This window comes from Scleropages formosus, chromosome 24 (assembly GCF_900964775.1).
Source record: "Scleropages formosus chromosome 24, fSclFor1.1, whole genome shotgun sequence".
Lineage (NCBI taxonomy): Eukaryota > Metazoa > Chordata > Actinopteri > Osteoglossiformes > Osteoglossidae > Scleropages > Scleropages formosus.
In genome coordinates this window covers 1794510-1916422 of record NC_041829.1, presented here as the reverse complement: position 1 = coordinate 1916422, position 121913 = coordinate 1794510, and the positions used below count along the sequence as shown (strand labels likewise).

The 121913-nt window shown below is 43.0% G+C and overlaps 4 protein-coding genes and 1 pseudogene across 4 annotated transcripts; 2 read left to right on the top strand and 3 right to left on the bottom strand.

The window, feature by feature from the left end:
* Positions 1–2561: 2561 nt before the first annotated feature.
* Positions 2562–6404, bottom strand: LOC108936356 (toll-like receptor 6; annotated as a pseudogene).
* A 3375-nt stretch (positions 6405–9779) lies between these two features.
* On the bottom strand, positions 9780–35785 carry LOC108936440 (pseudouridine-metabolizing bifunctional protein C1861.05). The gene is made up of 19 exons (XM_018755788.2): positions 35607–35785; positions 33863–33946; positions 33477–33591; positions 31878–32052; positions 30816–30927; positions 28916–29022; positions 28574–28700; positions 27744–27864; positions 26911–26996; positions 25310–25443; positions 24000–24059; positions 22848–22911; positions 21107–21201; positions 19892–20020; positions 18564–18678; positions 18192–18329; positions 17399–17565; positions 17110–17192; positions 9780–10137 (listed from the first exon to the last, which is right to left on the bottom strand). Exons 2-19 carry the CDS (start codon positions 33936–33938, stop codon positions 9924–9926), a joined length of 2118 nt encoding a protein of 705 aa, XP_018611304.1. The 5' UTR covers positions 33939–33946; positions 35607–35785; the 3' UTR covers positions 9780–9923.
* Positions 35786–48576: 12791 nt separating this feature from the next.
* On the top strand, positions 48577–60387 carry mkrn1 (makorin, ring finger protein, 1). The gene is made up of 8 exons (XM_018756111.2): positions 48577–48661; positions 49893–50021; positions 54624–54844; positions 55863–56092; positions 56764–56978; positions 57788–57898; positions 58110–58254; positions 59115–60387. Exons 1-8 carry the CDS (start codon positions 48585–48587, stop codon positions 59325–59327), a joined length of 1341 nt encoding a protein of 446 aa, XP_018611627.1. The 5' UTR covers positions 48577–48584; the 3' UTR covers positions 59328–60387.
* A 4088-nt stretch (positions 60388–64475) lies between these two features.
* On the top strand, positions 64476–65934 carry tmem121b (transmembrane protein 121B). Its single transcript, XM_018755855.2, has one exon. It carries the CDS (start codon positions 64508–64510, stop codon positions 65681–65683), a length of 1176 nt encoding a protein of 391 aa, XP_018611371.1. The 5' UTR covers positions 64476–64507; the 3' UTR covers positions 65684–65934.
* A 3963-nt stretch (positions 65935–69897) lies between these two features.
* il17ra1a (interleukin 17 receptor A1a) lies at positions 69898–92364 on the bottom strand. The gene is made up of 11 exons (XM_018755675.2): positions 92075–92364; positions 91523–91547; positions 91085–91231; positions 90673–90794; positions 90299–90425; positions 89954–90001; positions 89278–89432; positions 86595–86663; positions 81296–81365; positions 74035–74169; positions 69898–71789 (listed from the first exon to the last, which is right to left on the bottom strand). The coding sequence occupies exons 1-11, from the start codon at positions 92174–92176 to the stop codon at positions 70438–70440; spliced, it is 2352 nt and encodes a 783-aa protein (XP_018611191.2). The 5' UTR covers positions 92177–92364; the 3' UTR covers positions 69898–70437.
* Positions 92365–121913: the final 29549 nt, after the last annotated feature.

The following is a 121913-nucleotide window of genomic DNA, read 5'->3' as shown; positions in this document are numbered from 1 at the left end:
TTTGTGAAGTTGCTTGCATGGCAGTAGTGAGACCAGTTTGATCAATTTGAAGAGAGCTTAGCTGTCAGGGACATTACCCGGGGGTCACCACGAGGAGGTAGCTCTTCTTGACCCCTATTGGTTCTTGCTTCCCTGCTGTTCAACATATATACTGCTGATATACCAACAAGAGTGTCCAAGAAGTTCATCTATGCAGACGACATCGCTCTGTTAATTGCAGCAAAAACTTCAAATAAATACATACATACATACGAACCGCTTGTCCCATACAGGGTCGCGGGGAACCAGAGCCTACCCAGCAACACAGGACATAAGGCTGGAGGGGGAGGGGACACACCCAGGACGGGACACCAGTCTGTCGCAAGGCACCCCAAGCAGGACTCGAACCCCAGACCCACTGGAGAGCAGGACCCGGTCCAACCCACTGCGCCATCACGCCCCCTCTTCAAAGAAATAGAAATGTCATTAAGTTCTGATTTAAACAAACTGACTACTTTCAAAAATAGAGACTCAAGTTCAATGCCAGTAAGACTGTATGTAGCTGCTTCCACCTTACTAATGCATTAGCAGACTACAAACTGAAAGTTACATGCAAAGGGAATGCTATTCCTTCAAACAATTTCCCCCAATACCTTGGAGTAACACTTGACCGAACACTCTCTTACAAACGTCATTTAGACCAACTGTCAAAGAAAGTAAATGCAACGAACAACCTATTGAGAAGACTAGCTGGCCTCTCATAGGGAGCAAACTTCAAAGTCCTACAAACAACATCAATAGCACTCATATACTCTGCAGCAGAATACTGTGCACCAGTATGGGCTAGAAGCGCCCACATTAACAAAGTAGACTGCGCATTGAACACCACAATGAGAATTGTATCTGGCTGCATCCGCTCCACACCAACGAATTACTCACCTGTTGTAAGCGGCATACCTCCACCTGATATTAGGAGAAATGCACAGTGCATAGCACTGGCAAAACACTCCTTAAACGATAAAAGCTCATTGCTTTACAGTCACCTAACTGCTATTACCTCCAGCCAACAAAAGCAACTCCGCCTGAAATCTCAAAGGCCTTTCCATCAGTGCATGGTGCAGCTGCTTGATAACAGCAGTGGCATGTCACCGAAGGCCTGGGTGGAAGCTGAATGGCAAAAGCAATGGACAAAGGACAGTGGCTCATGGCTACACAGATTTATCCCTGTGCCGTCCTCTAAACCACCTGGAAGCCAGCTACACTGACACTGTTGGGAGCACCTAAACAGACTACGCACCGGGCACAACCAATTCAGGGCACACATGTATAAAATGGGACTAGTAGACAGCCCTGGATGCCCATGCGGAGAGCAGCAACAAACTGGCTTACGGCCCCACGTACACACCCACGCCAGTGGATCTGACGAACAACGATGACACAAACGTTAAACTGTGACTACATGAAGCCAATTTTACAGCTTAAAGCTTGCCCTATGTTGCTGAAGATCTGTTTCTGATCATACGATAAATAAAATAAGCCCAGTCCATTACAGTGCAGCCACACACCCACAGTCTCCTACGTTTTCACATCCTACATGCAACCAGAAATGCGTGTTTTTTGGACTGTGGAGCACACCAGAGTGCTTCCAGAGAAACCCACAAAAACATGTGAGAACATGTAAACTTCACACAGATTGAACGATGTAACCTATATCAGATAGCACAATCCAGGTGCTGTGAGGTACCCCTGCTACCCACTGTACTGCCATGCCACAGTTTTTATGAAATATAAAAAAACATCTGAAATATAATAAATAATAAAAGCTTTTAAAAATATACAGTAAATGAACTGTGTTCGACTGGCATCTTGTCTAGGGTGAGCACCAGCTAGCGTTGAACCCTGTGCTTCTGGCATTGGTTCTGGATGACCACAACACTGACTTGTTGCACTGCGTGTGTTGCAAGTGGTTAACAAAATTGAGTGAGTGAGTGAGTATATGAATGAATGAATGAATGAACGTTACACTGTCATGCATTGATGAGCTGGCCATGGTGAACACTGCTTTATGCATAGGTTATTGATAATGATTTGATGAATGGAAGTGCTAAAGTATTTTTATGAATTATAGCTTTATCATTTTTTTATTCCTAAAAGACAAGCCATGAGTAAATCTAGGGATGTCTGTAGTATGTGGTTTTTTTTGACTGCGGCATTTTGTTGACAAGTGACTTGGAATTATGACCAATTTGGGATATGAGCAGACATCTGGTTCCAGTTGTGCTGGAAAGTTCAGGAGCCAGAACAATCATTGCTATGCATTGCTCGTCAGCACACTTGAAAGTATTTTATTTTACTGCCCATCAAGTAAACAGATACTTCCACTGATAATGTAGTGCTGTTTTTGTTTACCTTTCTGAAAACTCAAGAAATAGTATTTGAACAAGCATAATTATTTTACTGGATATTCAGGTACTTTTCATACTGCTAGACACATTCTGAATATACAAAACACTGACAAAATGATTGAAAAGAATGTCTTTGTCTCTTAAACTATTACCAGCAGTGTACATGAAGGGACAAATTTAATCTTTCTGTGCTAGAAGTGGCAGAGTGTCCGCAATGTCTGTCACCACTTTCCGGAGAACAACATTTTTGTCAGCTTTCTGAAGTATGGCTTTCAAGTTGGCCCAGAAAACTAGTTGTTTGCGCTAATCTTCAGGCCACTCCAGGTATGTCTGCTCTCTGAGCAGAGTCTTCAGTTTCAAGAACTTTTGGGGGAGGGAGTTTGCTGGAATGAGCTCCAACAGGAAGAAGACAAGTGAGTTCTCTTGGGTGCTGATGGCCCTGCGCTGGGCAAAGAATAACTCATAGCTGAACCACTCACTCTGTACAAAGTTCTGTGACAGCACAAACAGCGTTTTGTAGCTGTTCTCCACACAGTTGATGATGTTGTCCACAATCCACAGTCCTGGGACAAAGTCTCTATCGTGGATACAGAGGGAAAGGCCAAAGATCTCTAGGCTTGGCACCAGATGGCTCTCAACCCAGTTGGAGTCATGCTGGCTGTAAGAAACGAATGCATGGTAGTGGAAGGACGCATCATGTAGCCTCTTGTTCCCCATACAGCTTCGCTGCTTTACGCTGATCCACACCCCCAGCATCTTAGTGTATCATATCCCATCACAGATGTAGTAAATGATGCCAAAAGCAGCTGTGAGGGTGAGAAGCACAGGCATTACAATGCTTGCCTGGAGCCAAGGAAGACAGGAGGGTCTTGAAGGCTTTTACTTCTCCAAATGAACACCAGTGAATGATGGCGGGGCAGCACAAATGTAATCCATTGGCCAGTCAGGGAGCAGCAATATATTCAGAGCAGTCACAAACCAGTAAGAGTTGCAACTGCAGCTAAATGGGTTGTTACCTGCCATGAGACTGTGCAGTCTAGGCAAACCCAGTATGAGGCCCTGGCTGATGGAGGTGATGGCATTCTGGTCCACATACAGAACAAGCATAGATATAACCTGGAGGTCTGCTGGAAGGGATTGTATACTATTGGAGCTCAGGAAAAGGTGGGTCAGATTAGGAAAGGATGTGATGGCCTTTTGTGTCACAGCAGTTATGCCTGTTTTTGATAAATTTATCTGTCTGAAATGGGGTGACAAATAGCCAAACACACAATTACCAAGGTCGTTGTTGCTTAAACTCAGCTCCACCAGATGAGAAGGCCAGTAACACTCCTTTCCAAGCTGAATAGAATTGAAGCTCAAGTACGGTGACTCAAAGGCACCTTCATTTGATTTGTTTTTTCAGCGATAAATGATAGGTTGACAAATCTATTGCGGCTCAGTGACAGCTGTCTTAGCACAGGAAAGGCTTTAGTGTAAGAACAACCAGGCCACCGAAATCCTTCATCATTCAGCAGGTTGTCAGACAGATCCAATGTCATTAGTGGAGGAATAGCCAAGATTAATTTGCATGGGGGTATATTCATTCCTGTCCCAGAAAACTTCAGGTAAGTCATTTGGGATAACCAGGCCACATTTATATTTATTTTAGGGTAGCTATATTGATAGTGCATTATCCCATTAAATATAAGCGATCTAAGTTTAACTGTGTGTGGTAGAAGAAAAGACTCAGTTCAGCAAGACAGCCAGATTGCAGAAAAGTTCATTTATTCATGCGCATTGGGTGAGCCTCAGAGAGAGAGTCACACCCTTAGCAAGTAAGCAAGCAGATATTTATACATAGTCTAGGGCGGTTCTTTGCAAGCACGATGAGATACATGTTTTGTTTCATCATCCCAGACAGGGCACGCCGTCGCCGGTGTTATCATTCTCGTATGCACAGTCTCATGGGAACTACGTGTTCCTCCCGATATGTTATGGGAACAGGCTGACACAGACTGGCACCATATTGCTGCCTGGAATGTGGCACTTTCTTGCATAGGCTGTTTCACTAGTTAGACATGGTGATACATAAGCATATAGGCATAGCAAAGCTTTAGAATCAAAATTTCATACCACATGTGAGATTATACTTTGGGTAGAAATGAGCACCATCAGGAGTGTCCTCATTGTATACGATATTAACAAAAGCAAGTTCTTCAAGTGGTGTTGGGGTAAATGTTCTCCAACAGCTTTGACATAACAGAGTTATTAAACCAGGTGTCCACAAAGGTTAGACTGCTGAGGAATTGTGTTTCCTTGAAGCCTTCAAAGGGATCACTGGAGATGCTGCAGTATTGAGGGAGGAACTTGATTAGTCTGAGTGTTTCTGTTTGGTTCAAATTCCTCAATACAGTCTTAATTCAAACTTGTGGCAAAATGACATTGTAAGTGTCACTTCTTGCAAGTCTTTTATTTCTGCAAGTGAACCTGGTTTGAATCGCTGGAGTTTAGGACTTTCACTAAAAATTAGGTGTTTTAATGGTATGTTCCTCAAAGAGGCAAAGTCTTCCACTTCAGTCACATCGACAAATGGAGTACCAAGTAACAGGAAGTTAAGACTTGTGAGGTTTCTGAAGGAGTTTCCAAGCCTGTAGCTGGAGTAGAGGTTGCCTGAAATGTCAAGGACCCTGTACTGAGGCAAATGGAAGTCTGGGATGGTCATCAGGAAGTTGTAGGATATGATGAGAACCTTGATGATTCTGTTGTTTGTGAAGACAGTTGGGGAGATATGCTGGATCTTATGGTAACTGAGATTCAGATGACAGAGGTTGGGAATTCCAGCCACGTCATTGCTCTTGAGTCTTGAGATGTCACTGTGTGAGAGATCCAGGTATTGTGTGTTTGCTGGCAAGTTTTTTGGAACCGCTGTGCAGTTGTGGTAGGAGAGGTCCAGCCTGGCTTGTCTCAAAGTTACACATAGTTCTGATTCTATGTTTTCATGTTTTGTAGCTGAGCTGTTACTGGTCACAGCCAGAAAACATGTGGCAGCAATAGCCGAGACAGTTGCAGATGTGCTGAAATATAGCAGAGGTTGTTGTATAGAAAGACTGTATGATACACAATTTCAAAATGTTAACTACTACTGCTGTTTGTGTGTACTGTGGTCTAGTTTAGCTGTTTTAATAAATAATGAATATTGTTAAACACAATCAAATTTTAGACAGTATTAATACAATCAAACTGTAAGTGCTTCATCTCAGAAACTGGTATTTTTACATTTACTAACACCCGAATTCCAGAAATTTTACATTTCCACCATAAATAAATTCATAGCAATTAATATGATATAGCTGAAGAGCAATAGCATGTTTTAGTTCACTATGACATAATTAACTGGAATTTTCAAAGTAAAATACACACACACACACACTTTCAGAACCACTTGTCCCATACGGGGTCGGGGGGAACCGGAGCCTACCCGGTAACACAGGGCGTAAGGCCGAAGGGGGAGGGGACGCACGCAGGACGGGATGCCAGTCCGTCGCAAGGCACCCCAAGCAGGACTCAAACCCCAGACCCACCAGAGAGCAGGACTGCAGTCCAACCCACTGCGCCACCGCACCCCTCAAAGTAAAATAAAAAGGAATAAATTCTAAAGAAACTTTATGGATTTATTTGAGAATACATCAATAAAATCCCTTACCGTGGCATATTGTTGAAAAATCTCTCTACCAAACACTTATGCCTGCTGCTCCAGATCAGCGGAACAGATTAATCGTGCTGAGCAGAATTTCCACATTTCAGATTTATGTTCCTCTTTTCCCTCTGCATGCATAAATTTTAGAGATATCCAGGAAATATTGTTGGTAAATCCACTCTTAAAAACCTTTAAAAAACTTCTAATTTCTTTCTGTCTATAAAATTAAATCTAATAATAAGATTATAATAACAATATCTAATAATAAAGGGGTGTGTGCTCAGTCCACTGCTCTTCACACTGACTCCTCACCATACCGCAAGATCCAGCTCTAACCACATCATGAAGTTTGCTGATAACACAATTGAGGTGGGTCTCATCAGCAACAAAGATGAAACATCATACAGAAAGGAGGTAAACCAGCTGGCTCGATGGTGCAGGAACAACAATCTCCTCCTAAATGTGAGGAGAACAAAAGAGATTATCACTGACTTCAGGAGAGCCCATAACCATCATCCCTCACTGACCATCGACGATTCTGCCGTAGAGAGAGTCAACAGGACCAAATACCCCGGGGTGCACATCACCGATGACCTCTCCTGGACCACCAATACTGCTTCACTGGCCAAGAAATCCAGTCAGTGCCTCTGCTCCCTGTGGAGGCTGAGGAGGGTGAGTGTGCAACCACACATCGTGGGCATGATGTGCTACAGGGGCACTACCGAGAACATCCAGACCAGCTGTATCACTGCATGGTATGGGAACTGCAATGTCTCTGACCACAAAACCATACAGCGCAATTTGACTACAGCTGGGAAGATCATTGGTACCCCACTTCCCTCCCTACAGGACATCTACCATGCTTGATGTGCCCACAAAGCCTCCAAAACTGTGGGTGACCCCACACACCCCTCCCACAGCCTCTTCAGCCTCCTGCCGTCTGGGAAGAAATACAGGAGCATACGAGCCGACTCCAGCAGACTGTGCAACAGTTTTTTGCCTCAGGCTGTCAGGATCCTGAACTCTCTCAACCACCTTTACCACACCTGACTTTTGAACCCCGACCCATGGACCCACACCCCCATCCAGAACGACACCATCCACTTTAATATGGACTGCATAGAATGTCTTTTTTATCCCGTTTCTGCTGAAACCTCACTTAAACCAGTCTCCATACTAAGTATAGCTGCTTATTGTATTTTTAATGTGTTTCTTCAATACATTCTATGTCGACCTACATTAGGTCACACTACTGCTCATTTCCACAAATGATTATTGCACAAAACAACCTTAGTTTTTTGCACTACACACACACACACACACACACACACACACACATTTTCAGAACTGCTTGTCCCATATGGGGTCACGGGGATCCGGAGCCTACCCAGCAACACAGGGCGCAAGGCCGGAGGGGGGGACACACCCTGTAAAATCTGTTTCTATTTCTATTTATTGCGCTGAACCTATCACTGCATTTTATCCTGAAGTATTTTTAGTTTTAGCTTGTTATTGTAAATTTTTGTAGTAGTAATTGCCACGCCCACACCTCCGAGCCGACACCTGGGACGCAACGCAGACGGGGGCATAAAAAGGCTGCGTCAGACCAGCAGCTGATGCGGAACCTTGTTCTGCCTTCTCGTTTGCGACCTCCTAGCCAATTCCCGTTCCCGCACGCCTTCCCCGATCTTGTTCCCACGATCCTGTGCCTCTTTATGATCATCAACCTCTTGCCTGTGTACCGACCTCGCCTTTTGAATTCTCCGTCACCACGTTCGCACCTCGAAGACCAATCGCCTGTTCTCTGACCTCCTCTCTTGGATTTTCCCGAAGACACAACGTATACCGCTCTGCACTTGGGTTCGCCGCTTCCTTCCGGAACCGGACATGACAGAAATAGTATATGTTGTCCTCTGTGTTCACACTGTGGTCAAGGAAAAACACTATTTTACTTCTATGTATGTCCTAAATATACGGTGGGAGTGACAATAAAGTAGTCTTTGATGTTGAAACAGAGAAATCATTAAAGGAAAATGTTGTGTGAAGTTCAGATGTCTCAGTAAAATCTGTCAGATGTTTTGTAAAGAATACCACAGAATCAACAAGAAAGAAAATACCGATATTATTAGAAAATGCAAATGAAATACACTGTGTTTGACCTAAAGTCATGACATCCTGTTAAACAAATAATAGTGTAGCATAGATGTTTGAGTCACTGCCTTTGGACCCAAAAGTAACAGGTTTAATTCCCACCATCAGATCTAGTACCCATGAGCAAGGTATTAACCTTAAATTACTTCAGTAAAATTACCAAGTGTATAAATGGGTAAATAATTGAACCTTAACGCTCTGAAGCTGCTTTGGAGAAATGTGTCAGCTAAATGAATAAACACTGAATGAATATTTAAAGAAGAACAAACGTGATTCTGGCAAGTATTTGTGATTTACCATTAAACTTTAAGAACTTCATTGGATTTCTGCCTCCGTACAGCATTTTTATTTCCTTTACTACTTCCTCTTTTTTATTTTTGTCAGCAGTATTTATTTTAAGGGAAATGTATTTCATCCTTTCATGGAATAAAATAAAATCTGCTTCACAAACCTTATAGTTCTTAGGGTGGACTGAAACATGGATAAGAAACATTACATATGATAAATGTACCACAATGAAGATCAATCTGTATATAATGAAAGTGACATAGATATAATACAATTTTTCTCGTCACCTTAAGCCACTTAATTCAAGAACAGTAATAGTTTCCATGTGGTTTTCAGCAGTTTTCATGATTGCAAAAAAATCTTCAGAAGCAAAATGCTCCTTTACAAGCTGCAATTAAATATTTTTATTATTATTATTATTACTGTAAAGGATAATACAACATATGCCAAGTATATATTGTTTGGCTAGTATTTGACCCTTTCCAATGTTCTCTATTCTCATATCTTTTCATAATAAATTTGATCAAATGTTTTTCTCAGTTTTATTGTATACTGAATAGAGCCTGAGAGAGGAAAAATGGTTTTAGGGTATTGTTTTTATGCTATTTTTTTACAGTGTGGAAGATGAAAATAAAAATGATGATTAAAAATAACAGTGAAATGTGAAATTATAAAAATAATTTCAAAAGTACTTGCCATCTATATTCTGATTTAATTCTACAAAATAAAATGTCAGTCATATCCACATTATTCAAAGAAGTTGAGAAGCCTTAACAAACATGATGTTCTAGTTATAACACTGTGGATACATGAAAAAGAGGATGGTAATGATGGTGTAACCCAAAATAAACATCTTTCAAATGTGTTACATTTCTTATTTCTTGTCAAATAAATGACTCCAAAAAATAAACAGACAGTTGAGGTAGGATTTAACATATTAGCTACAGTGGATCATGAAGACTATAAGAGATTATCGGTTTTACCGCAGAATCAATCACTCCCAATTGCCCCAGTACAAGTCTGAGCAAAGCCCAATAGCTAATGTTAAAAAAACTTAAAAAAAAATTTAGAATTGAAGCCAGATTCTAAATGATTCTTTCTACCAGGTCCACCAATAAGGTTTTCCTAAGTAGAACAAGTAATTATACTGACATACAATTAAAAGATAAAGTTATTATATCGTCCCGTCCTGGGTGTGTCCCCTCCCCCTCCGGCCTTACGCCCTGTGTTACCGGGTAGGCTCCGGTTCCCCGCGACCCCGTATGGGACAAGCGGTTCTGAAAATGTGTGTGTGTGTTATTATATCGTTATAGTTAAGCTTCATTTTGGTGATCATATGCTTATGCAGACTGGAACACATTGGTTCACTATAGCTAATGATGTGTGATAACACAGGTGAACGTAGGGTCATGCAGTTCCTCTCAGACACTGGCACTCAGCTGGTCCATCCACAGACAGGTGCAGGGGGGCCATGCCAGGGAGCGGATCTTCGTTAAGCTGACCGTGTTTTTGTCTACTGATGGGGCAATAGGGTGGGGGGACTTCAGAGAAAGCTGAGCTGCTAGGAGCCCCATGTGCACACAGTCATCTGTACCCCACCCCTGGAGGAGTCCTGCTATCATACCCGCAGCAAGGCTGATGAAAAAGGGAGACCAGAAAGGAAGTGAGTCCCTATTGGTTTCACATTTTGCTCCTGGGGGAGCAAGGGATTCAAATTCTAGTCCAGACCATGATGACTTGAAATATTGCACTAGCACAGGATATTGTACCATTAGTGGTATGAAACATTGTTTCTGCAGTCCTAAACCTGATGTAAGCCTGTTGCTGAATAATAGGTGAAGCCACCATGACTGCTGCAAAATAAAGCAAGTGGATTTGCTGTTTCATATCCGAGAGTTGTTGGTTCAAACCTTGCTGTATCACTGAGTGCATTGTGTAGCTTTCATCCCAAAACTCCCCTTATTCAGTCACGTGCAGATCAGGTGCTTTTTCCGCGGGAATTTGTGCAACTGTGTCCGAGTGTTCTGCAGTAGGCTCCTATATACTGTGATATGCTATATACTCTTGTGACAAACCACATATTTGGAAGGATTAAGAGTGCAAGGTAGCAAGTAATGGAATGGTTAAGGAGAAGTGAGAAATTTTTTATATGATCTAGATAGTGACTTCTAATCAGCACAGAACTTCTTCAGGAAAACACATGCACTGTAGGTGGGAGACATATTGAGTACTTTTTCCACCTCTCAGCTTCACAGTGCTGATGACTCAGCTCTCTGTTCAAAGTGAATTCATCACAAGCACTGGAACTGAAACAATGTGCATTTAGCGTGGTTATTTCCTTTTGAGGGGGGTGCGGTGGCGCAGTGGGTTGGACCATGGTCCTGCTTTCTGGTGGGTCTGGGGTTCAAGTCCCGCTTGGGGTGCCTTGCGATAGACTGGTGTCCCGTCCTGGGTGTGTCCCCTCCCCCTCCGGCCTTACGCCCTGTGTTATCGGGTAGGCTCTGGTTCCCCGTGACCCTGTATGGGATGAGCAGTTCTGAAAGTGTGTGTGTGTGTGTGTGTATTTCCTTTTGCCATCCAGCGCATACTAAAACAGCTTGCAGTGGCCCGGGCCGCCATCATTGAGCTGAGACAGCTGGTCCTTTTGTGTTTGAAAATTTGAATTGTCAATAAGAACCTTGCCCAGTCGAGCTGCTGCAAGCACAGGCATGTAGCACAATCTACTGATGTGGCTGCGTTCACAGATGGCAGCTGCACAGGAGGGTTGTCAAAACTTTTTTCCCATCATCAATAACATACACTAATCAGTCTTTTTATTAGGTATACACAACTGGTAGTGAGTGGGACTAACTTTTGCCTCCAGAACAGCCTAAATTCCACATTAAAACAAAGCCATTGTCATCTTCGTGAAACCACAAAATAATCCAGAGAGGACATATGTTTTGTGACGTGCTGAATTATTCTGCTGAAGGTGTTCATTTCATAAAAGACAGAATGTAGTCATAAAAGGATGCATCTGGTCAGCAACCTTGTTTAGCTGTGCTGTAGAATTGAAATAATTCAGAATGTGTACTAATTAGCCAAATTTGTGGAAACACATTATTATATCATCATCACATCTGCATTGACATCTGGTTCCTTCACCAAATTCTGGCTTTGCTAATAACATGTCACAATTGAACCTGGGATTCAATAGATCAGACAACTATTTTGCATTAGATATCAGGTTTCGATGATTGTGTGCCTGCTGGAGGCTGACAGATCCTTCACCTGTCTCTAGAGAAATAAATTGAACTGAATTGAATTGTAGGAGAGAAGGGTCTCCCTCACCTGTCTCCAGCTCCAGACACATCCATCCATCCATTTTCTTAACCGCTTGTTCTTTAGGGTTGCGGTGGTATCACGGAGAGCAGGGAAGCCCAGACATCCCTGTCCCACGCAACTTCCTCAAGCTGAACCCGGGGGAGGCCCAGCCGCTCCCAGGCCAACTGGGAGATATAATCTCTCCAGCGGGTCCTGGGCCAAGCTCAGGGTCTCGTCCCATTTGGCCGTGCCTGGTATACTTCCAACAGGAGGTGCCCAGAGGACATCCTTACCAGATGTCTGAACCACATCAACTGGCTCCTCTCAGTGCAGAGGAGTAGTGGTTCTGCTCTGAGTTCCTCCTGGGTGTCTGAACTCCTCACCCTGTCACGGAGCATGAGTCCCTCCACCCTGCAGAGAAAACTCATTTCATGTATCCACGATCTTATTCTTCCGGTCTTTACCCAGAGTTCTTGACCATAGGTGAGGGTAGGGACATAGACCCCTTATGGCTAAGCTCCCTCTTCCTCACTACAGTCCGATACAGCGACCACATTACTGCTGCCGCTGCTCCCAGTCTGCAGCCGATCTCACGCTCCCTTCTCCCCTCACTCGTGAACAAGACCCCAAGATACTTAAACTTTTCCACCTAGGGCAAATTTTCTCCCCTTACCTGAATGGGGCATGCCATCATTTTCCGTGAGAGAACCATGGACTCAGACTTGGAGGTGCTGATCTTCATACCAACCACTTCACGCTCAGCTGCAAAACCGTTCCAATGCATGCTGGAGGCATCCATGTCATGGTGCCAAAAGGACAACATCATCCGCAAAAAAATAGACACATCACCTTCCAGCCCCAACATAGAATGCCCTCCTCCATTAAAACCACAAACAGGAGTAGGGACAAGGCAGAACCTTAGCAGAGTCCTACACCCACACTGAACGAGCTTGATTTAATGCCAAGTATGAGGACACAGCTCTCACTCCATGTGTACAGTGACTAAATGGCCCGCAGTAGTTGCCCCGGCACCCCATACTCCCGAAACACCTCCCACAGCATTTCTCAGGGAACACGGTCGTAGGCCTTCTCCAAATCCACAAAACACATGTAGACTAGATTAGCAAACTCCCATGCCCCCTGAATTATCTGCAAGAGGGTGAAAAGCTGGTTCACTGTTTCATGGCCAGGATGGAATTCGCATTGTTCCTCTTCAATGTGAGGTTCAACTACCAGCTGGAGCCTCTTTTCCAGGACCCTGGCATAGACTTTCCCAGGGAAGCTGAGAAGTGTGATACCCCGATAGTTGGCACACACTCTCTAGTCTCCTTTCTTAAAATAGGGACCACCACCCAAGTTTGCCAATCCAAAAGCACTGTCCCCGAAGTCCATGCAACATTGCAGAGGTGTGTCAGCCATGACAACCCCACAATATCCAGGGCCTTAAGAAATTCCGGGCGAATCTGATCAACCCCAGTGCTCTGGAGTTTGCCTCTGCAACCACAGCTGCTGCCGCCTTTTTAACCTGCTGTACCTATCTCCTCCATCAGAAGTCCCCAGAGTCAACCTGGCCCTAAAGGACTCCTTCTTCAGCTTGACAGCTTCCCTTACCACTGGTGTGCACCAGCAGGTTCTTGGGTTGCCGCTGTGACTGGCACCAACAAGCTTTTGGCCACAGCTGCCCCTGGCTGCATCCGCAATGGAGGTTTTAAACAATGTCCATTCAGACTCCAAGTCCCCTACCTCATCTGGGACATGGAAGAAGTTCTCACGGAGGTGGGAGTTAAAATCATCCCGGACAGGGTCCTCTGACAGTCGTTCCCAGCACACCCTCACTATGCACCTGGGTTTGCCGGGTCTGTCTGTCAATTTTCCCTGACATCTGATCCAGCTCACCACCAGATGGTGATTGGTTGACAGCTCAGCATCTCTCTTCACCCAAACGACCTCAGTACCTCTCTTCACCCAACTCCTAAGGTAATCCACAAACTGTATTTTCTATGAGATGTACGTTGCTTTGGAGAAAAGCATCTGCTAAGTGAATAAATGTAAACGTAAACGTAGCTGTCCAGAACCTGTGGCTTCAAGTCAAATGAAACGACTTCAAAGTCAATCATTGACCTTTAGCCCAAGAACCTCTGGTACCAAGTACACTATGAGCATCCCTGTGTTCAAACATGGTGTTTGTTATGGACAAACCATGGCTAACACAAAAGTCCAATAACATTTCCCCATTCTGGTTTAGATTGAGCAAACTATTATTCCCCAATCACCCCACTTCAGATTTCCCTGTCATGGACAATGTGAGCACTGAAGTCCCCCAGCAGGACTACAGAGTCTGTAGGTGGGGCCCTGTCCAGAAACCCACTCACTCTCTCCAAGAAGGATGAATACTCTGAACTGTTGTTTGGTGCATAAGCACACACAACAGTCAAAGTAACCCTCTCTGCGACCCTCTTGTTCACCAGGAAAAACTCCAACTGTATGGCAGTCAACCAAGGGCTTGTAAGTATCCGCACACCTGCCCGGCCCTCTCACCCTGTGTAACTCCTGAGTAGGAGAGGGACTACCCCCTGTCAAGGAGTTTGGTTCCAGAGCCAGCGCTATGAGTGGAGGTGAACCAAAGTATATCTAGCTGGTAACTCTCAACCTCCTGCACCAGTTCTGGCTCCTTTCCCTCTAGTGAGGTTAAATTCCATGTGCCAAGAGCCAGTTTCTGCCACAAGGGTCCGTGATGCCATGCGCCACCCTGCCCCCTCCTGCTGCCTGAAAGGCATTGCACCTGACCTACATGTTGGACTTTGCGGGTGGTGGGCCTACATGGTCCCCCTCACACTGCTTTTTTGGGCTGAGCTCAGCCGGGTTACGTGGGCTGCCCGGCCCCCAGGCACTCCCCTAGGAAAACTACCCCCAGGGGTAGGTCCCGGTGACCCTGTTCGGAGCAGGGTAAGCGTTGTGTTGCTGGGATTTACATCCATAGGGGTTTTTGGATCGTGTTAGTCTGGATCTTCACTCCAGACCTTCTCGCCATGAGAGACCCTAGCAGGAGCATACTGCTCCCGACAAAATAGCTCCAGAGATCCCTAGATCACACAAGCACTTCTGCCACAACAAGGTCCCGATCCAGGAATGCCCAGAGACATCCCAAACTGTAAAATATCTTAATCATAATATTATACTTGAGAAACTTCACTCTGGTTTCCTCAGTGGTCATAGCACTGAAACAGCCCTCACACGTGTTGTTAATGATATTCTCATCTCCTCTGTTGCTGGTCATATCTCTGTTATGTTACTAGATTTGAGTGCTGCGTTTGATACTTTTGACCATAGTATCCTATCTGAGCAGACTTGAACACCTGGTCGGAAAATGTGTACTGTTCTGCAGTGGTTCCACTTGTGTTTAGATAAGTGTCAACAGTTTGTACTGAAATCTGATGACTGCATCCCTTCATTCTCATCTATGGTTCAACATGGTGTGCCTCAGGGCTCTGTGTTGGGTACATTATTGCTCTATCTGTATATGTTACCATTGGGTGATATTATTTACAAACATAATGTTAAGTTTCCACTCATATGCTGATGACACACAGCTTATATGTTTCGTTTAAGCTTGATGACCCATCACATGTGGTGTCTTTAGCAAATTGTTTTAGCAATATAAATTTATGGATGACTAATCATTTTTTTATTTCTGAATGCCAGTAAAACAGAGGTACTTGTGGTGGGTAGTGATGCAGAAACTCTTGACACAGTCACACCAGACTTTACCACCAATGGAATAAACTTCAAGTTTACAGATTGTGTTAAGGACTTGGGTGTTTTATTGAACAGAAAACTGTCATTTGTGTCTCACGTGGTTACACTGACTAAGTCATATTTCTTTTTGTTCAGAAACTGAACTAAGTTAATGCAATTCCTATATAGGCAAGATGCTGAGAAACTGGTTCATGCTTTTGTTTCAAGTAGGCTGGACTACCGTATTGCATTGTTATTGGGCTGTCCGTACCAGACTGTATCCAGGCTACATTTGGTACAGAATTCTGCTGCTGCAAGAATTGTCACTAGAACTAAGAAGTACAACCATACAGTATAACACCGGTATTGAAATCGCTACATTGGCTCCCAGTTACACTTAAGAGTTGATTATAAAATCTTACTTCTGACCTATAAGGCCGGAAATGGTATTGCTCCAGCTTATCTTTGTGAGATTAATGATTCTTATACTCTAGGAAGATATCTTTGTTCATTGGATGCAGGTTACCTTAAAGTACCTGTGATCAATAAGATCTCAGTAGGAGGTTGCACCTTTAGCTATAGAGCACCTAAACTGTGGAATAGTCTACCAGTTACTGTCAGGAATGCCCCGTCTGTCTCAATCTTTAAGGACTAAAGACTTACATGTTCACTTGGGCATATCATTAACAAGCGTAATTCCGGTTGGCTGTGTTTTCTTTCCCCCTTCTGTATTAAACTGTCTAATCGTTTTAAGTCATCAATTACTAAAGATTCCTTTCTTGTTGAGCATTGTTCCACAAAGAAAAGCACTGAGAAGGCCAGCTGGCTGTCATACAAGCACCCCATGCTGAATGAAGCTAAGGACCACCTGCCATGATGGACAAGCTCATACACACATGCTGGCTGAAGCTGCTTGTCCAGCAATGAGCAAGAGCCTAACCCAGCAATGCAGGGCACCAGCCTGGAGGGGGAGGGGACACACTCAGGATGGGACGCCAGTCCCTTGCACAACACCCCAAGCAGGACTTGAACCCCAGACCTACCGGAGAGCAGGACCCAGCCAAACCCACTGTGCCACTGTGCCACTGCACCCCCCTGATGGCTGAGCTATACCTTTGCAAACTGGGAAATCAAGTTAATACTCATCTACAATGTTATGATAAGCAGCTAAAGATTGTGAATGAAGGAGTGAAATAAAAGTAAAATTCATTTAACATCAAGTTAACACTCAGCTACACTATTATTATTAGTTGTAAATTGACTTAAGTCATGTTTAATGTAGAATGCTCAGGAGGGGCAGCCACTGGCAACCCACCCGTCCTGGGCATTCTACATTAAACAGTTTTTTTTTTCTCCCTTGACTTTCAATTGGGAGTTTTTTTTGTTCCTTTCCTCCATGGCCAATAAGAATAATTATAGCTTTAATAAATGCATGGGTAATGTATTATTCTAATATAATAGTCAACTGTCTTATTTGTCTTTTGCCTTTGTTCAGCGCTTTGTGTCACTGTGTGAGAAGAGCACGCTATAAAAGTAAATTGAGCTGTAGGACACAACAGTCTCCCTCACCTGTCTCCAGCTCCAGAGACATTTACAATGTCTTCAGGCAGAACATTCATGGAAGGGTAGTGGACAGCATTCAACAGACCACTCTAGAGCAGAAACAGAAAAAACAGGGATCGTAATTGAACACATTCTGTTTAATTCTTTAGAATGTGCCTTTTACCAACATATGCCAGTCAATAAGTGTGGAAGGGGCTATTGTCTTAACCAGCAGGAGGTAAAGTCTCTTGTAAGTCTCAGTGATGTGTGGCATCATGAAGCTAATTAAGTCACAATGTGAAATGGTGGACCTTACTGGTGGGCCTGTCTTAGTTTTCAGACACACGGTTCCATCCCTGCGCTCTCCACACACTAACACTCCCAATGGGCCCAGGGTCACCACTACACAGCGCAGGTGCTCCAAGAGGGGGCGAGAGAGGAGTGCTGCACAGTGTAGCACTTCATCCAGGGTTTGAGGGAGCACTGTCAGAGAGACAGCCATAACTGTTCATTCATTCACTCTTTCATTGGATCATTCCTACATTCACATTTTTTCTAACGCTTTCACTCAGTAACTCATTAATTCATTATTCACTCATTAACTTCCACAGTGAAGAGCAGCACTATAATAAAAAAAGAACTGGATGTACGGCTGAGGACACTGTCAAGACTGCATTCTCTCATCATTAACTTGTAACTATGGTAACATGTTTACACACAAGTGCACTGTCTGTTTAGCACAAGGCATGGGTAATTAGAAGCAGTGTAACTGAACATTTTCCAAAGGCATGAGCTGGGATGCCACTTTTTAGGTCACTATCTGAAGGTGGGATCAGTGAGGTGATTTTGAATAAACCATTTCTAGACCATTTCTTTGCTCCCTTACATAGTGAGTGCTAACTCATGCCCTATATCCAACTGCATCAATACCTGACTATGTTTCCCCATAGTTAGAGTCTGGTCCTAATTTATAAATGTAATTGTCTCTAAATGCAGCCACCTACTCTCTATTACTTTGACTTAATGTCTACTCTGTAACCATGAACTCGCATCGATACAGATAGGTACTGTTAGTACTCCCAGATGCACTGTGGTCAGCAAGTACACACCTTTTGGTGTGGGAAGACCCAAAGTCCGGTTCATAGTGCACAGCTCCATCAGGTTGGGTGAAGTGTAGGTCAGAGTCTTCCAGCTCTCAGACAGAAAGGGTTTGCAAGCCTTGTCTGAATCAGTTGGCTCAAACCACACTGGAAGCAAAAAGCTTAACTCTGCAAAAAGTTTCACTGGAACCACATGATAGTCACAAGGGTGATAGTGCTAAGAGCCTCATTAACACCACACTGAGATGACATAAAATTCACAAATGTTACAGCACTATTGTTTTTACAGGCACCACACTGGTACCACAAAGCTGACGGCACTAATTATTTTATATTGGTCATGATATGGATAATAACAGTAGCTGAAGCTATCTGCTTTACCGGGGACTGCACGTTTCCTTGCCACGGAGCAAATATAGTCAATGGTAGGCACTGGAATGTTGCCATCCAAAACCAGTAACTGGGCTGACGAAAGATTCTCTTCAAACTGAGACACCTGCGGAAAGAGAAAGATTTATCTGCTTTGGACCTCCTCCCATTACATCTGCCTTTATTTCACTTTGCACTGTTCTCTTCCTCTCATACTCTGAACATCTAATGCCATCGTATTTACCTGTGATCAATAAGACCTCAGTAGGAGGTCGCACCTTTAGTTATAGAGCACCTAAACTGTGGAATAGTCTACCAGTTACTGTCAGAAATGCCCCGTCTATTTTTATTTTCAAATCCCGACTTAAGACTTATATGTTCACTCAGGCATTCCACCTCGTAATGTAATTCAACCTGCCTTGGTTATTTATTTTATCACCTTTATAAAAATGCATTTTAAATTTACTTAAGTAACAAATTACTAACTCTGTCCTATCTTCTCGTTGAGCACTACCTCGCTACATAAGACCTGAGGAGGCTGGCCAGTGGTGACAGACGAATCCCATGCTGACAGAGGATGATGTCCATCTGCCGTGACGATCGAGACGTTCCATGCCGAGTCGGGGATCCAAGATGCCATTCACCAACATTATAATTACTTGTTAAACACTAGCTTACAAATTGTTATTTTTTAGAATGCCCAGGAGGGGTGGGCTACCACTGGCCCGTGGACCCCCAGTGGATTTTCTCCCTCAATTTACAGTTGGGAGTTTTTGTTCCTTTCCCCGGTGGCCAGTAGGTATACTTATAGCTCTATAATAAGTTCTTCATTATGGTAGCCATTAGTTGACCGTCTTCTTTGTTTGTATCTGTTTTTCTTGCCTTATGTCTGTGTTAAAGCGTTCTGTGTCACTGTGTGAGAAGAGCACTCTATACAAAATAAATAATAATAATAATAATAATAATAGTATTTGCTAAAAACGATGCCAGCTGAACAACAGTTCCTGTGTTGTAATATGTTTTGTCTTTTGCTATTGCTTAAGTAAAATGATGAAAGATGTGAAAAGGAAGAACTGATTGCAGCAATACCAGGCAATACTAATTCTTACAATGCTTTAAAAATGATGGCGCAAAGAACCAAAACTGTTCTGTGAAGGAGCGCTTAAGGGTAAAAATATCAACACAAAAACATGCTATAAATGGCCTATTAGGTCACTCTTTTCCTTTATACTGAATCCCAAATGAATTCTTGGCTTTTTTAAACAGTTTTCATTAGAGGCACAATATCAGAAGACAGGGAAAAAGTGTTATCCTTTCAGTGCTGCTGTTGACACACTCACATACTGGTCTGTGATTTTCTGGTGAATGTCCATGTCACCCAGTCCGAGGCTCAGCTCCCCAGTCTCGGTGATCACAGCACAATAGGTTGCAGTCCTTTGCTCTTGTATCCTAGCAACTGCACTTGTGTTCTCAGGAAAAAAGAAAGCAAAATTTTGGCAGAAGACAACACTCAGTGATGCAACTGTATAATTCAAAATAACAGGAAAGGAATTTGGACTAGTTTATCTGAATAAATTAACAAGCATAAGAAAATGAGTATATGCTATTTTAGGAGGTTTATTAGGATTAAAATCAGTACACAAAATCAGGCTGCATTTAAACAATTATCAAATCATACTTCAAATTGCAATGTTATGTTATTGATCAGACATTATTTGTTTTGTTTTCAGTGGTTTTCAGAGTTCACTGCTACACAGAGCAGTTTAGAGTTAAATTTCCATATGGGTAAGACAAAAAGGGACACTTCAGTGGTGTGTTAAATTGTTGCATTTTTATGCTGTTACTTCATGCCACAGAGTAAGTCCTGAGCCAATGAATCCCATGGTCTCCTTGACTCAATTGCATGGGAATACAGTTAATATCAGCTTGTGGCCAATGATGAGAGACAATGGAAGCATGAAGAGAAAGCCTCACATCCAAATCAGCTACACTGAAATAAGGAAGATGGCTGACAGTTTCCCAAAGCCTCAGAGACCCACATATGAGTCAATTTGTCTTGGTGGTATGAAGGAGAAGTATTTTGAACATCTGAAAACCCTTGCTTAACCTCTGAGATTGAAAAAAAAAATACAGTGAAGGCTTTCTTAAGCAACCCTGTGTAACCATGATATAGAGAACCATGATATGGAGGACTTTCAGGGTTAGGGTTGGACAAAGGGGACAGGGACAGATTTGCAGGGGCTTTTTCATAAAGTAACGTGTCAGCTACTGTATTGCCTTTAAGATGCTGATATATTAGTATGCTTATCATTTTCAGTCAGTACACTCCAGTTTACATTTATTTATTTAGCAGATGCTTTTCTCCAAAGCGACTTGCAATGAACTCTGTATAGTGTTCTCAGCCCACACACCTTTAATTATTTTTTATTATTAAGTTTAATTCACTATGGTTCTGTGAGCATCAAGGAGATACAATATCTGCTACGGGAGAAAATGTTACATTATGGGTAGATGTCATCTCTCACACACACACACACACACACACACACACTTACCATGTGCGCACAGTAGCTCAGGACAGCATCACTGTGGAAGTCAGACCCGATGGCTGAGATGAAAAGAGGCACTTCACCAAGTCGACTAAGGCAGTCTGGAAGAAGGCAGAAGCCCATGCAAAAGACAGAACTACTACTCTCTTATATAAGCCCTACAATCCTTTCAGTACATTATGCTTTATGCTAATTGCTTTGATCTGAATCACCTTGAAGAGTTTTCTCCATTTGAACAGTGTACACCCATCCCGCACATGATAGGGTTAGTTCATTCTGTGAAATCACCCCATTAGACAAATTGCCATTGTGAGGGAATCAAATTACCATTATTTTCTCTGGCTTCTGGATGAAAAATATGTTCATTAAAATGCCAAAATAACAGGTATTCTTATATATGATAATGGTAACACCACCATTTATAATATTTGTAAGGAAAATATTGTCTAGATGGTCTTTTAATTTTATGCCTTTTAGGTTCTCGTCTCTGGTTTTTTACTGATAATTTATTTGTGTGTTTTAGGCACACACAGTTTGCAGCAGTGGTCCCTCAAAACTGTGTGCTTGTGCAAGTGGATGTGGAAAAACAGTGAGCACAGATAAAGCATTCGTTTAAACTTTTCAATCATGAAATGTTTTACATACCAGACAGTCAGAATACATTTCCTGGTGGATTCCTGCTTCTATCAGGTCAGTACAGTACTGTTACTGTCTATGTCAAACCCTGATGGCATTTCTTTACAATCTTATAATTTATATAATCTTGCATTGTTTCAGTTTTTCATCAGGGTATGTAAATATTTCAGCTAAGTTTAAAAACACTTGCATAAAAACAGTTTAGTGCACACATAGCCTCTTAATAAAATAAGAGGACTCACTGGTCTGAAGTCTAACCAGGAACCATAGGATGTGAATCAGGCTACATCTGGTATGGTAAGACTTTGATAATTTGGCCTAGCGGTCTTTATGACACAAAGAAAGTTCACAAGATCACTGCCTATGTCTTTCACTCTCCAAAGCATGCAGACAATGTGGAGTTAAGTGGTGCCATGTACTGTAATGAAAGTTTGAGAAAAATATTTACCCTGAAATGTTCCAGTAAAAATTACCCAGCTATGTAAATGGATAAATAATTGTAAGGAACAAGACTGTACTCTGCTTTGCAGACATCTGTCAGGTAAATTATGATAATGACTATTGAATCTGCTCTTTCAATTGTGATTATTTACTACAATCAATGGTTGTGACTGGTTGACACTCTGTGTGAAAGGAAGTTAGAAATTAATACAGTAGTTGATTTTGTTATGTTATGGAAGCAGCATAATGTCTGCATGCATTGCAGATTACAAGAGCGAGCAAGACGTGAATAAAATATGCATTGTAGAAGTTGACTGCGTAACTGAGCACAGATAAAATTATGGTGAAAAATAAGGCAGTTGTTTGAAAAAATTGTATATATTTTCATAAGCTTTTAGTTTTTTCAATAAAAACTAGCTTTGCTGATGGATGTAGTAATCCAACAATCAAATGTGCAACCCAAGTCCAAACCTTAAACTAAGTGAATATGAGCAGTTCTGATGTACAGTACACTAAAATATACAATTTAGTGGACACGAAATAATAACCATCTTTCTGTATCTTCTTATAGGCAAAATGTATTAACTGTGACCACATATTTTGTAGACAATTCTTCTTGATCTCGAGATAAAAAACTTTTTATATGATGCAGTTGCAGTTCAAACCTGACCAGCTATATTTCTTCCTACGCCACCGAAAGACTGGAAGACACTTCCTGGATTTGTTTGCCCAAACTGCAAGAGAAAATAAAAACTGTTCCAGACACTGTCTGCCAAACTTTACAACCTTATTTATAATACAACAAAAATCAGTTGAAGTGGCAGCTGCAGCAACAAAGCAAACATAGCTTTACAATATACAGAGGCCAGGGGGAACATCCATTTCCCAGAAATATTTTTTCTCAAAAGAAAAGCAGTGCTATTACAGAACTTAAATATATTATTACAATGGAAATAGTTCCAATTTTTTATAAGACCTGCATGGTAAATCATTCGGGATACAAATTACAAACTGTATTTTCCCAAATGAAACCACCATAATCCAGAACAGTAGAAAAGAAATGGAACCACTTGATTGCCATCTAGTGGAAGTTTGACTTCCTCATGTTAAACAGCTACAGAATCCATCCATGCAACACAGTTAAAACACCCATTATCCATCTGGATTGGTAAACTGCCCATAGTATGATGTGTGTGTGAATTTGTGTGTATGTGACTGCGCTGTGCTGCAGTGGTGCACCATGCAGGGTGTATCATACCTCATACCATGTGCTTTTAGGCTCCAGGCTACAGCTGCTCTGCCTTTTATCCACCCTGGTTTTCCATTATCAGTAACTATTTGTCCAAAACAGAGTCACAGTGGTCTGGAGCCTATCATAAAGCATGGTGTGGGAAGCATGATACACCCTAACTGGGATGTCAGTCTATTGCAGGGCAGACGCACACACTCATTTAGACACATACACTAAAAGTAATTTAGAGTCACCACTATACCCAAAACATGTACTTGGACTGTGGGAGGAAACTTAAGCACGTACGGAAAACCTACGTAAACAAGCATGCAAACAGCACACAGACTGAGTCCGTTTCAAATCCACAACACAAGAGTTGTGAGACACCAGTGTTACCCGCTGCAGTATTGTGTCACCCTGCTACAAAATCTAGATGAGTATTATAATTAAATCATCTCCTTTTATTTATATTTGTTGCCTTTTTGTGATTTTTAAAAAGTATGTAAATTAAAAAACATTAAATAAAACAAATATTTATAAAGTACAATGATTACAAAATAAAAGTTCATACAGAAATATATTTACATTTACCATTAACTTTTCCGTTTTTCCTTTAGCTATAAAGTCCACATTGGTCCCACCAATGACCACCTGTAATAGAAAAGTGATGAAGAAAACAAGGTCAGTAATATGTTCATACAATAATACACAGGGAAAGATGTTCAACCCCTCGTGCCAAAATCAAGGGGGCTAGACACAAACCAACCACGCCACAATATTCCATCCCTCCCAAAACCCCACCAAACAATTCCCTTCACAAAAAAAAAAAAAAAAAAAAAAAAAATCAGCCCACCTCATGGGCAAACACCATCCTCCTTGCCAGGAGCCACCGCGTGCACTTCGTTGGGGTTGTCAAGTGGGCACCTTCCTTCATTGATGTTTCATTGAATTGAGCCCACGACACCTCCAGAAGGCTCAACGGCGAGATCTGGCGTCCCAGACCCACCCCCCTCCATGCCCACAGTGCCATCCCAGCGACTCCACCCCAACCACCAACAACCAACCAATACACCACACACAATACACAATAGTGCGAGTTAAAATTTCAGATGGTTTCCAATAATTATCAGCAAAAACCGTACAGCTTTCACAGATGTGGGTATTCAGAAATTACCTAAAGGGCCTGTGCCAGAGGTGTCATTCTCACTTCTCAGGGTTTTTTTTAACTGCAATTACCACTTATTTTCAAGTTCTGACACAGCTTAATATTTCTAATCATATGTTCAAGATTGAAGCTTGTAAACTGAAATCTGTGAAAGGTACATTTATAAATGTCAGCATTTTCACTGCATATTTTAATACTTTTTTGGGGGTGAAAGCATTTACATCTTATTTATTTAGCAGACACTTTTCTCCAAAGCAACTTCCAGTGAACTCTATGTAGTGTTATCAGCCCACAGACCTTATTCACCAAGGTGACTTACACTGCTAGACAGACTACTTACACTGGGTCACTCATCCATACATCAGTAGAATACACTCTCTCTGTCACTCTCTCACTATGGGTGAACCTGAACAGCATGTCTTTGGACTGTGGGAGAAAACCAGAGCACCAGGAGGAAAACCGTGCAGACAACATGCAAACTCCACACAGACTGAGCGGGGATCAAACCCAGGTCCTCTCATACCAGCCAGACAGTAGCACTTCTTGCTGTGATACCATGCCACCCAAATAAATAAAGCAAATACAGAAAGCATCTGTATATATACTGCAGACAGTTAGAAACTATGCAGAAAAATGGGCTAACAGAAAAGTAAGCAAGAAATTCCTTCTGGCCTTTGAACGTTAAGGCCCAAGGCAGACTTCTGCTCACTGTACAGCAGATAGTGTAAACACTCACGGTTTTGGGATGTAGACGTGGACCATTTGATAGACATGAGGATGGCAGTGCTGCTCTCTTTGTCCTCTGAAGCTTGGACAGAGCACAGGCGATCTGACTGCCAATCTTTGCATTGTTCTTCATTAAAGCAATGTCTTTGGTGCGGTGGTTATAGGAAGCTTTCATAACAAAAATTTTCAGGCATGCAAAACCATTTTCTTCTCCTCAGTCCATTAGTGTCTGGCTGCAGTAAAACTGCACTAGTGCGTTGTGAGCCAAAATGTACTGCTCATTTTATGTACAGTATGTTCATATTCAGCTATTGCTTAAAGGCATGCATAGTTAAGGAGGGCACACTTTTGAAACTGTGCCATTTCTGGACATGTTCACCAATGTTCACTTCAGGAACCACATTCATAAGTTTTCATGTCACTGAAAATGCGTGAGCCATCAATAACACTGGCCTCTGTACAGGCGGCGCAGTTCACACTCACTAATTATTTACAAATATGACTGTAAAACATACTCTAGTTTGTATACCAAAGTAGGAAAAGGTAAAGCTTTCCAGGTCAATGTATGTTCGGTGGGAGGGGAATACAAATACATTGCAATTAACTTGAAAATAAACATACATATGTATGTTCCATCACACACACACACACACACACACACACACACACACATTTTCTGAACCGCTTGTCCCATATGGGGTCACGGGGAACCGGAGCCTAGCCGGCAACACAGGGCGTAAGGCCGGAGGGAGAGGGGACACACCCAGGACGGGACGCCAGTCTGTCGCAAGGCACCCCAAGCAGGACTCTAACCCCAGACCCACCGGAGAGCAGGACCTGGTCCAATCCACTGCACCCCCCTATGTTCCATCATTTATAGTTTAACTTAGTGTATTGCATACATTCTGCATCATGTGACACTGTGACAAATGTAAGAAATATTACACGTGCATGGTTCAGGAAGGGAAGGGGGTGCGGTGGCGCAGTGGCGCAGTGGGTTGGACCACGGTCCTGCTCTCCGGTGGGTCTGGGGTTCGAGTCCCGCTTGGGGTGCCTTGCGACGGACTGGCGTCCCATCCTGGGTGTGTCCCCTCCCCCTCCAGCCTTGCGCCCTGAGTTGCCGGGTTAGGCTCCGGTTCCCCGTGACCCCGTATGGGACAAGCGGTTCTGAAAATGTGGTTCAGGAAGCGACCAAGCCTGAGGAGGTACAGGGTGGACTTCTGGTGTGTTTTATTAAAAACACAAAACAAATAGCACAACAATCACAGCTCATAGTCCAGAAGGTGTTTGGCTCAGCTCCTGCATAAAACAAATATTTGTTTTTTTTTTTTTTAAACTCATCTCTGGACCATTTTTTATGTACAATGTGTTATTCCCAATATTTTATCTACATAGCATTGTCATTTCCCACTTGTTTAACTAAAATGGCATCAGTCGTAAGACCTCACAAGATAGGGAATTTCACCCAGTCACGCAACTAGCTAGGAAGTGTAGTTACCAGATAATTTACTGAGATACCTTTTTGCTTGAATGGGAGGGGTCTAGGTTTGAGGTTCACCCTCTGGTTCTGCATTCAATATAAAGTTACTAAGGAAGTTACCGGAAGGATACTGGCTTGAAGAGACCTCCCTTGGGTCAGCTCGTTGACCCGTTGCAGAATGAAGGGGGTCACGTCTTTGCCTTGCAGAGACATTGCACTGAATACAACCAGAATGCAGGATAATTCTTTTCAGCTGAAGTTTCAAATATGACTGTGGCATAAAATGTTAAATCTTATACACATTACATCTATACAGTCAGCAGATGCTTTTCTTCAGACTGATTTACAATTATTTACCCAGGTGGGCAATTTTAGTAGAGCAACTCAGGCCAATTGCCATACTCAAGGGTGCTACAGCTAGTGGTGGGATTTGAATCTACAAACTTTGGGGGCAAAGGCAACAGGTCTAACTACTACACTACAAGCTCATACCCTGCAACAGGTCATGTCATGTCATTGTCCCAACTGCTTGTCCCACAGTGGGTCGCAGGGAGCCAGAGCCTAGCCTGGCAACATAGGGTATAGGGCTGGAGGGGGAGGGGACACACCCAGGATGGGACGCCAGTCTGTCGCAAGGCACCCCAAGCAGGACTCGAACCCCAAACCCACCGAAGAGGAAGACCAGGACCAACCCACTGCGCCACCGCACCCGCCCACAATAGGTCATTTATAACCTAAAATCACAGGGACTATCCATTGGTTAATGGTACAGTCTTGTAGATGTAGGTTTATTTGATCTGAGGTTTTTATAGTTTTAACTGACATTTTGTCGGCCGGGAGATATGGCACTGCTTATAGAAAGGGACCAAAGTGTGACCCTGAGAGTGTTGCCTTGCTGAACAGCAAAGTCCTCACCAGGACTAACACGTTGGCCTCCAAAATCCAGCAGGACACTTTTTCATACCTGGCCTCTGCTACAGCAGCCTGGATGGCCTCTTCAATCTCCTCCCCATGGGCGGCATGCTCCTCTGGGATGGGCACTGCCACTAGCAGGCCACTTTGCAACCCCAGCCATGAGGCACTAGCTATAAAGGAGCAGGGATATGTTAAATGCAGTGAGACATTGACATGTTAGCAGGAGGGACATGTTAAAGTCTAACTGTAAAAATACAAGGATATATCCATAGTAGAGACCCAGAAATACATTCATTCAAAATGCACAAATATCGTAGATGTAGGGACACAAAGATATGCAAACTAAAATTATTGGGATACCTTCCTGCTGGGACACAGAAATACATTTACTGTAAAAGCAGAAGAATATGATTTCTGCATGAACACAGAGATATACTAACTGCAAAATGCAGAAGACATTAAAAATACAGTAATATTTTTGTTGCAGGAACATATATACATTTACTATAAAAAAGAATATAACTGCTGCAATGACACATATACAAGTCAATGGCAATGACAGACAGATATTAATAATACCTACTGTATAAAAAGACTTTGTGGCATAAATTTTTATCTTCTAAAATTAATTTTGTGATAAATATGTTGTAGATGTTCAGTTTTCCACAGATAATTATATTGTTGTAGATGCTGTTTGCCTTTACCATATATAATAAAACAAAGTTTAAAGAAGTTCTCACTATGACCTATTAATAACTAATAATTATTGAAATTTATTGATTGTAATCTGATGGAAACAAGCTTTAAATTAACTGTTTTGTTACAATTGTTAACTTAAGTAGTTTTTTCTTTAGTAGCTATTTTTCTCTTTATTCTTACCTATCAGTTCTGCAGCTTCTTGGACGTCAGCCACATTGTAAGGGGAAATGAAGCCGCTCCGACGAGTGAAGAATGCTGGAAAATCCTTGGACTCTCCGAATGTGGCCACACAAACACCCTGAGTCTCCTGACACAGAACAAACAGTGCACATCTCCTGCATGTTCCATTAACTCAGGTCATTGTCAGGAAAGGTGGTCAACACAAAGTTAGAGGTTTCACTGCTTCCCCAGTCAAATATTTAGCAAATGCATCAACTGTCCACGAAGCCCACTGCTTCTCTCAGGGCTCACACAATAATTTATAATGTTCATGAAAAAGTAGCACATCCCCAGCTGAGTTACCAGGAACTCCAAGGTACAGCCAATGTCAAGGATCGACTTGACCCCAGCTGAAACCACAGCAACTGGTGTCCTTCCAAGTTCCATGAGGTCAGCACTGATGTCCATTGCTGAAAACACATGATTAGAGGTTTGTTTTCAATTAAAATTTTATTTATCGGTTTGATTTCCCCAAAGATGCCAACAAAAAACTTTAACAAAACCCCTAATTTCAGGAGGCTAAGAAGTTGTGTGGTTAGGAGGCCACAGATAAACCTTTGGGAGATCTATTCAAAGCAATGGCTATCCTACTAAAATTGATTAAATAATTAAATTTAACCACAGGAGCAGACAGGAGTTTGAAAAACTTCATAAATATCCTATAACTGATTCTCAAGATGCAAACCTTGATTACACACAGGCTTAGGCACAATTGAGTTCAATGTACTGGAAAGTAATTAATAAAGGATGATAAAATGATCTTTCAAGTCAAGTAGGCCATGCTAGCCTTTGAGACTCATAGAGATGTAATCGTTTCCATGAAGCTGAAGAGCCCTCAGGCTTTGGGGAACAATGAAGAGAAGCAAGACGTGGAAACAGTTTTTTCACTAAATGCATAGGCAGAAAAATGTGGTACCAAATATGAACATAAAATGTAGATGTATAAACAACATACAGGGTTGCAGGGAACCGGAGCCTAACCTGGCAACTCAGGGCGGAAGGGGGAGGGGACACACCCAGGACAGGACACCAGTCTGTCACAAGGCACCCCAAGTGGGACTTGAACTCCAGACCCACCGGAGAGCAGGACCCGGTCCAACCCACTGCGCCACCACACCCCCCAGCAAGTTAAATAATTTAGATATTTCAGTGGAGCAACTCGTGTAAAGTACTGACATTTATTTATTTAGGTAATGCTTTTCTCCAAAGCAACTTACAATGTTAGTCTACCAACAGTTATTTACCCATTTATACAGCTGGGTAATTTTACTAAACCAATTTTGTAGAATAAGAACCTTACTCAAGGGTACTACAGCTAGAGGTAGGGATCAAACCTGCAACCTTTGGGTGAAAAAGAAGCAGCTCTAACCACTACACTACAAGCTGTCCCTTATATATCAAGGCAATAAGAGCCAGATCATTCTGGAACTTAAAACAAGTTACATGCTATTAACTGACCTTCGTGAACAATCTATAGCCTACCTGTTTAGGACCTGTGGCACCTGCTGATACATTTAAGAACTTGACCAAAAAGTAAGTTCCAGATTCTGATCTCAGAAGAGGACTGCTTCAGTCACTTGAATTATTTTGAATAAAATTCCTAAAGCTTGAAATTCTTTGAATATGAATGTGTGACCCGTTGTAACTGAATATGTCCAGGCATGTTCAGTGGGTTATATAAGGTGTGGGGACTTGAAATCCTAACTCAAGGTGAAGAAAAATTAAGTTATCAAGCCAGTTACAGTAAGTTACTACAACTTAAATTTTGTTTTAAATCAATTAAAGCATAAATTTCAGTTTAAATTACACACAATATTAGGTTAATGTAATTATCAACATTATTATATCAACACAACTCATCAAAATAATGTTTGCAACTCAAAAGGTTTAATTAAATCGATAAATTAGAATTTTAATTCTGCAGCCATGCATTTAAATAAGTTGTGATAATAGGTCCCCTGAATTACTTTTAGAGTGATAGTGTATCTAGTGTAGTGTATCTAGCAGTGTAAGTCACATTGGTGAATAAGGTGTGTGGGCAAATAACACTACATAGTGTCCATTGGAAGTCGCTTTGGAGAAAAGCATCTGCTAAATAAATGTAAATGTAAATGAAAAAATGAGTCTGCAATACAAAAGAAAATTTGACAACAGAATGAAAGCACTGACCATTGTAAACAGAGTGCATGATTTTAAAACTCACTCTTCGCTCCATCCCGGTGAACTCCTCCTATTCCACCAGTTACAAAGACTGAGATACCAGCTTTGTGGGCAGCAATCATGGTACCCGACACAGTGGTGCCTCCTGACAGACCCTGGATACGCCAAAAGCATGGTGGTTTTAAGGTGATACATCTTTTCCCAAGTGCAAGACTTTGAAATATTTTTATACATAGAAATATAAGTAAACTGACTTTTTCAGAGTTATTATACATATATATAATTTATACATAGATATATAAGTAAACTTATGACACACATACAGCCATTGTCTGAAGTCGTGGCGAACCAGAGCCTAACCCGGCAACACAGGGTGCAATGCTGGAGGGGGAGGGGGAGAGAGGGGACACACCCAGGATGGGATGCCAGTCCGTTGCAAGGCACCCCAGGTGGGACTCAAGCCCCAGACCGACTGCAGAGCAGGCCTTGGCCAAGCCTGCTGCACCACCACACCCCCCCCCTTTAAACTTATAACAAGTTTACTTATATTTCACACACACACACTTATATTTCTATGTATAAATTACATATACATATCTAAAATTTTAGTATATATTCACATATAATCAGCACTTCCACCATTCATCATAGGTTACCACCGTGTAGCATTCAGTCTTAAAAAAATTGAGAAAAAAAGAAAATAGCAAGCTTCTGAAGGAAAAAGAGCAAGCAGTACTTATACAGGTATTTCTAATCTGTCATAAAAACTTAGAAGGGTACATGTATTCCAGCATGATTCAACAGATCTAAAGAAATTGGCCTTTTTCTAATTATTTTCAGTATTTATTTTATGTATATTTATTAATTTAGCTGATGCTTTTTTTCCCAAAGCAATTAGCAATAATTTACCCATTTATACAGCTGGGTAATTTTACTGGACAATTTAGGGTAAATAACTTTCGCAAGGGTACTACAGTCAGAGTTAGGAATAAAACCTGTAACCTTTGGGTGGAAAGGCAATAGCTCCAAGCACTACAATACCAGTTGCCCTATGTACGTCTGTGAATCAGTCAAGCGTTGTGATGTCACCACTCCAAGGGCTCACCTTGCTGACAGCATAGGCTAAGTCTCGGCGGGACACCTTAAGAGGGGTGCCACCACGGGAAAGGAATTCGAGCTCTTTCTGGGACAGGCCCACATGGACCCTGCCCTGCAAAACTCCTATGGCAGCAGGAGTAGCCCCTTGGGCCCTTACGATTGCCTCTACTTCGTTGGCTGTGCTGAGAAAACACACACCCAATATTTACTTCACCATGTCCATAACAGAACAAGTCATAGGATAAATATCAATCTTTTTGTCATCACACATGCTCTTGTGTCTGCTGAGTTCTCAAATATATTGCTGTTTTAACTATCCTTCAGTAAATTAATTAACACCACGATCATGATTGAAGATTGCAGCTATTTTTTGCAAAAAAAAAAAAAAAAAAAACTGTTGCATATATTTTATCCACTGGTTTAAAAAAAGGAAAAAGTACCAACTTGACAAGATAGACCAGTAGGGCAGGCTGAAATGAGAACTAGCAGATACAAGGGTGATTAATCTGACACTATTTAATTATGTGGCCTGGTATAAAGGCCAAAGCACCTCACAGATATGTGTGGAAAAAGAAGATGTTGCACTATATCCTTCATATAAATGTCTTTCAGTAGCTCCACAAAAAACTCAGCTCATTAAAACAACTACGGGGTGGACAAACAATGATGTATGATCTCCCATCTTCTCGTGGCTCCTTTGCACCTCAAAGAAAACAGCCGTTTAGTTTACTGTCACCTCCATTAGTTCAGGGCAAAGTCAGAAAAAAATTATAAATATGAATTTATCAGAATTTAATCAAGAGTCCAGAATTAAGTTGATTAAACCAGAACAGCGGCACATCCTGGGATTATGGCTGAGAAAAAAAAGAAGGCGGTGATTGCTGGGCCACCAACAGGGAATGTAGTCTTCTGTTGAAGCCTTCATCACTCAGTCATTTGCACTTAATGAAGCACATAACTTTTGTGTGAAAAACAAAAAAGAAAGCAGTAAGACCTTCATATACCATGTGAAATGCATGGTGGGGTCATTATGCTTATAAAATTAGAATGTACCCTGGATACCCTGCATATTCTGTGAAATGTCACAATGATGGTTAGTCACCACACTCCTAGGGACAACATAAAGGACACTGAGGGACTTCAGGCATGACACATTTTCTAGAAAACATATGTCAAAGAGAATTGGCAAAGGAAATCAATGAGTAAAACCAACAATACTGCAAAAGAAATGGTTTTATAGCAAAATATATTGATTTTAAGTAAAGAACTGATTGAATCCTTTTACCAATATAATATCCAGTAGGTTGCATTTTATAACTGCATTTTGTTCTTTGCCAGAGACAGCAAAAGTGTTAATCTCCCACTCGTCTCAGAATGATGATGAGTCAAATACCATGTGACAGAGACATGTTCTATAGCAGTAATAATTTTGACAGGAAATCACAGAAGCTGCCGATCACAGCTTTTCCTCTTGACAATGACTTCCACACTGGTCGCATGTTAAATCAAATCAATAGCTCCTACTGGAAACCCATTAATTCTTGCACATTTTAGTGTAATATTCCCCTAAGTGACAGCTTTTCTTTCAGTGTGCCATGTCACTTACTTCAGATTGTGAGGATAGGGCATCCCATGGGTAATAATAGTACTCTCTAGGGCCACCACTGGCTTGTTTTCTGCCAGTGCTTTGGATACATATGGATGGATCTTGAATAAATTACCTGCAAAAGAATGTTTTCTTGGAAAACCTGTTGCATTGCCATTGATGTTTTTTAAAAAAACATGATATACTAAAAATCGAGTAATGTGTTTTACAGAAAAGAAAAAAAAAAAAAACAAAAAAGGTCCAGTTGCTGAAACTACTTTAACTGATTTGGAAAAAGGCATTATATGGTTCTCATATTTTTGAATATCATTTTTTTTCCCAGTGATCAAGTTTTTCTTATTGACACAAAACAATTTGTCAACATAGAGAAAACTGATATACAGTACCATGTATCAGATGGTTCCTGTGGTGCATGACGATGCCATGTCTTTGAAGAAGGGAACACCACCTCCTGAGAAGCATTCTTAATACTGATTTTCAACAGAGAAAACAAACAAAATATAAAAGCTCCAATGGCAAATATTCACAAGTCTACAAGAGAGCAATAAGAAAACCCTTTCATGGTTTGATCAATAGATGCAGGTTCAAGAAAAAGCATCCAGTTGTATATTTGTAAGAATCAATTTTATTTGTATAGGTGAGCAGCAGCACCTGGGATTCAGTGCTGTAGGTGCGCACACCTCCAAACTCACTGCACTGTAAATTTCCCAGTTTTTTTCACACAAAAACCCTGTGTCTGGATTTGGACAATATGCAGCAGAACACAAATACTTGCACATTTTCTCCCTTTTATGTTACTGCAGGATCAATGGACTTGAGACTGGCTAAATTATAAGACTAATTCTAAATCATCACAGCTGATTCAGTTTCCACATAGGGAGAGCAAGGGCTATATATTTTACCCTGGTGTGAGATCATTATATCGAACAAATACACAGTGTTCTATTAATCTGAACGAAATTAGTGTGTTAATTCAGACACTCAGTGCCGCAATTTATGTCCCTAAATCCTGGTAAATTGTTATAACTTTGGGTTACTGCTTAAGTTACTGCTTTCATCAAGTGGAGAAATTCTCAGCTGTGAGCAAAGGAGACAATGGGCGATTAATGACTCAGGAGACAGATTTATAAATCACCAAAATACCATTAATATAACAGTGGGGGGGGGGCTGCTCCCTTTTTTCCCTTTCACGACTATTTCTCAACGTGTTACACGGTGAGGTGTTTATACTTTAACTTTATACTTCTGAATGTAAATATTAGGAAGGGAACCCGATAGAGAGACGAGGTTCATGACGCCGCCCCGGTGTCATTCTGTTCCTTTCTTCAAGCCCATCCACACACACACTTTCGGAACCGCTTGTCCCATACGGGGTCACGGGGAACCGGAGCCTACCCGGCAACACAGGGCGTAAGGCCGGAGGGGGAGGGGACACACCCAGGACGGGACGCCAGTCCGTCGCAAGGCACCCCAAGTGGGACTCGAACCCCAGACCCACTGGAGAGCAGGACCCGGTCCAACCCACTGCGCCACCGCACCCCCAGCCCATTCATTAAAATGAAAAAAAGAAGAATTCATTAATCTTTTTTTCGTCTCATTCCTACATCGTCGAAGAGCAGTTTTTATTATAATAATATGTTGCATGTATTTGTGTATTTATTGGTTGCTAAACGAACTCCTCTCTAAAACTTAAGCCTGAAAACCCTAACCGTAGGCTATTCATAATGCAATCTTCAAATGAATAAATGGACGTAAGCTTTGGCGATATGACTTTTTTCATGGATGCAGCTAGAAACGAAATGAGTGAAAGTAAAAATGTACTTTTTTCGCGTTAAACTACACAACTGAACGTTATCCGCGCTCGTTATCGCGTCTGTGAAAATACTAGTCATTTAAAAATCAACAGAACAAATTATAATTGTTACACTACATTTGGAAGGAATCGAGATTTTCGCATCTGATTTTTATTTGTAGTTGCATCGGTTCTGTAGGACGCTGCAGTGTGTAACACAGTAGTTGGCCGAATTAATTCTCCAGAAAATATATTGTCCCTGCAGACACGCTCCGATTCGTTAATTAATCCAAGTAAAGGATTCCCCCGAAAAAGGGTTTAATTCTCCGCTCCCTTACCTTGGTGTACGTGGCAGGAGTACACTTTGACCCCTGAGCTTTCAGTGTTCAACCGTTATTTCGTGATGAGCATGATTACTTTCCTGCCAAACTGGTGCTGTTTGGAGATAAAAACAGCAGCAGAAGAAAGCTTGTTTATATGATGTGATTTAAGTGCTATGTTAAAAGGTGTTTCAAAATCAAAATGAAGACTAAAGTAGCAGCAGCAGGTCATCCAGTTGAATCCATTTGTATTCAAGCTGACTTTTAAAAATGTTGTTACAATGGGTTTAACTGTGATCTTGGAAAGGTTCAAAGTTCATCTCTGTGTAACATTGTCCAGGTTTGGCCTCCTAGCAATTTGTTAGTTTCACAGACAGTTAATTCCCTGGATTCCAGGAGAGTGTGACTGTCCAGATATGACCTTATACAGTCATAAAGATTTCCTCTACGCTCATGTCATTCAACACAAATGGGATCCATATGAACACAAGGGGAGCACATTATCAGTCTTATGTGACCCATCAAAGAACAGACTGATATACCTGTCCCAACTTTATGATGGATTGTTACTACGAAAGAGGTGAATACTTATAAGTCAGTAAGTTATTTTCAGGTTTGTGAGTATAATTCCAAAAATATATGAATACTTCTATTCATTTTAAAATGATACTATTACCAAAGAGTATATCAGCAGAAAACTAATCAATATGTTTTAATTTTATCTTGATCTAACAAGCAAAATGAGACATAATACCTGTGGTGAATACTTATAGAGGCATTGTACATATTATTATTATTATTGTTACTTATGTAACCTTATTCCTTTGTTTCGTTTAGTGTTTCTATTACGTCATATCACAAATGAACTTGATGAAATGCCTATTCTTTTCCGCATTTATAATACCTCGTTTATTATATGACTGGGTCGTTTGCCCAAGAGTGCCGCTGTTTGCTTTGTGTTTTAATGCACACGTGTCACTGCTCAAGGTGAATGCCCTGTGTTTCCGGAAATAGTCGAGTCCGCTCGTAGAGGCCTTTCCAGAAATAGTCGAGTCCGTTCATGGCGGACTTTCCGGAAATAGTCGAGTCCGCGTGCGGCGGTCCTGTGTTTCTTTCTTTCTTTTTTAAAATGCACAATTCAAGAACTCAGTACAACAACATTGTCTGAGAAAAATCAAACCTTTGCCCTGGGTAGTACCTGCATAAGTTAAAAAAAAAAAAAAAAAAGAAATATATTACAAGTTACTTCAATGACCATGTATTACATCAAAACCTTGAAAATTTTAAAGTATACACACACATTTTCTGAACCACTTGTCCCATACAGGGTCACGGGGAACCAGAGCCTACCCGGCAACACAGGGCGTAAGGCCAGAGGGGGAGGGGACACACCCAGGACGGGACGCCAGTCTGTCGCAAGACACCCCAAGCAGGACTCGAACCCCTGACCCAGTGGAGAGCAGGACCCGGTCCAACCCACTGCACCACCGCACCCCCCAATTTTAAAGTAATTTAACATAAGTTAATGGCCGTCTTGTTATTACACTATTTAATAGTCTTTATGTACTGTTGAAATTCTTTAAGAAAAACAGAAAATATTTTTAAGATTGAAAAAGTTTTTTTAAGCAAATTTGGACCTGTGTATCTGATATTTGGCTAAGATAATTACTACATTGACTATTATATGCCTGTTTCTCATTGCTTCTCTCAAAATGTAAGAATCCAAACAGTAGATATTCATAAAGCAAAGAAAACCTTGATACAGGTTATCAATAATGAAGTTAGAGACATCTCTTTATAGCTCTTTAGTGCAGTGCCAGTCTCTGGGTGCATGGTACAACATGAACAATTTACATTTGTCTCATTCTTTTTTTTTTTTTTTTTTTTTATTCAGAAAATGCTTTACAGGGTAGGATTGGTGTATAATCTTAAAAGAAAATTTCCTTAATCTTATTTGTTTGAGAGTATTTGTGAAACAGCAGCCAAACTTTCTCCCATGGGATGCTGTTACCAAAGGTATTCCAATAAGCAGTGACATAAGGTAAGGTGACTGTCATGGTCGGGTCTTGAAGGAAGCAGCGGACCCAAGTGCAGAGCGGTAATCGTGGTGTCTTCGGGGAAATCCAAAAGAGGAGGTCAGAGAACGGGCAAAGGGTCTTCGAGGTGCGAACGTTGTAACAGGGAGGATCGAAAAGGCAAGGTCAGTACACAGGCAAGAGGTCGATGATCAGAAAGAGGCAGGAGATCGGGGGAACAAGGGACGGGTTCGGGGAAGGCATTCGGGAACAGGAAATGGCTAGAGAAGGTCGCGAATGAGGAGGCAGATCAAGGTTCCGCATCAGCTGGTGGTCTGATGCAGCCTTTTATGCTGTAGTCTGCGTTGCGTCCCAGGTGTTCCGTGTTGGCCCGGAGGTGTGGGCGTGGCAGTACCCCCCGCCCCCCGAGGAGCGGTCCCGAACACTCGAGGGCGACCAGGGGGACGGCCTCGAGGCCGAGGTGCGGGCCGATCCGGATGACTCCTGTGGAAGTCGGTGATGAGGCTCGGATCTAGGATGTCTCGTGCTGCTACCCAGCACCGTTCCTCAGGTCCGTATCCTTCCCAATCTACCAGATACTGAAGTACCCCTCCACGACGGCGGGAATCCAGGAGCGCCCGTACCGCATACGCTGGTGCACCACCGTCAGGCAGGAGAATCGGGTCTGGAGGCGTGGTTGCGGGCTGGTGTAGGGAGGTGGCCAAGGGTTTGAGGAAGGATACGTGGAACGTCAGGTGTGTGCGTAGATGTTGGGGCAGGTGCAGGCGATACGAGACCGGGGTAACTCTGCGGATAATCTTAAAGGGTCCTATGTACCTTGGGCTGAGTTTCTTTGACATATATGGTCCTTGGAGACCCCGGGTTGATAGCCATACCCTCTGTCCGGGTGTAAGGGTGAGGTACCGCCGATGTCGATCGGCTTGATGTTTGATACGGGTTTGCGATTCTTGGAGGTGTCGTCTGACAGCTGCCCATACCTCGCTGCTGGTTCGGTACCAAGAGTCCACAGCAGGCACATCGCTGGATCCCGGTTGCCATGGGAACAATGGTGGCTGGTACCCCAAGATGCACTGGAATGGAGAGACACCTGTAGAGGTATGGGTGAGCGTATTGTGGGCATACTCTGCCCACGGAAGATATTGAACCCAGTGAGTTGGGTGTTCAAGACAGTAGCTTCTGAGGTACCGACCGATATCTTGCTGTAGCCGTTCTACCTGCCCACTGGCTTGAGGGTGGTACCCCGATGTCATACTCACCGTGACCCCGAGTTTTTTCCAAAAAGCCCTCCACACACGCAATGTGAACTGAGGACCCCTGTTGGACACTATGTCTTCGGGTATACTGTAGAGCCGGAATACATGCTGAAATAGCAACTCTGCTGTCTCCAAGGCAGAGGGGAGCTTGGGCAAAGGAATCAAGCGACAGCCCTTGGAAAAGTGATCGATCACGGTCAAAATGGTGGTCTTACCATCTGACAGTGGGAGGTCCACTAAGAAATCTAACGCTAGGTGCATCCAGGGACGGTTGGGTACTGGCAGGGGTTCCAGGAGCCCTGCTGGACTGTGGTTTGAAGCCTTGAACTGAGCACAGACTGGACACGCCCGGATGTAGTCCTGTACGTCCTCCTGGAGGGACGGCCACCAGTAGAGCTGCTGGATCCTAGCCTGAGTCTTCCCAAACCCTGGGTGCCCCGCAGCTGGATGGTCATGGGCCCATTGTAGGAGTGTGGTTCTCAGACCTGGGGGAACGTATTATTTTCCAGAAGGTTTACCTGGTGGTTCGGGGTCCGCTTGTTGGGCTTGGGCCAGGTCCTGGGTGAAGTCCCACTGAACGGGTGCCACAAAGCAGGATCTGGGCAGGATGTAGTCTGGTTCCGGTATCTCCAGCGTTTCGTCATGAAGCCGGGAAAGGGCGTCCGCTTTGATGTTCTTTGGACCTGGTCTGTAAGTGACAGTAAAGTTGAACCGAGAAAAGAACAGCGCCCACCTGGCCTGACGTGTGTTGAGACGCCGTGCTGTCTGCAGATATTGCAAATTCTTACGATCAGTAAGTACCAAAAAAGGGTGTTGTGCCCCTTCCAGCCAATGTCTCCATTCTTCTAGGGCTAACTTGATTGCTAGCAGCTCTCTATTCCCTATGTCGTAGTTTCGTTTGGCATCAGACAGTTTCTTGGAAAAAAATGCACAAGGATATAATTTCACGGGCTTACCTTGCCTCTGTGAAAGAACAGCGCCGACCCCTGACTCTGAGGCGTCCACCTCAACCACGAATGGCAACTCTGGGTCGGGTTGATGCAGGATGGGGGCTGTAAAAAACTTGTGTTTGAGGGTCTCGAAGGCTCGTTGGGCTTCTTGGTTCCACGGGAGACGAGGGGTTTTACTCGCTGTAAGCGCTGTCAGTGGTGCGACGATCATGCTGAAGTTCCTGATGAACCGGAGGTAAAAATTGGAGAACCCCAAAAATCGCTGGAGAGCCTTAGTGGTGGTCGGGCGAGGCCATTGCTGGATGGTCTGGACCTTACCAGGATCCATAGCAATGCCGTCTCGGGTGAGTATGAACCCCAAGAAGGAGACTTGCTGCTTGTGGAATTCACACTTCTCCAACTTCACATATAATCTGTTTTCCAACAGTCTCTGGAGCACCTGTCGGACAGTCAGTACATGCCTGGCCAACGTATCAGAATAAATCAGGATATCGTCAAGATATACCAGGATGCCATTGTTGATCATGTCCCCGAGCACATGATTTACAAACGCCTGAAAGACACTGGGTGCGTTCGCAAGACCAAAAGGCATAACCAGGTATTCGTAATGACCCAGGGTGGTACTGAAAGCAGTCTTCCATTCGTCACCCTCCCGGATACGGACTAGATTGTATGCACTTCTCAGGTCTAGCTTCGTGAACCATTGTGCCTGCTGGATGTTCTCAAGGGCGGCTGTGATCAAAGGCAGAGGGTGTGGGAATTTCACGCAAATGCTATTCAGCCCCCGATAGTCAATACAGGGGCGTAGCCCCCCATCTTTCTTTTCGATGAAAAAAAACCCGGCAGACACGGGGGACGTGGTTGGCTGTATGATTCCTGTTTCTAAGGCTTTGCTGATATAGGTCTGGAGGGCTAATTGCTCGGGTCTGGACAGGGGATAAATCCGACTACGCGGAGGCGTGGTACCTGGCAGGAGATCAACTGCACAGTCCCACGGGCGATGCGGTGGTAGCTCGGATGCGTGTCTTTTGCTAAAAACCTCAGCAAGATCCTGATACTCGGGAGGAACTGGCACCTGTAGGACAGATTCTGAGCCTTCTATGGACGTAGCTCGGCAGGGTAGCTTTAAGCATCTCCTCTCACATTGGGGTCCCCAAGCCACCAACTCCCCAGTACTCCACTGAAAAACCGGGTCATGCTGGGAGAGCCAAGGGAACCCTAGAATCAGGGGAAACTCCGGAGAAGTAATCAAATAGAAACTCAACATCTCTTGGTGACATACACCCACACTCACAGTTACAGGGGCTGTCTAGTGGTCCACAAAACCTTTCCCTAGGGGCCGGCCATCTAGAGCTTTCACTTTGAGACACCTCCCAATGGGTTTGGACAGGATACAATGAGTCCGAGCAAAACCAATGTCCATGAAGCACCCTGCTGCTCCCGAATCTACCATAGCTTGCGTCTTGACCTGTCCTGCGCCCCAGGATAACATAACGGGTAAAACGAGGTGGTTACAACATAGGGTGCCACTCACCTTGGCCTCAGGGCGGACAGAGCACTGGAGACGGAAGTGACCGGGGTCACCGCAGTAAAGACATAAGTGCTTTTGTAGTCTTCGCTGCCGTTCTGTGGAGGACAGGCACCCAAGCCCTAACCGTATTGGCTCTGCTTCCTCCTGAGCGGGACAGCATCTTTCTGGGGCAGGTTCTGAGGCTGGTTCCTGGGCTCTGATCTGGTGATCTAAGGCAACAGCGGTTTCTATGAACCGATCTAGGGTCCATCTTTCTCCTCGGAACGCCATTTCTCTGCGAATGTGTGGGTTTAGACCATGGCGAAAGCCAACCAACAAAGCTTTCTCTCCCCAACCGCTGCGCTCTGCGAGGGTACGGAATTCTATGGCGTAATCTGCCATGGGTCGGTTACCTTGTTGTAGATTCATGAGTTTTTCACTCAGCTGTTCTTCTGGGTGAACCAGTCCAAAAATGGCGAGGGACCGGCTCTTGAACTGCGCATATGTGCTGGGTGAGTCATTAGTCCAGAGTGCTGTCGCCCAATCAAGCGCTCTGCCCGTGAGCAGAGAGAGTATGTAGGTGATCCGGCTCTGTTCGGTGCTGTAAACAAGGGGCATACTGGAAAAAACAAGTTCACATTGAAACAAGAAACCTGCACATTGCGCTGGAGTCCCGTCAAAGCGGGTCAGGGGAGACAAGTGGAAACCACGTGATACCTGGCGGAACCTTCTGTCATGGTTGGGTCTGGAAGGAAGCGGCGGACTCAAGTGCAGAGCGGTATATGTGGTGTCTTCGGGAAAATCCAAGAGAGGAGGTCAGAGAACGGGCAAATGGTCTTCAAGGTGCGAACGTCATAACAGGGAGAACGAACGTCATAACGAGGTCGGTACACAGGCAAGAGGTCGATGATCAGAAAGAGGCAGTAGATCGGGGGAACAAGGGACGGGATCGGGGAAGGCGTTCGGGAACAGGATATGGCTAGAAGGTCACTAACGAGGAGGCTGAACAAGGTTCCGCATCAGCTGCTGGTCTGATGCAGCCTTTTATGCCCCAGTCTGCGTTGCATCCCAGGTGTTCCGTGTCGGCTTGGAGGTGTGGGCGTGGCAGAGTGGCCCATTTTAAGTTGTGTAGCAGTCTAAGTCACCTTGGGTGAATAACATGTAGGCTGAAAACCATACATAGTGTTCACTGGAAGTCATTTTGGAGGAAACATGAATGTAAAAGTCAAAGAAATTGAGAGTGCCATTCTTAGGAGTTAATAATCACAGATTTTCTGTTATAGTATACACAAAAAAATTAAAGAGCATCTGGTCAACTGCTCTGACAGTTTTGCTGTTTAAAAGCACTGAAGAAGCAACCTAAATGAGGCTGGAAATGTCTTCTGCTTTGGACAGAAGAAACCTTTTAAAGACCCCCTTTTAAAGACAGGTCCTTTTGCAACCAGATATTGAAATATTTGCTTTATCAGTCATGGGGTTGAAATTTAGAGAGATTCTGTCTGGTGGATCCTTAGTTATTTGGATGCTTAAATAATTATTTTCTCTTTAATAGAGATGGAATTAATAGATGTTACAGGATACATCTTTGAGGTAAACAGCTCAATGTTTAAAGTTAAGATACAGACCTGAAGCTTTAGAAAATACTTCAGATAACTCAACAACTGGTTGTATCTGCAAAACATTTTTCAAAAGTAAAGTCATGTGATCTCCAAGCTGACTTTCACGGCCCAATGTCTCTGCGCACTGAGGCCTCACGGTGTTTCCGGAAATAGCCAAACTATTTTTTTGTTTTTAATTTAACAATTTAAACACTCACAGTGCACATACACACAAACACACACACACACATTGACTGAAACCGCTTGTCCCCAGCGGGATTGTGACGAGCCGGAGCCTAACCCAGGAAAGTGGGGCGCAAGGCTGCAGGGGGAGGGGACACATCCAGGACAGGATGCCAGTCCGCCACCTCAAACAGGAATCCCAGACCCACTGGAGAGTAGACACAGGCCAAAACCACTGCGCCATCGCATTTCCCATACACTCACCCTACAAGAACGTTAATCCAGACCAATCAAACCTGACCAGGGGTAAAAAAAAACAAACTAAATAAACACACACACAGTCTGAAAGTGCATGTCCCGAGCGTGCTCACAGCAAGCCAGAACCTAACCTGGCAACACAGGACGCAAGGCTGGAGGGGGAGGGGACACAACCAGGACAGGACGCCAGTCCGTCACAAGGCAGAACTTGAGCCCCAGACCTGCCAGACAGCAGGACCCAACCAAGCCCCCTGCAGCACTGCGCCCCCCCAAAATAAATAAATAAATAAGCAAATAAATTAAAAAAATAATAAATACACAAAAAATTACAAAACACTACAGTAACCAGGCATTACATCAACACTTTCAAAATATTACAATAATGTACAGTCTTAATGGACTTCTTATTATTACCCTCCTCAGTAGTATTTATGTACTTCTTAATTTTTTTAAGGAAAACAGAAAACATACGCTTTTCTTAGCAAATTTGGACCTGTGTATATAATATTTGGTTAAAATGATTAATAAATTAATGATAGGAGTATAAGGAGGACTAACTGAGCCAAATATTGTTTGGACCACCCCCGCACAACATTGGACACATCCATCCATCCATCCATTCATCTTCTTCCGCTATCCGGGGCCGGGTCGCGGGGGCAGCAGTCCGAGCAGAGTCCTCCAGACTTCCCTCTCCCCGCACACCTCCTCCAGTTCCTCTGGGGAAACCCCAAGGCGTTCCCAGGCCAGCTGGGAGACATAGTCTCTCCAACGTGTCCTGGGTCTGCCCCGAGGCCTTCTCCCAGTGGGACAAGCCCGGAACACCTCCCCAGGGAGGCGTCCAGGAGGCATCCGGAACAGATGCCCGAGCCACCTCAACTGGCTCCTCTCGATGCGGAGGAGCAGCGGCTCTACTCCGAGCTCCTCCCGGGTGACTGAGCTCCTCACCCTATCCCTAAGGGTGCGCCCAGCCACTCTGCGGAGGAAACTCATTTCTGCCGCTTGTATCCGCGATCTCATTCTTTCGGTCATGATCCAGAGCTCATGACCATAGGTGAGGGTAGGAACGTAGATCGACCGGTAAATTGAGAGCTTCGCCTTACGACTCAGCTCCCTCTTCACCACAACAGACCGGTACAATGACCGCATTACTGCGGACGCCGCACCGATCCGTCTGTCAACCTGCCGCTCCATTTTCCCTCACTCGTGAACAAGACCCCGAGATACTTAAACTCCTCCACTTGAGGGAGGAGCTCCCCCCTAACCCGGAGGGGGCAATCCACCTTTTTCCGACTGAGGACCATGGCCTTGGATTTGGAGGTGCTGATTCTCATCCCTGCCGCTTCGCACTCGGCTGCAAACCTCCCCAGTGCACGCTGCAAGTCTTGACTGGATGAAGCCAACAGGACCACATCGTCCGCAAAAAGCAGAGACGAGATCTCGCGGCCACCAAAACAGACACCCTCCGTTCCCTGGCTGCGCCTAGAAATTCTGTCCATAAAGATAATGAACAGAATCGGTGACAAAGGGCAGCCCTGGCGGAGTCCAACATGCACCGGGAACAGGTCTGACTTACTGCCGGCAATGCGAACCAAGCTTCTGCTCCGGTCATACAGGGAACAAACAGCCCATAGCAGCGAGCCCCGAACCCCATAATCCCGAAGTACCTCCCACAGGATGCCACGAGGGACACGGTCGAATGCCTTCTCCAGGTCCACAAAACACATATGGACTGGTTGGGCAAACTCCCATGAACCCTCCAGCACCCTAGTGAGGGTATAGAGCTGGTCCAGTGTTCCACGGCCAGGGCGAAAACCGCATTGCTCCTCCTGAATCTGAGGTTCGACTATCGGTCGGATTCTCCTTTCCAGTACCCTGGCATAGACTTTCCCAGGGAGGCTAAGGAGTGTGATCCCCGTGTAGTTGGAACACAATCTCCGGTCCCCCTTCTTAAAAAGAGGGACCACCACCCCGGTCTGCCAGTCCAGAGGCACCGTTCCCGAACTCCACGCGATGCTGCAGAGGCGTGTCAGCCAAGACAGCCCCACAACATCCAGAGACTTGAGAAACTCGGGGCGGATCTCATCCACCCCCGGAGCCTTGCCACCGAGGAGTTTTTTGACTACCTCAGCAACTTCAGCCAGGGTAATGGACGAGTCCCCCTCCGAGTCCCCGGCCTCAGCTTCCTCTGCGGAAGGCGTGTCGGAGGGATTGAGGAGATCCTCAAAGTACTCCTTCCACCGCCCGAGGACATCCTCAGCTGAGGTCAGCAGCGCACCACTTCCACTGTAAACAGCGTTCGTGGAACACCGCTTCCCCCCTCTGAGTCGCCGGACGGTTTGCCAGAATCTCTTTGAGGCCGACCGAAAGTCTTCCTCCATGGCCTCACCGAACTCCTCCCAAGCCCGAGTTTTCGCCGCGGCGACTGCCAGAGCCGCGCTCCGTTTGACCCGTCGGTACCTGTCAGCTGCTTCAGGAGTCCCATGAGCCAGCCAGGCCCGAGAGAACTCCTTCTTCAGCTTGACGGCATCTCTTACTTCCGGTGTCCACCACCGTGTTCGGGGATTGCCGCCGCGACAGGCGCCGGAGACCTTATGGCCGCAGCTCCGAACCGCCGCCCCGACAATGGAGGCGCGGAACATAGTCCATTCAGACTCAATGTCCCCCACCTCCCTCGGGACCTGGTTGAAGCTCTGTCGGAGGTGGGAGTTGAAGACCTCTCTGACAGGGGCCTCCGCCAAACGTTCCCAACAGACCCTCACTATGCGTTTGGGCCTGCCAGGTCTGTCCAGCTTTTTCCCCCGCCATCGAATCCAACTCACCACCAGGTGGTGATCAGTTGACAGCTCAGCCCCTCTCTTCACCCGAGTGTCCAAGACATATGGCCGAAGGTCAGAAGAAACGACTACAAAGTCAATCATCGACCTCCGACCTAGGGTGTCCTGGTGCCAAGTGCACTGATGGACACCCTTATGCATGAACATGGTGTTCGTTATGGATAAACCGCGACTAGCACAGAAATCCAATAACAACTCACCGCTCGGGTTCAGATCAGGGAGGCCGTTCCTCCCAATCACGCCCCTCCAGGTGTCACTGTCGCTACCCACGTGGGCGTTAAAGTCCCCCAGTAGAACGACAGAGTCCCCAGTGGGAGCGCTTTCCAGCACGCTCTCCAGGGACTCCAAGAAGGCCGGGTACTCTACACTGCCACTAGGCGCATAAGCACAAACGACAGTGAGAGACCGTTCCCTGACCCGACGGCGCAGGGAGATGACCCTCTCATTCACCGGGGTAGACTCCAACACATGGCGGCTAAACTGGGGGGCTATTAATAAGCCCACACCCGCCCGCCGCCTCTCACCCTGGGCAACGCCAGAATAGTGGAGAGTCCACCCTTGGTTGAGAAGAGTGGTTCCAGAACCCAAGCTGTGAGTGGAAGTGAGCCCAACTATATCTAGACGGTATCTCTCAACTTCCCGCACCAGCTCAGGCTCCTTCCCCGCCAGTGAGGTGACATTCCAAGTCCCAAAAACCAGAGTTGGCAGCCGAGGTTTGGGTCGGCCGGGCACTCGGCCACGACCACCGCCCAAATCACAATGCACCGGCCCCTTACGGTTTCTCCGGCAGGTGGCGAGCCCACCGAAGAGCGGCTCCACGTCATGGCTTCAGGCTGAGCCCGGCCAGGCCCCGTGGGCATAGACCTGACCACCAGGCGCTCGCATGCGAGCCCCCCCCCCAGGCCTGGCTCCAGGGTGGGGCCCCGGTGACCCCATACCGGGCGGGGTAAACGGAAACCTTGCTTTTATTTTCTTCATAAGGGGTTTTTGAACCGCACTTTGTCTCGTCTGTCATCCAGGACCCGTTTGCCATGGGAGACCCTACCAGGGGCATATAGCCCCAGGCAACATAGCTCCTGGACTCATTCAGGCACTCAAACCCCTCCACCACGGTAAGGTGGCGGTTCACGGAGGGGACATTGGATACATTGCACTTTTATGTAACCTTTAATACTGGACTACACATATTTGTATCCTACTTTATTTTATTATTTATTCTTTCCTGTTTTCATCATTATATATTCCTCATATTCCTGGAGCGTGTTCCTAGTTTCTACTTGTTTGTATTGCCTTATTTCTGTGTATCGAGAACAATCAGAAAAGCATTTCATTGCACGTAGTACTAAGTATGGTTGTGTATGTGACAAATAAAAACTTGAAAATTGATATATGCTTGTTTCTCTGTACTGTTATCAAAATGTAAGAATCCAAACAATACATATTCATAGTGCAAAGAAAAATCCTAACTCAGTTTATTGATAATAAATTGAGACATCTTGCCATAGTTTTTCAGTGTAATAACAGTGCCAAAAGAGGTCAGGCACAGTCTCTGAGTGCAGGTTAAAAAAGAACAATTTACATCTATCCCATCCTTGAATCTTCTGAGAAAATGCCGGTGTATGGATGAGCGATCCAATGGAAGTTGAAGGGTAGAATTTGTGGACAATAAGAGATCTCCTTTACCCTGTTTGTTAAGAAGTATTTGTGAGTCAGCAGCCAAACTTTCTCCAATGGGACATTGTTAACAAAGGTATTCCAATGTGCAGTGAGTGACATAGGTTTAAGGCGGCAACTTCTTTCTGAAACAAAGAATGAACAGCTCTGTTATTATTTCTGAGAGACAATGAATGAGAAACAGATTCTTCCACAAGAAATATCAACTAGATTCGCTATAGTAGAAACATCAGCAGGGGTAACTAGTTTAGAGCGATTCTGTCCACGGGAGAGTACTTCTGGATTTGCTAAACAATTTTATTTCTCTCTTTGGGATGCCACTCACTGACACTGGCACTAATGTTACAGGACAATTTTTTAAAGCAAGCAGCTCACATTTTTTAAGGTTAAGACACAGACCTGAAGTTTTGGAAAACACTCCAATTAACTCAACGGCAGCCAGCATCTGCGAAACATCTTTCAAGAAAAATGGTGTACCATCCGCCAGCTAATCTTCCAGCGGAAATAGTCGAGTTCGCTCTTCGGTTTTTCCGGAAATAGCCGAGTTCGCCATTGGCTGTTTCCGGAAATAGCCGAGTCTGCCCGTGGCGGCCCGAAAGACCCAAGCGGTAGGGGGCGGTTTAACGGTGTTTCCGGAAATAGCCGAGTCCGCCCGTGGCTGCCCGGAAGATCCGGGAGCTGGGTCGCGAAATAAACAGTAATGGCGGAGGCAGCGGCAGCGTCTACAGCGGCTCCGGCGGTAACAGGCGGCAGCTGGACGAAACACGTAACGTGCAGGTAAGGGACGCACTGGTGGCCGGGCTGCGGGGTAAGAGCCAACGGCACGACGGGGCCATCGATAATGTTTTGTTTTAGACCGCGGTGACGGGCGGGAGTCGTTGTGAGGCGCTGCGCGGCCGCGGCGTGTCTTTTGTTTTGAGCCGCTGTCCGACGAGCCGTCGGCCGTGTTGTCGATGACCGCAGGCCGGCGAGCGGCGGCTGAGTCTGTTTCCCCCTTCGATACGCAGCAAGCGACGAAGAAGCTGAATTGATGCGAGATTTCGGCTCCCCCAGCCGACGTCGTGGAGCGCAGGTCAGACAAAGAGCGCGGAGATGTTCTTGTTCATCATCGTTGTCGTTGATGTGGGCAGCAGGACGGAGGTCGAACTGGCGCGGTACTTCTGTTTTTATGTTTGCCCGCGGACTTTTGGGACACTGAAGGAATGTGGAATCAGGAATGTGGGAAATGTACAGTAAGTAACGCGATTGTGATGTCGGAATCTGAGGAGTCTGGTAAATAATACGCCTAGCGTAGCGACGACGGACGTGCTGTGCGGATCGGCTTCCTTTGATTTTTTTTTTTTAAATTTGTTTACTGTAAAACAAACAAACATTTGTTAATGTACATTTTTAACCACGAGGTCCAAACAGATTAGCCTTATGACGATCTTCGTAGTAGAATGACGAGATATGCTAGTAGTTGTACAACGAAATGTGTGGTAGCCTTGCTCAGAACAACAGCAGCAGCCAGCAGCGGGAAGAAAGGACTCTAATAAGTAAATAAACAAGTAAGAACTAGACTGAAACTTTGAAGTCCGTTTCATGTAGCTTTTTCTGATGCTAACGTAGCCTCGTCTGGGGGGGAAATAAATTAATTATACTACTAGCCCTAGGCTACTAGACACGTGAGACACAGTTCTCCTCTGCTCTTCCCGCCCGGGGTCCGTCGTCCGATCCGCTTCTCATCTCGTCCATCTTGTTAGTAGACCTGGGCTGGGGGGTGAGGAACAGGCTCGAAAGTGCTGGTCTGTACGGGTTAGCCTGTGACCGAGCACGTGGCTCGGGCTCGCGTCCCCAGTTCTGTTTCCTCTCCCGCTGCCGCGCGCAGGTGTTCAGCTTTTTTAATCATATGCTGTATCGTAACTCAGTATTGAGGAGTGTGTGTGTGTGTCCGCCCCCGCCCGCAAACGTAGTGAAAAGCCACTGATCCGTCCTGAGAGATTTTCCCTTGTACTGGACCTGTTTCCAGGTACTTTATGCACGGGGTTTGCAAAGAAGGTTCCAACTGTCGCTACTCCCATGAGCTGAGCAGCAGCAAGCCTCCCATGATGTGCAGGTACTTCCAAAGAGGATGCTGTGCCTATGGAGACTTGTGCAGGTTAGTGGGGGTATGAACTCAAAGACTGACATATTTCTGTTACTAATCTGCTACTAATCTTCATTCATGTGACACCTTTGTCCTAGTCAACTTTTATGTGCTCAACTTCACAATGACTGACCCATTCATACAGCGAGATGTTCTTACTGTATCAGTTCAGAGTAATTTCCTAGCTCAAGAGTACTACAGCACAAATAGGGTTCAGTCTCACGGCCTACAGGCACCTAATAATTCAGTTATGCAGGTTTTTTCCCCCCTTCTTTTATGAGATTTAGCTTCTTCTGATGTTAACAGATTATTTTTAACCTTTATTTAGCCACCATTTAGGTTTGTACAACATGGAGTGTACAGTTTTAAGCCTTTTATACAAGTGTTCTTAACACATCAATTTAGGGTTGGTACTTTGAATTGAGATTCAGACTTGACCTTCTCATTGCAGTGAAACAGCCATACCCACTACACCGCCAGGACTATTTTTCGATTCATATATTGCTACTTAATTGCTGCTATTTAACATTTTCACCCAAGTGTTTTACACATGCTGTATATCCAGGGTTTCATAACAAGTGGACACTTGTTGAAGCACTGGGATCTTGGCTCCCATAGAGTAAAAAAAAAAAAAAAACTCTTTAGAATCAGTGAATTTGTCACAGAACCAGACTGTTTTCTTTTTCCCCACACTATTTCCCTCAAATGGAGATGAGTGTTTGTCCTTTGCGGACATTAGTGCTAGAGAACAACATACTCTTTAGTTCCTGTGAATTATCTCTGAGCTGCCATGCTGGATGTATTAACGTTTGCCGATATGTATTTATGCAAGTGGGCACCCCTAGTTACCAAGGCTCTCTGAGCTGGTGTGGAGGAATGTGCTCTTCTCTGTATCTTGGCTCACAAATGCAGAGATATATTATGCATGTAGCAGTTCAGGGCTGCATCTTGATTCAACCTGAAAATTGTGCAGTGTAGCTTTAAATGACTCATCACGTTATTAATGCTGAAATGTGATTATGGGTTTTTTAATATTCCTTTCACAGTGGAGACTTGCTAGTTCTCTCCATTGGAATTTTAGGTTATCTTTTTTATGTACTAATTGTGCCACTACATCTTCTGAAGACCTCTGTGCCTTTGGTGTGTTCAGAGCTTCTGAGTCTGTGTGGGGAAAAGGGGCCCAGGGGCCCTTGAATGCTATGTTGCTCTTATGCAATGCCTCTGCTCTTCCCACAAATCAGCATAGCTGCCCATGTGACTCTGACAGCAATCTGCAAGCATTTTATGTATACATCCTCTCTTTCCTCTTTGTTCGCATGAACCAGTCCATTTGGGATTTGTGCCCTATGGCTCAGATTGAGCGAAGAGCACTGTCTGCTACATTCACTTGTATTTCTGTAATTATGTTGTCCGTGGAGGTGTTGTTTACATTTTACAGCAAAGCATCAATATGCAGTTCTTTGAATAATTTTAGGTCCCCTGCATAAGTTCTTTTCATTTTACCTCAAAATCCAAGTGACAATTCAGGCAATGTGTTTTGCCAAGACAGTCTTAATATGTTTTTAGTAGCATTATTCAGGCCAGAAACTCATAATTCATTCTTCGTGCAGGGTGCACTCAGTTGTCATCGTCCTGCTATGTCCTGTACGTGTTACCCAGAGGACTACTTTTATAGTGATGATTTTACCCATCCCAGTTTATCAGATTTTCTATTCATTGAGCTTTTTAATTCAGTGACACAGATTACCTTCATTTACCGGTATTTGGACATTGGAAAAATTTGTACTTCTGAGATGATTTTGGAATGAACTTTATGGTGTGAGGGGCTAAAAACGGGTTTGAACTTGCGCTGGCTTGTCTTGTTTGAGGACTCCTGCAGAAAGCCAAGAATCCCCCTGCAGTTGATCTGACACTTCTTGTTCTTAAATGCTGGGGTTATTCATCTAATTCCAGTGTAACTTTTGCTGTCTTGTGTGTTCAAGACCTATTCTACACTTGTACCTGAACTTACAACTGCAACTTGGAAGAGAAGTCTTTTCCTGCCTTGGAATTTTTCGCAAGTTTATCCACTGCATCAAAGTTAATAAAACCTTAATAACACAGCGTAATTCCTCAATTTCTTCACAGGTTAGCCTCTGTTAAGATCAGCTAAAGCTATAATAAATTTAAAATTCTTTACAAGACTTTATTCTCTTGTCACCAACAAGCCATACAGCACAGGATCTGTGTTCCTCTATCTTAGAATCTTCACAGGGTGCAAGGCTAGGTAGAACATGGACTGCACACTAGTTTATTGTCCTTGAAGCAGTATTAAAATCAAGTTTATGCTAAAGTGACTGAAAATAGAGACAAATCCAGATGACTTGTTTAACAAATGTACATACACTCGTGGTACATTTATACTTACTGAACTCATTGCAGCAGCTTTTATTCAATAGTGATATCTACTTATTTAACTATAAATTCTGTTTGTGTTTTGATATTAACTGGCAAATGGTTAAGGGTTCTTAATCTTTAAACATTAGCCATGCTACCACTAGATTTAAGTAATTTTTTTGGGGTTTTGTGACATTGTCTGCAAATAAAATGATCTTTTTTTAAAAAAATATTGACTGCCAAGGTGGGATGTTACGTATGTTGATCATTTTTCACTGTTTGTATAATTCTACATTTACATTTATTCATTTAGCAGACGCTTTTGTCCAAAGCGACGTACAACTTGGTAAAAGCACACCTTATGCATTACATTAAGAGAAAGAGACATAGCTGCAGACGTGTGACTCAAGTAAACCTTGTTTGTTACCTACTGCTTGCTGCACCAAGGTTCATCGTTCGAGTAGGTGCATAAAAACACAGGATAGACAAATCATGATACCCTCCTACCAAATTTAAAAAAAAAAAAAAAATTAGAAGATACACAAACAAGTAAAGCACTGCTAGAGTAGTGGCTGAATAAAGGCTTTATCTGGTGATGCTCATGAAGTTATGGTGCACGAACATTTACACCATACATGAGCTAGAGAGATCTTGGGCAAAATGGGTCCATAAAAGGTGAGTTTTCAGACCCTTCTTGAACGTAAACAGAGTTTCTGCAATTCTGTACACGAGGGAACTAAAATCATGTTCCTGTAATATCTGTTGCTTATAATACATAGCCATAAAATATACTCATTTACATTACATTTATTCACGTAGATGCGTTTGTCCAAAGCGACTTACAACAGATACTACGTAGTGTTACTAGCCCACACATCTTATTCACCAAGGTGACTACATTGCTAGATACACTACTTACAAGGGGTTACTCGTCCATGCATCTGTGAAACACACTCACTCCGTGACACTCGCACACTATGGGGGAATCTGAAGCATGTCTTTGGACTGTGGGAGAAAACCAGAGCACCCGGAGGAGACCCACGCAGACACGGGGAGAGCATGCAAACTCCACACAGACTGAGCGGGGATCAAACCCACGTTCTCTCGCGCCACCCAGGCGCTGTGAGACAGCAGCGCTACTCACTGTGCCGCCCCACGGTACTCACGCCCAACCGTACTCTTAAAACAATACAAATATAAAACTTTTCTCAAGTTCAGCTACCTTCATTTTTCTGTTTTATTACACTTTTGAAGAGTGTTGTTTACATGTACGTACATGTTACTTGCGGATATTTCTTGCTCTGTCTCATATTAATTTAGAAATCCATGTGATTATGAACAATAAAAGTGAAATTTATGCTACACGTTAAAGGGTATGTAGGTTTATTTTTGCCTTCTGAAAATGGTAAAAATCATTAATGTTAATTATAATGTATTATTCTTTTCATTATATAATAAGTTAAATGCATGCTCACCAAAATACGGGAGAAACTGTTACAACGTATAGTTACTACTGTTGGTGCTGGCCTTATAAAATTTTGTTTCTTTACTAATATTGACGGTGATCATTGTAACATTGTTTCTGAACCTTAGTTGCTTTTGTCATGTATTGGAATCTCATGTGATGGTTTTAGTATACTTTTTAGCGCAACTCAATATCATATTTCCTTTTAATTTCTCAACCTTAAGCCTGCAACACTACTTACAATTTATTTATCCTCTTTTGCACAAAAGGATTGGATTTTGTTTATCTTGCATTGGGAACAGTTTTTTTTTAATGAAAAGAAAAGCTTTTCCCCATTATAAATTGTTTTCCAAAACTGCAAGGGTGCTTGTATTTTTGGCAATGACTTTGCTTGATTAGAAAGTATGTATATCCAAAGAAATCTTTTATATTCATAAATCTAAAACAAATCACCAGTATGGGGCAATTTTAGAAATATCCTTTATAAACATACGTAGTTACGTTGTTGCTGTTTTTTTATTTAATGCCTTGAGCTATCTGCCTATTGCCAAAAGGTTCGTGAACCATATATCAGGAGGGAGGTTTCACACAACTCATATGGTAATCCATATTCTACTCGAGCCAAACCGTTTTCCAGCCTCATTAGTCTTTATTTCCTGATGAAGCTTCAAGAATTTCATGGGTGCATGTGACCTGTGATTTTAAGACCACATCTCAATGAATATCCCCTTAGCTTCTAAAGAGTCTTCCAGCCATGTCTTTGCTCCACCCAGGTATGAACATGCTAAGCCAGCCAAGCACCAGGAGGAGCCTGTGGGCCTCGAGCCAGAGATGCCGCTGTCCCCTGCCCCCACCCCAGCACCCCAGCCCCTCGCCGGCACTCCAGAGATTAAGCCCAGTGAACCGGGCCGCACAGTGCAGCCATATGGTTCAGGGGCTGTTGACTGGGTCCTTGCCGCTGAGTTTATTCCAGGCCAGCCTTACTGTGGGCGAGGTGAGTCCCTTGGAGGCCAGTTTGTACAGCCATGTTCAGCCAAGTAATCAGCCGACTCTATTTGAGCATCATCAGGATGGAAACACCTGTAGTCCAAGCTGTTTGTGAAAGTCAGCTGAAAAAAAAATCTGTCTATTTTAGGACTTTGAGACCAGTACACTTTGTGAATTTGTCAATTATGAGACGTGTGGCTCAGTATTTTTGGTAATGGCATGTAATTTAAACCGTCAATACAGAAACAACATGTTTACCAGTTGGTTGTGGGGAATATAATGATAAAGTTCCACCTATTGGAAGCATTCTTCCCGGGTCCTTATTCCTTGTAAAGGAGAGCCATTTCACTAATTCCAGCTCAATGTTTGACCTCACCAGTGCAAGAGCTGAATTCACATTATTTTTCCTGAAAGGCCAATGCAGAGCTTGGATGACAGCCAGTGCCCTGGAGTCATAGAGTGCTCTTTGGCAGCAGCCAGCAATACCAGTCTTTCCCAGTCAATGGGGTGGTCTGCTGAAGGAAGCAGATGGGTGGCAGGGAATGAAGTGTTCCACCTGCAGCTTTATAAGACTAACTTGACTAACTTTAATTTTGTTTCTGATACTATAGCATCAGCACATGCAGAAAAACATAAATGTCTGTTTGCATTTATTTATTTAGCAGACAGTTTTCAACAAGGCAACATAACATCTTATTCTTTGAGTTTTGACCTCAGTTGGTGACAGACTGAAAGGCAGAGATCATTATGAGAGACTGATGGAACACACTATGTGTGGAATTAGAGGTACAAGTATGTAAAATTGCTTACTTTAAGACAAGACATTAATTATCCTAGTCTGTGTGTGAAAATTCAAAAAGAGGTATTCTGCATACTTTGAATGAGTGCATTTTTTTCCCGATTCACTGTTGCAGTGATGTGTCCCATTGCATCAAAAGTGACTCACCAAAGTTCACAATTGTGCATTGTTACAAACGAGTGCAGCCTGTCCCTACTCCCATTCAAACCTCCCCAAATCTTTCCAGCTGCAGCAACTGAACCCATACTGGTGGAGGGGCCCACCTTGCTCATTGAGGAGGAGTATAAGAAAGAACATGAGGACAAAGAGCTGAGGAAGCAGCTGTGCCCATATGCTGCTGTGGGCGAGTGCCGCTATGGCCTCAACTGCGCGTACCTTCACGGTGATGTGTGCGACATGTGCGGCCTGCAGGTCCTCCACCCCTCCGACACGGCACAGCGTTCACAACACATCAAGGTGACACCTGTGGTTTGTTTGTGTGAAGTGATGCTGTGGCCATGGGAGAATATAGGTCCAGTGGGAAATAGGAACTGATGAATTTGAATTTGTCTTGAATTCTCTGCACAACTGCATTTTCTGTATTAGTAATGAATCTTAGTTTGTGGACATGGTTCATGATTGGTGGGGTTCTGCAGTTATAAGATATGCATCTGTGTGCATGCTGAGGAAAGAAATGGGTGTGTTAGTCTCACATATCAGCTTTAACAAAATTAATCTATTGTTCAACTAGTAATGCAGACAGATACCAAACAGGGTGGTTTAAGAAAAAAGACCATTTAACAAGACTTTCTAAGGCAGCATTTCTCTAGTGTGAGCCATGTGTATAGTGCTTTTCACACCAACCAACCCTTGAACATATTATGTTCAGCTCAGCAGTCATTTTATGCTTTATGCTGATGTCATATGGCAAAACTGACAAAAGCCATACATGCTGTAATTCCACATCAGGTTCAGTTGTTGCTGGGCAGAATTTGTGCATTCAACAAATTATAATTTAAGATGCAAGCGCTGTCCTTTGTTATATAATTTAATTTCTTTTGTCACTGAGCAACAAAGAGCACACAAGTAGGCTTGTTGATCACTTAGACACTCTGCTGTCCTACATCATTGTTCTGTCATGCACCTAGGCATGCATCGAGGCTCACGAGAAGGACATGGAGATCTCCTTCGCCATCCAGCGCAGCAAGGACATGATGTGCGGCGTGTGTATGGAGGTGGTTTTTGAGAAGAGCAATCCCAGCGACCGCCGCTTTGGCATCCTATCCAACTGCTGCCACTGCTACTGTCTCAAGTGCATCCGCAAGTGGCGGTGCGCCAAGCAGTTTGAGAGCAAAATCATCAAGTAAGGGGCATGGGTGGCCTTCGCAAATTACATTACAACAGTGGGGACAAAGTCTGCAAGAGACAATCTTTTCAGCGTATCTCCTTTGTTCCTGTTTGATATCATACTCATCAATAGTTACTTATTTTAAAGCTGTTATATATACATGTATGCCTGAATTAATCGGTGTCTTTTATGCCATTTAAGTCAGAAAAATAAAGGATGAAAAAATAAAGAGAACCTGTTAGCAGTAGCTATAATTGTTGTGATTATTGTGCTTAAAATCTCAAGGTATTGTCTTGGGACTCCTGCATATTACAGGTTTCATGCGGTTTGTTTTGTAGTTACTGCAGTATAATCTGCCCTTTACAGTAGTCTTGAAATTGGTTAATTTTTTTTTTTTCGAGAACTTAAGCCTGTTTTTGCTTTTTTGCACACGTGTAATTTAAAATATGTATACTTTAGGTTGTTTTCATATCTGCCCAATTTCTAATGTCGCAGTTTTCTCTGAGTTTTTGTATTGAAAAATTAATAGCACTGAGTAACTTTACTGGTTAAGTGGATGTTGTTATCAGTGTTATTTACTCATGTAATTTAGGTCTTATTTAACAGCAGTTCTCATCTTGGGATTTTAACATTCCCCTTTAGTCTTCTAAATGTAAACTGTCAAACATTATATGTTTTTCTTAATCAGTAACCAAAGTGAAAGTGTCTGCTGTTTGTGCAGGAGATTACTATGTTGAGTTCTATTTTTGCATTACATTTTCTTGTGGGACCTGGACAAGTTTAGAGCTGTGGAAGGTTTTTGTAAACTTTGTTCTTCCTTTCAGGTCTTGTCCAGAATGTCGAATCACATCCAATTTTGTCATACCGAGTGAATATTGGGTGGAGGACAAAGAGGAGAAACAGAAACTCATCCAGAAGTACAAGGATGGCATGGGGTACTGACAAGTGAATTTTTTTGGTGTGAACTTTGTGTCTATATATATTTACACACACACACACACACACACACACACACACACCTTAGTAAGATATGTTTTTGTTTATTTCATACTGTCACATTAGCTGAAATGGTAATCTTTAAATATCTTAATGGCAAAATACCACTGATATAATAACTGGCTGTGTTTTTCCTTCTGAACCCTACAGCAGTAAACCCTGCCGGTATTTTGATGAGGGACGAGGGACCTGCCCATTTGGAGCAAACTGTTTCTATAAGCATGCCTACCCTGACGGGCGCTTGGAGGAGCCCCACCCACAACGGCGCCAGGCAGGGTCTGCTGGGAGGCACAGGGTAAGCTCTGCTAACTATTTACCACCATGAAAATGTCATCGGCCAACCGTTTTACAGCTGCTAACTGGTGACGCACATCACACATTTGTACAATTATGGAAGATTTGGGTGGTGGCTAAAGAGAGGAAAAAAGCAGAAATACACTTTCAAAGAAGAGTAGTTCTGTCTTAGAGATTAGGAAAACCCAGCATGCACAGAGCAAGCTATCTGATTTACTAACAGTAAACACAACACTTAGAACTTACCACCAAAATAGTAGTAGCCTTTCTCGTATGTCAGGCCAAAATGGATTCACTTAGTTAGCAGAGGCAGCCCTGTTCTCTCAGAAACTTACCTTGTTCAAAACATGAGAATAGGTATTCATCAGTGAGACACAGATAGAATTGTATTCAGTTGTGCCACTCTGACTTCGCTAGCAAGAATGGCCCACCAAATCAACAGGTTTTCAACTGCAGCCGGTGACCTGACCAGTAGAGCTATTACCTGCATAATTACCTAGTTACTTGCCATTGGCATTGCGCTGCTCTCAGCTTTTAAGTCCCTAGTTTTTCCTGTGCAAAAGTAATTGGTGAAAGTAATTTCATAATTCCCATTTTATGCAGTAGTGTCCGGTTTTGTGTTAAGAATGCTACAAAAATGAATTGGAGTCTTGCATTCATTTTTAACATGCTTAACTTTTGTGTTTTTCCTTTGCTGTTTTGTAGAGCTTCATTGATTACGATGGTAAAATATAAAACTGAGCTTATTATAACTTTGTGAGTTACCCGTGTACCTTTTTGTAAAGACTACAAAATAGGCCCAAGCTGCTTTGATTTCATCACTTCCCTTTTTTTTTTTTTTTTTTTGCTGTCCTCTATCAGAGTTCCAGACGAACGCCTCTGTGGGACCTGTTTGACGAGCGTGAAAGTAACGACTCCTTTGATAATGAGGACGAGGAAATGGTGACCTTCGATTTGAGTGAGATGTTGCTGATGCTCCTGGCAGCTGGCACTGACGATGACGCAACAGACTCGGAGGATGAGTGGGACTTGTTTCATGAAGAGCTGGATGACTACTATGAGGTTTATCTATAGCGCTCCTGCCAAAGTCCTGCCCTTAAGACCTAACCATGCCTCCCACCAATAACCCCACCTTCCGACTAGACCTAGTATGGACTGTCTTGTGTGAGTGTTGGACAGTAGCTTCTTTCCCTGTGTTGTGGCAGTGCCTTTTAGCAGGCCAATATTAAATGAATTAAAAAATGTAAAAAAAAAACAAAAAAAAAGGAAAAGATCGGATGAAAACAGGTCATTGCCCCGTGCTATAATATTTTCTAGAACTCTGTCCGTTCTGTGCGTTTGTCAATGTCCAGTTTATTTAAAAACAAGAAAAAAAAAAAGAAAAAGTTTTAAAAAAAAAAAAAAAAAAAGAAAAGAAAGGAGAAAAAAACATGGAATGGTATTACAAATAAACCTTGTTGAGTTTATTCTTGGGTGTGTATGTCATGTACCCAGGTGTCTGAAAAACGTGTCTGAGGATGCTTAATGGCAACACACTGGTAAAGACTGTTTTTCCACTCAAGTTCTGTTTCTGTTTAATGCACTGAATTTAGTTGGGGTAGTTTTATTCTCCATATGCACAAGTGCACTCTTAAGTTCATACGAACACCTAATGAACTATTCCCCAGGTATAAAATGTCGGTAAACACTTTTTTTTTAAAAAAATTAAAAAAAAAAAAAAAACGTCCTGGAGCACATTTTTACCCTCTTGACAATACCACTCCGTTACGAATACCCATGGCTCATAATGGCAAGTCTTTTCCCAGGACCAAATTGTAACGTTATCCTCATGTTTTGCACTCAAACCTCAAATGCAGTTTCAATGAATCAATGTTTATCAAAATGTTCTATATACATATGTTGTGTCAAAATAAATATTGCATATTCAAGCTAACTTTTGGTGAAAACCAAAACACAAAGCCGTCTTTGCTCGTAAATTCTTTAACAGCTTTGGAATACATATTTATGTGGAAATGTTTGCTTTCTATGATCCAAAACCATTAAACAATACTTGACAATTAAAGTTTATTATCAAAGGAATCCAAGGGTTTTATGTTTCCTTTTCGTTCTACCAAATAAGCCAGAGGTGTTCTTACTGCACGTTCTCACTCGAGTGTCCAAGATTCGTTGCATCTGTTGACTGCTTAACATATTTGAACTGAGATTTTAAGTTGGAATTGTGTTCAGCCAAAGGTAATGGTCAAGATAATGTCACTAATATGCAACAAAATCAGATCCCTGCAATTCAGGGAAAACCCCACTCTGACCCTGCTCGTAGTGCAAGATGTTCTAAAGGCAGAGGCTTAGTGGGACATCAAAAATGCAGTTGTGCACTGCATTGTACTTGAAGGTTTTTCCGTTTTCAGTCAGGAAAAATTAACAGCAAATTTACACGTTCCTTTATAGAGTTGTTAACTGATTAAGGTTTGACTGCTCATTGTGATAATGATTTAAGGACAAAATTGATAATGTTGAAAGTCAGTTTCACCGTGTTCTTATTCTGGTTTCTTGTGTCTTGTTTTATTGTTAGAGATGTGTCTTTACTTTTGATAATTTGTCTATGTTAGGATTTGGTGGAATGGTCCAGTGAGCAATGATGTTGATGGAGTTGTTTTTGGTTTTTTGGTTTATTGCTTTTTGGGTTTCAGGTTTTGGTTTCTCACCGCTTCTTACTTCAATAGGTCACATTTCCTTGTTTTAACACTATATCCTCAACACTGTAAGTCCCTTTGGAGAAAAGCATCAACTAAATGAATCAATGTTTTGATATATGACAGACTACTACTGGGGTTACATTCTTGTTTCACCATTTTAAGAAAAAAATTAACATTTACATTTGAAGTTACTATCACAGATATTAATAGCTAAAGGTTGGAGGAATTTAATGTTTGAATGGTCATTTTGCTCAGCATTGCATTGGAAACTTTGACCCTGTGTTATTTTTTGTTTCTTTAGCTTTATTGATTCAGTAATATTTATGCTGTGGTTTTTACCAAACAGTTTGATCTGTAAAATTTCAAAGGTAACGAGTGTTTCAGAGTGAAAATGAGTAAGGAGGCAAAAGAACTAGTTGAAGCATATTTAGTTGCTCTGGCGACAACACAGCAGGTAGTGTAGTAGTTAGAAGTGTTGCCTTTCTTTTGTAGGACCACGGGTCAAATTCTACCTCCCACTGTAGTGCCTGGATTGAGACACTCTAAATTGTTCTGGAAAACATTTCCTATCTGTTTAAATGGGTAAATCTATTTTAAACAGCTCAAATATTTAAAAAACTGCTTGGGAGAAAAGTGTTTGCTTTTTGACTGAACTGATTACAGGCAGTCCCCAGGTTACAAATGTCCAACGTACATAAAAACCATAGTTATGAACCACCCCCCGTAAAGCCTCCTATATTAAAAGTTCGAGTTACATACAATGATTTGTAATAACAAACAGGCACTACTTTACGATGTGATTGGGGCGTGTGCCCGAGGTAGGACAAAGACTTCCTTCTTTTCAGTCGGACCATTTTGCTCTTAGTGTCTCGTGTGTTACTGTATTTGGTTTAAAAATTTTTTTTTTTTTTTTTGTTTTTTGTTTTTACCCTCTTAACCATGGCACCAAAGCGTAAATGTGATACAAGTGATGGTAATGCGTCAAAGAAAAAGAAAAGTCACGACTGAAATTAAAGTGATCAGAAAACGGTGAAATGCCAACGAACATTGGAAAAGCAAACAAATGTTTTTTTTATACCTACACACTCTCTCTCCCCTCCTCTGTCTCTATTATAAATACTATAATTACATTTATTATTATTGTTATCATCATTGTCATTACATTCTATCACACACACATTGTCTGAAACTGCTAGTCCCAAGCGGGGTCAAGTGGTTCTTGAAATTAGTTGGTTAGTTGTTATATTAAAGATGTTTCAGTGTATCTTTATGCTGAATGTTGTTCTCTGTGGCTTCAAGGTGATTTTGGATGGACTGGGTCTTTGTGTACAGCCGTTGTAATATACGTATGGGGTATAATATTTTGTCCTGTGTGTCTTGAATGAATGAATGTATAATAAGAAACATTTGACTGACGTTAGACACAAACTGTTCCTGACTGTGCCGACTTGCGTACAAGTCCAACTTAAAGACAGACTTAAGAACGGAGCAGTCCAAGGACTGCCTGTCTTTCAGTTCTTGCGTGAAGATCTTCTGACATGAAGGACATTTAATAAAAACATCTTCCATCCCACTGCATGATGGGAGTGATGTGGGGGGATGTTCTGTCCGATCTTGTGTGGCCTACTTTTCCATTTAATGATCTTTTATATATTCCCATGGTCACTGATGCCCTCAATCTGTTTAATAGGCTGAGTGTAATAAGAACGTGCATAATCAAATCTGGGTTTATTTATATTTTGGGAGTAAGTGAAGTGTGAATACAATGTTGTATATTCCAGGAAATATAGAGGAACCTATTACATTTATGTGTATTCATTTAGCAGATGCTTTTCTCCAAAGCAGCAAACATCTCTGAGAAATACAATTTGTGCATTACATCAAGAGAAACTGAGATATAGTTGCAGACATGTAATTCTTAAGTAAATTTGTTTCTTTCCGCTATATGCATCAGTGTTCATCAGACGAGTAGCTGCATAAAACTCAGACTAGACGAATCCTGATCACCTTCCTACAATTTTTTTTTTTTTTATGAGATACACAAACATTTACATACAATACAGGAGTAGCTGTGTAATGGTTTATCTGGGCAGGATCATAAAATTATGGTGCATGAACCTTCACACCTTACATGAGATTAAGAGATCATGGGCAAAGGGAGTCTAGAAGAGGTAAGTTTTAAGACCCTTTTTAAATGTGGATAAAGATTCAGCAGGTCTGAGTGAGAGGGGTACGTAATCATATTTTCACAATGTTTTTTTTACAGGTTTATGTGTTTTGTGTCAATCAAGAGGGAATAATGTGAAAGAAGTATTGTTTCATTCCTGGCATGCTCAGTGATTGTTTAGCATTTATCCTTTTCAAGATCATGCTCCTGCTGAAAGGGGGGCTCAGTGGCACATTGGGTTTGGCCTGTGCCTGCTCTCTGGTGGGTCTGGGGCTCGAGTCCCGCTTGGGGTGCCTTGCAACAGACTGGCGTCCCATCCTGGGTGTGTCCCCTCCCCCTCCAGCCTTGTGTCCCGCGCTGCTGGGTCCGGCTCGCCCGACCCCACTCAGGACAAGTGGTTTCAGTCAATGTGTGTGTGTGTGCTCCTGCTGATATACTTTGGATCATATTACTTACTGAATTGATATAGTAATAATACCCTTGATGTATAAATAGCAAACTATTCTGAAGTTAATTATCTGACATTGTTAGTCTTTGTCAAAAATGTCCGTTGAATAAAGGTTACTGGTGAAATAATAATATTCCATAGTGGGTGCCTTGTTTGTAGGTGCATTATTTTTACATCACTTAGCAGATGTTTTTCTCCAAAGAAATTTCCAGTGAACTCTATGTAGTGTTATGAGCCCACACACCTTATTTACCAAGGTGACTTACACTCCTAGATACACTGCTTGCAGTGGGTCACTCATCCATACATCAGTGAAACACACTGTCTCTCTCTCACTCACACACTGAGTGACTTGGAGTCACCAATCTACCTGAACAATGTGTCTTTGGGCTGTGGGAGGAAACCAGAGCACCCCAAGAAAACCCACAAACTCCACAAAAACGCAGCAGAGTTTGAACCCACATCCATGCTGTAACACAGCAGCATTACTTGCTGTGCTACAGTGCCATTTCTGGATGGAAAATTGGAGAAACCACCATTCTAAACGATTTGTTACAAGATAACAGTGAAACCATGTAAATTAAAATACGAGCAGGAGTGGCAAGAGGTCTTGGACGGATGTCCACTGTATAAAACTTAATGGTAAAACAATGATTAATAATTCACAGTGTGTGCATGTGTGTCTTACTTGCGGATGCATTAGTTTTGGAAAAAATGCTGGACAAAGCCTTTTAAACGATTTTAAAAGGTTACACTACAGTGAAACCACGAGCACTTGAAACATGAGCAAAAAGAGAACTGGCGAGAACAGATCCGCTGTTGCCCTGCACTCCGTTCCGGTGGAGGAGAGCAATCCACTCCGGGATTTCACGCGTTCCTCCTTGTCGGCTCCTCGGTATCCATGAGCACTGAGGGAAGCGGCTGGGCAGGAGAGCGCTGCTGTACAATGACCGCAGCCTCCGGACGGGAGCATCCCGAAGCCGAGTGTCCGCAGCTGGAAGCGTCCGCGTCCTTCTCCGCACCCCACGAGAAACTGTCAGTCGGAAACGGTTCGTCTGGAAGACAGAGCCAGACGTGGACCGGCAGCCCGACCCTAGAGGGAAGCGTCACCGAGCCGCTGGTTCCCCCCGCCACGGCCGCCGCCGCGTACATCATGACATCGGGAGAATTCCTGCAGAGCGCCCCGCTGTTCGCTCGCAGGTCCAGGCGGAACCTCCTCTACAAGGTCCTCTGCTTCCTCATCCTCGTGTTCCAGGGCGGCGTTCTGGATTTCTACCTGATCGTGTTCACCGACCTCTACTGGTCTTCGTGGGTGGCCACAGACTTGGTGGTCATCACGGGCTGGGGGATTTTCTTCGTGAAGAACGCCAGGAGCAAACGGGAGCGTGCCTGTGGCTTTCACCAGAAGACCTCCATCTTCGGCTGCAACCTAGGAGAGTTCACCTTTGCCTACCTGGCCTGGCTCATCTATGTCATTGCCTGCACGCCGAAGGTGGTGCTCATCCTTGAGACGTCCATACTAGACCTAATTCAGCTGAAGGTGTTGTTGGGCATCACTGGGCTCAAGATAATCATGATGCTGTCTGTGCCTCTACTTTACTGCCTCATAAATTCAATCATTGAAGACTTGAATGGAGCTAGCCGGTACTACTCCCAAAGCTGTTTTATGAATACCTTCTTGGACCTGCTGGACAGCTTCACCCTGGTGGAGATGCTGCTGATGAAGGAGATTCCCACCAGTTACCTGAAGTATACCGTGCTCTCCGTACACTTTGTGGCCCTGGCTGTCCCTGTTCTTTGGCTTTATGAGTTGACATCTTCTCAAATGAATTGTCGTTGGATCTGGGCCAGGTTCCTCTCAGGCTTGCTGGTCAATGTGCCGTTGCTTGTGGTCAGATGTCTGCTCATTTATGTTTATAGGATGCCTGTTTCAGTGTTCATGTTTAAGAACATGTTCTTCCTGGGTTGCAAGTGCCTGGAGATGGTAGAGCAATGCGTGGCATTGAAGGGGGTCAGGAGGTTAGCTAGTGACCACCCTACACAGGTGTCCCATTGTGTCTCTGAGAATGACATGTGTCCTCATGGCTATGTCAACACCTTGGCAGTCAACACTCAGTCCTAAACATCTCTTAGGAATTGAATCTTGTGGGACCAAATGCTATTTGATATAGTATGATTTCTCTCTGAAATGAAATTCCAGCAGGTGCTAAAACATAACACCACAGTATATCATAAATCAGTACATCACCCTTTTTACCAACAAGGTTGCAATGCAAGGGTCATTTTTGTGGGGGTGCAATAATTTATGTGGTATGTGTTATTTCGTGACTTGCATTCTTGCATTGCATGTGTATAGTGTCGCGCACTTTAACGTAGGTTATTTTAGTGGTACAACCTAAAGGAAGTGCAATTTGGAAATGTTATTGATGACGTAGCTGTTCTTATTCATTTGAGTTTTTATGCACTAGTAATGTATACTACACAAAGAATTATTTATAGTATTCAGACTGTTGCCAGTCAAATAACTTTGTGGACATTAGAAGTGTTTGTTTTAGTAGTGCACAGATAGGCACAACTAACAATATTTATAGGTTGATAACAATTATATAATCATCATTTCATATTTTTCAAATCCAACCTTCATATTTGTTGAAATACAGTACTTCAGGAAGACTGCTATATATCGTCGCTTCCTGATATTTCTTATACCTTGTTGTACTATACTTTTAAATACTAATAACGTTTGAATTGTATGAAGTTCACTTGCCATAATATTGGTTCTTTTTTATTTATGTACCTATTTTTTACAAAAAGCCTACCTCTTATTTTGTGCCTCTCAAAGGTTGAACAATTTGTGCATTTATCGGTTTAGCAATGTAGAGGAATCTGATCCTGTTTCAAAGGTTTTTTAGATTCATAGGTGCTGTTAAATGGCGTTTTTCCAAGTGAATAAAATTCCACGTTGTTAAATCAAGTTCATTTTAATTCAGTTGTTCCCCTACAAGAGTTGTTTTCAAAGATGACTTTCCAGGACAAGAATTTAGATATTTGGACAAATAATAGTAAGAATTTTTAAAAACATTTGGAGATGTCTTGGTGGTCTTTCTAAGAGCAAGCTGGAAACAACAGCAGATATATAATGTAAGCTCTTTCTGATTTATCTGTGGTCTGGTTGTCTGCCCAGATAGTGAGATACCACAATTATTAAGCCTTAATGAAATGAACATTCAAATCATGGTGTCTGTGTCTTTGAAAAGTATGTCTTAATTCTTATGAATGTGGAATATTTCATTATCTAAAATCAATAGAGTCATTTCAGGTTATTACTGCTTCATTTAATTGCTTTATTTTGATTTCTACATTGAGATTACAGATGAAGTCATTATTTTGTAAAATTTATTTTCCAAAGACAGGCTGAATGCTGTCCCAATGACAAGCATAACAAATGTGGTTATTAAGGTTTATAAAGCAAGTATTCAGCTGATATTGTAGCTATGAGATTCATAATTAAAGAGATTATTTATTTTTTATAACATCCTTGAGTAAGTTTAATATACTGGCTCCTCAATTTACTAACACCACTGGGACTGGACATCTGTTTTTAATTCTGTTTGAAACTCCAAAGTGACCACTTTCACCACTTTTACTCCAATGTAACAATCAACAAAAGCAATTTAATATAGATGTACTTCCTTATATTTATGAGTTAGCTTCTGTGAAAACCTTAGGTAAAGACATGCACCTCTCAATATACAAACGTCTTACAAAATTTTGATAAAATGGCTGTTGGCTTTTGATAATCAATTTTTGATTTGTGGAACAGAATAATCAGTATAATGAAATGTATTCAAAGCTTGTCCAGAAACAGGTTAAAGTCGCATTTTGCGCAAGTTAAATGCAGTAATGTGTCATAGTTGGTGTGCCTGCATCTATGTAATACTGTCCATCTGTTGGTGTGTTAGGAATAAGAAAATGTTGCTTTAAGAGAGTGTGGCATTATGGGAAGTGTATGAAATTCTACAGGAGTGTCTGTCAGCCATATTGGGTGTGTTATTTAATTGAATGATTGTGAAGACAGAGCAATTAGCAGGAGAAGTTTAGCCAATAGTTTTCTGGATATGTATGGGTGTTTTAGCAGCATTGCGCGATTTAAGAAAGTTGTTTACAATAAAGATACCATGCTCGGTGATTTCTGTTTTGTTTATTGTTCATCTTGCGGAGAATTTATAAATTTAAGAAGTGGAAATTACCCTGGAGGAGTAATAATACTGGCCTAGGGCCTAGTTTTCCGGGCACGGTCTAGTAGCAGGACGGCAAAAGTAACAAGCGTACTGATGCACTTTGTATTGTTTTCTAAGATGTATGTAGATTTGCAGAAAAGTATTAGCTAGATTGAGAAATATAAATGCAAATGTAAGTGTTTAATATCGTTCTGGAATTGTGGGTTGATAGCTGTATACTAGTTACTAGTTTTATTTTATACAGTGTTCTATGGGATTTAACCGGGGTTTTCTGGTGGGCTGGGAACACATTATTTTTTTTATTAAATTATTATGACTAAAATTATTATTAATTTTCATTTCATAATTACACCAATTATTAAAGCATATTTAAAATAAAGGGAAACAGGCTTTCAGTGTCTGAAATTTTAATCCGTTTTAAAGAATAGATTATTTCATAGCATCACATTGTAACACCATCCATCCATTATCAATAACGACTTGTTCAGTGTGGGGTGAAGGCGGTGCACAGTCTCCTGAAAGCACAGGGTGTGAGGCAGACTACATCATGGTAGAATGTCAGCCCTTTGCAGTGTAACACTCATTTTATGTTTTTTCTGTTAACTTCAAGTTGCATTAAAATTAAAATTAATTTAAAAATAAAAAATACCTTCTCTCCACAAATTCATATTGAATGGCGATTGTTGACCGGTTCAATTTACAGTACAATTATTCATTACTGACACTGGAAAATACAGGAGACTGAATCAAGGTGGTCCCACTATCCTATTATTTTTGGGTGTGTTTCACAGAGTTGTACTGCCAAATTACAGCTGGGCATGGAAAGACAGGTATCCTCTACTGCAGAAGAGATAGAAACGTTATAAAATGGAACATTGGAGAAAGAACTATTCAAAATAAACTGGAAAAATGTTTGAAAATTCACAATTTCAGTTTTAGTAACATGAGGAGCCATTGTGTTTTCGTTTCTGTTATATGTTGCATTTGATCAAGGAAATTTGCAGTGTGTTTTAGACAACTGACCACACCCAGATAGTTCACAAATTACACTGATAGAATGTTTCAGTGTGAATGAAGTATAGTATTTCCTGCAAACATTATTTACCAAATAAAAATTGTTCAACATTACATTGCACTTGCCAATATTGGGTTTATAGAGTAATTAATGTCAGTAAAAATATATCTGAAAACAAGGAGAACAATAATAGCACTGTCTGAACTAAGAATGCATGAAAATATGTAATATTTTAATGGTGGGGTATTAATATTACACTATATTAATATTTTAATCATTTTCTAAACAAACCTCTATATTATAACCTAACATAGACATTCTTTCCAAATTATACAGACAAAAAATGTTTACATTTGCACACACCTCAGTTAGCATGTCTGTGTAAATTTAATACAATATTTTTGCTTAAATTGACCTTTGTGACAGATAAGACAGTTTACAATATATTTCATAGGTCATTCCTAATAGTAATCTATGAAGTCTAAAAATATAAGAGGCATGTAATGTATTTCTAGTGGGCTTTAGAATAAATGTATAAAGGGAGAGCCAATGGAAATTAATAAAAAAATCACGGAAATTAAACTTATTTTTTACATGTAAGTTTTAATCCAGCATATAACTGGCATTATTATTTATAAAGATTTTTTTTTTCTGAAAGATTTATTTTGGAAACATTAAAACGAGATAAATTTGTTAGCTTCGGTGAATTCTTTAGCTCATCCCATTCTTTTTACTACTTATTCCACAATTCTTTATGAGGACATTTACCGGAAACTTATCGAAGCTGCTAACAACCTAAAAATTGTGAATTTTGTTTACCTTCAAGGCTTGAATAGGCAGTTGTACCAACAGAATTGAAATGTGTTCAGTTTCTAAAAAAAAAAAGAAATCTTCTTTCAAGAACATATATATGGAAACACTAGATTTCATTTTCCAAGAATAAAATTAATTTGAATAGAGTGCAAAATGTAGTAAAAACTAATATGCCTAAAGGTGGCAGTCATGACTTTTAAAGTTATTTTAAAACAAAAGGGAAAACACTTCCACTTAAATAAAGAGCAAGTGCCAAGCCTTGAAATTTATTTAACACTGGTTAATTTCTAATACACATGAACGCCTTTGTTTACAGTTAAACAAACCAGTTGTGTACAAAGAGTGTGTATTATGTATCTTAATATGATCCAGTATTGCCTTTATAACACGTGGATGTACTATCAAAAAATAGGTTTAATACAGTTTATGTAATGAATTATCTAATAAATCTATTAACTGTTTTACCAAACTGTTGTCTTGTTGAAAATCCTGTGAAATCACTTACATTCACTCACTATCATTAATTGCTTTTCCAGATCAAGGTCATGGTAGTGCAGAGCCAATCATGGAAACACAGGGCACAAGGCTAAGCAGAATACACCTTGGATGGGATGCCAATCCACTGTAGGGTAGTGACTCACATACACTGTAACCCAAACATTGACATGTTACAGTTAATGAAATTATGTAAAAAAGAAATGATGCGGTAGCATTTAACAATTCTCACCATGACAATGTTTTTTGTCCAAAGTCTACTCAGATACCATGTCCTTTTTGGAGTTGAGTTGTCAGGCTTCCAAAAATTTATTAACGGTGCTCAGTGAGCTTTGGGAATTTCTGTAGACTACAGGATTCAGTCTGGAGGGAAGTCCTTGAAATATAACCCCGGTCTGATCCACTCCAAGGCTCTTTTCTTTCATTCTTCTCCGGGTTGAAATCACATGGGCGCTTCTCCCTTATAGGTGTGTGGGATAGCTCATCAATGGTATCCAGGGATGGACAGATAGCCTGAGGACATTGAAACACTTTGGGTGAGGGCTTGTTAGGGGAAGAGTGGAGCTCTTCTTCAGTCTTCTCTACATTACTCTCTTGCTCTGACCTTTCCTGATGATGTAACCTTTCTATTGTTTGAGTCAGCAGCCCTTGTGCCTCTAGTTCAGCTATGTGCCATAGCTGGTCTCTCAACGCAGAGGAGTATGTACTAACACTTGGAGTGCTTGTTACATACTCTGCAGATGGAAGTGGTGAATAGAGCTGGTACTGCTCACAGATGGATATCCTTTCTTCTCTGTTACTAGTTATGGCATTTAAGTAAAGGTTGCACCTGTCATCTTCCATGACCTCCGCATCATGGAAGTTTAGAGGTACATTCTCAAACTCTGGGATAAATGAAAAAATGCCATTATTGTATGTTCTTTCGAGAAGAGGATGCTGTAAGCTGATCTCTGCCAGCTCTTCCATAGTGTTCATACATTCCTTCTCAAACCAGTCTGGATTCTCCAGCTGGTATGCCTGAAATGCTTCAATGGCATCTCTCAAGGCTCCACCTGAAGGACATTTATGATATTCCTTCTCTGTTATGCCTTCCACATGGTTAATCTTCCAGGACTCAAATTTCTCTTTTTCAAGGATTCTTAGGTAGACCTCTTCAAAATGATTCATCAGTTTGTACTTGACTGTGATGTTGAAGGGCGATGGTACATCCTCCTCACAGCACACTCCCCCAAAGTATGCCACCACATATTTGCCAAAAGAGGCAGTGCGGAGTAGGTCTGGGATGATGACACTGAAGGCAGGGGTGAGCATGTCGCCTATGGGAGAGTGGGCATCCTCTCTTAATATCACCCTCTGTCCCTCACACATGGCCTGCCACTTAGCCTGCACGCCACGTGAGCACAGGATCAAAATTTTGTCTGACGATTCTTCAACCCGCTCCTTCTGCAGCTCCAACCACTGCAAGCGACCCATGCTGCTAAGCTGGGTGGAATCCAGGAGGTCAAGGACTACCTCAGTGCCACATTGTGCTTGGAGGAAGGCACACAGCTTGAGCACAATATCCTTGTACAAGGGGTGGTCCAGAGAGTAGATGATGAGGACCTTTCTTGGGCCTTTTGATATTTTTTGAGAATCTTCTGCATTATTCAGAGAATTAGAGGAATCTGAAGAAAATCAAAAGAAATAATGAACTAAGAGATAAAGAGAAAATATTTCCTGAAAAAAATTTGTTTATGCTCATTAAAGGTTTTCAATATCTATTTTGTTTATTATAATCATATAAAAATAATTATATAGTCCTCAACTGTACCATGTTAGTGCTAAAGGTTATGCAAAAGATTCACAAATATATTTGTCAAATTTCCTAAATATTATATTAATCTAAAATCTATTTCATTAAGTAAATTTTTGAAAAATCTGCAGAAAGGTGGATTACTAATGTCTTCCTTAAACTACCATGGGCCCATTACCCCACATCTGTGAACATACACTGAGCAGGTAAAACAAACATTTTTAATGTTTTTGGGTTATTTTTTTCATCAGTGGAATCTGTAATAGAAAATCAGGGTAAACAACACAGAATTTTATGACATAAACAGTCATTCCAACCAGCCTGTAAACCTTTGTGTGTTTTGGATGAATGTGCTACAGTATGCAGTATAGGTTTTTTTTAAGAGTGACCTTATGAGATCACTTGGCATCTCCATTCTTGCCAGAACATAAACAACCAGCATTTTTACACTTATTCACTTAGCAGACACTTCTGTCCAAAGCAACTTACAACAGAGACTATGTAGTGCTACAAGCCCACACACCTTATTCACCAAGGTGACTACATTGCTAGATACACTATTTACAAGGGGTTACTCATCCATGCATTAGTGAAACACACTCACTCCATGACATTCACACATTATGGGGGAACCTTAACAACATGTCTTTGGACTATGGGAGGAAACAGGAGCACCCAGAGGAAACCCACACAGACACAGGGAGAACATGTAAACTCCACACAGACTGAACAGGGATCGAACCCACATTCTCTTGCACCACCCAGGTGCTGTAAGACAGCAGAGCTACTAGCTGTGTCACTGTGCCACCAGCAGACACATACACATTGACTGAAGCTGCTTGTCCCAAGTGGGGTCACGGCAAGCTGGAGCCTAACCCAGCAACACAGGGCATGAGGGTGGAGGGGGAGGGGACACACCCAGGACAGGACGGCAGTCCTTCGCCAGGTACCCCAAGTGGGACTCGATCCCCAGACCCACCAGAGAGCGGGCATAGGCCAAACCTGCTGCACCCCCCATTTAGCAGACATTCTTCTCCAAAGTGACTTCCAATGAACTCTATGTATTGTTATCCGCCCACACACCTTTTCCCCAAGGTGACTCACAATACTAGATACACAATTATGAGCCACTCATCCATACATCAGTGAAACATGGTGTACACTTTCTCCCTATCACTCACACACCCACCTAGAGAGAGATACATACAGCCAGTTGCTGCTCGGCATCCCCCTGATCAGCCACCAACCAGGGATGATAACACAGTTTCGGTGGCAAATGTCAGTACCTCTGTCCCTGGCACCACCAGCAGTATAATGCCACCTAAGTAAACTATACTTAGAGTAGTCAGTGCATGAGTAGATTTAGCATGTACTGTGTACACACTGTTGTATTTAAATGTTGCTAGAACTTTAAGCTCCTGTCCAGAAGTAATTACTGTAAGTTTCCCTTTACATTCCTGCACTGACCACATATCACCAAGAGCTAATACACAACTCAACTATTCTCCATGTGTTCTCCACTTACCCAGTCCCTAACGGCTAAACGCACAACACACTTCTGATTCTAATCTGAACTATCACCAAAGGCTGGGTATATCTAAACTTCCTGGTCCACTCTCAAAGTTTTCAGGGCACAAATTTCTCAATCAGTTGCTGTGATTGATTGGTTGTTAATCTGATAGTGCTAGGAGTAAGGGAGAAGAAGGATATGGTTTTTTGTGGGGTCACCTTCATAGATGTGTATGGTTGTTTTCTTAATAAACCTGTTTTTCATTATTATCCCTCTCTGTCCACTGCCAGCATTAGAATAAATCAACCTCCTCCTGTCAAACCCTGTACTTACAGTTCCTCACAGTCACACCTGCTGTTAGCTGGTTCTCTTTCAGGCGTGTTACTCAATGAATTCTGCAGCCCACTAACAGATGCAACAAGGGTGACTTACAGCATCCGTATCAAAACGAATAGGTTCACCCTTTCTTTGTTGGCATGGATGTCATGAATTAAGGGGAAGCATAAGAAATGAGCACATAGCACACTTTATTTATTAACAGCTATACTACATGATGGCCCATATGTATATGTGTGTATATGTCTGTGTGTGTATACTTCTCACTTACCTTTATTTTTTTTATAGCAAAACAAGGCACACAGTCCTATGAAGAAGAACAGGACAGCTACTAGAGGGGCAGCAATGAAAGCTTTGTGATCCGTTGGAACAACACTTTTAATGGATGGATCTTCCGGGTCATTCTCTGCCGAAGGAAACATTGCCATGTTGATATATCAATTAAAGAAACAGTTGATTTGACATTGCATGATCTCTGCACTGATCAAATTGACTAGTTTAATAATATTTTGACAGTGAATAAGCCTAGACATTTGTGTTGAATATGAGCTGAGTCAGTAAGTATCTTTACCTTGAAGTAACACAGAAAGAACTGTTGTAAGAAAATTTTAGAAAAACTGAGTTAGAAGTAAAAAATTAATAAAATAATGTTATCATATGGTGAAAAAATTACAACTCAAATGAGCCACAAAAAAAAATGAAAACAAAATGCCCTACTCTGTTGTGTCCCCTACTATTTCAAAAGTTGGCTTGCCAAAATTGTTACAGATGGAAAGAAAAGATTCCCTGATTTAGTACAGTTTATGGTCAGTTTCAGACTACGTATGTAATTAAAAAAAGGTTAATTGCAGCTAAATCTTTGTTTTCTTCCTCACAATTTTTGTTTTCCTTCTTTTTAGTTGACCTTTCTATTTATTGTTACTCAGAGTATGTGATGGTAATTGTGAAATATGTTTTTCTAACTTAGCTTTAGATTCATTTGTCTTTCTGTGTTGTTCTTTCGTCATTTAAAAAAATAAAAATATTAAAAAGTGTGTAGCAAAGATGTAATATCCAGTACAGCACATATAGAAAAAGGGCATTGCATTTGGTGGAAAAAAGAAAATACATGGAGTTTAAAAAATAATTTCAAATGAGGACAAATGCAACCTGAGACATATTTAGTCCATGGGCCAGACAAGATATCGGTACCACCTGGTATAACTAAACTTAAGTTAGACTAAAATGTTTGTATGGTCCATATAAGTATATTAAGTAATGATAGCCTTTCCAAATTGATAGCTTTATTAATTCTTTTTAAATACTACCAATTTGCTCATTAGCACCATCTACTTAAATCTAAAGGTTTATGATTTTCACATCTAATTTTGGTCCAGAATGGACTAAATGATTGTAAAGAAGGCTATTTCATTGTTAGTGTAAATCACCAAGACCAAATAAATGCATTTAATATTTTGTTCGGTTAAAATAATCTGAAGTTGCTTCCAGTTTTTTCATGGAATTCTTGAATAACATTTTTTTCAGCTGGTTTGCTGCATTGGTAAGATACCTGACTATGTAAGTGCTATTTCTGGTTTTACTTTAAGATTAACTAAGGTTTAATACTTAAGATTAGTTAAAAGTATTAATATATTACCTGCAATAATTTACTGTGACAACAAACAAGTCTGTATCATTCATTGTTCTGACTCCCTGGTGTCTTTAAAAGATGTGGACTCATGGAGTGCAATTCCATGACAAGATGAAAAAGCAGAAGATGAAACATTCTGAAACATCAGAAAGAAGATACGCAACCAAGTCCATGTCATGGAAATGGTTCTAAAGGCTGACAGAAAACTGTTTGGCCAAATGATTCTTATTGCTAAAAGCAGAAAACTAGACATGTAGAATGTGTTGGCTCATCCTCTGGGGCCTTCACCTTGAGGCCTTCACCCTGGGCCCAAAACTGATGGGTCTCTCCGTAAGACAAACAAAGCAGTCTTAGCAAGAGAGTTGGAGAACATTTCTCCAGCAGAAATCATTCCAGAGCCATCAACAATGGTTATTGGTGGTACGAGCCTGGTCCAGAATTTGAAAGGAAATTACCTTCTCACGGCTGACAGAATCAGCCTTGTCACATGTCCTCCATGAGGTGTTATGGGCCATTGCATTGATGTTATCTTAGATGTTTACAAGAAGACATACATTAAAGAAGCAGAGAGAATGAACAGGGGTGCAGACACAGGAATCCACTTCAGAAACATTGCTCCTGGACACAATATTCAACAATGGAGGACGATTCTCTGCAGTCCTTCTAACAAAGCAAGTCTAATGGGTCCTGGTGGATGGAATGGAAGGGGCCAAAGATAAAACAAAAACTAGGAAATAAGGTACTACATTTTACCTGTGAGCAACTCTGCTTCAAGATAACAAAAAAAATAGAAAGAAGAAGCTACAGAGCTAATGGTCACACAGGAAGAAGCTGACACCTTCCTGCTTCTCCATGCTCTCCATGTAGCAGAAACTGGCTACAAGTCTTTTGTCATTACAGCTGAGGATACGGATGTCTTGCTTTTGTGCTTAGGTGCGCGCAGCAGCATCCCATGTTCCTTGTACTGGACGTCTGGTACAATAATGTCATGCCCACAACCACACCCCAAACACAAGCACGTGGTCATGAACAGGATGGCAGGGTATAAACGGTGCCACTCCACCACACCCATCCATCCATCCATCCATCTTCCTCCGCTTTTATCCGGGGCCGGGTCGCGGGGGCAGCAGTCCGAGCAGAGTCCTCCAGACTTCCCTCTCCCCGCACACCTCCTCCAGTTCCTCTGGGGGAACCCCAAGGCGTTCCCAGGCCAGCCGGGAGACGTAGTCTCTCCAACGTGTCCTGGGTCTGCCCCGAGGCCTCCTCCCAGTGGGACAAGCCCGGAACACCTCCCCAGGGAAGCGTCCAGGAGGCATCCGGAACAGATGCCCGAGCCACCTCAACTGGCTCCTCTCGATGCGGAGGAGCAGCGGCTCTACTCCGAGCTCCTCCCGGGTGACTGAGCTCCTCACCCTATCCCTAAGGGTGCGCCCAGCCACTCTGCGGAGGAAACTCATTTCTGCCGCTTGTATCCGCGATCTCATTCTTTCAGTCATGATCCAGAGTTCATGACCATAGGTGAGGGTAGGAACGTAGATTGACCGGTAAATTGAGAGCTTCGCCTTACGACTCAGCTCCCTCTTCACCACAACAGACCGGTACAATGACCGCATTACTGCGGACGCCGCACCGATCCGTCCGTCAACCTGCCACTCCATTTTTCCCTCACTCGTGAACAAGACCCCGAGATACTTAAACTCCTCCACTTGAGGGAGCAACTCCCCCCTAACCCGGAGGGGGCAATCCACCTTTTTCCGACTGAGGACCATGGCCTCGGATTTGGAGGTGCTGATTCTCATCCCTGCCGCTTCGCACTCAGCTGCAAACCTCCCCAGTGCACGCTGCAAGTCTTGACTGGATGAAGCCAACAGGACCACATCGTCCGCAAAAAGCAGAGACGAGATCTCGCGGCCACCAAAACAGACACCCTCCGTTCCCTGGCTGCGCCTAGAAATTCTGTCCATAAAGATAATGAACAGAATCGGTGACAAAGGGCAGCCCTGGCGGAGTCCAACATGCACCGGGAACAGGTCTGACTTACTGCCGGCAATGCGAACCAAGCTTCTGCTCCGGTCATACAGGGAACAAACAGCCCATAGCAGCGAGCCCCGAACCCCATAATCCCGAAGTACCTCCCACAGGATGCCACGAGGGACACGGTCGAATGCCTTCTCCAGGTCCACAAAACACATATGGACTGGTTGGGCAAACTCCCATGAACCCTCCAGCACCCTAGTGAGGGTATAGAGCTGGTCCAGTGTTCCACGGCCAGGGCGAAAACCGCATTGCTCCTCCTGAATCTGAGGTTCGACTATCGGTCGGATTCTCCTTTCCAGTACCCTGGCATAGACTTTCCCAGGGAGGCTAAGGAGTGTGATCCCCCTGTAGTTGGAACACAATCTCCGGTCCCCCTTCTTAAAAAGAGGGACCACCACCCCGGTCTGCCAGTCCAGAGGCACCGTTCCCGAACTCCACGCGATGCTGCAGAGGCGTGTCAGCCAAGACAGCCCCACAACATCCAGAGACTTGAGAAACTCGGGGCGGATCTCATCCACCCCCGGAGCCTTGCCACCGAGGAGTTTTTTGACTACCTCAGCAACTTCAGCCAGGGTAATGGACGAGTCCCCCTCCGAGTCCCCGGCCTCAGCTTCCTCTGCGGAAGGCGTGTCGGAGGGATTGAGGAGATCCTCAAAGTACTCCTTCCACCGCCCGAGGACATCCTCAGCTGAGGTCAGCAGCGCACCACTTCCACTGTAAACAGTGTTCGTGGAACACCGCTTCCCCCCTCTGAGTCGCCGGACGGTTTGCCAGAATCTCTTTGAGGCCGACCGAAAGTCTTCCTCCATGGCCTCACCGAACTCCTCCCAAGCCCGAGTTTTCGCCGCGGCGACTGCCAGAGCCGCGCTCCGTTTGGCCCGTCGGTACCCGTCAGCTGCTTCAGGAGTCCCATGAGCCAGCCAGGCCCGATAGAACTCCTTCTTCAGCTTGACGGCATCCCTTACTTCCGGTGTCCACCACCATGTTCGGGGATTGCCGCCGCGACAGGCGCCGGAGACCTTATGGCCGCAGCTCCGAACCGCCGCCCCGACAATGGAGGCGCGGAACATAGTCCATTCAGACTCAATGTCCCCCACCTCCCTCGGGACCTGGTTGAAGCTCTGTCGGAGGTGGGAGTTGAAGACCTCTCTGACAGGGGCCTCCGCCAAACGTTCCCAACAGACCCTCACTATGCGTTTGGGCCTGCCAGGTCTGTCCAGCTTTTTCCCCCGCCATCGAATCCAACTCACCACCAGGTGGTGATCAGTTGACAGCTCAGCCCCTCTCTTCACCCGAGTGTCCAAGACATATGGCCGAAGATCAGAAGAAACGACTACAAAGTCAATCATCGACCTCCGACCTAGGGTGTCCTGGTGCCAAGTGCACTGATGGACACCCTTATGCATGAACATGGTGTTCGTTATGGATAAACCGCGACTAGCACAGAAATCCAATAACAACTCACCGCTCGGGTTCAGATCAGGGAGGCCGTTCCTCCCAATCACGCCCCTCCAGGTGTCACTGTCGCTACCCACGTGGGCGTTAAAGTCCCCCAGTAGAACGACAGAGTCCCCAGTGGGAGCGCTTTCCAGCACGCCCTCCAGGGACTCTAAAAAGGCCGGGTACTCTACACTGCCGCTAGGCGCATAAGCACAAACGACAGTGAGAGACCGTTCCTTGACCCGAAGGCGTAGGGAGATGACCCTCTCATTCACCGGGGTAGACTCCAACACATGGCGGCTGAACTGGGGGGCTATTAATAAGCCCACACCCGCCCGCCGCCTCTCACCTTGGGCAACGCCAGAATAGTGGAGAGTCCACCCTCGATCGAGGAGAGTGGTTCCAGAACCCAAGCTGTGAGTGGAAGTGAGCCCGACTATATCTAGACGGTATCTCTCAACTTCCCGCACCAGCTCAGGCTCCTTCCCCGCCAGTGAGGTGACATTCCAAGTCCCAAAAACCAGAGTTGGCGCCCGAGGTTTGGGTCGGCCGGGCACTCGGCCCCGACCACCGCCCAAATCACAATGCACCGGCCCCTTACGGTTTCTCCGGCAGGTGGCGAGCCCACCGAAGAGCGGCTCCACGTCATGGCTTCGGGCTGAGCCCGGCCAGGCCCCGTGGGCATAGACCTGGCCACCAAGCGCTCGCATGCGAGCCCCCCCCCAGGCCTGGCTCCAGGGTGGGGCCCCGGTGACCCCATACCGGGCGGGGTAAACGAAAGCCTTGATTTTTCCTTCATAAGGGGTTTTTGAACTGCGCTTTGTCTCGTCTGTCATCCAGGACCTGTCTGCCATGGGAGACCCTACCAGGGGCATATATCCCCAGACAACATAGCTCCTGAGATCATTCAGGCACTCAAACCCCTCCACCACGGTAAGGTGGCGGTTCACGGAGGAGTCCACCACACCCAAGTCGCAGAATTTCATATGCAACAACTGTCCCACCTGTCTTCTTGATCTTCACCTTCGCCTTGCCCAACCTTTGCCTTGCATTCCTTTTTCTTAGTCCCTTATCTACCTTTTCGTCCCCGAACCCTTTTTCCTTTGGTTTCGACCTTCGCCTTGCCTCATCGACCACGACCTCAGATCATCCCTTGGAACAACGTTCACGCATTGATTCTGGATCCACGCCTGTCCCTGACCACGAGTATTGCTTTGCCTCTTGAGCTTCAACATCAAAGATCCCGCGCTTGGGTCCCACCTCTGGTGTTCAGCTCCTGGGTGTAACAAACTGGACAAGATTCCATGACATCAACAAACTAAGTCATTCTAGGAGGTAGCATCTGTGATGCCATGACTGGTATGCATTCCTTCACAGACTGTGATACTGTCAGTGCATTCACTGGACGTGGCAACGTGATGACCTTGAAGCAAAAGTCTGACAAAGCCTTTCAGGAGGCCTTTAGTGAATTAGGACATTCATGTTACAGCACAAATATTCAATAAGCTGCAGAAAGTAACTTGCAATATGTACTTCACTTCCACCCAAATAAGTGAAGTGAACAAGCTTTGATACCAGCTGTGCCAGATGTGGAGAAGTCAAGTCAACTCCCTCCTTGTGAAGACTGTCTGTTTATGCATGGTCTCTGTGCTATCAAGCTACCATCTGGAGCACAGTGGTTGGACAATAGATGAGGATGGAAAGGTATCTGTTGAGTAGGTGCAGAGCTCATCTGCACCAGATATTGTGTTGCAAATTACCTGATTGCAGATGCCTCAGAAATGGACTGAAGTGCAGACACATGCAAACTCAGTTGAAATGTTTATTTTATCTACAAATGTGACTTTATGTACAAGAATAATTGCCTTAATCTGCATTAATGACTAATTCGTAATTCAGAGGTATTTATGATTGCTTGTGATCCTATTGATTATTTGCATTCAAATTTTATTGTTATAATATAAGGTGGCAAAAAATATCTTTCCACATTTCTGTCAAAGGGTACATCCATTCAAGGAATGATAGCTACTATAAAGCTACAGGTCTGCAAGGGCTTGTAATTTACTTGTACTTACTTATAATTTTGGGTCTTGGGCCCATGGACTAATGACTAACTGGTTTGAACCAACACCTCCAATTTAACATGTCTAACTTCCAAATAGATTAGTAGCCCTGAACTAAAAAGAAACATGAATGTTTGTATTTTACTTTTTTGATTATTGTTAATATTTTAACAATATTCACACAGCACATTGAATTCTACTACAAAAACAAAAATGCAGCATTAATTTTTTTTACCAGATTTTTTTCCATGCTTATTTAATTAATGATGAATTAAAGTTCTAGAAATTAGATTAAATTCAGATTGAAGTTCATTAAGCAGGATATTTTTATACCTGTTGTTGTGTATTATAGTAGTACTTACCAAAACATGTATAGAATGTTTTCCGATGTCGAAGACAATAATTTTTACACTGAATAAAAAAGGGCTGGATCTGTAAGAAGATTACAAAAAATCTGCAGATAATTAAAATCACATTCTTCCCTATATATATTTAGGTTTAAGTACATTTTTATTTTGAAGTGAATACAATCTCATTTAAGCAAGAAAAAGCAGTTAGCAATCAGAAATTACATTTTCATTCACTTATCAGACAATATAAGTGTCACACCCACCACCTCCAACCAACGAGGGACACCTGCAACCGATCAGCTGACGCAAGGATAAAAGGGAGCTCGCAACACAACCAGATGTGGAACTTTAGTTCAGCATACCTGTTCTCGGTGTTAGCATCTGCTCTCCTGTATCCTTGGTTCCTTGCCCTTCGCTCCCATTCCCGTTCTCCTTCATCTCTTAGTCTCTCTGGAATCTTTGACCTACGACTCACCTCTTGGAAAACATCTTTGGATTCTCCTCAGTACTATGTCTGCACATCTGTGACCCTTTGCCTGTTCTATTGACTACGTATTTGGGTTTCCCCAGAGAAAAACCAATCTGTGCATTGCACTTGGGTCCGACACCTCCACCCTGGAAGGAAACCATGACAGAAGGTTCTGCCTCATCTTCAGACCCAGTGTTGCAGGAAGGTTTGCAGCGCGTACTCGCCTCCCATGGCATACTGCTGGGAATGCAAGATCATGCACTAGCCCAGCTCAATAATGCCTTCCAGGACTTAGTGCATGCGTTCCGCAAGAGGGGCATTGTTACCTCCACGGAGCTGGATCACCCCAATAGCGCGATCACCACGACTGCCCAGCCTCCCCCTCCACTTCCTGGTCGTGATCCGCGGCCGGCTTCTCTGCAAAGGTGTGACAGCACCCTGTCTTGCTGCCCAGGATTCCTTATGCAATGTGGACTAATTTTTTCAAGTCTGCCTTGGGTCTATCAGTCTGACCAAAGCAAAATAACTTACCTTATCTCTCTCCTAACTGACCGTGCTCTAGAATGGGCTACTGCTGCTTGGGGGAACTGTTCCACACTCACCTATGATGAGTTCAAGACCCACTTCCAGGCGGTGTTTGGGCACCCATTGTCTGCCCTGGCCGCGAGCAGATGCCTGCTAGAACTCTGACAAGGTGTCCGTTCCGTTGCTGAGTACTCATTGGAGTTCCACATCCTAGCTGAACAGTGTGGTTGGAACGAACCCGATCTGCTGGCCAGTTTTCATTACGGGTTAAGTCCTAACATAAGAAAGGAGCCGGCTTGCTGCAGGGACGCTTGGATGCTTGATCATTTCATTGAGACAGCAGTGGCACTCGATAACCTTGCCTGGGACTGATGCCCTTGCTCTGAACCCAGTCTGAGCGCAACCCCCGCCCAGCAGGATTAGGCAGGGATTGTCTCGGTCAGTCAGGGTCAGCTGTCTCCAGGGGAACGGCAACGCCATTTCTGGCACTGGCTGTGTCTATATTGCGGCTGCCCAAGACACCTACGTGGTGACTGCCAGGTCCGTCCAGTATCTAAGGTGAGTGGGAAACTTCAAAGCAATCACCTTACAGTTCCCATTGTTCTGTCCGGGGGAATGCATGGTGAACACCCTGGCCCTAGTGGACTGGGAGTTGTTTTTTGGACACTGGGTTTGCGATGAGACACCGGGTTCCACGATGCCCCTGTGAGGTCCGGCTGCGAGTAAGTGCACTGGATGGAGAACCACTGGGGAAAAGTTATGGGGACGTCCGAACCGAACCCATGTACCTAGGGGTTGGGGCTTGCCATAGGAAACAGATCCAGTTCTATCTGATTGCATTGCCAGATGTTCCGGTCATTCTGGGTTTTCCCTGGCTGTCTTTACATGACCCCGTTTTCCGTTGGAGTAAGGGGGAACTAGTGGCCTGGGGGCTTCAGTGTGCCAAGGAGTGCCTGTTATTGCCCTGCAGAGCCACCTCTGTTGAATGTTCCAACACTCTCCCACAGGTGGATGTTCCAAAGGAGTATCGAGACCTCGCAGAGGTGTTCAGTAAAGAACAGGCGGCTGTGTTACCTCCTCACTGACCTTGGGACTGTGCAATCGACCTTCTCCTGGGGATGCAGCCCCCAGGGGGTCGTGTGTATTCACTTTCCCTTCCAGCACAAAAGGCCATGCAACAATATATCAATGAAGCACTAGCCGCAGGTATAAGCTACCTGTCTACCTCTCCGGCATCCGCTGGGTTCTTTTTTGTTGGAAAGAAGGATGGGGGGCTCCGTTCATGCATAGATTACCGGGGCTTAAATCACATTATGGTCTGCTACCCACATCCCTTCCCTCTTATCACGGCCGCCCTCGAACAGGTGAACAGAGCACAGGTGTTTATGAAGTTGGATCTCCGGAGCGCATACAATCTGATCAGGATCAGAGAGGGAGACGAGTGGAAGACAGCGTTCAGTAGCACCCTTGGCCACTCCGAATACTTGGTTATGCCTTTCAGTCTTTCTAATGCTCCCAGTGTTTTTCAGGTCTTCGTCAATCATGTCCTAGGGAACCTGGTGAACAATGGTGTTTTGGTGTATCTTGACGACATCCTCATCTACTCTCTGTCCTTGGAACAACAAGTCCTCCAGGTTTGACAGGTGTTGCAGCAACTGCTTCAACATCGCCTCTTTGTTAAGGCTGAGAAGTGTCAGTTTCACCAGAGATTGATGGCATTGACGTTGTGTAAGAGGTCCCGGCTGACCTGGATGGAGGAGGCTGAACAAAAATTCAAGTCCCTGAAGCACCGGTTCACCTTGGCGCCTGTACTCTATCACCCTGACCCATCGTTGCTGTTTGTGGTGGAGGTCAACACTTCTGAAACCATATCCCTGTGCCTTCTTCTCCAAGAAAATGTCTCAGGCGAAACACAACTACAACATCAGTAACCACGAGCTCTTAGCAATCAAGATGGCCCTGGAGGAGTGGAGGCACTGGCTCAAAGGGACTGTGCATCCCTTTGTCGTCCTAACCAACCACAAGAACCTAGAATACCTGCAAACCGCCCTACGCCTGAACCTGTGACAAGCCAGGTGGGCCCTATTCTTCACTCGTTTTCACTTCACCGTCACCTATAGTCCCGGTAGCAAGAACACCAAGGCCGATGCCCTGTCTCAGATGCATGAGTGAGAGCCCATGTCACAGGCCCCTGAGCTCATCCTCCCCAGGAATTGCATGGTGGCTCCGGTTCAGTGGCAATTTCTCCAAGCCCTCCACCGAGTCAAAGAGATGGAACCCACACCTCCTGACAAGCCCATCAGTCGAGAGTATGTTCCCACCAGCATGCAGCCCACAATCCTGCAATGGGCACATGACCATCCTGTGGCGGGGTACCCAGGAATCGGAAAGACCCAAGCCATCCTGCAAAGACACTTCTGGTGACCCTCTCTCTGGGAAGACATGTTTGATTTTGTTAAAGCCTGTGCGACCTGCGCCCAAGCGAAACCCTCAACTAAGCGGCCTGCAGGTCTCTTAGAACCCCTGCTGGTGCCCAACCGTCCCTGGTCCCAATCACCCTCGACTTCCTCGTGGACCTCCCGAGCTCAGACGGTAAGGCCACCATGCTCACCATAGTCGATTGGTTTTCTAAGGCCTGCTGCCTAGAATCCCTTCCCAAGCTCCCTACAGCTCTGGAGACCACCAAGCTCCTTTTCCACCATGTCTTCCACCTCTTCGGCTTGCCTGAGGACATCGTATCAGACTGTGCCCCACAATTAACCTTGATGGTATGGAAGGCCTTCTGGCAGAAGTTGGGGGTAACCGTAAGCCTAACATTCGGTTATCATCCTCAGGCGAACGGGCAAGTCGAACAGCTCCAGCAGGATATCAGCTGTTTAATACGTAGCTACTGTTCTGATAAACCCCAGCAGTGGGCACGGTACTTGCCAGGGGCGGAGTATGTACATAGTTCTCTAACCCATACGTCCACAGGGTGCTCGCTGTTCCAGTGTGTCCTGGGGTACCATCCCCCTCTATTTCCCTGGCACCTCAGCTCCAGCGACATCCTGGCAGTAGATGCCTGGTACCAGGCCAGTGCTGTGGCAGGCGATCTGCAACCATCTGCTCCAAAGCAGCAACCAAGAAAAGCAAAAGGCGGATCACCATCAACGCCCCCTCTCTTTCATCCCAGGTCAACAAGTCTGGCTGTCTACCAAGGGTCTCCGCGGCACCTACCAGCCCAAGAAACTTTGTCCCTGCTACATTGCTCCCTTTAAGGTCCTCCGTTGGGTCACCCCGGTATCCTACCGTCTTCAACTGCCCCCACACTTGCAGGTACACCCGACATTCCATGTGTCCTTCCTGAAGCCAGGTATAATGCCAGAGTAATGGCTGACTAAACCAGCCTCCGCTTGACTCCACACCACCACTTCCCCTGCAGGTTGGGGATGTGCCCGCCTATAGGGTGCGGGCCTTGTTGGACTCCCGTCGCTGGGGTGGCACGCTCCAGTATCTGGTTGACTGGGAGGGTTATGCTCCCGAGGAGCAGTGCTGGGTGCCTGCCTGTGATATCTTGGACCCAGCCTTGATCTCTGACTTTCACAGAGACCACCCCAATCATCTGGCGCCCAAGCCCTCTAGTCGCCCCCCGGGACGTCACAGAGCGGCCAGGGCCGCTCGTGGAGGAGGGTACTGTCACGCTCACCACCTCCGACCAACGAGGGACACCTGCAACCCATCAGTCGATGCAAGGATAAAAGGGAGCTCGCAACACAACCAGCTGCGGAACCTTAGTTCAGCATACCTGTTTTCAGTGTTAGCATCTGCTCTCCTGTATCCTCGGTTCCTTGCTCCTTGTTCCTCATCCTTCACTCCCATTCCCGTCCTCCTTCATCTCTTAGTCTCTCCGGTATCTTTGACCTACGACTCATCTCTCAGAAAATGTCTATGGATTCTCCTCAGTACTATGTCTGCATATCAGTGACCCTTTGCCTGTTCTATTGACTATGTCTTCGGATTTCCCCATAGAAAAACCAATCTGTGCACCGTACTTGGGTCCGGCATCTCCACGCCAGAATGAAACCATGACAATAAGGGCTGAGTAAATGTCTTAAAATCTGTAAATCCAACATATCGTATAATCCAGATAAACATCTTGATTATGTAAAATTTGGGTTAGCTGATATTTTTTTAAAGATATATGGCTGATTATGCACCTGTAGCCTTTGTATCATAAGAAAGGTTAAAGAAAACAATTGTATTATGCAAAAACACATGGAGCAGCTAGGGAACACAAGGTACACTGATATTGCAATGGTGTCACAAAGATAACTGTACCTCAATGTCCAGCACACAGCAAGAGGCAGGGGAGCTGTCAAACACAGCTCTGAGCACAGTCAAATTTTCCTGTAAGATCAGAAACAAACCACATCTTATGTTGATGGGAAATTCACCTGTCATTTCTTTTCACACACAAGCATTTATGCAATTTCCTTCAGGATGGAGGATCTATCTATCTCTCTATCTGGTCCATGTGCAAAGTTCTTTTATTTAATTAACAACGAACTGTGGTTAATCAAAAATAAAATTCAAGGAGATGTACTATTATTTACTTTAATGCATTTAATTTACTTTTTTCTTCAGTGCGACTTATAATGTTACTTTTGCAAACAAGGACCACAACGCCTGTGAAGTGCAGGTGGATGTCTACTCAGTATAAACTTTAGATTGGATAACCCAGACATAACCAGAATGCTTGTTACAGTGGGTTGCAGTGGCATGTCATAAGGATGAAGAGGGCAAAAGTGAGGCAAAAACTCCTGTTCAGTCACAAGGTAAGAACAGGGTCAATGTTGGGTTCAGGTGTGGAGTTTATTATACAATAGTTACTAAATTATTATATATAGTTCCTTTGACCGGGCAGCTGCTAGCATATTGGTTAGAGTTGCTGCCATTGGATCTGAAGGCTGTAGGTTCAGATCTCACCTTTGGCTGTAGTACCTGTGAGTGAGGTACTTAACCTCAACTGCTCCAGTAAAAAAAACATACCCAGTTATATAAATGGGTCAATAATTCCAAGCAATTTAACAGTGTAAGTTGCTTTGGAGAAAAGTGTCAGATTAATCCATTCTCTTTCCTTTTCCCTGCATAACAAAACCCCCATACTGGTGAAGATAGTGGCAACAGTGAATGTAGCAATCTGCACGGATCTGATGGGGACATAAGCAAGTCGGACAATTGTCCAATGCGTATTGTTTCCTGTGAAATGAGGTTTTCTGTGCTTCTTGTTCTTCCATTTCCTTACTCCACTTAACTACAGCCTCTTAAATCAGAAACAACAAAGAAGTCTCTTTGACTAAATTATTGACACTGAAGACTAAATATTTAGTAGTGCAGCCGTTGGCCAAAATAACTGCAATTAAACACTTCCTGTAGCCTTCGATAAGCTCCCTGGACTATTTTACTGACAGTTTGGCCCAGTGTTTTGGTACAAACTGCTCCAGTTCTCCTACATTTGAAGGGTATCTTCTCCCAACTGTTGTTGTCAGATCTTTCCCCTGGTTTTGAATGGGATTTAGATCTAGAATCATTGCTCACCACTTCACAATAGTCCAGCATTTTGTCTTGGACCATTCTGAGGGCTTTTTGAAGTGTGTTTGGGGTCATTATCCTGTTGGAAAACCCATGACCTTTAACAGAGACCTTGCATCTTGACATTGGGTATGTGAATGCATTCCAGAATGCCTTGGTATTCTACTGATTTTATTAATCCCTCCACATGTTGAGGGCATCTAGTGTTAAAAGCAACAAAGCAACCCCGAAACATCATTGAACCTCCTCCACATTCCACTGTGGGAAAACTGTTTTTCTCTTTCAAGGCTTCCTTTTTGTTTTCTGTAAACATAGAGATGTGCAAAAATCTCTGTCTATAGTATATTCTCCCAGAAGGATTATGGTATGTTCAGGTGTGTTATGGCAAATTGCAGTCAGACTTGTCTCTCTCTCTCAGCTATGTTGTCCTCCTGGGTTTCCTTCCATATAACCCCCTTTCAATGAGTTAGCAAACGGATGGTTGAAATTGTAATGATTTGTGTCTGAAGGTCAACTTGAATTTGTGTGGCAGTTGATGCTGGTGCTTTCTCCTCAATTCAGACAATCCTTTGTTGCCATCTTTGATCAGGTTTTCTCTTGTCACCAGGTCCAGGAAGGTTGACTACAATGCCATGGGCCTTAGCCTTCATGACAACATTGTACAGTGGAAACATATACATCATGGTCTTTGGAGACCGACTTGTAGTCCTGACATTGTCCATACTTGACACTAATCTTGTGTCCAGCCTTCTCAGAAAAATATTTTGGTTTTCTTTCTTTTCCCTGCGTTCATTGTGAAACGCATGGTGACAAAAAAAAATGTGAAATTAAATGTTTCAGTCTCAATCTTACCTAGACCAAATTAAGTGTTATTTTTTCCCCTTATTCAGACTGGTTGAATGAGTAATTCTTATATTGCAGGCATCTGTATCTTACCACAGGTGAATTCAATTCCAAAGTAAAAAAGAATCATCTGGATGTAATGTAATGTAAATGTTTGTATGTATCTCAAAAAAAAAAAAAAAACTACTAGGAAGGTGATTAGGAATTGGAGATATTCTGGTAAAGCTTTATGCAGCTACTTGTGTGATGAACGCTGGTGTATTATACAAATGGAATCATTTTAAGAAAAAGAGTAATATTTGATCTTACTGTTGCAGTACTAACTCAGCATAAACTGAATAGAATTATTACTGGCAATATTCAATTGAGAATGTCAATCTGTGAGAAAGTCCACAAGAAGGGAATTTTTGCATGCAGATAAATGTTCTGAATTCATAGCTACAGAATGGTATAATATAGCATGCCACATACTATAGGTCATATTTAAAATAAACTTTCCATGTGACAGATACTGAAGGAGTACTGCTGCCTTTGGGAATCCTTTCATTAAGGAATTATTTCTCTGTGAGACCTGAAAAGGCAATACCTGCGGAATGTTCTGGTGTTCCTTGAATCTGGGGCACCGGAGGAACACTCTATAACGTTTAGAATGCTCACTACTATAGAAATTCACTGTGACTGTTTTTCTGCCATGTTCACCAATTGCTTTACTCAGGTTAGCATTGGGCTCCCACAGGCTTCCTGAAAAATGAGAGTAAAGTCAATCAACCTGTTTTCCACAAGTTTGTACAAAAAAAAAAAACAAAATCAGCAAGTAGGTCAGTCCAGTTAGCTTTGTTAAGAATGACTGCATAATCTATTCATTGCATACATTTGTTCTCATGCATATGTCAAGGTATGCCAAGGTATGATAAAATTGAGAACTACTCAGAACATCTAAGAAGGGGCTAACTACATGTCGACTGATGTTGTCTTGAGTTGTGGAAAGATTGGTAGGAAAGGAACTGTATAAATGTGTATGCATGTATTTATGTATTTTAGTGCTATATGATACACTAATGTCTTCTTTTCAGATTGTAAAATGACTAAAAACCATGATCACATGCAAAGTCAGTAAATAGGTGGACAAACTGATGAATAGTTCAAAGAACAAACAGTGTTAGTGTAGCTATAAAGCCTGAGCCAAGATCCTACAATATGAATTGTGCAGTGCCGCTAGTCCTGATATGAGCTGGCTAGTGACATAGAAGGAACAAGCTCACCACTTTCAATGCACACTTTTGTCCACCGCATCATCTGGTCATGACATCCTGAATGCACATTCACATTGAAAAACAAATTTGCATTAAAAAACTATGTTTACACATTAAACACAACAGTGAGTGTCTTACATCACTGACAAACCTAACTGTAAGATGGGTTTCTAAAATGGAGGAGTAAATTGTTGGTTATTTTCTTTATCCATATTGCAGCTATTCCAGCACACAACAACATTTTAATGATTTCCTTGTAATATCTTACAATATAGGCACTTTATCACTACAAAACACATCCTTAAATTAATTTTGAGCTACAGCTCATATTAAAAATGTAATTTGCATTCCTACCTGGAATGGTAATATTTCTTGCCACATAGTAGCTGTCATAGCCTAGATTTGGTTTAGGTAAGTTTGAGACTGAAATAATATACATTTCTTCAGGATCTACCACCACCTGATCCAGTGAAAATGACCACTAAAACAGAGAGATTGCAATTGCGATAGATGAAATTGAAATCAGTTGCAAATACAGCATAAATGTAATTTTAGTACCTTAAGATTTCACATTGCTTGTGTTTGCTTACAACTTTTTGGCAATCCAGAGGCATGCAAAACAACATCAAAACATTTATTTTAATTCACCCAAAGTTATAACCATAAGTAATTTCAAAAACTGTGGCTCAAAAACTAACTTAACAGCTACAAAACTTTCTTCTCCTTACCCATTCATTTAGCTTTTTAGAAATGTCAATGTTGTCCAAAAACTTGTAAAGAACACAAAGATTGAAGTTGGTTGATATCTTCAGCATGTGCACCTCAGTCCCTTTGAGGTACTTGATACTTCCTGTGTGTCAAAAAAAACATTTACAACTAACTGTCAGTTCTGCGTCACTCAAAAATTTCTCACCACCTCTAATGTTTGTGATGAAAGTACCACAGCTGCTTGATGGTAAATGGTAGGGCTGACAAACAAAGCGATAGTAACATGAGCATGGAATCCACTGCACCACTAAGATATCATTGCTTTTATTACTCATTAAATGAAAGTAATGTTTTCTCCCCTCTTCATATCGTGGGCGGATGAGAAAGATTTTGAGTACAGCAATTAAGATTTTGTACTGGCCCATCACCCACCATCAGTTTGTGTCTTCCATGTGATCACAACCACGGGGACCAAGACACCGTTCTCATCTCGTCTTACTGACGCCTCTAACTCCAAACCCCAGGGTCCCGTTGGGGTCATGTTCTGGAATTTAATCCGATCTTTATCAAAGCAGTTTTCTGTTGCAAGAGTACAGGGATATGTGTTTCAAAGGTACGGTTACAGTAAGTGTAAAATTATAGTCGCCTTATAGAATAATATATATAATAAAATATAATCCATGTTCAAAATGAATGCTTTGACAAAAATTCAAAGGTTTTGCCATCATGTCACATCTAAAATACAATCAACATTCATACTCAGAAAAATTATATTAAATATTATAAAACTGTGACAGTACTACATCTGAGAATTACTTGAAATATTTTTTCCAAACTTGTGACAGTTAAGAGCAGGTTTGTGCCTCTTACTTTTTTTGGCTTTGCATCTCAGACCCTGTAGATTGAAACATAGTAGCAAATTTAACATTCATATTATACCCGTGCCCTGTTACAATCTGAAGTACACCTATTTATACTGTAGACAATAAACATTACAGTATCTTATGCAGGTATGTGCTAAATTGTTAAATATGCTATTTAATTTTTTTACCGTAAAATGAACTTGCTATGACTAGTCCTATAGTTATATTATAGGACAAGTTGTTTATTGTCATACGTAATGTGTTACAACGTAGTGCTAAGCTAGCACCAAAAGATTTTTTTTCTTTTTTAAAACTTTAAGTGGCTTATAATTAGACTAAAGGCAGTTTTCATGAACAGTGTTTGGCTGTAGTTATCATCTAACCTTATGGTTTGTCTGAGTACCTGTGGTTGTGCCACAGATAGGTTAATAGATAATGTCCCCGCTGCCAGACATTATGCACACCAAACTTTTATCTTTCAGTTAGCACAGTTTCACATATGTAACTATACAGTCAATCTCAGTTTTCTAACTCAGGGTTAAAGAGCAGTTTCACTTACCGACTGTGTACAGTTCAGCGGTTGTACATCCAGTACTCGAAGACCGGATATTGGAGCCAAAAGCGCATAAAACAGAACAGTGTTACAAATAAATAAATTCATCTTCGTTTGACAAACTCAAAGAGAATGATCATAGACTTTTATTGCCAACTGCAATGACCTGGTTAGGGGATTTCCTAGGAATGGAAAAAAAGTGCAGAATGTCGACACAAGCTTCCTGGTGAATTCAGTAAATATGTAGGCTACTGAGGTTACATCATACTTAACTTGAAACATCACGTGTGAGTGTCATTTTCTCAAAGTTTTTAAATACATAAAATGTGAACAAAGACAAAAATGAAGAATTCTGGATAAAACAGCTATGTTTTTCTTAGAAGGTACTAATCAGTATATGAGTTTTAAATATTCTGACCTCTGGTACACCTCAGAATTGGTAGCTCTGAAAGAAATTTCCCTTCATCTACGCAAAATCCAATTTTAAATATGGACTATTTAACCAGGTAGTACTAAACATTTTAGCAAGATTTTTAGAAGTTGCTATAATGTCATTAGATAGTGAAAAATTACTAAAGAGTCCACCAAAGGTAATATAAATGGAAAGTTGCTACAATGTTGCATTGACAAAACACTGTTCTGTTTAAAGTGGTGGGGGGGGGGGGCATGGGGGCACAGTGGCGCAGTGGGTTGTACTTGGTCCTGCTCTCTGCTGGGTCTGGGATTTGAGTCCTGTTTGGGATGCCTTGTGACAGACCGGTGTCCCATCCTGGGTGTGTCCCCTCCCCCTCCAGCCCTTTGCACTGTGATGCCGGGTTAGGCTCCAGCTCCCCACGGCCCTGTAGGGGACAAGCAGTTTCAGATGATGTGTGTGTGTTTGGCCTTGCATCCTGTGTTGCTGCAACCCCAGTTGTTGACAATGGATGTTTCCTTCATGTGGAAGAAAATGAAATGTCCAGTCACACACAGACAGAAACACCTTTCTCAAAGTAAGCCGGAGCCTAACCCAGCAACACAGGGCACAAGGCTGGAGGGGGTGGGGACCCATGGGGACCCACCCAGGATGGGATGCCAGTCTGTCACAAGGCACCCCAAGCAGGACTTGAACCCCAGACCCACCCAAGAGCAGACCCTGACCAAACCTGCTGCACCACCACACCCCATCTATGTCTGATCATCATGTGTTAAAAGTAATTGCCCCCTTTAAGCAATGTGATATGTGAGGTAGAGTCAGCAGTTTGAATATGATCAGTCCTGTTCAAAATGTTTTTGCAATTAAAGGGTTCTCAACTTTTCCCAGGGGACTCAAAATGTGCAGGTGCGTGAACAAAGCTCACCAGACAGAGGGGAAATCTACTAGTGTGGTTGCCATGGGCTGCTCTTTGGGTGACAGAGAGACAGTTCACCACTCTGCTCTCATCTGGAAAATAGCCCGCAGACCTAGCATGTTGTGGACTTCAATTTTTTTTTTACATTTGTTCGTTTAGTGGATGCTTTGCAAAGAAATATAGATGCAGATAAGTGATTCCCATCACAGAGTGATTTTGCCCAATGCCACTGTTTTTGCCAGCACACATCACACTGGTAGCTACATACAGTATGCTGAAATTGATGACGAGCCTCTTGCCCATTTCATTTCACATTGGTCCCAATTATGCCCCTAAATAGGGGACCCATTATACTTAAATCCTTGTCAGCAAAATACACATTTGAAAAATAGGTGCACATCATAGGGGTTTGAGCCCTGCTTGGGGTGCCTTACAACAGATTGGCATCCCTTCCTGGGTGTGTGTGTCCCCCTCTTTGTCCTTGTGCTCTCTGTTGCCGGGTTAGGCTCTGGCTCGTCACGACTCTGCTCGGGACAAGCAGTTGTTGACAATGGAGAATATAAACAAGTCAACATCAGAATGGCTGAAGACAAATTTATGAAACTGCTTAGTCAAAGTCCTGCCTTGAATCCAACTGAAATGTGTTGGGCAAGACCTTAAAATAACTGTTCATGCTCAAAAACCTGCAAATTGTGCACAGCTAATCAATCTTGGAAGGAGGAGTTGACCCAAAATTTTTCATCAGTCCTTGGTCAACAGCTACAGGAAGTGTTTAGCTGCTGAAACTGCAGGTAAAGGTAAAAAAACAGTTATGGACTGAAGGGGTAAATGCTTTTTCGCGCCTTTGACTACACACTTCATTTTGTTTCCACACCAAGGAAATAACATACTTTTTGGTTGAAAAATTTTGAAAAAATATTGTATTTCTTTTATGTCAGCCTCTACTCATATACTCTAGCACTGAAAAAAGATCTGATCAAATGTAATGTCTAAAAGCTGCAGAAACAAGTAAAACTGGAAAGGGGCAAATACTTCAACCTCACTGTACAGTACCACCTGCGGCAGTATATGGAGGAACAACTTGCTAAGTACCAGTTACTACAGTGTTTTATATAATTTCAATTAGAAAAATTCAACTTTAAGGTAGCATACATTGTCTAAGCAGCTGTTTTCTTGCAATACAACTTTTGTAACTGAATAATACAACTGCCTTTAATCCATATGTAGTTACAAAAATTAACAAACCTGTTTGTGAAAAAAAGTAAAATATCATTTGACTTTTCAATAGCTATGCTTCTGGTTTCCATCAAACCAAAAATGAACTCTTCAGGTATCAAACACGCTTCACACTCAACAACACAGATGCAGCGAAATAATTTTGTCAGCTATTTTATGACGGAAGCTTTGATGCAAGCAAAGTAGGTCAAACATTTCCTGTTAATATTTTTTGGAAAATAAGTCTACCAGAGAAATATATATCTAAACTTCTTTTCAGAAATGTACGCAATCACTTGTTTCTGTGTCACATAAAATACAATTCTCGGAAACAGCATACATAGAAGTGCTTGCTATGTGACACACCGGGGAATGTTTAGTCCAATGAGTGACCAAACATAAAAGAATGGCTTTTTATGTGTTTTCATCTATGAGTAAAGGGAAAGTATTTTTTTCCGTGACTTACCATTTATACTTTTTTCAGTTGTTTTGAACTTAGGGTTAGAGTTAAATCTTAAACTGTTGATGAAGTTTTTCAATGACAATTCAAAAAGTGCTAGACTCCAGATTTTGTAAGCAATGACGTGTCAAACTTTTATGGCTCAGGGCAAGAGGATTGTGCCACTCTCGTTGGCACCTGCAATGTGTATGCCTGATTTATTAATGCCATTATTTCAGAATTTTTCAGTTGAGTACACAATATTGCCAGTACTACAGACCAAATAGTCAAATAATGTAGCTCATGTCTCACTATCGTAAATTAGTTCTGCAAAAGGGACACAAAGACTGTACTTCCAAAAACTAAAATTACAACTGTAATATGCATTTGTAGAAATTGTGCATACACAGCTCTGTTTCCACCGTAGCTTTTGTAGTGCATACTCTTGAGTCACAGCTCTAAGCATCACATTCTGTGCAAATTAACCTCACACATACTTCACCTCTGCAGACTCAGAAGTGTCTTTCTCCATGTAATTCTCGGAAACAGCAGGCATAGAAGTGCTTGCTATGCGACACACCAGGGAATGTTTGGTCCAATGAGTGACCAAACATAAGAGAGTGGTGGATGAACTTATGGCTTTTTATGTGTTTTCACCTATGAGTAAAGGTATAAATAAGCACTATTAATAAAAAAAAATCGAAAGACAAATGGCTGGTCAACTCAAAACAACAAAGCCATAAGAACTTTCAAACCATCTGAAACACTGGAATGTACAACTCAAACACAAACCACCTTCAAAAAAACCACAACCATCAAACCATCTTCACAAAACCATCTGTCCTGTCTCAGTCCAAAAGTCACTTTTGAAAGAGAGTTTCCATAAGGGTTAAATGACCACATGCAGAGCATGTTTCTGCGTAAAGGGCTGTCCACCAAGTTTCCTAAAAAAATGGTAAGGTTATGTATTGCACATGTAAGACTTGAATGATAATAGGAATTATTTTGACTGATCATGGGATTGCAATTATTATCAATAGGGGTTCAATGCATATTGTAACTTTTTGAAGAAATTGATCTGGTAAGCATATACAGTTCACTGAAACACCTATAGACCTACCTAAAAGCAGGAGGGTGGTAATTTTATTGTGTATAAGTCTAATCGTAGAGCTAAATGCAGCCATGGAGTCCAGAGGACAAGAAGAATTTTTGGTTTTTAGAATTAGCGTCTGTAACACACGATGCAGGAGACAGCCGGTACATGGTTGTGCTCCTTTTATTTAATTGTGTTGTAGACAGTGGAACGGGTCGCAGGTGAGGGAGTAGAGGAAAGGGGGGCTGGGAATGGGTACAGAGAAGGGGGGGTCTTGTGGGGCGTATGGGTCTGTGTGGGGTTGTCAAGACTCCTTATTCACAGTATGCTCGTCGTGTGTCTGTGTTTGGTTCACTCTCTGGCTCTGTCTCTGTCCCTCGCTGTAGGGCGCAGGGGTTAAAATACAGGTAGTTATTAGTCCCAGATGTGGCGAGTCCCTCCCTCTCTCCTACCCCCTCTCCATCAGTCCGGGCGTGCCACAGTGTCACTACGTGTTGGTTGCCAACCATTTGGAATTCGTCAAAACAGTGCTAGGATTGCTATGCTGAATTTGAGATTGTATAATTGTATGTTTTCAATTTTGGCAGGCAGAGTGGCACAATGGATGGCACTGTGGTCTCGCAGCATCTGGGCTGTTCGCAGGTAAGTTTGAATTCAACACAGTACATGTGGACTTTAATTGTCCCCCCTATGTTCACATGGGATTCCTTCTACAGCCCAAATGTTTCAGGTGAATTCTTGACTTTGATTTCCTTTTAGCATTTGCATGTGCTGATAACCTGCAAGTGGACTGAGACCTTGGCTAGTTTGGAACTGTGTGTTTCTGGAAAAGATTCTGGACCACTGTGACCCTGACTTGCAGTTAATGATAGGGAGCCAATGTTCTCAGTTTTGTAATTGAAATAGTCAAGAAACTCATTTCTAATAGTGCTGAGGGGAGGTGGGGGGCTACAGTAGCCTCTAATCTGCAACATTTGTTTTAACTTAAGCAATAGAGAGTATTGTTTGACCACCTCAGTTTTAATGAGGGTGTACTGTATAATTTATGATTTTGGTAAAACAGCATTCTAATTGCTGATCAGTTTATCCACAGAACAATTCTCACTGGAGTGAAATAGGGAGGCATTAAGCACCTCTATAAACTGTCCTTTTTAAATAAATTTTTTTTTGTAATATTAGTTACTTCAGAAGCGTAGAGAACATTTTTTTAAATTTAATTCTGCCTATATAGACTATCTGGATATGACGATTTGACTTCAAAGGTTTTGAGTACATGACCAGTGTAACATAGTGGCATCATTCACTGTTCAAATTTCTGATGTTAACAATACAATATACTTTTCATTTATGACTATTTTTGGAGGATGTCCCAGTACTGTGGGTCCGTTTAAATAAAGGAGTATGCATGGTAGTGAGATAAGCCTGTGATTTTAGATCACCACACTGTGGGCACAGTGATGCTTTATATTATCTTCTGGTCCTCTGGTGTCATCTACCCGAGGTTGTGACAGTAGTAAAGGTTTCTTAAGGGATTATTACAGTTGTAAGACATCTGATTTCAAAAAATGTGAAAATAAATTATACAAGTATTCAATTTAATTTTTAGTCCTCAGTATCACATTAGTAATTGTTTGTCAGGGTTTGTGTTGTGAAGTAAGGGGTGTGGTGGCACAGTGGGTTGGACCGCAGTCCTGCTCTCTGGTGGGTCTGGGGTTTGAGTCCTGCTTGGGGTGCCTTGTGATGGACTGGTGTCCTGTCCTGGGTGTGTTCCCTTCCCCTCTGGCCTTACTCCCTGTGTTACCGGGTAGGCTCCGGTTCCCCGTGACCCTGTATGGGACAAGTGGTTCTGAAAGTGTGTGTGTGTGTGTGTGTGTGTGTGTGTGTGTGTGTGTGTGTGTGTATTTCGGTATTGTTATTAAATTACTGGAAAATAACAACAATGTATTGAGCCGTGAAGGGACTGCATCTGCTTTCTCAAAACTTTCCACCGTTTTCAATAATTTTATGCAAAGCAGTAACATCAGAGAACTCATGAAATTGCTGATCTTTTCAAAGATCTCCAAAATGCAATGCTGTTCTCTTTTGAACATAAAAATGAAAATGAAAACAGCTAAAGGAAGGAGTGTTAGTAGTCTTTCATTCTGAGTTTTGTATGCAGTCAGTGGAAAATGTGTTGAATTTTAAAACTTCAGAAGATAGTTTTGAAATTTCTATCAAAGCTGAAATTGTAAGATTGATCTTAGTAGAGTAAACTGTACCTCTAACAGTACAGCATATAACATCAAGGCTTTAAAAATTAAGCTCTGTTCTTAAATACATGAGAAGTCTGTTTTCTAAGCAAACGAGCTAATTTTTTAGTGCACCTCTTATGTAATTACGAAGTTTGTGGAACATATTACACATCTCAGTTATGTTTTAAAATTGCTGTGTAAAGAATCTACAGAGAGTTATAAAACATTCTTATTAAAGGCGGGCTGGTGACAAGTATGATGTTCTATATTTGATCTAAACAATTTTCTGAATCTCAAAATCTGCCTCTCATGTGCTGTAATGTAATTTCACAGTCCATCTACAGGTTCATGGGAAATGGATGGTAGATCTGGAGGACACACAGGCCACCTGATACTGTAATCTACTGTCTCTGTTCAGTCATCTGTCAACATTAAGTACCTGCTTTTTCATTTAGGGATCAGCGCAAATCCAGCCTATCACTGGCCACTCATGGATACCTTCACACCCTTGTGCAATAAGAGCCAGTCCCTTGAAAGGCATGTCTTTGGACCATAGGAGGTAACCGAAGGAGAATCATGCAAAGGTAGGGAGAACACGTAGTGTCCTCCACAGCCAGAAGAATGACCCTGACAATGGGAGAACTACTTTGATGCCTCACATAAAACCTTGATTTTGTAAATAACTGAAATTTTACATCACAAAGAATCCAGGTAGCAGGTTTTTGGTGTATTCGCATGAAGTTCAGCAATTTCTAGAAACAGAGGATTTTTCTGGATTTTATGAAATACTTTTTAGTTCCTTGTCACCCAATACTTCTTCTTTGGGACTACAATGGTTTATCATTTTTAAGGATGCTTTCTTTGTTCCTTATGCTAGATTTGTAGTAAATTTTGGTCACAGCTGAATTCAGTCATCAGTTTGCAGTACAGACACAGCAGAAACAGTCATAGAACCTAAGAAACACACACTGCCTGAAACCACTTGTTCCAAGCGGGGTTGAGGTGAACCGGAGCCTAACCTGGCAATGCAGGGCGCAAGGCTGGAGGGGGAGGGGACACACCCAGGATGGGACACCAGTCCACCGCAAAGCACCCCAAGCAGGACTTAAACCCCAGACTGCTAGAGGGCAGGCACAGGCCAAACCGACTATGCCACCAAAACTAAGAACAATAGTGTGCAATTCCAGAATTATTTATCATGGCTGGCAAGTTTTCTAGTTCCAAGTTTTCCAGGTTCAGACAAGAGAATAAATGGAATCAGGTGTTTCATTGCATGGATGGGACAAAACCTGTATTGATCCTTCTGATCTCATTTGAGTTTGTCTGTTTCCTACATCAAACATTCACTAGGTGGCACCGATCATCTTTGCTTCTGCCACCTTGTTGGGTAGCAAAATATTGCACTTCTCTGAGAGATTTGCTGCCAGGTCATTTATGTTTCATTGTGTTCTGATGATATCTCATGATTGAGTCCTCATTTTTCGCTGTTTCCATAATATGGACTATCTGGCTGACATTTGTCTCAATAACTAGACACATCAGACCTAGTGAATGAAAAACTAATGTATGTAGAGAACTTAATATGAGAAAACAAGGACAAAATCACTGGACAATAAAGCTTGTTATTTTAGGAGTAAATCAGAAAAATTATGCACTGGAATCGAAATACCAAATATGAAACATACTGAATGTCATACAATGTTACAGTCATATATAGACACATTAGGTGATCTACTGTAAAAATGTGGTTACATTTACTGTTATTTTTTCTTATTTATGGCAAAATTACAAGGCAGAGCCAAAGCACTCTGTGTAACGGAAAGCACATTGTATGACACTCGCGCAGATACAATTCAGTGAAGTACAAATCTGGTCGCGTAATCTTGATCAAAACAAGCAGTTCAGAGAAGTTTTGCAGTAACAGTCAGGTGTTAGGAGAGATGAAAAAGTGCTGCTTCACCGCTTTGTTGAACCAAAATAACACAGAGAATTTAGTAACAACTGTGGAAAGAAAAATTATTTCATGCTAGTAAGAAACACTGTAACTGATAGCATTACAGGAGTGAGGGATACCCACATAAACTCCAGGTGTTCCTGCAGTTTATTAAGAGCAATTGCAAAATATTAAAGGCATGAGATCTTTAAATGAAAGATGATAGTGACTGTGAGAGCAGACTGTTTTGGCAGCACTTGACTAGAGGTGTAAAAAGGCATCCATTATTTCTGACATGTATTTAGATCCCTTAAAACAGCTTGGCCAAACTCATTTGTCAGTACATCCTTACAGTTAAAACCACCACAATCACTGCAATAGTAAAAGCAGCATAAACACTGACCTTGCAAAGTAGGCTTCAAACAGATGTTGAAGTGCCTATGGCAAATACATGCTCTTTTAGAAACTGAACACTGGGTATTAGTTTATATTACATGCTGAACACAGGAAGGTTTAATAAGAGGTGCACCCATCTCTGGTGGCTTGTATTTAATTTCTAGGCTGATTAGTTTCCACATCATCACATTTGAAAAATGCCATTAATGCATGTCTTTTACATAAGGAATATTTCTCACAAAGGCTGTCAGCTTAGCTTTTGAAATTACAATTAAAGAAGGTAGCTGTAAATGATGGGCTTAATTATTACATAATTATTACATTTATTACAGAAGTCATCACCGCAAACAGTACAAAGAACTAGTGATATCTTGTCCCAGAATGAATAGAGCCCAGTCCACACAGCCAACATTTAAACATACTTAAATAGCCTAATTTTTACATAGAAAAAACTTAAAAATAATTCATTTTCTTCTTTAGCCCCACCCCAAAAAAGACAACAAAATATGCAGTATTTTTACCTTTTGATCTTTATAGCTTTGTATATTATTTTATAGATTTTTATATTCTGCGTTAGACTATAGCTTGTTTATGTCATAAAGACTGGTATTGTTACAGAGAGTCAAGTTTGAAATCACTCATCATATTCAGACCACACTTTTAAAACTTTTTAGGGCTATGCTCCCTCCTTGTTTCAGAGGTCTAAATACACTTGAGCACTTTCATATTTGATAAGAGGGCCATGTAAAATGTTCCGTAATAGCTGCAGTATGTTATTTAATCTGATTATGCCTAATTAAAAATCACCAAGCTCTGATTATAAACATATTTTTGTACTTCAAAGGTAAAATTTAACCTATTGGTGAGACTATATTATATTTTTTACCATCAGATAATATAAAAACCTCACGCTCACAATAATACATTCTAATCCCCTGAACATATATAATACCTAGTGTATTCATCAGTCCGGGGGGCACGGTGGTGGCGCGGTGGTGCAGTGGGTTGGACCAGGTCCTGCTCTCCAGTGGGTCTGGGGTTTGAGTCCCGCTTGGGGTGCTTTGTGACGGACTGGCGTCCCCTCCTGGGTGTGTCCCCTCCCCTTCTAGCCTTATGCCCTGTGTTGCTGGGTTAGGCTCTGGCTCCCCGCAACCCCGTATGGGACAAGTGGTTCAGAAAATGTGTGTGTGTGTATTCATCAGTGGGGGATCAATGCACATTACACGGGCAAACCTGCTAGGTAACCTTGAAGCGGTATTTGCAGAAAATTGCTTTGCTTTACAGAACAGCCCTGTTAGTCAGCTTCCATCTTTCACAATTAGCAATTATTTAAACTCTTACATTATAGGACAATTGTGTAACTTAGTTTTGAAAAAGATAAGTATTTTCTTCTTTATAACTCTTCTTTTATTTAATTTTTAAGGTGAAACCCAATCAGCACCTTACTTGCAGCAAAATGTGGGTGTTTTTCTCTGCCTGTTATCAAAAATGACTTCTTGAAAAGGAACATGTGCTAGTTTTGAGATAAACTCTGCTCAGGGCCAAGTGAAATAAATTACAGCAGAAGTGCAGTTCATACATATTGCAATACTGTACTTGATGGTTCTGATTGTATCTAAGACCGAGATAAGAGCCATGCTAAGAATGTAAATGTGAAATGTAGTTTCTTGACATAACTAAGAACTGAATACGTTAACATTTCTTACCATTTTTGCCTAATTTGTTGCTGTATTGGTATGGAGCAAAGAGATTTTAAGGTAAATATGGTACATCAGTTTAGACAGATTGCTTTCTTAGCTTCTTCAGCGAGGCAGCGACATCAAACCAATGAAGAGATCTGAGCATCTGACAATACTAACAGTGGTGTTTTCAGTGGTCAGCTGAATAACTTATTACAACTCTCATAACCAACTGCATTTTACCTAGCTACACCATTACCACGTTTGCTCATTTTAATTATGGCACATCATTGGATATTTATGGAACAAACAGGGGCCTGAATTAAATGTTTACCTTGTTCATTCATTTGAAGCTATATTCTGTGATTGACTTCACTGTTGGAGTCCTCCTGTTGTGTCATGTTGTGTATCACCTGCCTGCTGCTGAGAAAGTTGGGACCTTCTTGTCCCTCAGCCTAAGGGGAGTCTTTCCACTGCTATTATGTCTTTCTCTATCTGGGCCAGTTCATGAATACTCAGAGACATGGATGTTGGTGTACTCAACCACAAAATTTATTTACAAGTGCAAAACTAATTGTTGTAGCATCTGTAGTGTGAAGGCATGAAGACTGTGACACAAGGCAACTCGGACAAATGTATATCAGGTAAAGTACAGGTACACACTGGGAGCAGGAGGTGGGAACACAAGAACAACTACAACAGAGATACTCAAACAGCCAAATACAATCAAACACTGTCTCAGAATCTATGTCCCCACTACTGTCTTGTCCTGTCTTTTAAAGTCCAGATGCTTAATGAAGCAATTGACTGATTGGGACCAGGTTTGCTGCAATGTGCTAGGCTGATCAGTTAAGATGCATGTGATAATAATAAGATTTAAAATTAATCAGTAGTCTATAGCCTTTTAGTGAGGTGTGCTGATGTCAGGCCCCATGAGAAGTGTGAAATGTTTTCTGCAATAGTTGTGTGTTGCTTTATCAGTCAAGAGTTTCTGGAAATAACCCACAATTTTTAATATTATTTATTTAGCTGACACTTTTCTCCAAAGCACTTTGCAATAATATAGCTGTATACAAAGCTACTTAGCTACCTAGCCTCCCCCTCTCACTCAGAACTGCTGAATCTACATTACATTTAAAAAGGGTCTCAGTTCTCATTTCTTTTTGTTTCACTTTTCCCCTGACCTCGTAAGTGCATAATAAATGTGTTTCTTTTTAATTATTTTTAACAGCAATTTGTTTAGTAATGGAGAAGACTTTAGGCAACTACTCATGTGATATATGCTGGTTCATATAGTGGAATGTGACAAATTGACTTTACTCCAGAATCATGTGTCTGCATCCAAATCTCTTCTTCTGTTGATGTAATGCCTTCATCTCCTTGACTGAACTTCTGATATCATGACAATTTCAACACATTCTCAGCATACCTTTGTTGACTTTTTTGTATTGTGCGGCATGAAAAAGTAAAGTAAGCATCAAAACCAAACATCACAATCTTCTCTTATCTCAGGAAAATACTTTCGCCCATCTGATTGGCAAGATGGTATGTATATTTCACACTGTTTATACACTTTGGATCAGGAAGGTTATCATTGACATCAATGCACTGCTCCCTTTTACTGGCCAGTGTACCAAGGGAAACGTTGGCAATGTTGAGCAGGCATTTAAAAATAAGGTACCTTTTATCCTGAAGGTCCAAACTGCAGGTGTACAGTAGATCCATTGTTTCATAGGGTTCATATTTCAAGAAAACTTAAATGCCTCCAAAATGCTGTCAACTCAAACCCTGGACAGGAAGCCATAGCTGATTGGACAACCTTTTGTTTAAGAACACATTGAGCCATAAATGGAAATCAAAAGGTAAAGAAGCATGTAAGCTATTTTTAGATAAATAGTTCTGCTCAACAAGTAATGATAATAATAATGTGTGAAGGGTGAAAAAAGAGCAGGTAAGTGTGCTGGTGTTCTGTCACAAAAAAACCATATAACTTGTGTGCTCTATACTCCCTTTAGTACACAACAGTGTATACCTTCTACTATACATGTACTTAAAAAAAAAAAAACGTTTTGCACTTTAAAAAAGTTAAGTCTGCTGGCAGTGAAAGGTCAGACTTCCTCTGTGGTTCTCACACAACCAAAATAGCGCAAAAGCTCAAAAGTGGGACAATGATGAATGATTAGATAAAATATTCATTCAGAACAACCACTGGTTCCTTATAAGAGACCAGCACACTGATATGAATCTCAGTTTGAATCTTATTTCCTCACTGTTGATTGTTATGAGTGTTTTATAGTAAACTGCCTTTCTCTGGCCTCAGTGTTCATTCATGTTTATCTGTTGTTGAGAATGATGTTTGCAGCCATCTCAGACCAGCTATTATTGGCACCTATTCGAGAGCTCCATCAGAGCCCTTGAAAATTTGGCTCTTAGTTTCAGGAGTGCTTGCCAAGCTCTGTTTTGAGTTAATGCATCAACCAGCCAAAAGTAGTTCTAACCAGCAAGCAAAAGTGAGATGCTGCCTGTGAGCCTTAGTGCTGTTGCGATAATATGCTGTAAAGATTAATGATCGCCATTTTTGACCAAAAACAACTGTGGAAAGAGACACCCACTGCTCTGTGTCTGAGACATTGTTCTCATAATTGAACCCACATGCTCAGGGCTCATGCTGCTCCAGCAGATGAATTTTGACTGTATGAGAGCCTTGACATTGACCCCAAGGTGAAACAAGTATATCGTTGCTATTATTTTTAAATCACTCCAACAGACTGCAATACAATATTGTGAGTTATCTCCCAAATTTTTCTGTCTTTGTTTGTTGAAGTTATTTGTTTCTCTTCAGTCCTTCAATACCTTTTATTACTACTCTTTGCCACAATAAATTAAATAAAATTTGATATAATCTGCATTATTCACTATTACTCATTAAGAAAATATATAATATTTGTAATGTTTCTAAATCCATAGTAGTGTATATTCAATATATACAAACATATGACTGACACATTATCAATATGTGGTAAAAAAGTCCTAAAAAAATATCATTACCAACAATATTAAGATGTTCTGTCAAAAATGGCATTGAAAAATGAATGTGCATCACCTGGAAGAGTACCAAGGCCTGCCTTTGCAAGCAAATATGATTCCCATTCAAGTATCCACCTAATGCTCCCTGTGTGTCTTTGCATAATGATACCTAAGGCACCAGCATCTGTCCAAACGCTCAAGTTAATTTAATTCTTGTTGGGAATCAAGAAGTTATCAAATAAGAGACCACGCCAAGTGGATTGGACTTGTTTACATCTTCAACACTTTACATAATAAAGTGAAAGATCAGCGTGCAAATAGTTTGCGTAAAACTTTCAGACATAGAAATTATCATAATAAGTAAATACACCACCAAAATGCGAGGAGTTTAAATGTAATGAATATTGATTAAATGATAATGTAGGGTATCTATGTCACAGTCATTAATGCACATCCAGTCTTTTTGTGGATGCTTCTGTTTAATTTAATTTCAGGTATGTCCCGTTGCTAATGGAACTGCTTTAATGTCCTCCATCCATCCATCCATTTTCTATCCCGCTTGTCCTAGTAGGGTTGCGGTGGCAGTAGGGAGAGCAGAGAGGCCCAGCCGCCCCTGTCCCCCGCAACTTTCTCCAGCTCAGTTTGGGGGATCCCCAGCCATTCCCAGGCCAACTGTGAGATATAATCCCTCCAGCGGGTCCTGGGCCGAGTTGGCCGTACCTGGTATACCTCAAAAGGGAGGCGCCAGGGGCATCCTTATTAGATGCCCGAACCACCTCAACTGGCTCCTCTCAATATGGAGGAGTAGCGGCTCTACTCTGAGTTCCTCCCAAATGTCCGAACTCCTCACCCTATCACGGAGAGTGAGTCCCAACACCCTGCAGAGAAAACTCATTTCAGCTGCTTGTATCCGCAATCTTATTCTTTCGGTCATTACCCGAAGTTCATGATCATAGGTGAGGGTAGGGACGTAGACCGACCAGTAAATGGAGAGCTTCGCCTTATGACTCAGCTCCCCCTTCACCACTACAGTCCGGTACAGCGACCGCATTACTGCTGCTGCTGCTCCCAGTCTGCAACCGATCTCACGCTCCCTTCTCCCCTCACTCGTGAACAAGACCCCAAGATACTTGAACTCCTCCACCTGGGGCAAAAACTCTCCCCTTACCTGGAGGGGGCATGCCATCCTTTTCCGTGAGAGAACCACGGACTCAGACTTTGAGGTGCTGATCCTCATCCCAACTGCTTCACATTCAGCTGCAAACCGTTCCAGTGCATGCTGGAGGCAACCATGTGACGGTGCCAAAAGGACAACATCATCCGCAAAAAGCAGAGACGCCACCTTCTGACTCCCAGACAGAATGCCCTCCTGGCCTCGACCGCACCTTGATATCCTGTTCATGAAGACCACAAACAGGAGTGGAGACAAGGCACAACCTTGGCGGAGTCCGACACCCACACTGAACAGGCTTGACTTAATAACGAGTATGCGGACACAGCTTTCGCTCCGTATGTATAGAGGCCGAATGACCTGCAGTAATGGCCCCGGTACCCCATACTCCCTAAGCATCTCCCACAGAATTTCCCAGGGAACACAGTCATAGGCCTTCTCCAAGTCCACAAAACACATATAGACTGGATTAACAAACTCCAATGCCCTTTCAATTGTCTGTAAGAAGGTAAAAAGCTGGCCCACTGTTCCACGGCCAGGCAGAATCCACATTGTTCCTCTTCAATCCAAGGTTCAACTATTGGCTGGAGCCTCCGTTCCAGCATCCCGGCATAGACTTTCCCAGGGAGGCTGAGAAGTGTGATACCCCGCTAGTTGGGACACACTCTCTGGTCCTCTTTCTTAAAGATAGGGACCACCACCTCAGTTTGCCAATCCAAAGGCACTGTCTCTGAGGTCCATGCAACACTGGAGAGGCATGTCAGCCATGACAGTCCTGCAACATCCAGGGCCTTAAGCAGTTCCAGGTAGATCTCATCCACCTTCGGTGCTTTGCCACTGTGGAGCTTACCAACTACCTCAGTGACTTCCACCAGGGAAATGGACTCTGACAGCCTGGAAGCCTCTGGCCCTGACTCCTGTAAGGGAGGCATAACACTTGAGTTTAAGAGTTCCTCAAAGTGCTCCTTCCACCTCCCGACAATGTCCTCATCAGAGGTCAGAGTTTCTCCGCCCTTGCTGAGCACAGCCTGAGTAAAGCTCCTCCGACCCCTTCTGAGCTGCCAGATGGTTCTCTAGAACCTCTTTGAAGCTGACCGATAGTCGTTTTCCATAGCCTGTCCAAACTTCTCCCATGCTGTGGATTTTGCTTCTGCAACTGTAGCCAATGATGCTTTTTTTGTCTGCCAGTACCTGTCTGCTGAGTCCGGAGTCCCCAGAGCCAACCAGGCCCTAAAGGCCTCCTTCTTCAGTTTGACAGCTTTCCTCACCACCGGTGTCCACCAGTGGGTTCTCGGGTTGCCGCCCTGGCTGGCCCCAACAAGCTTCTGGCCACAGCTGTGCCTGGCTGCTTCCATAATGGAGGTTTCGAAGAGGGTCCATTCAGACTCCATGTCCCCTACCTCCTCTGGGACATGGGAGAAGCTCTCCCAGAGGTGCAAGTTAAAATCATTCCGGAAAAGGTCCTCCAACAGTCATTCCCAGCACACCTTCATTGAACGCCTGGGCCTACCGGGTCTGTCCATCAATTTTCCCCACCATCTGAGCCAACTCACCACCAGATGGTGATCGGTTGACAGCGCAGAATCTCTCTTCACCTGAGTGTCTAGAACATGTGGCCTCAAGTCAGATGAAACAACTACAAAGTCGATCATTGACCTTTGGCAAAAGGAGCTCTGGTACGAAGTACACTTATGAACATCCTTGTGTTTGAACATGGTGTTTGTTATGGACAAACCATGACTAGCGCAGAAGTCCAATAACATTTCACCATTCAGGTTCAGATCGGGCAAGCCGTTCTTCCCAATCACCCCCCCGCCAGATTTCCCAGTCATTGCCAGCGTGAACATTGAAGTCCCCCAGCAGGGCTATGGAATCTGTAGGTGGGGCCCTGTGCAGAACCCCACCCACCCTCTCTAAGAAGGCCGAATACTCTGAACTGCTGTTTAAGCACACACAACAGTCAAAGTTTTCCTCTCTGCGACCCTAAGTCGCACTGAGGCGACCCTCTCATCCACTGGAACAAAGTTGAACTGTATGGCAGCCAGGGGCTTGTGGGTATCCCCACACCCGCCCGGCGCCTCTCGCCTCGTGCAACTCCTGAGTAGGAGAGAGACCACCCCCTATCGAGGAGTTTGGTTCCAGAGCCAACACTGTGAGTGGAGGTGAGCCCAACTATATCTAGTTGGTATTTCTCAACCTCCCACACCAGTTCACGCTCCTTCCCCCCCCAGTGAGATAACATTCCACGTACCAAGAGCCAGTTTCTGTCGCGAGGGGCCACGACGCTATGCGCCACCCCTCCCACTGCCTGGTAGACATTGCACCCGACCCCTATGTTGGACCTTGCAGGTGGTTGGCCCACATGGCCCCCCCACGATGCCTTTTCGGGCTCAGCCAGGCCGTGTTACGTAGGCTGCCCGACCACCAGGCACTCGCCTAGGAACACTACCCCCAGGCCTGGTTCCAGGTGTAGGTCCCAGCAATCCTATTCCAGGCAGGGTAAACGATCTTCTGTTCCCATTTTCCACAGGGGTTTTTCGAATCGTGTTAGTCTGGATCTTTACTCCAGATCTGTTCGCCTTGGGAGACCCTACCAGGAGCATAATGCTCCTGACAACATAGCTCTGGAGATCCCTAGGTCATGCAAGCCCTTCCCCACGTCAAGGCCCCGATCCAGGAAGAGCTTTAATGTCCTGCTTGAAATAATTGGTTGTTTATCTTAAGAATTATTTCAGATGCTCTTACTGCACATACACATACATTGTCTGAAACTGCTTGTCCCGAGCAGGGCTGCAGCGAGCCAGAGCCTAACCCAGCAATGCAGGACACAGGGCTGGAGGGGGAGGGAACACACCCAGGACACGACAGGACACTAGTCCATCGCAGGACATCTTAAGCAGGGCTCAAACCCCAGACCTGCCAGAGAGCAGGCAAAGGCCAAACCTGGTTGTTGTGTCTTCAGTGAACAAGGGAAGCTGGAGAATTATTATTCAAAGATTTTAATGATGAAATCAGAAAGCATGAAACACACTAAGTTAACATCACCACGTGCACATCCTTTCTTTCTTCTTCTTTTCTCTACTATCTCTAATTGCATTGCAAAACTCTAGCGCCAACTAGCGGTGCGCCAATGCAAAACACCACACTGGTGTGCCACCATGCCCCACCTTAATGCACATAATGAATTGCAAATGGATTTCACTCTGTGTCACCGTGCCTGCATTCCAAAATCTTTTTTTCCAAATCCCAATTTTGAACTGAAATGTTTCAAATAGATTGTAGGAAGGGCTGTGCATGTCTGCTCCTCATGAAAGGGCAGCTTCATGTTTCCTGGCAGCCAGGACCTGGAAGTGTCTTCTAGTCCAGATGCATATTTGGTTTTCATAACCTGTGTTTGTTTGCATTTCAATGACCAGCCTTTGCTCTGCTTCAATGGTACTCATTGCCTACTGTTTTTTAATGTCTTTTTAGAAGACATGCTATGAATAGAGTGTGATTCACAAAATACTTCATACTGTCCCACGCTAAGGTTTAAAAGCTTAGGCGCCTTTACAGCACAAAGCATCTTTAATTTCCTTAGCAACACACCCATAGCTTGGTAACCACAATGAAGATGGTGACAACAGGCACCAGTATGCCTTTTAATATTATCATGTACAGTAACTATTTACAAGACATTCAAGCATTAGCCATTAAAGTTATTGCTTAACTTTGACCATGTTCTTGTCCTTAACTAGGGAGAATTGCTCTTAAAAATCTTTGAATGTTAAATAAATGTGTTAAATAAACTATTTCAGGAAGACAGAAAACATCCTTTCTAAAGAAAACTGTCATCATTATGTCTTTACTAAATTTATTTCAAATTAAAAACTCTCGTGCCCCTCATTTTATTATACGGAAAAGTAAATTACCCAGGTACACACTTTAATCTTCACCAAACCTAGATATTAAAGAGCACGGCATATAAATCAGCACAGTTACTTTGCCATGTAGTTAATTTAACAGGGTGTGTGTAAAAACATTTGAGGATGATAAAAAGTCAGACATGCTGTTTGGGCCATGTTTACAGTGGTGCTCTCTCTGGTGTTAAACAGATTCACAAGACCCTCATCTCTATTCCAGGTGTATGAGTTTATCTTGCAGACCATCTCTGTCATCATGAGAAAGCCTGCACACCCTGTTCCTGTTTGCAGATGGAGAGACACCCCCCCGAGATCAGCCATCATAAAAGAAAGCTGGTAGAGCTGAAAACCTGTTCATGGCTTCCGCTTCACCGCAGCATAACAGTTCTCAACAAAACCACAGCTGAACCAAGAGATGACGGGACAACAGAACCAAGACCCAGTTGGTCTAAGGGAGGCAATTGTTGTTCTATCAGGGCTCAGCATATTGTGCCAGAGTATTACCATGTTCCAGTATACAAAGGAACGAAAGTTACAACACTGAGGAATTTACACTATGATAAAAAATGTAAATGTGCTTTCCAGAATACTGAACTCAATTTGTAAAAAATGTTATATCAAGGTGGCTCATACAGAGTAGCGCCACAAACAGAAATGTGACTTGTGAAAAAGTTGGTTTCAAAGTACATAAAAGATAAAGTCCCTGCGATATTGAGTCACCTGCAGCTGAACCTTCTCTATATGTGTCCAGCTACAGATATGCAGTAAGCACAGTACGCTGCATGTTTCTGTGTAGTATGCAGCTCAGCACACAGGCTTAAGTAAAACAATATTATATTTATGAGACTCAGGGCAGTTTACATGACAGATGAGGTGTCAGTGACCACACTCCTCCATGCTATAATAAAAGGGTGGGGTTCACACCAGTGCGCTCACATAAACAATCAGTGTGATTATTGCCAGTCCTGATACTTCTGCAGAAATCAGAATACTGACAAGGATGTAGGTTCGAAACATACAGACAGGTTTGTCATCTGCCTTTAGCCAAATGGATGCCTCTGCGATGAACATGCTGGCACAAAATCAATGTGAATCATTCATTACATGCATGTATCAGCTGTACAGAAATTGATTCACCAGATCACGCAGCACAAAACTCTTTCAAAATTTATGAGGAATTTATTTACATATACTTTTCATTGCTGTGTTTGTATACAATATACACCTTTAGATTATGGAATAAATGATTGAATAATACATGACACGGGGGGCGCGGGGGCACAGTGGGTTGGACCTGGTCCTGCTCTCCGGTGGGTCTGGGGTTCAAGTCCCGCTTGGGGTGCCTTGTGGAGGACTGGCATCCTGTCCTGGGTGTGTCCCCTCCCCCTCCAGCCTTACGCCCTGTGTTACCGGGTAGGCTCCAGTTCCCCGCGACCCCGTATGGGACAAGCGGTTCTGAAAGTGTGTGTGTGTGTACTTACTGTCATTTATGTTAGTTAAAACATACATTCTGCAGATGTGCTGGGACACATCATCAGTGATGTGACCTGGGGTCATCAGGTGTTTCGGGTCTTTCACCCTCACCCAGGCCACCCAGCCCGGGTTGATTAAGCCTGACCACAGATCCACTCTCTTAAGCTCTCTCTGTGGCTTCAATAGTTGATCAGATGGACTTCCTCTTAGCCTCCTCTGTGATGCCCAGCAGCTTTAGGGGTTTTGCATAATGAGCGCCCTGCAAATCTCTGACGGCCCACCTCATGGGGCACACAGTATGTTTGCCAGCTTTGCCATCGATCCAACATTGTTCCACAAGCTCCTTGTACTTTGCATATTTCTGCTCAGTGGCTTCCTCCAGACATTCTTCCCAGAACATTGTGAACTCTAACATGACCATTTGCTTGGTAGTCTCTGAAAAGATGATTATGTCTGGCAGGAGGGATGTGAATATGATGCTTTCTGGGAACCTCAGCTGCTTGCCCAAGTCCACTCTCAAACAGCTAGCTGGAAGCTGTGATTAGGAGGTCTGTCTTCGCTCTAGGCTGTTGGTGGGCCTTATGGCCAGCCTTGACAAAGGAGATAGTATTCCATGCAGGGTAGTGATGCTTAGTGGCAGTGATGGCTGTGGCAACATATTCTGCAACTCCCTTTAGCACCTGGTCATGGCACCAATGGTACCAACCTTCTCCAAGACCTTTTTAACAACTGGTCAAAAGGTGTTCCAGGCATCCTTTCCTATAAGCAAAAAAGGGCAGGAGGGCAATTCACTCTTCCCCCAGACATGGAGGTGAACTGCAGAGGAAATAATTTTGGGTTACCTAATACAGACATCTATAAATACTCAGACCTATACATTTTATTAGAGCCCTAGAAAAATAGAATAGACTGTTGACAGAGTCAACAAAAGCTAGAAAATAGCTCATTGCACTAAACAATTCACTATGATCTCCATTCCATATAACTTTTTAACAGGTGTTGGCACTGGTTCTTACATTGCACTGAGGGAGATATGACCTTCCTTTGACTTTTAATTATGATTAACCATTATCTAGTTCTACCAAAGTCTTTCCTGCATTTACCTCCCGCAGCAATCAGGAAAAAAGTCAGGCTCATTCACAGAATTTACCTTATTCCAATGCATCTTCACAGGATGTTCCCAGGGACATCTCAACTGGGTTTCACATGTAAGGCTGTTCCTGACACTTTGATACATTTCTTTTGGGAATGTGACAAGGTACATACACACACACACACACACATATTGGCTGAAGCCGCTTCACTACATAACAGTGCAGCGACTGCAGACTGCAGTTTTTTCATCCTCTGCCTTTGTTTTATGCATATGGACATGTTAGTAATTTCTCTGTATACCATTTGTTTCCATGTTACTGTGACCCAGTCATTTTTCTTCTTCTTCTTCCCCTGTAAAACTAATGACAACCCTGCTGTAAAATTGGGGAAAATGCTGCTCAGGATAACATTACATCTTAATTTAAAGACATAATTAGAGAAATCTTTATGCATATTTAAAGATTGCTGATGACATATCATGCAAATATATTAAATCTTGATTTCTAAGATTTTATAATCAGGATTTGTTTTTTTTTCTCCATTCATTGTGATTGTGGGATTTTTCATATGGAACTTTGCACTTGTTTTCTGGCTCTTCCTCCACTAACCAAATTTATAATGATTGGCCAATTTTGTTGCTGGTCTCATTTTGGCTTTAAATCAAACAATATTATGTTTAGTCATCTTAATCACTCTGCCTTCCACAAAAGAATAATGAGATGCAAAAGCTGCAGACAATTAACTTACTTACTGGATGTGATACTAAGTATGCAAACACTGACTGGATTCTGTGGAGGTCTTGGGTCAGACCATGAAAAAAAGGATCAAACAAAAACATAAAAAAATGAATGATTTATGTATGGCTGTCCAGCTGAGTTGAAAGTATTCACTTTCTCTTTTAGTGGTCTGTTTGCCTTTCTGTACTGTCTACATCCCTCTACCACAGCTTGCAGTATTAGGTCTTTTTGTGAGACTTTATGTTCCCTAAAGTGAAGGTCTCCAGATAGCACAGGTTGCAATACTTTATAGACTGGGTTTGAATCACTACCTGCTCCATTCTGCACACTGGTCAAACAGTTACAGCTGGTAGCACAGTGCATAGTGATACTGTCTTTGTATTCAAAAGTGGCTGATTTCAATTCAGTTCAGTTTATTTTCAGTTTATTTTTATACAGAGCTCTTCTTATGCAGTGACACAGAGTGTTTTACACAGGGATAAGACAAAGAAACAAATACAACAAAGACAGTTTACTACAGACTAGTGTAATACATTATCAATGCTTTTATCAAAGTTATAAGTATACCTACTGGGCATGGAGGAAAGCAACAGAAAACTCCCAACTGAGAGTCAAGGGAGAAGGAAAACCTCTGGGGTCAAAGTGCCAGTGGCTGCCCACCCCTCCTGGGAAAATCCCACCTATTACTGCAATACCCTTGAGCAAAATACCCATGCTAAATTGCCACAGTAAAACTACCCAGCTTTATGAAAGGGTAAATAACTAGAATAAGGTAAATATTAAATAACTGGTAGCTTAACACTGTAAGTTTCTTTGGATACTATTAACTATAAACAATTTAGTTTTCCCTTTGTATGGGTTGTACTCAGCTTATGAACATTTTCTTTTAATGTGCACGTGTAAATATAAACTGAAAATATTAATGTGTTGTATGTTTCTTTAACTATTTGCAAATACAGACTTAAAACATACATTGGTAGGGGTAAATAAAAATATACTGAAATTAATTATTAAATAAATATACACATGTATATTCTCTCATTTGTATTATAAAGTGTACTGAGTACTTTGTACACCATATGACATCATAGACAAACGTAAGAAAGTATGTTGAGATTACTCAAATAACATGAGCTCAGGGATTGACAAAGCATGAGGTGGACTTGATGAGTGGTTTGTTAAAAACATAAAACAAAGAATGCAACAAACACACAAGAAAACACAAAGCCGGTTTCAGTGGCAACCACATTCAGTCCTAGTTTTGCAGTGTGAAGACTCCTGTCCTATATTTAGTCATTTAGCTGACACTTTTTCCCAAAGCAACATACAGTACATTGTAATACCATGATTAAGAGACATGGTTCAGGAGTGACTGATAATCCCAGAGGTTGATGTGGCCTTGATCCGATGCGCCATACATATTGTAGGTTTTTCATTTTTGATTTTCTAGTTCAGTATACAGGTGTTCCCTGTTAAACTGACGTCCTGAAAACGTTTTGTAAGACTCTGTAAACTGGGAGGTCCTCTTCCATTCCTTGAAATGAGGAAAAAAATGATGCATTCCTGGACTCTATGAGCTTGCCCTAATACTTCCAAAAACACTCACCAAACACTTTAAAAAAGTGTCAAGAAATAGCAATCAAAAGATTAGGGTGATAAGATCTTAAACATAATCTAGAAGGAAATGAACGAAGACTAAATTAGGGCAGAAATTGTATTTTTTACTAAACTACTGTACAGTAAGTACACATAAACATACAAAAGATACATACAGTACATTTATATTTGTATTTCTTCATTTCACAGATGCTTTACTCCAAAGCGACTTACATCTCGGAGAACAATACAAAGCATGAATCACATCAATAGAAGGATAGATTTGGAGACATGTGATTCTTTATTACAGTCCATTTGTCACATACCATCATATAAATCAGTATACATTATACACACATACATTACATTATTTCCATATACCAAAAATGGTTACAACTTTCATAGGGCCGTTATAAAAATCTATAAACAGGGATATACTGGTGTATACCTGTGTACTGAAATAACTGTATATTGCCGTTTCCCAACTGTTTAATTAAATCCGCACTGGTCTTAAGACCTCACAAGAGAGGGTATTTAACTTAGTTGCACCTTTAGCAGACTAGCGTGGTTTCTGAATTTTGGTCTCAGTCTTAAAAAACTGAGTTTTGTCTCTAACCCTGACACTAGCTGGTAATGACAATTTAGATCTGATATCTAACTATTCCAGCACCTGACCATCATGTACAACTCAGTTTTTTTCAAGGCTGAGATCTTCCATTCCCCAGTAGGTCCATCCACCTATTGAGAACTTTCTATAATACTTACGTGTAGTCATTTAGCGGACGCTTTTTTTTAAAGTGATGCACATATCATAGAAAATACAATGTGTTCATTACATTAGCAGAAAGAAACACTTAGATGCAGACACGTGATTCTAAAGTACAGTTAGTTACTTTCCACCATATGAACAAAGAATCCACCATATGAACTATGAATCTAAACAACTGACTTATCTCATCCACTTCCTCTTTAAACAGCCTGGGAGTAACAATTAACACACACATTTTCGGAAGCCACTTGTAGCAAACCGGAGCCTAACCCGGCAACACATGGCATAAGGCTGGAGGGGAGGGGACACACCCAGGACGGGATGCCAAGTCTGTCGCAAGGCACCCCAAGCGGGATTCAAACCCCAGACCCACCAGAGAGCAGGCACAGGCCAAACCCACTGTAACAATTGACTCAAGTCTCTATTTATCGCAGCACATTGAAGCCGTAACTGGATTCTGCATATACCTTCTGTATAACATTTGCAGAATCTACCCATATTTCAGAACATACTCTGCACAGCTATTGGTCCAAGCCATGGTGATATCCTGTCTGAACTATTTTATCTAGCCCCTGTCTGGTGTACTCACCTCTGCCATCAAGCCTCTTCAGCTGATCCAGAATACTGTTGCACATGCTATGCTTTCCTTGCCAAAGCATTCTCATTTATCACCCCTCCTCATCTATCTATCAACCTCCAGAGAGTAAGGCAGATCCTGAGAAGCCAGCTCAATGGTAGAAATAAGATCCAAGCCATCAACATGTTTGCTCTGGCAGTCATCAGATACCCTGCAGGAATAATAAGTTGGCCACAGGAAGAGATCGATACCAAAGATGTCAAGGCACGAAAACTCCTCACGATGCACGGAGGGTTCCACCCAAAGTCCAACACCCTGAGACTTTATGATAAGTGAAAAGAGGGGGGCCGAGGGTTTAGTGAGTGTCACAGCCGCTATCCAGGATGAAACAAAGAGCATCCAAGAGTACATCAGGAAGATGGTCCCCCAAGACAAACCACTAAGTGAGTACCTCAGGCAGCAGAAGACAGAGGGTGATGAGGAAGAAGAGGAGACATTGTGGAAAACCAAGCCCCTCCATGGGCTCTACTGTCGACAGATAGAGGGAGTGGCTGACATCAAGAAATCCTACCAGTTGCTGGAAAAGGCTGGTCTGAGGGACAGCACAGAAGCTCTGATCATGGCAGCACAAGAACAGGCTCTAAGCACCAGATCCATAGAGGCCGGGGTCTACCACAGCAGACGGGACCCAAGGTACAGGCTGCACAAAGATGCCCCTGAAATAGTCCAGCACATATTAGCAGGGTGTAAGATGCAAACTGGGACACCATACATTGAGAGGCATAACCAAGCAGCTGGGATAATGTACAGGAACATTTGTGCAGAATTCAGACTGGAAGTCCCCAAGTCCAAATGAGAGACACCACCAAAGATGGTTGAAAACAGCAGAGCTAGTGTCCTGTGGGACTTCAAGTTACAGACTGACAAACAGTTGCTTGCCAACCAACCAAACATAGTGGTGGTCGACAAGGAGGAGAATAGGGCAATTGTGATAGATGTAACAATCCCAAGTGATAGCAATATCAGTAAAAAGGAGCATGAGAAGGTTGAGAAGTACCAAGGGCTGAAAGAAGAATTGGAACAGATATGGAAGGTGAAGTCCAGAGTGGTCCCAGTGGTAATAATACCACTTAGGCTTTGACCCCCAAACTGAAAGAGTGGCTCCAGCAATTCCAGAAACAACATCTGAAGACTCTGTCCAAAAGAGTGCAGTCCTAGGAACAGCTAAGATACTGTGCAGAACCCTCAAACTCCAAGGCCTCTGGTAGAGGACCTGAGCTTGAGGAAGACCCACACACACACCACCCCATGTGGGGATGAGAGGGAGATTTTTTCCCCAATGAAAGAGCGTAACTAAACAATACAAATGATTACAAGTCAGCAAATAAATATATAAATAGATGCATATTTATAATTAATAAGTACCTATACTTGACATTTTTTTGCCTTGAAACTTTGCTGAATAAACTTTGCTTGTGAATAAAAGTGTAATTGTACTGCTTTCATGTCTTCAAAATGCCTCTTGCTCATTAACAGAAGAATCATCACAGACCAGTCTGCCTGCAGGAGAAACATCCTTTATTTGTCCTGAAGTTCCAGAAGAATTAATAGGCCTGTTTCTTTACTAGATACACACTACTGTTTTTCATTTTTGTCTTCTGCCACCTTAAGGACCTTCTTGAGTTCAGTGGTGTCACTTTAATTGCTTTAGATAAATATTCAATTCAATTCAATTTATTTTTATAGAGCGCTCTTCTCACACAGTGACACAGAGCGCTTTAACATAGGCATAATGCAAGAAAAAACAGATACAAACAAAGAAGACAGTCGACTAATGGCTACCATAATAAAGTAACTGAAAGCTGAGAGAGAAAAAAAACCTCTGGGGGTCCACGGGCCAGTGGTTGCCCACCCCTCCTGGGCATTCTAGATTAAGTAACAATTGTAGGCCAGTTTAACAAGTAAAAATGATATTGTTGCTAAATGGTATCTTGGATCCCCAGCTCAGCAAGGAACATCTCGTTTATCATGGCAGTTGGTCATCCTCCTCAGTCAGCATGGGATTCGTCTGTCACCACAAGCCCCCCCCTCCTCAAGTCTTATGTAGTGAGGCAATGCTCAATAAGAAGAAAGAACAGAATTAGTAATGTGTTACTTAAGTTAATTTATTATGCATTTTTATAATGAATAAATATATATAGACACACCTCATTGTCACGCCCACAACCTCGGCACAACTCAGCACACCTGTGGATGATCAAGGAGATGGAGCATAAAAGAATGTCACCGGATCGATCAGGTCGCAGAACCTCATTGAGCCATCTGCTCACCCACACCTGTATCCTTATTTTCCTCCTTGTCCTTGGTCCTGTACCTGTTCCGGTTCTGGTTCCTGTTCCTACCTTTCCCTGTTCCTGTCCTCCCCGAACCTAGTCCCCCTGTATCCTTGTTCTCTTCGTTCCCTGACCATTGGCTTTGTTTCCTGGACTACAGCTTCGGATTCTCCTGATATTTACGTCTGCTCATCGGTGACCCTCGCTACGACAACACATTCTGTCTGCTGATTCTATATAGAATAATACTGTGCAACCGCACTTGGTCCGCACTACACTGGCGAACATGACACTCATTTCAAGAAGCACAGTGCTGATTGTTGAAGAAATTTGTAGACTGCAGCAGATGGTACCAGTTAGATCCACATACAATAGTGGAAACACTTATCATTTTAATTTTAAACCCCCTATTCTGGTCACCACAGACAAAACTTGGCTACGAAGCATAAACTCACTGCTCTAATGTACACACATATTTCAATAGCAATGTGTGTTATCACACATTATCACCCCTCCGTGAACCGCCACCTTACCGAGGTGGAGGGGTTTGAGTGCCTGAATGATCTCAGGAGCTATGTTGCCTGGGGCTATATGCCCCTGGTAGGGTCTCCCAAGGCAAACAGGTCCTGGGTGACAGACGAGACAAAGCGCGGTTCAAAATACCCTTATAACTATTAAATCAAGGATCTCGTTCACCCCGCCCGGTATGGGGTCACCGGGGCCCCACCCTGGAGCCAGGCCTGGGGGGGGGGGCTCGCATGCGAGCGCCTGGTGGCCAGGTCTATGCCCACGGGGCCTGGCCGGGCTCAGCCCGAAGCCAAGACGTGGAGTCGCTCTTCGGTGGGCTCACCACCTGCCGGAAAGGACATAAGGGGCCGGTGCATTGTGATTTGGGTGGTGGTCGGGGCCGAGTGCCCGGTTGACCCAAACCTCGGACGCCAACTCTGGTTTTTGGGACTTGGAATGTCACCTCACTGGCGGGGAAGGAGCCTGAGCTAGTGCAGGAGGTTGAGAGATACCGTCTAGATATAGTCGGGCTCACTTCCACTCACAGCTTGGGTTCTGGAACCACTCTTCTCGACCAAGGGTGGACTCTCCACTATTCTGGCGTTGCCCAGGGTGAGAGGTGGCGGGCGGGTGTGGTCTTATTAATAGCCCCCCAGTTTAGCCACCATGTGTTGGAGTCTACCCCGGTGAATGAGAGGGTCGTCTCCCTACGCCTTCGGGTCAGGGAACGGTCTCTCACTGTCGTTTGTGCTTATGCGCCTAGTGGCAGTGTAGAGTACCCGGCCTTTTTAGAGTACCTGGGGGGCGTGCTGGAAAGCGCTCCCACTGGGGACTCTGTCGTTCTACTGGGGGACTTTAACGCCCACGTGGGCAGCGACAGTGACACCTGGAGGGGCGTGATTGGGAGGAACGGCCTCCCTGATCTGAACCCGAGCGGTGAGTTGTTATTGGATTTCTGTGCTAGTCGCGGTTTGTCCATAACGAACACCATGTTCATGCATAAGGGTGTCCATCAGTGCACTTGGCACCAGGACACCCTAGGTCGGAGGTCGATGATCGACTTTGTAGTCGTTTCTTCCGATCTTCGGCCATATGTCTTGGACACTCGGGTGAAGAGAGGGGCTGAGCTGTCAACTGATCACCACCTGGTGGTGAGTTGGATTCGATGGCGGGGGAAAAAGCTGGACAGACCTGGCAGGCCCAAACGCATAGTGAGGGTCTGTTGGGAACGTTTGGCGGAGGCCCCTGTCAGAGAGGTCTTCAACTCCCACCTCCGACAGAGCTTCAACCAGGTCCCGAGGGAGGTGGGGGACATCGAGTCTGAATGACTATGTTCCGCGCCTCCATTGTCGGGGCGGCGGTTCGGAGCTGCGGCCATAAGGTCTCCGGCACCTGTCGCAGCGGCAATCCCCGAACACGGTGGTGGACACCGGAAGTAAGGGATGCCGTCAAGCTGAAGAAGGAGTTCTATCGGGCCTGGCTGGCTCATGGGACTCCTGAAGCAGCTGATGGGTACCGACGGGCCAAACGGAGCGCGGCTCTGGCAGTCGTCGTGACGAAAACTCGGGCCTGGGAGGAGTTTGGTGAGGCCATGGAGGAAGACTTTCGGTCGGCCTCAAAGAGATTCTGGCAAACCGTCCGGCGACTCAGAGGGGGGAAGCGGTGTTCCACGAACACTGTTTACAGTGGAAGTGGTGCGCTGCTGACCTCAGCTGAGGATGTCCTCGGGCGGTGGAAGGAGTACTTTGAGGATCTCCTCAATCCCTCCGATACGCCTTCCGCAGAGGAAGCTGAGACCGGGGACTCGGAGGGGGACTCGTCCATTACCCTGGCTGAAGTTGCTGAGGTAGTCAAAAAACTCCTCGGTGGCAAGGCTCCGGGGGTAGATGAGATCCGCCCCGAGTTTCTCAAGTCTCTGGATGTTGTGGGGCTGTCTTGGCTGACACGCCTCTGCAGCATCGCGTGAAGTTTGGGAACGGTGCCTCTGGACTGGCAGACCGGGGTGGTGGTCCCTCTTTTTAAGAAGGGGGACCAGAGATTGTGTTCCAACTATAGGGGGATCACACTCCTTAGCCTCCCTGGGAAAGTCTATGCCGGGGTACTGGAGAGGAGAATCCGACCGATAGTCAAACCTCGGATCCAGGAGGAGCAATGCGGTTTTCGCCCTGGCCGTGGAACACTGGACCAGCTCTATACCCTCAATAGGGTGCTGGAGGGTTCATGGGAGTTTGCCCAACCAGTCCATATGTGTTTTGTGGACCTGGAGAAGGCATTCGACCGTGTCCCTCGTGGCATCCTGTGGGGAGTACGTCGGGATTATGGGGTTCAGGGCTCATTGCTACGG

What these genes read in the sequence shown, in the direction of transcription:
- il17ra1a (XM_018755675.2), bottom strand. Translation starts at nt 92,176, where the DNA reads ATGAATTTATTTATTTGTAACACTGTTCTGTTTTATGCGCTTTTGGCT. An exon ending in GCTGTGTGCTGGACATTGAG is followed by an intron (nt 81,366 to 86,594) that starts GTACAGTTATCT and finishes ATCTTCTTACAG; the next exon opens with ATCCAGCCCTTTTTTATTCA. An exon ending in TTGCTATAAAAAAAATAAAG is followed by an intron (nt 71,790 to 74,034) that starts GTAAGTGAGAAG and finishes GATTTTCTTCAG; the next exon opens with ATTCCTCTAATTCTCTGAAT.
- tmem121b (XM_018755855.2), top strand. Translation starts at nt 64,508, where the DNA reads ATGACCGCAGCCTCCGGACGGGAGCATCCCGAAGCCGAGTGTCCGCAG.
- mkrn1 (XM_018756111.2), top strand. Translation starts at nt 48,585, where the DNA reads ATGGCGGAGGCAGCGGCAGCGTCTACAGCGGCTCCGGCGGTAACAGGC. An exon ending in ACGAAACACGTAACGTGCAG is followed by an intron (nt 48,662 to 49,892) that starts GTAAGGGACGCA and finishes ACCTGTTTCCAG; the next exon opens with GTACTTTATGCACGGGGTTT. An exon ending in AAGTACAAGGATGGCATGGG is followed by an intron (nt 57,899 to 58,109) that starts GTACTGACAAGT and finishes TGAACCCTACAG; the next exon opens with CAGTAAACCCTGCCGGTATT.
- LOC108936440 (XM_018755788.2), bottom strand. Translation starts at nt 33,938, where the DNA reads ATGCTTCTCAGGAGGTGGTGTTCCCTTCTTCAAAGACATGGCATCGTC. An exon ending in CAGGAACCATCTGATACATG is followed by an intron (nt 33,592 to 33,862) that starts GTACTGTATATC and finishes ATTCTTTTGCAG; the next exon opens with GTAATTTATTCAAGATCCAT. An exon ending in CCCTATCCTCACAATCTGAA is followed by an intron (nt 32,053 to 33,476) that starts GTAAGTGACATG and finishes GTGTTTTCTCAG; the next exon opens with CACAGCCAACGAAGTAGAGG.